Source organism: Rhinolophus ferrumequinum, chromosome 7 (assembly GCF_004115265.2).
Source record: "Rhinolophus ferrumequinum isolate MPI-CBG mRhiFer1 chromosome 7, mRhiFer1_v1.p, whole genome shotgun sequence".
NCBI classification, from domain to species: Eukaryota; Metazoa; Chordata; class Mammalia; order Chiroptera; family Rhinolophidae; genus Rhinolophus; species Rhinolophus ferrumequinum.
In genome coordinates this window covers 10,749,316-10,893,494 of record NC_046290.1, presented here as the reverse complement: position 1 = coordinate 10,893,494, position 144,179 = coordinate 10,749,316, and the positions used below count along the sequence as shown (strand labels likewise).

The 144,179-nt window shown below is 39.7% G+C and overlaps 1 protein-coding gene across 1 annotated transcript; it reads left to right on the top strand.

Annotated features, from left to right (window-relative positions):
- The first annotated feature begins 48,568 nt into the window (after nt 1–48,568).
- Nucleotides 48,569–143,859, top strand: MARCHF11 (membrane associated ring-CH-type finger 11). Its single transcript, XM_033110778.1, has 4 exons — nt 48,569–49,325; nt 50,539–50,694; nt 121,437–121,629; nt 143,199–143,859. The coding sequence occupies exons 1-4, from the start codon at nt 48,654–48,656 to the stop codon at nt 143,519–143,521; spliced, it is 1,344 nt and encodes a 447-aa protein (XP_032966669.1). The 5' UTR covers nt 48,569–48,653; the 3' UTR covers nt 143,522–143,859.
- The last annotated feature ends 320 nt before the right edge of the window (nt 143,860–144,179 follow it).

The window sequence follows — 144,179 nt, the reverse complement described above, 5'->3', positions numbered from 1 at the left end:
ATTTATCCCAATAAAAGTTGCTGAAATAAACTGTTTACAATTTCTGTTGACTGACTTTTCTTCTGGTGCTGCATCATATGTTGCTGCTTTTTCAAAAAGTCTAGTAATTTTCTATCATAGGCTGGATACTATACTGGCTTTCACAGTCTTCCTTAATAGAATATTAAGTTTTGTTCCAGCAGATATAATAGTTAATTTACTAAAGCTTGACTCATTTTTAAGCTCTTTAAGGGAAATTTTAGAGTAGATTTTATTGTGGAACTAGATTAGCATGACTTTCCATGGGTCTCTATTCAATGTCAGGGTTAGTTATTCACTGAGATGTCTCTACTCTGTCTGGCCAGTACTCAAATGTCTCCCAAACTCAGTGAGTCCTAGTAGTTGTTCAACTCAAATTTTTCCAGTAATTTTCTTTTATTCAGTAGTTGTTTTTTTGTACCGTCCTATGGATTTTGCCCCATGCATACACAGTTATGTATTGGACCAAAGACTAAGGAGAACTATATGCAGAATTCTGGAGTTTTGTTTTGTTCTTTTATGTTCTTTTTCTGCACAGCTCCCTTCTCTCCTTTCCTGCCTTACAATTTCCAGCCAGAGCTAAGGTATCTGCCTCCTCAGCCCAGTGAGTCCTTGGCATTTTGGGCTCCATCCCCCTGCACTATTCTTTGCAGAGTGCCTGCGGAAAGAAAGCTGGTGTGACCGTGGTGCTCATCTTATGTCTCTGATTCTCAGGGACCACAGATCTGTGTTGCCTGTTATCTTAAAATAATCAGTTTCTATATTTTGTCCAGTTTTATAGTTCTGTCTGGTGAGAAGTTTAATCTGGTACAAGTTACTTTGTGATGGCCACAAGTAGAAGACCTCTAACATGTTTTGAAACACAACTTGTGAAGTTTTAATTCAGCCGTCTTTGCAAGTTTTAAAAATTCATTTGTCTTATGAATATTACATGAGGACAGTCTTTTGGGTTTGTTTGTTTGTTTGTTTTGTATTTCAACAATATTGGCTAGACTTTCCCAAGTCCTGGGAAATAAAATTTTCTCAGTGTAAACCTTGGATACCATCCCAAGAGCTGCCATTTCAAACCTAAAATGGCAAAAAGAAAGAAGTAGACAAAAGCTTATTAGCAATTTTGTACTCTGGACATTCCAGTGCAATCCTAATGATGTTTTAGAAAAGGCAGAGAGAGATTTATTTTTTAAGTTTGAAATGGTTGCCAAATTTCAAAGAGCACTAGGCTAAATATCAGAAGATACCGAGTTTTGTCCTGGTTCTGTCACTTTCTAATCTTGTCATCTTTGATAAAGGTGACAGTTTCCTCATTTGTGAAATTATATCTGGTTTATCTACCTTATGAGACTAACATGTAGTTTAGATAATTACATAGATCAGAAAGGACACCATACGCTGTAAAACACTTTATAAATATAAGGTGTGTTACTCCTCACACTATGAGAAATATGAGGGAAATTTATGAGTAAATATGATAATTTCAAGTGCAAAACTTTCAAAGCAAAAAGAAAGTCAATAGCGAAATGGAAATAAGAACTTACTTAGAGGAATAACTTTTTTAGTTGTAACAAATTAATTGAAAATCACTTCTGAGTTCTTCAAAGCAAAGCAAATTTCTCTCAACTTAGACAAAATGTTTAAATGCAGTATGATTGTTTTTTAGTATTTTAATTCTGTCTTAGTTTTAATTATGGGGTGTATTCTGGAAATAGTTATTACACTGATAAAATTTAATTGAAGAAAGAATATCTTAATAGCTATGATTATTTCAGTAGTTCTGATATAATCATTGATGTGATACCTTCAAATTTTGACCCAAATTCAAAGAAATGCGTTTCCATTTCTGTTCCTAAACTATTTTACAAAATGAAAATCACACCTTTGAAACCTTCAAAAATTAAGATTTATCCCATGTTGCTAAAAGTAAAATATTGACTTTACTTTGAGCCAAACAATTACTTCAGAACATCATCAGGGACTTTCTCTCCCTCAATTAATGGGCTTATTTATGTCAAAATAAAGTTGCTACCCTCAGTAATCTTATAATCACAGAATCATAACACATGAGATCCAGAAGACACCATGGACCTGATCCAAGATTCCATTTTATAGAATTAAACACTCTCCTGGTGACTTACTCTGGAAGTCTATGTGCAACGCAGATAGAAAGGCACTGTGTACGAAATGGAAAAATAAATTAATGCCATGTCCATTTACAACTATACACTATATCACTTTGTTTTCAAGAGTTAGTTAATCCAATAATATTTTTGAATGTTTTTGTCATCACTAGCGGAAAGTGCTGTATCCAGTATTTTGAGAAGTTATAAGGAAAGTGAATGATAGAGGTTCTTCCTTCAAATATCTTATGCTGAGATGAGAAAGAAAGCCCAGTGCAAGGAGATTGCATTATCATTTCTGTATATATGAGTTTGAGCAGCTGAATTGAATTTATGCGTAGTTTCATGAAGGTATATCATGTATCAGGTTGCTGTAGTTGTGATGGGTACAAAAATGTGCAAGGGATGGTTCTTGCCCTCTTGTACCTTAAAGTTTGGTAGTGATGAAAGATAGCCAAACAAATACATGCATTACTATAACAGGCCTTGGGTTGATAAATATTATAACAAGACAGAAGGAAAGTGGAAATAAAGCTAGAGGGGGAAGGCGGTGGCAGTGGGGATGAAAAGGATAGAGGCTTGTAAGATCTTTAGGATGTAGACAATGAGAGTTGGTAATTAAATAGATGTGGTAGGCAAAAGTGAAGAAGGCATCTAAGATGATAGTGGTTTATTTGTTTGGGTAAATGGTTATAGCATCGTGACACCAAACAAGAGAGAGAATAGCAATGAGTTGGAAAATGAAGGGCAGCGGGGGTGAAAAAAAGGAGTTTCATTTTTTGACTATTGACTTTGAGATGTCTGTGGAAAAATCTGGCAGACATTCCAGGAAGACCTTTGGATATACTTAACATTACCAAGAAAAGAGATTTAGACTAGAGAAGATGATTTGGGCATTTATAATGTGTAAGGCATAATGCAAACAGTGGACATAAATAAGCTGATCTGGGGAAAAAGTGCGGAGAAATATTAATCCAAGAAAGAAATCCTGGAAAAGGCCAAAATTTGAGGGTCTAATTGAAGAGGAGGACATTACGAAGACTGAGAGGATAGTCAGAAAGAGAGAAGTCATGTGTGGCTTCCTTTCTCCATGGCTGATAGAACCCGATGTGCTATAGAATAGTGCCTCTCCATTATCTCGTGGAGAGTGGATATTGATTAGGATAAAACAATCATGGACATTGCCCTTTGCCAGTGAGCACCTGAGACGGTTCTGATTAGGAAGAAATAGGGGAAGTCAGAGGGCTGCTATTGTTTTTCTTGCTCCTAAAAAATAAACCCAGCATATAGATTTGCCTGTTTTCAGCCCCTCAAAGAAGCTGTCTGAGGATGAGATAATTAGAACTGTAGCATCCATCTTGGGACTCTGAAGAAGCAGGCATGAAAATGAAAGCCAATAATTCACTAAGTGCAGCAGAGGGGAAAGAAAGAGGCACCTGTGGGGTTTTTCTGCAAGCAAACCTGGACCTGTGTGCCTCTGCCTAATGTTCATGTGACAAATTATACCTGTTATAGACTGAATTGTGTCTCCCCCACGCCTTCCCCCAGATTCACATTGAAGTCCTAACTTTCAATATATTTGTACTTGGAGATAGGAACCTTAGGAGGTAATTAAGGATAAATGAGGTCATAAGGGGAAGTCTGTAATCCAATAGGACTGGTGGACATATAGGAAGAGGAAGAGAAAACGATTTCTCTCTCTGTCTGCATACATACGAGGCAAATGAGAGGATACAATGAGAAGATGGCCATTTGCAAGTCAGGAAGAGCACCTTCACCAGGAACTGAATTGGTTGCCACCTTGCTCTGGGATTATTAGCCTCCGGAACTGTAAAGAAAATTAATTTCTGTTATAAGCCACCCCTTCTTCTATAATATCTTGTTATGGCAGCCCATGCTGACTGATACAAGAACATATATATTGTTGAGAGAGAAAGAAAAGAAGAAAGAGGGAAAGAATGAAAAGAGGGACAGAGGGAAGGAAGAAGGGAAGAACAGAGGGAAAGAAGGCAGGTCAAATTAGGAGAGTGACACAGAAATCAGGGAAGATAGACTATTTCCAAAGTATGAAATGGTCTAAAATCTCTAAAGACTTACAAAGATCAAGTTCAATAAGACTAGAAATAATTTCAGATCATTGGTGACCTTAGCAATTCAAATGGTGTGGCCAATATCCACATGATAAGGAATAAACAAGAATTGAGCAAATGAAAACAATATTGACAAGATTTTCAAGAAGGTTGCTTGAAAAAGAAAGATAGGGTGGTATCTGTAGAGATGCAAGCAGAAGGAAAAGTTAATCTTTAGAATGGGATAATTAAAAAGGTTTTATTGGCAGAGCATCAAGAGTCAGGAAAGCGGGAGGGTCTGAAGATACAGGAAAGAGGGAATTATTTATGGGGAAAATCTCTGAGAAGGTGGGAAAGGGTAGGCTTAAGGAGAAAGATGACGATTTTGACTTGGAATAACAAGGACACATCATTCTGACTGTGAATAGATGAGGAGTGTGATAATACAAATAAGAAGAAAAATTGGGCAGCAGAAGCCAGATAGCTGAGTTATTCTTTGCCCTAAAGTAGGAGAGAATTTCTTTGCAGAGAATGAAGGGGGTGGAGGTTGGCTTGGAAGCATGAGTGGCCACATTCTACGTCCTTGGACGTGCTCAAGCAGCTGCATCTTAGCGGACTGAAGAGTGGAATTAACCCAAGAATGTGACCCTGTTAAGTCATGCATCCCTTTGCATCCAAGTGAATGATAGGCCATTGGAGTTGTGGCTATAATTAGGTTAAAGTACATGCCATGGGCCTTACCAAGATTTCTAGTGATCCCAGGAGATGTGTGACTGCGTCAGTAGAAAAAGTAAACGATGAATTAATATGTTGAAAATAAGGAGGTAAAAATGAATTGTATCTCTAGGATTTCATATCTTGTGACTTGATCCTATCAGCTCAGTACCTATGGAAGGATAAGCAATTTTTTTAGATTAGAAACATAGATAATAATTTGAACATAATTTGTATTTGCCTAGCCAGCTGGTGCCTGTAGGCCATTTGCCTTGGAGAAAGAAGGATCCTGTCAATCTTGGTAGCACACTTAGGAATGGTGGCCAATATGGTAGTCCTTAAAAGTTATCTTGGATAGCTTGATGAACATCTTTACAAATGAACGTAAGAACTAGGCATGATATTATTATTGTTTTCTACTGGTTTATTAAATAGCAACAACCACCCACCTGGGCTTCTTTTTGCATCTGTTGTACTTATGTGGTTATTTATTACCATATAAGTAATCACACCACAGCAACAAAAATCATTTTATTACTTTTTCTCGTTGTTGTGGGTGTTGACTGCACTTAGGTAGTGTTTGCTTGGGAGCTTTAATGATGTTTGGGACTAGGGTCATCTTGTAGCTCACCTACTCACATGTCAAGAGGTTGATGCTGGCTATTGGCTGGGACCTCCTGGAGCGTTAGCCAGAAAGTAGGCCCTGGCCTTTACATGGTCTTGCCACTTCCTCACAACATGGTGGCTGAGTTCCAGAACAAACGTCTCAGGAGGACCAGGTGGAATCTACACGGCCTTTTATGTTTTAGCCGTGGGAAGTTCCATACCATCAATTCTGCTGTCATTACAGGCCTGCCAAGATTCAGGGGAAGGAACAAAGCTCCACTCCTCTGTGGGATGAGTGTCAGCATCACATAGGAAGAAGAAATGTGGGATGGGACTCTTATTGTGGCCATCTTGGAAAATACAATCTGCATACCGCTTGAATGACAGAGTATCACTGCCTAGACTGACAGCCTTAAGGCAAACTCTTTGCATCTCTTCCACCCCTTCTGTCTCCTTTAGAGATTTTGTCTTTGTGGGCCTACTAACGATGTCTGCTTGAGCCATAAATGGCACCTCCATATGCCATCTGACAAGTGAAGGCTGGAATTATTTCTTGTCAGAGACTTCAAAAAAGTAGAATATGATTTTTAGAGCAGCTTTAGGTTCACAGCAAAATGAAGTGGAGGATGCAAAGATTCCCCATAAATCCCCTCTGCCCTCACACATGGATAGTCTCCCATCATGACCAACAATCCTGCACTAGAGAGGTACATTTGTTATAACTGATGAGCCCACATTGCTTTGACATGTCATTATCACACAAAGTTCATGGTTTACAGTAGGATTCACTCTTGATGTTGCAAATTCTATGGGTTTTGACAAATGTGTGAGATGTATTCACCATTATAATATCATACAGAATAGTCTCACTGCATTAAAAATCTTGTGCTCTGCTTATTTATCCTTCTCTCACCCCAACCCTTGGCAACCACTGACGCTTTATTTTTTAATTAAAGTTTATTGGGGGACAATTGTTAGTACAGTTACATGGATTTCAGGTGTACCATTCTGTAATACATCATCTATAGCTCATATTATGTGTTCACCACCCAGAGTCAGTTCTCCTTCTATCACCATATATTTGACCTCGTTTACCTTCTTCCAGAAGCCCCACTCCCACCTTACCCTCTGGTAACCACTAAACTATTGTCTATGTCTATGAGTTTTTGTTTCTTCATTTTTTTGTCTTGGTCTTTTGTTGTTTTCAGTTTTACATACCACATATCAGTGAAATCATATGGTTCTCTACTTTTACTGTCTGACTTATTTTGCTTAGCATAATAATCTCAAGATCCATCCATGTTGTCGCAAATGGTACTAGTTCATCTTTTCTTATGGCAGAATAGTATTCCATTGTGTATATATATCATAACTTCTTTATCCATTCATCTTTCGAAAGACACTTTGGTTGTTTCCATGTCTTGGCCACCACAAATAAAGCTGCAGTGAACATTGAAGCACAATTGTCTTTATGGATAAATGTTTTCAGATTTTTTTTGGTAGTTACCTAGGAGAGAGATTACTGGGTCATATGGTAACTCTATTCGTAATTTTTTGAGGAACCTCCACACTGCCTTCCATAGCGGCTGCACCAATCTGCATTCCTACTAACTGTGTATGAGGATTCGTTTTTCTCCACAGCCTCTCCAATACTTGTTACTATTTGTCTTGTTTATGATCGCCATTCTGACTGGGGTGAGGTGATATCTCATTGTGGTTTTTATTTGCATTTCTCTAAGTGATGTTGAGCATTTTTTCATATGTCTATTAGCCATTTGTATGTCCTCTTTGGAGAAATGTCTATTCATGTCCTCTGCCCATTTTCTAATTGGATTATTTGTTGTTTTTTTGTTAAGTTGTATGAGTTCCTTATATATTTTGGATATTAGCCCTTTATTGGAGGCATTGTTTGCAAAAATCTTCTCCCATTCAGTTGATTGCCTCTTTATTTTGTCCATTGTTTCTTTTGCTGTGCAGAAGCTTTTAAGTTTGATATAGTCCCATTGATTTATTTTAGCTTTTACTTCCCTTTCCTTTGGAGTCAAATTCATAAAATGCTCTTGGAACACAAGGTCCATAAGTTTAGTACCTATGTTTTCTTTTATGCAGTTTATTGTTTCAGGTCTTATGTTTAGGTCTTTGATCAATTTTGAATTAATTTTGGTACATGGTGACAGATAGCAATCTAGTTTAATTCTTTTGCACATGGCTTTCCAATTCTGCCAGCACCGTTTATTGAAGAGGCTGTCTTTACTCCATTGTATGTTTTTGGCTCTTTGTAAAAAATTATCTGTCCATATTTATGTGGGTGTATTTCTGGGTTCTCAATTCTATTCCATTGCTCTGTGTGTCTTTTTTTTTTTTTTTGGCCAATACCATACTGTTTTGATTATTGTTGCTCTGTAGTACAAGCTGAAGTCAGGGATGTGTTTTTTCTTAGGATTGCTTTGGCTATTCAGTGTCTTTTGTGGTTCCAGACAAATCTGATGAGTTTTTTGTTCTATTTCTTTAAAAAATGCCATTGGGATTTTTATGGGGATTGCATTAAATCTGTATATTGCTTTGGGTAATATGGCCGTTTTAACTATGTTGATTCTTCCAATCCATGAACACGGAATGTCTTTCCATTTCTTTGTGTCTTCTTCAATTCTTTTAAAAATGTCTCATGGTTTTCAATATATAGGTTTTTCACATCCTTGGTTAAGTTTATTCTTAGGTATTTTATTCTTTGTGTTGCAATTGCAAAATGAATTTTTTCTTTTTAAAATTTTCTGACATTTCATTGTTAGTGTATAGGAATGCAATGGACTTTTGTACTTTGATTTTGTAGCTGGGAACTTCACTGTATTTGTTTATTGTTTCTAATATCTTTTTGGTGGAGTCTTTAGGGTTTTCTATATATAGCATCATGTCATCTGCAAAGAGTGACAATTTAATTTCTTCATTTCCAATTTTGATGCCTTTTATTTCTTTCTCTTGTCTGATTGCTCTGGCAAGGACTTCCAACACTATGTTGAAAAGCAGAGGTGATAGGGGACAGCCCTGTCGTGTTCCTGAACGTAGAGCAAAAGGCTTCAGTTTTTCACCATTAATTATGACATTAGCTGAGGGTTTGTCATACATGGCCTTTATTATGTTAAGGTATTTTCCTTCTATACCTATTTTATTAAGTGTTTTGATCATAAATGGGTGTTGTATCTTGTCAAAGCTTTTTCTGCATCAATTATTATAATCATATGATTTTTGTCCTTTATTTTGTTTATGTGATGTATCACATTGATGGATTGGCGGATGTTGAACCACCATCCTTGTGCCTCTGGGATGAACCCCACTTGGTTGTGATGTATATAATCTTTTTAATGTATTGTTGTATTCGATTTGCTTGAATTTTGTTTATGATTTTTGCATCTGTATTCATCAGAGATCTTGGTCTGTGATTTTCTTTTTTTATGTTATCCTTGCCAGGTTTTGGTATCAGGGTAATATTGGCCTCATAAAATGAGTTAGGGAGTATTGCACTGACACTTTTTAACTGAAACACACTGGCTCTTTTTCCTGCCTCCAGTTTATATTGTACATTATCATCAGAATTATACTTCCTTAAAAAATTCTATAGAGAGACTGACACAGGAATCCCTGAGATGGCCTCATTACAGGCTGAGAGATTATCGAGGGGAAATGCATGAACTATTTGGTATCAACTTCTGGGTTCTGGGTAGTACTTTGGTAGTATGACACATGCTAGAAATCGACTATATGTTTATGCCCTGCACATAGTAGTGACAAAAGGGGTTACAAAAAGGTAAGTAAGGTGTTCCATCCTTTCACAGTTATATCTTCCACTTCATCCCATTACATTCTCTACGCATCCCTCACTGCAGCCTTCTTCCTAGAATGGAACCTGAGAACTCAAGTTGCTGGGACTTTATACAAGTCCCTTCCTGGGTCTGTAATGTTCTCCCACCTTGTTGAAGTCCTTGAAGCTTCAACTGAATTGCCACCATTCCAGAAAGCTTTCCCAGATACCCACATCCCTTCCACCCCCAGGGACTTGCAGTTTCCTTTGTACCATTTAGCACAACTCAGTTTGTACCAGATTATTAAAGCGTGTCTATATCTCCCCTACCAGATATCAGTGACTGGAAGGCAGAAATACAGTGGTGATACTATGTCATCAAAGCAATGGGCTAAATGCACATTATGTCTGGAGAAGGAGGCTATGGTGGAAGCTGCCCACCCTCTTCTAAACTTAGAGGAAACCAGATATTCCTCTTTTAGTGACATCTACTCTGTGATTTTCCCCTTCAGTTGAGATTAAATCAGATGGAAGGCTGAGTCCAGGAAGCCTGAATGGGATATTTTTATCCCAACAAGTACATTTTCTGCTAAGAAGGGAGAGAGTACTGATTTTGTACTTGAAAAAAAATGGATCCCATTCAAATATAAATTAATTTCCTCTCCTCAGTGGTGGTTGCCATCATTCCTAAACTGATATGTCATCATTATAGTCATTTTGAGATTGGTTGGCCCAGGAGAAAGTGACTAAATTGACTATTTCAAAATATGGGTTTTTTTTAAACATCATTTTAGACATGGACAAATAATAGAAAGTTTAAATCCAAGACTATTTTTCTCAATAAGACTAATAGAAACTAAAATAAGGAGAATTATGTCACAAAATGTGTTTTTACTGACATGTATCATCTTTGTTGCCATAAAGCTTATTTTTATTCCTATTTTAGTCTAATATCACATGAGTCAATAAGGGCTAAAAATGATAGCACTTAGAAGGACGACTATTCAAGGATAGTTGCAGTGAAATTAGTTCCAATAGCAACAGCAAGTACATTTTAATTGTCCTTTTTTTTCTCAAAAGTGAATAAATAGATTATATTTTAGAAAGGTTTGATATTTAATATAGAGTTTACTTATAGGTTTTGAGAGAATGTTTCTTTTATAAAACACATTTTGTTCTTAGGAGTTTACTATTTCAACATTGTTTATTCTGCTCCTTGAGTGAATCTTAGAATATGCTCTGTTATTAGTCTTGCAATCAATTGTAATGCTCATTTTGATATACAGAAAAAGAGCATATTGTATGCAAAAATTAATCCCTGAATAATCCTCTATTGAAAACCATCATGTTGATGTATAAATCAGGGTTTTCGTGGCTTAGCTCAATGAAGGGAAAGCTCCGTGTCTGGGTCACAGCCAAATAAATACACTTGAAGAGCCATGAAGTACAAACAGTGAATTTCCCTTTACTCAGATATAAACCTACTGCCTATTGTTACGCAATCTTCATTGAATCGATGTTCTTCTTCTCAACTTATTTTACTTCATCATATTTATTAGGGAATCTTAGCACATCAAGAGCACATTTAGAAATAATTTCATGATTAACCTTAGGGCAAAAAAGTTAATGCAATATATATTGCCAAGTTTATTAACTACCTTTTTGATGGGCTTACAGCTGTGTAGTGAAGACAATAGCCTTCAATTAAGTGAACAGTGAGTGATCTTGAGACCAGGATTTTCAGCAAGGAATAGTCAGCCAAATTATGGGCATTTAGAGGGAAACATGGCTGAACGTATTTCCAAGCATTTCTTACTTCTATGCCTTATAGGGTAGTATTTGTGAAAAGCCTAAGCAAATTGGTCTATTTGGAAAACCAAAACACATTTACAAAGTTTGGGAGAATTTCAACAAAAACTGATTTTTATTTTTACTTTTTGAAAATATTTCAAAATTTATTTTCAATTACAGTTGACATTCAATATGATTTATATTAGTTTCATGTGTATAGCATAATGGTTAGACATTTATATAATTTACAAAGTGATTCTCCCCTGATTTGTCTAGTACCCACCTGACACTATACATAGTTTTTACAATATTATTGACTATATTCCTTAGGCTGCACGTTACATCCTCTTGACTATTTTGTAACTACCAATTTGTACTTCTTAATTCCTTCACCTTTTTCACCCTGCCCCCCAACTCCCTTCCATCTGGCAAGCAACCATCAGGTTGTTCTCTGTATCTATGAGTCTGTTTTCTGTTTTGTTTGTAACAAAAACTGATTTTTAGAATAGCATTTAACATATCACATAATTATATATTCATATTCGAAAGCTGATATTTATTTAAGGTATAAACAGACGTACATAAGAAGTATAAATTATTAAACTTTCAACTGTCCTTACTCCTTTACAGAAAGATGTCATTAAATAGAAATGCAATTTAAAAGAGACAGCTAAAACTCACATAATTGATATTTTATGATGAAGTAGACAGACACTATTTTGGGGACAAGAGTTGACTAACATCTCAAAGAAAGAAAGAAATGCTTGTGGTTCTTACGTTTAATTAAGGTACATTATAATACAATTAGTCTAGGATAGGAGGAGCCATCCTGAAAGGTAATGTGTCAAAGTACCTCTCTCTTTTCCTGGAGAGTTTGCAGAGGATCAGGAGGGTAGTTGTTCAGATGGGATACTTGCCAAGGGCACATTTCTGGAGATCACGAACCCTTGCACTAAGGCAGCATAATACTCTCCTCGTCACTATGCTTAGAATAACCCAGGAGGGGGCCCATGTAAATCACTTGACACCGGACCTGGCACAAAGCAAGTGCTCAAGACATTTAGCTATTATCATTATTACCTCAATAAAAATAATGGCATATGAGCTTGAGGTTGTCAATCTCCACCATAAGGTATGGTTCCGTTAATGATGTTGATTTACTATAACATGAATATTCTCCCTTGACTTTGCTCAGGGGAAATGAAATTCTGTTTAGCCATTTGTTGAAATTAAAAACTTTCATTAAACCTGAGGTCATTTTATCCAGAAGAAATCCAAGGTGTCAAAACAAGAAATCCATTAGAGTCAGAATATTGACTTTATATCACACTTTCACTGATAAATTATCTCTATTGTTCTGGACAAAATGTTCTAAATGAATGTTCTAAAAATGCTACTCTCCCACGATAAAGACATTTGTGTCCATCAACCACTATTACTAAGAGCTGGGTTTCAACATGGTAGAACTGAGCTAGGTGTTAATTTATTCACAAACAGTTATTGAGACCTTTCTTTTTTTCTAGATGATGAAGAGACTACAGAGTATAAGTAACCCAGCTTCCTTTCTATTAGGCAGCTTACATTCCAGTGGGGAGTGGGAAGTTAAGGACACACAGTATACAAATAAATAATATACAATGTATAATAAACAATGGCAATACACAACTAAAAGAAGTCCAAAAATCAAGTGAAGAAAGTAAACTCAGAGTGACGGTAGGGTTATGTGAGCCTGGTGTGGAGTTGTGACAGCCTTGGTGATGATGGTCAGTGATGACATTTGAGTCAAGACCTAAATGATGAGAAGGAGGTCAGTGACCATGTTATGGTCTTTGGAAAGAACATTCCAGACAGAAGGGTCAGCATGATAAACAATCTCCAAAGATCACTTCATTACTGCCTTCCCTTTCCATATGGTCATGCCACTCCTTTCACACTGGGGTGAGAGCACTTTTATTTCCTTTTTTTTAGAAAGTGAGTAGAAAGTCAGAGCACTGTCTGACATGGTTTTCATGGGAGGGGAAGAGCAGGTTAACAGAGTACTTGTCAGAACATTGGCAGAAGAATAAAGTTCTTTTCTGATTACACTCTCCCAAGTTTAGCCCCTCAGCGACAAGTTCAAAAGCCTTAAGGGAGAAACAGGCTATGTTCGAGGATCTGAAAGAAGGCACCTGTGGCAGGAAAATGAGCAGAAAGCGAGGGGGGAGACTGGCGTGAAATGAGGTTGGAGAGAAGAAGTGGGCAAGAGGTTCCATCCTATCTTACTCTATAGCCAGGGATGACGTGTTTCAGAAAGTCAGATTTTAGGTGGGAAAGCCACAGGATCTTATTTTAATTTTTTTAAAACAAACCTCTGGCTACTCTTTGGGAACTGGGTGGGAGGGGAATAAGAGTGGAAGTGGGGAGACCCCTGAGGGAGACAGCCTGTTAGAGGAGTCCAGGTGAGAGACGGGAGATGTTGATGAGAACTCTGATGGACAAAGGGTTTCATCCTTCAAAGCTCTTTAATAACTGGGTGAGGGAAGTGACCGCTATATTGAGTTTTGTTATTTGACAAATTAAAGACCATCTAGACAGTTAGGGATTAGGCCAGTGTCACTTCTCAGTGCTTTGAACTGACTGCATTAGGCTGGTGCAAAAGTTATTGCAGTTTTTGCAATTATTTTTAACCTTTTTAAACCGCAATTACTTTTGCACCAACCTAATATAAGCAGTTCTCAGACTCCAATATGTATTTGAATCACCTGGGAAGTGGTTCACGTGCCATTTCCCAAGTCTCTCCTTAGTTCTTCTGACTCAGCAGGAATGGGTGGGGCCGAGGGACCTGCACTGCTGAAAGCACCTGCATTCTCATACCGGTGGTTCAGGGACCCTGAAAAACCATGACTCTTTGCTCTCAGTCCTCAGGTCCCTGAGATTTCAGCGTTCTCAGATGTTTAGTTACTCTAAATTTCAGCACGTATTAAACATTGCTTTCTATTTCTTCATCTCATGTTTGTGTGTGTGTGTGTGTGTGTGTGTGTGTGTGTGTTTTCTTTTAACCCTTGCGCTTTAAACACTTTCAGGACCAGCTTTTTTCCCTCCCTTCTTCTTTCTCTCTTTTTAGTTTCCCTCCTTAAGGAACAGAACTTCAGGTGCATATGTATTTTTTTAACTGTTTTGAAAGCAATACAGTGTTCCCAGTGTAAAAAGCATTTAAAAGACAGTGTATCAATTGCAAGCAGAACAATTCAGAGACAGGGGCTTACTGATAGAAATAAGGGACTGGTTTTCTCTAGGAAGCAACAGAGACACAGTCTCTAACCTTTCTTTCCCATAACCAAAGACATTTTGGGAGAATGGACTTCCAAGGCAATAAATGGTAAATGAAAATATACAAATGTCTTTATCGGGCATTTTCATCTAAAAAGTGAAAAACACCCCTCAGGTAGCAGACGTTTAATGCTGTGTTGGTGAACCTAATGTAGGCCGGCTTGCTTTTACCTACAACTAAATGGAATTTATTCCAGATATCCGGATAACATTGATGTAGCAGGAAATGTATGATTCAATCACATGGGGCATAATAACTCAAATTGATACAGGCCAAAGTTAGTAAATGTCCCAAACTGTCCTCGGCAAGATGAGGGAGACATTATCTCCTTGATACTGAGACGGCATGAAGTCATTCAACTCATCGATGGAGACAGAAGCAAAACCTAGGTGTTATAAGAAGTCTATTATTTTCTCCCAAGTAAACAGCTTCCCCACCCCCCATCAAAGGAAGTCCAAATGACACTCTAAAAACAAAATATTTCTCTAACAAAATTTGTATAGGAAAAATAAAGAATTAGTTCTATTTAATCAAAACACTCAGGCAAAAGAGAGACATGGACCTCAGAAGTGAAACATGGCTCTTTTTCCTTCTGATTGCCTTTGTAAGTTTAAAAAACCTGCTAGCCAATGTAGACACATTATCAAAGAAAATTTACCCCAAACGGAGGCCAGATCAACATAAAACAACTAACCAAAATATAGCATTCACTAGACCTGGAGAGCAGGTGGGATACCTGATGAAAACCATGTGAGCTATCCAATCCATTGTTCTACACCACTGTATCTCAGACAGGGAGACGTGTGAACTACATGTCCCAAGCTGACAAGAATTCAATATTTAATATGCCTTGTGTGATTGCTTATTTGATTGTTACACACGGCATACAAGTGGGAAGCAAATTGGCATCCTGTCATTTGTTTCAATAAGCTGAGAAAACATTCATCTCAAACAGAACTAAAATAAGTTACCTTTCAGCTACAGGCCAAAAGCTGGATGGTTAATTGATACATGTCTGGAATATATTAGCAAATTTTATGTAGGAAAAAATACTTCCCTAAATAATAAAGTATTCTTAATGTGACTGAATTCCATAATAGAACATGGCACTCTTTGATGTATCTAAAGAGAGAGTACTAACTCCTCCCTTTCTTGAAGAAGACATTTCCTTTAGGCAAAAATGAATGTCTGATAAAAAGTATTATAAATGTGAAAACATTGTTGTCTCTGGTGTTTTATGGAGACACAACAAGAAGGGAGACATTTGTTTTTTAAAAACCCAAAACTTCTTAAAAATTATTTATAAAAAAATAGTTTGGTGCCACTATTTTTTTATAAATAATAAAAATGAAAAAATAGCCTAAAGTACAGTAAATTATTTCAATGGCATGAAAATCCAAGATGACACAGAAAGATTTGAGATAATTGATCTATTATCTCAAAGTAATGGCTCTACCAGAATCTACTTGATAGATTTTATGGAATCCCAGAAAAATGTCCAATTTGGAAAAAGAAATTGACATGCCTGGACTACGTGTAGAAGTATTATGTCATTCACTTCTTTTCTCAGAAGAAAGTCCTTGGGACCTGAGTGGTTTTATGGAAGTGTTATCAGATTGATCAAGCCATTGGAGCACAAGTTTTCAATTGAAAAAGGAATGTGTTCAGTCTTGTTAATTAATACAGGAGGCTCTAGATGACACAGGGGCAAGCCCGGCTCTGACCTCACAGAAGAGTCTTGAGAACACACTTTGTTACCTTTGTATCTCTGGGAAGCCTGTAAATCAGCATGGAAACTTCCAGGTGGAAACTCTAACGTGGTCATTTACATAATCTTCTTGAGGGGGTCATCACACTTGGTCCATACTTGTTTCCTTTAGTTCACATGAGATTCCCATTAAATATTTACATTTCTAAAAAGAATATCTCCATTTACTCTTTAGCTAAAAGTCACAAAAAAGACTTGTGACAGGCAAAAGAAAGCAACTACGCAATGAGACTTTTTATTAGGCTGGTGCAAAAGTAATTGTGATTTTTGCTATTATTTTTAACCTTTTAAACCGCAATTACTTTTGCATCAACCTAATAAAATGGTGCAACCAAAATGCCCTCTTCTTGAGATTCCAGGGTTTGAAGCGATATGTGCTACAGAATGAGTGCATGGAAATTTTTTGTCATCCAAAAAAGTTCAAGGAGATATCTGGCCAGGGACGCCAATCTGTAAAAAGGAGAAACCACTCTTTAATTGTGTTTGTTTTTGTAGCTAAATAAGGTGATTGTCCTAGATATGTTCAAATTTACCATCTGGCTCTCATTCCATATTCTCTTGGTTTAAAAAATCACTAGATCCAGGACTGCCTATTAAGGCTCTTCTGATTAAGAAGAGATGGGAGGACAGATGGTAGAATTATGTAGTGGAGAAAGTGATAGGGGATAATGAACTACTTAAAATTAATACTATGCTAGCATAGAAGCTGATAAATTGTTGGGTGGGAGCTCTTAGTTGAATGTTACATCTAGAAAAATTCCTGTGCAAAAATCACCGCTAACAGAGGGTAAAAAAATTCTTGATAAAAATGTTAAGTACATTAACGTGAAAAACTTAATTACATGTGGATCATTATTTTTATTATTGTTTGCTGTAGTTAGCACTTACTGAGAATTTATATATCAGGAATGTGAGTAATTTCTTACATATTCTACGTCATTCACTCCTCAAACAACCCTGAGAATCAAATATTCCTACTACTTCATTTTTTCAGACCAAGAAACTGAGACTTTGAGAGTTCCACAACTTGCCCAAGGTCAAGCAACTGAGTAAGAAACTCAAAACCAGTCTGATGTTGAAGTTCTTACCCAAGCTACACCGCTTTCCGTAATCTTGAATAATTGCTAATGTGCGCAGTTCGTATTTATCTGCTTTGATCCTCCATTCACCTTCTTATTCCCAATGCCAGTCTTCTCCTTCCACTCTTCCCTTGATATATGCCTTTGACTTGTCTGTGATTGAGGGGGTTTCTAAGCAATAATACATCCAATACAATATCTCACTGTAGACGTCATCTCACCAATCCTTCACATTTTTCTACCCCACAGTACTTCCCCACTTGCTGTTCAAAACAGCATTGATCATTTTCTAGCCCATCTCAGTTCTGCTAGCATGCATGATTAACTTTGCCATTACCCTCAGGCTTTTTAGACATTAATATTTGACTGACTTCACTCATCCATTGACAATTCATGTTTTGAATTTATTTTTAGTTCTCAGATATAGTAGGTTGTAACTCACCAAGTTAAATTTTCAGTTACTCTGTAGTTTGCTCCTCAGTTCATTCCTCTGTCATTGTAGCAGCTTCCAATTTAGAATCAGATTTCATTACTGTGGCATTTTCGCATTCTTCCAGCTTGTCAATAAAGATGTTAAACCAGACCAGACCTTCAAAGAGACCCCTTGATTCCTATTTGTATGCTCTTTCAGGGAACCCAGCCAGGAATAGCTTAGAATGAATACAAACTGTGAAATCGGATTGCAAGAAGCTTCAAAACTTGTTATCAGGGGTCAAAATAATTCCCCATGTGATAATCAAATGGAAAGTGGCTGGGGATAGCAGGACTAGAGCATGAAGTCAGAACTAGAAGACATAAAAAAGACGAAACAATGTTAGTTCTAGTTGCTAGAAATGGCATGAAGAGCAAAGTGTAGTGCACCTAGAATATTGTCACTAGGTTTAAAAAACAAATTATATTTTCCCTAATATCATCTTACTTTCACATCCCAGGTTTGTTTTTCATCCTTTAAAATCATGAGACCGGGAAGTGAATGTTATTCCCAGTCAATGAGTAGCAGTGGTGAAGCACATGGAGACTGGACAAAGCCACGCTCTCTTGGGCATCAGACCAAGCTCCATGAATCTCCAAGGCCTAGCTTGACAGATGTCTGAAATTGAGCAATGCAACTAGTGACTTGTACATAACAAGCGCACAATAAATATTTGGTTAATAAAAGTCCTTTCTAATGAAATCGGAAACGGTCATGAAAATTTAAGAGATGTGTTTCTATAACTAGACTAGACCATGAGCTTCTTCTCTCACCAATCCTTTATGTCTGTGGGGCATTTGACTCCTATTTATTATGCCTAAAGTGAAGACTTCCTGTCTTAATTTGCTTGGGCCGCCATAACAAAATACTACAGACTGGATGGCTTAAACAGTAGATATTTTCTCACGATTATGGAGGCTGGCAGTCCAAAATCAAAGTGCTGTCAGGATTGGTTTCTGGTGAGAGCTCCCTTCCTGGTTTGCTACCTTCTCTCCGTGTCCTCACAAGGCCTTTCCTTTGTACCTGTGTGGAGAGACAGTTCTGGAGTCCCCTCCTCTTCTTATAAGGACACCAAGTCCTATCTGATTGGGCCCCATTTTTATGGCCTCATTTAACTTTAATTACCTCCGTAAAGGCCCTATTTCCAAACATAGTCACACTGAGGGTAGGGCCTTTGGGGGCGGTGGGGAGGCGGGAGACGACACACAATTCAGACGCTGCCGGTGGCCTCCAGAGTTGAGAGACAATCCGGACACAGGTGTGTTCCATTTCTCCTTTACCTGCCTCTCACTGTGCTCCAGTCACAACCCCCCTCTTCAGGGCTAAGCCTCAGAGTCTCTGTGTACTTACCACTCTTTATTACCACATTGCAATGTCATTCGTTAGAAGACAATGAGGCAGTTCATAGCCTCCTGAACCCGGGGAGCCACCGCTTCCTGAGCTTGTGCTGCATGACACTGGTTACTTAAAAGACAGCAGTCCCTTGAGGAGAACTTTGCAGACCCCTTGGCTTCAGTAGTGGCTTCTATAGTGTCCCATTAAAATTCTTGTCCATTCAGCAGAAATGGAGTTCTTGCAGGTGTAATCAAGCTAACATGAGGTAATACTGGATGAGGGAAGGCCCTAAACCCCGAGACTGGTGTCATTATAAAGAAAGGGAGACACATACACAGAGGGGAGAGAGCCTTGTGAAGACAGAGAAAGAAAGCGGAGGGAGGCAGCTACAAGCCAAGGAGTGCCAAGGATTGCTGGCAGCCACCAGCACAAAATTCAGGATCGATTGCTTTCCTTCCATAGGTTCCTATCCAACTCAAAAGCAACATCCATTGAGGGCACTTCTGAGATGTGTCATGAATCGGACCACTGCTTGCTGTTTCTATTCCTGTTGACCTCACCTGAGCCATTGGCAGTTTTCATTGAAGCTATTGTGATCGTTTCTTAATTTGTCTCTCTGCTTTCACTCTTGACACCTTATGATCCAATTTGAGCACAGTGACCCGTCTGATTTTTAAAAATTTAAATCTGATCTCATCATTTCCCTTCTTAAAACCCTACAAAGACTTCTCATAGCAAGCAGGAGAAAATCCAATCCCTTTTTCCTGTTCCATCGCCCACCTTCTATGATCTGGCCTCTGCCTACATTCCCAATTTCGCTTCACGCCCTCCTTGCTCATCCCCCACATTCCAGCCACATCTGCCTCCTTCTGTGCTTAGAACAGCTATTCCCTCTGCCTGTAATGTGATGTTCTTTCTCCCAGATTGTCACCAGTCTGCTTCTTACCGCCGTGTATACTTGATTAATTTAACTGTTACCTTCTTGGAGAAACAGCCTCTGGCCACACCACTGGAAATGGTCTCCATCTATCACACCACTTCTCTCCAGAGCATTGTCACCGTCTGATCTTTTTCTTATGTATTGGTTTGCTTGTTTTCCCCCTTTATTGTAATGTAAGACCCACGAGAGCATGTATGATTTCTGTCTTGTTCACTACAAAAAACAAAAACTACAAAAAACAAAAGGTATGAACATGGCTTGACACAGAGTAGCTGCTCAGTATATACTTATTGAATGAATGAATAAATGTAGAGCTGAAGAAATCATCATCCTGATTGTATTCGTAGAAATGTCCAAAAATCACCAAAGCCCAGGAAGCCTCCTTCCTGTCTTTTGCTGAGAAGTTCTCCTGTAGCTCTCAGCTTCCCCAATGGCCATCACATCACCCAATTTTGGAATATGCTTCTTCTTTCATCACCCTGAATTTTTCAGAATCCAACCCTAATATAGGCAAGTTATCAGCATTGTCAAGTTATATTTTCTTGCCTGCCTCCAGAGCTACAAGATAATTAAAAATATGTAAATACACAATTGATCGTATGTGATAGACTGTGCATTGGGCAAAAAACTTTCCTTGACTGCTCAATGATGCCTGAAATTCCTTTACCTAGGCAAAGTTTTTCATTCTAAGTCAGAGATAAAGTTTAAAGATAAGAGACCTGAAAGGCTTGGTGAGCACGCACGCATTTGGTCCCTGGAGAGGGGGATGGGAAACCACCTATAAGGGCAAGAGTGGAAGATCAGTTCCTGCCCATGGCTTCTTTCGCAATTTTTATTCTGGTGTAGGAGTGAAAATGTGGATCATGGGAGCTGTATAATTCTGAATTGTTGGCAAATAAACTTACAATACTCCGTTATGCATCATAACTTCTTGCAAGTCACTTCCTTCCCTTGTTTTGGTCCAATTTCACTCTTTCCTTGCCCATATATAGTCTTTTCTTCATTTTATTCAGGTCTTGATAGTCCCCTTCTCCATATAAATTTTCTTAGGCTGTTCCTTAGGGGTGAAAAATGTATTTCTCTTAGGCTTTCCTCAGCACAATCCTTCTCCTGCAAGTTTGTTTTCAAAATCATGTTTCACCAAATCTTTGAATCCAGTCCTCTAGTAAAATTCTCCCTGAGGGCCTGAGAAAGGGCTCAGGGAAGAAGAGAAATGAGACTGAAAGTCACGGATATCTCATCTGTGAAATCCACCTTCCTTCTAGCTCATGTTTCTGACTTGCCTATTTGGTCTGTTTTCTGTGCTGTCCTTCAAACACAGTCCCAGTGGACAAAGGCTATCCTTTATGTTCTCAAAAGCACCTATAAATAACTAGAACACGAGTTTTGTGGTAATTTTCTAATATCATCTGAGTTGCTTACCTTTCACATATTTTCGCAATGATAAATATCCACACTGTCCTAATTCAACATTTTTTTCAATGACGGACACAGAGTTGATGTGAATTCAAGTCTTCAGAGCACAGAGCAAAAAGCCCAAGATATAGATCTAAGTGTAGTAGTTCCGCATTCTTACTCTGCACTTGAAATTGAAATTCAGGCCATATTTTATCCGAGAATCTCTATTTTATATGTAATAAAGGAAAAAAAAGGCAAGGTGAGAGTTGCATTGGCACTCTAAAATAAAAATAGATGTTCGTAGAATAAAAAAAGATGAGGCACATAGATTCACTTTGTAAAAGATATTTGTACACAAATATAAAGTAATAATTATTATACTGATAGTTGACTTTTTTCATCTTCAGAGTAGACGATTGTTTTAATCTTTCAGAGAAAAATTATTTGAATTCCCTGATGAGTAGAAGAGCAGGGCAGGGAAGAGTAGTAAATGGTAACTTCATTTTCTCTGCTCTATGATTGTGGTTAAGCGTGGTTGCAATTTGCTAAAGAGAATGGGTGAAGAATCTACTCATTTATTTTCTGAATATGTTCTGAAGATTATTTTATTATCTTTATTTCCTCAAGCTATAAATAAGCCAGTCAAGATTACATATGTCCAGTCTATGTCCTGTTCTCAGAAAAGTATTTACTTACTCCTTAAACAATGTGTCAGTAATAACCCATGTTGTTAATTGAATTAACAGAAATTTTCTGATTTATATTGTCAAAAGTTACTGAATATTTGAATAGTTTAAAATCTTTGTTTTCTTTATCTTGGTTAAATCCCAGCATCTTGGAGAAGAAAGAAAAGCAGAAGTGTTATACCCACTTTAGGGATGAGCAAATTAAGGGCTAAGGAAATTTATAACTAGGATCACAATCAGTGCTTACATGTTTAAGAACCAGCTCTCCCAGGCAGAGTGGAGGGAACTCCCAAAACCTGCTTGGTAGCATTTCCCAATTCTGGTGGTGTAAATACTCCCACCACAGCTGACCTTGAGCTATCAAATGTTTAGGCACTGAACATGAAGTTGAGAAGAGATGCACAGAACTGGTTCTTGCAGCTCAGCACCCTACTGCTTCATGGCCATTGACTAAAGCACTTTAAGAATGCATTTCATTCTTTCACTCTCCTAGGCTATTTTAAATGAAATTACAGTACCCAAGAGCCAGTCTAAAAAAAAAAATTAAAAAAAAGGAATAACTCATAGGACAGATATGGTGTAGGTGGTACCTCATGGAACACAAACAAGGGTTGATTCCCTGGGCCTCGTCATGTGTGGGTATGATGGTAGCTCTGGGGGCCCCTGCAGTGGAGTTTGAGGGCTTTCCCTCTGAAGTGCTGCCACTTACTTGCTTTGGTAACAATGTCAAATTCTCTCATCTCAGTTCAAATTCCAAACTCCAAAGGGAGATCATCTGACGGGCCCAGCTGGAGTCCGTTGTCCAAAGCTAGGGCCATCCATGGTATGACAATTAAGTTCACAAACTTGTTGCAACCTTTTTTGATATCAGAGGGATTAGTCATTATGAATTTGTACCAATTGGACAGTTAACCAAGTTTACTATTTGGAAGTGCTGAAAAGCCTGCATGAAAAAGTTAGATGAAAGTGACCTGAACTTTTTGCCAACTCATGGTCCAACTCTTTTTTTGCCAACTCTTGCATCACAACAATGCACCAGGTCACACGGCACTGTCTGTGATAGAGTTTTTAGCCAGTAAACAAATAACTATATTGGAACACCCTCCCTACTCACCTGATCTGGCCCCCAATGACTTCTTTCTTTACCCAAAGATAAAGTAAGTATTGAAAGGAAGATATTTTGATGACATTCAGGACATCAGGGGTAATACGATGACAACTCTGATGGCCATTCCAGAAAAAGAGTTCCAGAATTGCTTTGAAGGGTGGACTAGGTGCTGGCATCAGTGCATAGCTTCCCAAGGGGAGTACTTTGAAGGTGACCAGTAGTGATATTCAGCAATGAGGTATGTAGCACTTTTTCTAGGATGAGTTCGCGAACTTAATTGTCTGACCTCATATGTCCTTATTGGATGAAAACCCCTATTCCAAGTAAAAATTTTGGCTTGAGGCTTTATGGATCTCACAGGTAGTTTGAATTAGGAATTTACATCCTTCCAGGGACCACTGATAACGCCAAATTTCAGGGGTGTTTTTTCCCTATAATTGGCTCAAAGCCAAGGCTTGAGAGAGTGGATGGTCCCTATAGTACCCCAAATTTGGAGGTGGATATTACTTTCTTGTTTCCCCCCATATTAGGCTGTAACCCTTTGGAATCTCATCTTCATCTAGACAATTGCCCATGAGACTCCCACCTGAGGCCAACTTTGGACATTTTGTTCTGTTCCCTGTATCAGAGCTGAGGCTATGAAAACTAAAACTCCAGTGTGTGTGTTTTGGCAGAAAATTCCAGTGTAAAAGCTGGATCTAGTGCTTGTCTCACCTTAGTTCCTGGCCAGAGAATTCATTTCTTGTGTTTTATAGTTTATCCAAGATTTCTAGTCATTTTCAGAAGCTGCAGTGGTTTAGCAATCCAACTTACAATATGGAAATCTTTTAAAGGAGTCAGTAGTTACAAATTTCCTAGTTTGATTAAGAAAAGAATGTTATAAAATATGCCTTTATGATGAAGGAAAAAAAAGAAATCCTGGGATCTGGGAGTAACACTAATACCTTGATATAATGAAAAGACAAGAGTGGAAGCCAGACAGACTTGTATTTGAATCCCTGATGTACCTACCACCAACTATCTGCATGGCTTTGGGCAAGTTACTAAATATCTTTAAAGCTAAGTGTCTTCTTCTGTAAATGGGGCAAAAATAACACTTACCCAGGTGGTTGAGAGGATTGAAGAGATAGTATATATTAGTCATCATCCCTTCCTCTCTACTTCAGTTGTCAGGCTCCCTAAATCCTTTTACTCATGTCTTTTTTTTTTTTCTTTTTAATTTTTGACCTTCTTTTGTCTTTGCAATGGGCTTCTCAGTGAGAGCTGGCCACACCTAGAAGCCAGATTAAATTTTAATCAAATTTGTAAGTAAAAGCTCAGTGAGGGAGCAAGTCAAACCATATTCTCAGAAATAACTTAGAATCTCTTAAAAGAAGCCCTCCTTGCTAGTGAACAGACTACTTTCCATGTTCCGAGTACTCAACATATTTCCTCAGATGTATACGATGGTGGCTACCATTAGTATTCTAAAACAGGAACCATAGGTAATGCCATCAGGACTCTCTTCTATGTTCTTTAAAATATGGAAGAAATAGACAAATCCAGTTTGCTCTTATGTGACCACAGTAAGGCGAGGTCAAAACTCCAGAACAGAAATTAGATGTGTGATGATCAGAAATGGGAAACCGTTGGCATAGGGCGAGGAGACAGACAAGCTCTTGGTTTCAATCGGGTTTGTAATGAGCTATTGAGAACAATTTTAAAAACTTCCAGTGTGGACACAGAATATGTATATTTAACTTCTATGACTTATCAGAGAGAGAGAGAGAGAGAGAGAGAGAGAGAGAGAGAGAGAGAGAGAGAGAGAATAGAGTAGAACAGAACATGGGATGATTCTACCTGCCATTCCACCAAAGAGTATATACTCTTAAGTGAGAATGAAATGGGAATGAATCTGACGTTGATCCCGGGGGCCTTTGCTTGCATGATCATCTGACATTACTAAAAATAATTCTTGTTTTATTCTTACAAAGTGGCCCTTAACTGCAAGCCAGTAACTCAACTTGGTGTGGAATTGATGAAACAGCAGTCTGTGGTGACGTGAGAAGAGATCTGGTTGCATTGAACTTGGGAGACGAAGAATCTTTACTTTCCATTGAGTGATGGTAAAGGGTAATTTTTTACACATGATTTTTGCCAAATAGTCTGACTTTAGAATCTAACCCCAGTACAGTGCAACTCTACTATGATTAAAATTTGTAGTCTTCACACAATAGTCAATATGTTAACATTTGGATTAGTAAAAACGAACATGTTTTTATATACATCAGGAACTATAAAAGATTAAACATAATTTGGATGAAATTAACCAACAGCTGAAGCCATCTACCCTCAAAATCATATGAAAACCCATTTTTCTTCCCAAATCCCCATCTAGGTGCAATAGTGTTTATCAAATATTGAGGAAATTAAGTTACAGCTACTATAAAATAAATGTCGATGCATCTAATTGTAGTAGCTCAGGATAATATTCTAAAAGGGATATAAAACTTTCAGAAAAAGAGATTCAGAATCAGAATGTTCTGAAAAAGAGAATCAGAAGTAAGCACTGTTCAGGGGATAGAGCAGGAAATTTTTATTTCCTATCCCCCAACAGTTAAATATGCTTAGGCTCGGTGAGCATGCAATGGCAGCAAAGAGAGCCGAATCATTCCACAGCTTATTTCATCCAGGTTGTGGGAGATTGGACACTCTGGCTCCAGAAAATTATCCTCTTAGGAAGTCCTGATTGACAATAGTGGGGACCTTAGCACAAAAATCCTACAAAAATCAATGCAAATTGTTGAGTATGGACTAAACGCCAAAGGTTCTACAGCAATTTGTTGTTTGAAAGAATATATTCCATATAATTATAAAAGTTGCAGCTAACCATCTGTTTCAGTCTCATGGCATCATATTGTTGGTCAGCATTGTAAAAATGAACATCTTGTTTTTGATGAGCACCATTTAGGTTAATCTGAACATATGAAACTCTAATGATATTTTAATTCAACATTCATTATGGGTCCAGGATGTGAACTGCATGGTAGAAGATAGTGGGAGAAAGACTTGGAAACAAGAGTTCCCATTTTCAGAGTGTTCCCAGGTCAGCAAAGCAGACAAAGAATGCATGCAGATTGTTCTCATAGAAGGTGCAGTGGGGTTATTTAAGACATTTATTGAACCCCTATTTTATGCCTGCCGCTATCCATAGATCTGCAAATACAGACATCAGGGACAAAGTCGTGGCTTTCATGGAGGTGATAAGATTGCAGGTAGAGACAGGACTGCAGAAAGTCACAACACACTGTTCTATAATAAGTGCTATCTATAATAGAGGGAAAATCCAGGGAATGCTGAGTCACAAGGAAGGAGGATCCTACTGTATCCTCCTGTGGGGGCATCAGGGAAGGCTACCCAAAAAGCGGACAACTGGGCTGAGTTTTTTAAGATTGAGCATAATTAGCCAACTAAGAAAGGGCTAATGTGATACAAGGATATAACAAAAAGTAAACAAAATAATAGAGCAAAATATCTCATTGAAACAAATTATAGACAGTATAGAGAATGATGTATAAGAAGGTCTGCAAACATATTTACTGTGCCAATGTACAGGGGACAGTGTAGCAAGATGTGAGATGCAAGGGTGAGCAGGGACCAGATCAGGAAGCCCTGTCTGCCAGATTGAGGAACTTGGACTTTATTCTGAAGGGGGATTTAATCATGTCACCACGATGAGCAAATGTTTATTATTAGAAAGATGAATTGGGCAGTAGAGTGGAGAATGGCTAGGAGAGAAAACAAGGTTGCAGACAGAGGTTAATTAGAGGGCTGCTGCAATAGTCCAGGGGAGAAATGAGGAAGGTGTGCCCATTAATTTTATGTATTGGCTTGACTTGACTAAGGGATGCCCAGATAGCTGGCAAAACATTATTTCTGGGTGTGGGTGTGAGAGTGTCTCTGGAAGAGATGAGCATTTGAATCAGGCGACTGACTAAAGATTGCCCTTGCCAATGTGGGTGGGCAGATCATCCAGAGCCTGAAGGCCCGACTGGAACAAAAGGCAGAGGAAGGACCGCTGCCTTCTCTTTTTGCTGGAACTGAGACATCTGTCTTCTCTTGCCCTCAGGCATGAATGTTCCTGGTTTTCAGGCCTTCAGACTCAGACTGAATTACACCACTGGCTTTCCTGCTACTTTGGATTGCAGATGGCAAATCACGGGACTTCTCACCTTTCATAACTGTGTGAGTCAATTCCTATAATAAATCTCATCTATCTATCTATCTATCTATCTATCTATCTATCTATATCTATCTATCTATATCTATCTATCTATCATCTATCTATAACTATCATCTGTGTATCTAATCTTATTTATTCTGTTTGTTTTTTTCTGGAGAACCCTGACTAATAGAGGAGGTATGGCTGGGCTGTTTACATCACAGATGCGGGTGTTTTTGTGGATTGAGAAGCTGGAAGCTGACACAATTCAATGCTCATGGGTTCTGTTTTCTCTATAAAGTAGGGGAAAGGCCAGATACTAAGTAAGGATGATAATATAAAATATTAAGAGTAGGAGAGGAGAAAAAAAGTGAAAGGCCAAAAACAAGATGAAAGTAATTCTGACTAATGGATAGGACAAGATTTTGTGAAGAAGGTTTCATTGGATTTGGTCCTAAATGTGGGCAAGATTTAGGAAAATGGAGAGAGAAGAGTAAGTTCCAGGAAGAGGACTGGAATGAACAGAAGCATAAAACAGTGTGAAGAGTAAAGGTCATTTCAAGTTCCTAACTCACAAAGCTGACAATGTTGGTTAGATAACAGGATACATGAAAGAAATGACACAGCTGTGATTCAGAAATGTCCTATTTGTCTATGTGTCTCTAGGATCCTGCATGATTCCTGGCACAACGACGGGTCCTTAATAAACACCAGGGGTGCCGGAAAATGCATCCACATTTTAAGAGATGTTATCTATGTATTAGTTTTTGAAGTTGAATTAGGTAGCAATGTGTAGTATGATGGTCACTCAAAAGATGGCATTCATCAAATGAATGCTAGTGTCACCATGTGACAGGCAGGACAGTCAAAGAAAATGGAAGCACGGTTGTCATTTGAGGAGCGCAAGTCCATTTTGAAGTGGTATTTGAAATTTGAGAACGTTGTGGAAGTACAATGACAACGGAGGCATGAGTTACGACAGAACCTCCAACATGCCTAACAATTGTACTCCTTCCTGATAAGTTTGAGGCACATGGTGCTGTGTGAAGAAATTGAAACGGCATGAGCAGCGATACAAGTGGACACTTTGGTCAATGTTGCTCAAGCAGTAGTTTGCCATCATCAGAAGTGTCTGGACGCTGATGGTAACCACTTTGAGCACCTCTTGTCATTGCAGAAATCAAACATGATTTGTATTCATCTTTTGTTATCAGTGTATACTGAGTATTACAATTTTAATACAGTTTTTTCTTTTCTTAAAATGTGTATACATTTTTTTTGGCACCCTCTGTATGTGTTAGATGAGTGACAACAACTTCATTTGCTCTACAGCAAACACCTGGAAATACTGGATGTACAATCTTGATGGCAACAGTTTGCCGCTGGGTGGCATCTGCCTTGGGAGACACTTGGCGGTCAAAAACCTCTGTGGAATACTACAAGGAGAGTCCCCATTTTAGGGGAACCCATTGTGTGGGGGGAGTATTAAACTCTCTGAGAAGCCCTGAATAATGCTGAAAATAATGATAATAATTTTGTTTAATGCAGCATTTGCCAATGGGTAAGAAAACTTTCCCTTTTAAAAAAAACCTATATATACTTTGAAACATATAGAAGCAAAATGTAACTAGGCCCTCATGGTAGCCAGTGCTGCAGACTTGCACGCAAATGCCTAAATCTGGGATCCTTGGTATATGATACATGGGGCTTTTTTTTTTTCCCTCTTTTTTGTTTTGCCAGAATGGCTATAACAATTTCCCTCGCTGTGACTTTGGCCTAGGCCTAGTGATTTGTTTGGCTAATAGGGCAACAGCAAATGTGACACACAGTGTGTGTCTTCCAATTCCTGTGCATCAGGTCTTGCCTTCGACTTGCTGGGCTTAGAGTTCTGAGACCCCCATTTGAATAAGTGCGAGCTAGACAGCTGGTGGAGAACTGAGGTGTCCCAGCCGACGACACTGTTTTTAGGCGTATGTGTAGTATATCTGTAGGATAAAAGCCCTCGAGTGGACCTGATGAGGCAAAAGGTAAACAGAATTAAAAATTTAAAAGATACCACCTTCCTAGAGATTGTATCAAAATGATACCACCAGTAACAATACAGGATGTGCCTTTTTCTCCAAAGTTTTGCCCACTCAGTGGGTCACAAAATCTTGCCGGCGTGATAGGTCAGAAATGGTATCTTATTGTAATTTTAGTTCACAATTCTCTTAATTCGAGGTACATTTCTTTTCATGAGAAGAAAATTATATTTCCTTTTCTGTAAATTATCTATTCATAACCTTTGCTCATATGTATAAAATTATTGGTTTCCTCCTTATTGATAACTTATAATGAATCAATAACATTTACAGTAAGCATTATATATATTTATGAAATTAAGGACATTAAGCATTTACATGAGTGTTGTCGATATTTTTTTGCAGTGTGCTATCTGTCAGTTGCCTTTGAATTTTGTGGTAGAATTTTTCAGTTGCTTAACCACTTTTATAAGCAATTTACCTAGACCAGAATCTACCTTTGAAGTTTCCTGTCTGGGATTTAGCATTATAAAGAATATATCATATTCTGGGAATTTAGATTTAATCTATATTTTAAAAATGTTTGCTAGGGGCCATGCATACCAACATGCTTTTTAGGCAAATCTGAAAATTCTAGCAGCAACCAGCTTGACAGTGAGTTGATCTTTGAAAAGATTCTTCACCTTAGATGACAGAGAACATTGCACTGATGGTATAGGAAGAGTCTACATTTAAAATTATTAATAGTATTTCCTATGAATAGTGTTTCCTATGGGGAAACATTTGCTTTCATGTGCAATGAAATTTAAGAGTAGACGAATTCTGTGAGATAAAAGATCAATGAGGAAATGAAAATTTCAGTCTGATATGAATACACCTGAGAGGCAGGTAGAAATAATAACTGGATGAGATAGGAAAGATTGAAAACAGTGTAAAGATAAAATAAAATTACAGAAGTCAAATGTCATTGGAAGACAAATGGATACTGCAGAAAATGGAATTATTAAAATGAAACAGACCCACAGATATCTTAGATACATAGGAAAGAGAGGAAAATATAAAAACAAAAAGAAAAGAAAGAAAGAAAAGATGAGCCAAAGGAAATGGAGGAAGAAGGGCAGAAAAGAAGAGCTGCTGACCTTGAAGAAGACACTAGAATAAATGTAATTAACAGGATAATGAAGATGTTGTAGCATTCAGAATTCTTCATTGCAAGCTAACGAAAACAATTGTAGTTAATTGAACCAGAAGAGAAATTTACTTAAAAATAGTGGTTAGCTCACAATATCTCCAAGAAGGTCCCAGAACTAGGCTTGGAGTCTAGGGAACCCATAATCACGCAGATGAGCAGGCAAACAGTGGGTATAGATGGCAGAAGTCCTAACACCTGGATGTGGAATGCTCTTACTTCACTACTATGCCTGGGACTCAGATGGAGGTGCCCAGCTGCTGCCACCGTGCATTTTCCCATCCACGACTTTTGTTTCAACGTCAGCAGAAGTACATCTCAGTGCATATGCATGCATCTTTGTTTTTAATTTATTTATTTTTATTAAATTTATTGGGGTGGCATTGGTTAGTAAAATCATATAGGTTTGATGCATACAGTTCTATAACACATCATCTGTACATTGCATTGTGTGTTCACCAACCAGAGTCAGAGCTCCTTCCATCACCACATATTTGACCCCCTTTTCCCTCTTCTACCAGCCCTGCCCCTTACCCTCTGGTAACCAGGAAACTATATCCTCCATATGCGTGAAAGATAAGCATCCATCTTGTATGTACCTGTATCCCAGCAGTTAGAAAGGCAGTGAGTGTGGCGTGTGGTTCCCATATTTTGGAGAGGCACGCAGACTTTCCCAATTCCAACGGGAGATTCTTAAACATACAGAAAACCTAGTGACAGCTTCTAGCAAATAGAGTACAATAAAAGTGATGGGATATCACTTCCAAGATTAGGTTACAAAAGACCGACCTTCCTCTTGCTGAGCTCCCTCTGGCTCTTCTCAGTTGCTCCTTTGATGAAGCAAGCTGCCATGTTGAGCTGCCCACCTGTCAAGGAACTGAAGACACCTGAGGCCAACGGCCAGGGAGGAACTGAGGCCAACAGTTCAACATCCTGTGGAAGAACAGCATCCTGCCAACAACCACACAAGTGTGCTTGGAGGCAGATCCTTTCCCAGTTGAACCTTGAGATAGTTCAGTCCTGGCTGAACCCTTGATTGCAGCCTCGGGCGGATGCTGAGGCAGAGTTCACCCAGGTGAACCACATCCAGATTCCTGACCCAAAGAAATGGCGAGATGACATTTATTGGTGTTTTAGCCCACTACATTTTAGAGAATTTCTTAAGCAGCAATAGAAAACTAATTTTAAAAAAAGCAAAAACCCAACATATCTCTTAATGTTTCTTAGGTCAAGAGTTAACCAAAACTACAACTACTGATTATTTTGGGAAAAAGAGTAGCAATGAAAAAAAGTCACCTATCAAACATACAGATGAGCTTTTACTTCTGACCTCAAGGGTGTAGTCTGCAGACCAATGCCTGGGTGAGAACAACCAGAAAAGCTAGATACATTGAAACAAAGATTCTGTTTGAAGGCTTCAAAAGCTGCTGAAGCAGCTTGGACTTGACTGGCCGAGCTCCTGGAGGGAAGTGTTCACTGGGTTAGATTTTTGCCAAGGCTGGGAATTGGGGGGCTAATATCCCAGATAGCGAGAAGAAGGTGGAAGCTGGGAAATAAAGTACTTCCCTTCCTAGCCCTCCTCTTCCCCCTAAAGACCATTCGAAGGTGCAGTGTACAGAGCTCCTCAGGGGTGGGCCCCAGGGAGCAGCAAGGCCACTTGTTGGCAGCCACCTCAGTAGGGCCATTCACATGTGTCTCCCACCTCCCCTGGTCACGCTCCTGGTGCCTCACTCCTACTTCTGGGAATGGTAATTCCTAATGAAGTAATAGCTCATAAGCCCTCTGCCTGAGGCTTTGCTCAGTATTGAAACTAGATTCAAAATAAATAAATAGGAACTAAACTAAAACATTCTAAGACACCAGCAATAATTTAATTAAGAAATATAATGGAAAAAACACCCCATAAGTTATATTAGGTTGTGTTTTCATCATCAGTTCAAAATATTGTTTAATGTCCATTGTGACTTCTCCTTTAGGACTATAGGTTAATATAATATATGTGAAGAGCTTAAAAGGTACACAGTAAACACTATATATATGTGCTGGCTTTGACTATTGAAAAGCATAGAGATACACGTGTTCATACGAAGTTCTGATAATTAAGTTCGCAAACTTGTTGCAATGATGTTGCTAACCTTTTTTGGTATCAGAGGGATTAGTCATTATGAATTTGTCCCAACTGGACAAACAGTTAACCTAATTTACTATTTGGAATTACTGAAAAGGCTGCGTGAAAATGTTAGACAAAAATGACCTGAACTTTTCACCAACAATTCCTGGCTCTTGCATCATGACAATGCACCAGCTCACACGGCACTGTCTGTGAGGGAGTTTTTAGCCAGTAAACAAATAACTGTATTGGAACACCCTCCCTACTGACCTGATCTGGCCCCCAATGACTTCTTTCTTTACCCAAAGATAAAGGAAATATTGAAAGGAAGACATTTTGATGACATTCAGGACATCAAGGGTAATATGATGACAGCTCTGATGGCCATTCCAGAAAAAGAGCTCCAAAATTGCTTTGAAGGGTGGACGAGGCGCTGTCATCAGTGCATAGCTTCCCAAGGGGAGTGCTTCGAAGGTGACCGTAGTGATATTCAGCAATGAGGTATGTAGCATCTTTTCTAGGATGAATTCTCGAACTTAATTGTCAGACCTCGCAATATCTATACACATTTAAACATACAGCATTGTAAGTAAAAGATAGCTTTTATAATATATATCACAGACAAAATAATAACAGCTGGCATTGATGGAGTGTCCTATACATGGTCTCTGTATGACAACACATTTTGCATATGAGGAAACTAAGGCACAGTGATTTGTCCAGGTCATACAGTTGGTAAGTGATGGAACCAAATTTTGAACATAGGCAATCTTACTGTATAAAGAGTTTTTGAATTCTGGTCCAGTTTTACACAATGAGAGGCATAGTAATCACTTGCCCTTCTCAAACCCTATTAATATAAAATAAGAAATATTTTAAGTAAATTTATGAGATATTAAAATGCCAGTGGGGGTGCCAAGCGCATAATAAAACAGAAAATTCTGGAACATATAAAGCAGTTGGTAATAGATTGATAGTAAATGCTAACAGAGCTGAGAAACTATAATCTTACTGCACTGTAACTTGAGCTCCAAAAAAATTAGCAGGGCCGGGAAAGCACACTGGCCATGGTGGCCGGCCAGATACTGAAAAGGCAATAGCTGAGGAAGAGCTGTTTTGTCCCCACCTCTACCCCCAGGGAGAAGCTGCCTCTGGGATTGACTCCCACATCACTGGCGTAAAGTGGAAGTTCCCGGAATGGGCCCTGGGCTAGAGATGCAAGGTTCCGTAGGGTCCAGGTTCCCAAGGGCAGCTGTAGGGATGGGGAGATCTCCCATCCACAAACTTGCAAAGCCAGTCTAACTCTACCCATCTTTAGATAACGACACAGTTTGGGAGGAAGCCAAGATGAAGAACCATTCAACAAGCACAGCTAGCAGCCACTGAGAAATTCAAAGTTCAAGGTGAAGCTATCTGAAACACTCAAAAAAAAAAAAAAATACAGACTCCTACTGCATTAGAGGAGAGTGAACAGGGGAATTTAATGAAACAGATGTGGACATAAAGAACACAGAACTGGTCATGCCGCCAGCAAATGTGTGGAGAGCAAAGGCGTTCAGAGCAGCAGTAGTAACATTGTAAATGCTATTATGGAATTAACAATGTAAGCATCGGAAAATGAGGACTCTTTATTTTGGTGTTTCAGAAGAGTGACTGCAGTTTGGTTTTAAATTTGAAGTTTCTATCATTAATACAGTTATGGCTTCTGTTTCGTACTGCTTGGCCCATCAATTCTACTTTAGAGATTTTTTTAAAAGGAAATAATCAGTAAAACGTAAAGAAAAATTTCTGTATTGAATATTATTGATGTTTATACAAACATTGATAATAGCCCCTGCCCTCCCCTTTGCCCATAAAAACAAAACAATATGCAAAACAAACAAAGAGCAAAGAAAAGGGGCAATGACCTAAATGTCCTAGGAGAGCATGAACTAGTGGTCCATCCATATAATGCATGCTCTCACCGTTAAAAAGTTTATTTCACAAGGATGTGAGGAAATGATCAAAATACTCTGTCAGGGGAGTAGAATCCCCTCAGTGGAGCCATAATGTTTGGGAAGACTAGACGGCTTAGTTAATTAAGTAAAGGCAATCTTACTAAATATGCACTCCTAAAGGCTAGCTTGTGGAGAAGACTTCTTATTATGTTAATGGCATTTTTGGTCCTCAAGGGCCGGTCCTCTTCCAGGCATTGCTCAGTCTCTTCTCTGGCTTGCACTCCCATCGCCCTGCCCTGACTGAAACCCATCTTAAGGTTTCTTCCTCTTTGTCTTCTCCAGTAGCTAGGAGCTATAAAATTGGTACCTTCCTGTATACCCCCCAGGCCTAGTAGGAGGGGTTGGGAACAGATCTCCACCCTTCTTGCCCCATCAGAGAGAAGTGAACAAAAACAAAAAGGAAGTATTTGCACAACTAAGTTTCCCCTCCTAGCTGAGACACCTCTTTAACAACACCTCTGTGCACTATTATTCCAAGTGAGACTCTGGCTCTTTTCCTCCTCTCACAACACCACCCCCCCCCCCCCCCCCCCCCCCCCCCCCCCCCCGCCCAGGAGGTTACTGCCATGGAGAGAAAGCCCCTTTGCTACAAATGCACATTTGTTATTCCTGGGTGGTAAAATGAGGAGTCACCATTTTCTTCTATTTTGTTTTCTGTATTTAACAAAATTTCAACAAATAGCGGGGGAGGAAGAAGAATTTCCCCTCTACCCTTCTAAGTTCTCGGATGAGACCTCCTCTGTAATAAAAGAGACTAACAGGAGAAAAGCAGGCAGAAACCTAATAACGTGTACCTCCTGTATATGTGGGAGAAAACCAAGAAAACTAAATCCTTGGAATGGCCCACGACGTCACCTTAAATGACATCTTCAGCTGAAGACAAAAGGAAGATGTTGGGGCTGGGGGGGGGAAGGCAAATAGGGACCGGTGACCAGGGAAAAGCACAGTAAACAAGGGTAAGGTTTTTATGCAGGTTTATATCCGTGCATTCTCCATTGATAAGAATTTCTAGAGATTTTAGAGTTTTCCTTCTCTTCCTTGTAACAGAGAGGGAGACACCCTTACAAATGGAGATTTCCTTTATAAATGGAAATATCCCTTTACAAAGAGTAACTTCTTAGTTTTCAGAGATTTTCCTGTATCTGCTGTTTCTGAAAAATAATCGGTTCAAGATAATCCTTATGCCAAAGAGGCATATTTTGAGGTGATATGTTGTGTTCTTCTTCATATAGAAATGATAAAATGTGAAAAAATACAATCAATGTCATATTAAAGATTTTCTTTCTGTCTAAGAGTTACTAACACGATCACTTTGACGACTGGGGATTCTTCTGCATGTTTTTGGTTTTAAACCCACTTTATTAGGATGACATTTTCTTATACCAGTTGGATTTTTTTCTTATCATCACTACCACCTCTCCTAGAAATACAGGTCTCACTCCCAATAAATAAGTCTTGTTGTTTAGTACATGGATTTCAGCAAAAATTATATAAGCATGTCCCTTGATTTAAAAACTTAAGTTACTGGGAGTTTGTCATTTTTCAAGTATAATTTTTTTTAGTTTCTATAGAGCTAATCTTAAAACCAAAACATCTTTTGAAATCAGGGGAACATCTGTTCATTGAGTATTGAAAATTAAGCCGAAAGAAAGTCACACTTACTATTTTGTTATGAGTTGCCCCTTGCACATGCATTACTTTTAATCTGCTTTAAATCAGCGTTTTATTGTGAGCATATGTCCTTGTATTATGCATAACTGGTCCAATTAGTTTTTGGGTCACTGTCCTTTACTCCTAATTGTTTCGACTTCTTTCAAGATTAAAAAAAAAAACCTCTAATATTTAACTTCTCATTTTTTACTTCTGAAACTTTTTAAAAATAACATCCTTCTTTGTGTAGTTTATCATTTTCTTTCCAGGGTTGCTTTTAAAATTTTGACCCTCTCTGCTACACTCAGATCTTGGAACGAGTTTTGCTGTTATTAGGGCAGGGGTCTCTATGTTGGCACTACTGAAGTTTGGGGTAGATAATTCTTTGTTGTGGGGGGCTGTTCTGGGTATCATAGGATATTCATAGCATCCTTGGCCTCTACCCAATTCCATGCCTGAAGCTCCACCTCCAAAATGTTGATGTAGGTGATGTTGGATCTGCCGACAGTTTCTGGGTGTGGGCCTGGATCTTGTCTCGTGAAGCCGAAGAATGGAAACACGGACCAGGGAGAGGCAAAAAGTTTTTAAAAAAGGATAGTTTATTAGAGGCAGGAGAAGAGGTTGCAGCTCCCGAGCGAGCGGGAAGGGATCCTGAATGGGGGGTGCCCCATGACTGAGGCAAAAGCTCTTACTTTTATACCTTCCCTTGCCTACTTGGGGAAGAGGAGCTGTTTGAAGAAGGGAACTTGTTTGAAGAAGGGAACTGGCACCTTCTAATGAAATTCGTCTACCAGGTTTGTTCTGCTTGCCCATCCTAAAGGAATTAGCAAAGTACCCCACTCTTATCTATCAGGTCTGCTCTGTTTGTCAGGCCAAAATGAATTTTATGATGAATCTCAAGGCCTTGTTACATTATGTCCTGGAGGGAAGGAGTGATTTCAAAACCTGAAGTTTTAGGATATGACTGTCTTTGTTTATTCCACCAGGGACCTCCCTGTCTACCTAAGGACATGCTAACTCTCCTGTATCATTGTGACAACCACAAATGTCTCCAGACATGGACAAGTGTCTCCCAGAGATGGGGGTGTGGGACGGGAGTGGGAAAAGTTGTGCCCTGTTGAGAACCACAGAGCTAGTGAAGTAGGAATATTTTTTGTGAGTCCCCAATTTATGTCAATGATGTTGGATTTGTTGACAGTTTCTGGGTGTGGGTCGGGATCCTGTCTTGTGAAGCTGAAGAATGGAAACACGGACCAGGGAGAGGCAAAAAGTTGTAAAGGAAAATAGTTTATTAGAGGCAGGAGAAGAGGTTGCAGCTCCCGAGCGGGAGGGTTACCCGAAACTGGGAAGCCCAGTGACTGAGGCAAAAGCTCTTACTTTTATACCTTCCCTTGCCTGCTTGTGTAAGGGGGCTGGAGTCTTCTAATAGAATTCATCTATCAGGTTTGTCCTGTTTGCTCATCCTGAAGGGATTAACGAAATAACCCACTCCTGTCTATCAGATCTGCTCCTTTGTCCGGCCAGAAGGGATTTGAGATAATTTATTAACCTCAAGGTGCATTCTCATATCTTTGTCCTGGAGTGAAGAAGACATTCCAGAACCCGGAGTTTCAGGATACGGCTGCTTTTTGTTTATTTCACCAGGGGACACCCCCCCCACACACACTTAACAACATGCTAAATAACCTGTCTCACTAGAGTAGGTTTTAGGCTTGTGTTACTGTTTTCAATCATGATTTATAAATGAATTATTCTTTAAAATATTAAAGTGAATGGGCTTTTTGCAGCAGGATATTTTTTTCAGACAGTACACAGATAAGAGACTAGGAAGTGTCACACTGACTCCACTCAATGTCCCTCCTCCACTCTTGTTATTTTTCTCTCAGTCAGTGGCATCAAAAACAATTTTGAGTGTTGCTATGACACATCATGCTATCAATCTCAACAGGTCAGACATGTAACGGGGCAACCCCTGCCACCCGCATCCTAACTGGCCCTGCTATTCAGGAGCAGAAATGTGAAAATGTAGATGAAACTCAAGTTTACCTCTGTGAAAAACAACACAACAGGCCTCAAATGGAATCATTATGCTAAGCCCCATGACACCAAACTGAGACAGTTCCTGCTCTCCTAGAAACAGATCTTAACCTTCAGTCAGAAATTGCCTGATCACACTAGTGAGGTCACCTGCCTGATAGGCCCCTGCCATCCCCTAAAGGAAAGTGACTTTGCAACAACCAACCCACTTGTGTGCCTTGCACAACTTCCCTGGTCCTGCTTCCTCTGCCTGTAAAAGTCTTTCATTTCCTACAGATCCTTGGAGCTCCTTCCTCTCTGCTAGATTAGATGCTGCCCACTCTGAATCAATTTTTACCCAAACTCTTTAAAAAAAAAATCTTAATATGGCTCAGTTTACCTTTCAACACTGCACTCCCACGTTCATTGCAACGTTATTCATACTAGCCAAGAGATGAAACCACCTACGTGTCCATCAGCAGATGAATGGGTAAAGAAAATGTGGTCTATACATACGCAATGAAATATTATTCAGCCTTAAAAAAGAAAGAAATCCTGCCATTTGCAACAACATGGATGAATCTTGAGCACGCTATATATATTAAGTGAAAAAAGTCAGGGAGAAAAACACAAATGCTGCATGATCTCACTTACATATGGAATCTAAAAATGTTGAACTCGGAAGCAGAGGGTAGAAGAGTGGTTAAAATACTGAGATTTGTTTGTTTGATGTTGAACTGGTGAAGCTACATTGATGATCTTAGCCACCTGTAGCCGCACAGGTTTCTTTTCTGGTCTTCTTTGGAAAACAAAGAGACAAACAAACAGAGGAGGCAAATCACTGAGTGATTAAGGGGAAAGGCTTGGGAGCTATACTGCCCGGGTGCAAAGGCAGCCTCTGTCCCGTGCTAGTTGCCTGAATGGGCACAATTCATCTTCTCTGGCCTCACTTTCCTCATCAGTATAACCTGCTTCATAGCACTGTGGGGAAGGTTAAATGAATTAACACTTTTGAAATGCTTGGAATAAAGCCTGACGCAGTAAATGATCAATCGATTTTAGTTATCATTGGTTAAGTGCAAAAGAATGGTTCGTGTAGTTGAAGGCTCATCTATTTTTAACATAAATCTTCTTTAAAAGTGTTACAGCCATTTCATTTTTCTCTTGTTCGTTATATAAAACTTTTTTTGAATACCCATTATATAGGGACACATGAGTATTAAGCACTGGGGACAAACTATAAATTTTGTATCTATATAAATAATCTGGCCTCCAGTAACTTTGTGATCTGCTGGTGGAGAAAGACCAGAGAGTAAGAGGAGGGTGCTGCTGGCACATGCTCACCAGGGCACGGCGCAATAGACCAGGGGCAGTGCCTTGGCTTGCGGGTGGAGGGAGACCCGAGGGCTGCCCAGAGGACGGCACGTGTGAATGCTTTTTAATTTGGTTATTTTTAAGTGGTAAATATATGTAAATAACCATACTGAAAGGGAATCTTCTGAACACGCGTCTCATCATTCTTTAACTGTTGGTGGAGACTCACGTCCTTCATTGTGAATGTCAGGGATGGCGCATGCGCTGGGCGAAAAGGCAAACATCCTCATTGGCTTACTAAACTGCACAGAGAGCTGTTTGCTTTTATTTTTCCATTTTTTGCTATCATTATTTGGGTTAGAAATGGTAACTTCCAGCCCAACTCTGCTTATCTACCACTTGTTCTCCAGTCTTAATTAGATAGCACATTTTGGGCCAGGTGTTCTATTAGGCCAGAATTTAAGACAATTGTTCAATAAAATTTAAAGATCTTTCCTCCTCCCTGTGGGAACAGTGTATGTACGAGCTCAGGCAGCTGGCAGGAGGGGAAGCCTATAGCGACCACCTCCTGCCCCACCGGAAACAAACAAACAAAAAACAAAGATCTAACGTATTTCCAACATGAAGTAATTAAAATTTATTCAACTATTATTTTTCTGTAATTTTAAAATTCAAGAGTTACCACCTTAGTGCCTCTTCTTTATAAGGCATGTTGTTTCAGGCAATGATCTGATCAGCTTCCTACACAAACAACATTGGTTTTATTTTGTTGTACTCCCTCCCTTCCCTTTCTCCCCCGTTGTTTTCTCCTTCTTTCCCTTCTTCTCTCCTTTCTTTCTTTATCCTTTTCTTGTCCTAATCCTTCTTTTCTTCTGTCCCTACTTCTCCCCTTCTTTTACCCAACAAGGAGTTTGGGGTTTTCTATCCATCTTTCCCATTCCATTTAATATGTAAATAACATCATATTATAGAATAGATAAAAAAATGATGATCCAGATTAATTAAACATTTATTTCCCCAGCAAGCAATGCTTAATGATGTACGTTCATTAAGACATAACTAATCTGAGAAAACAATGCACAATAACTGATAATAATAGTAATAATAATAATGATAAAAATAAAGAAAAGAAGGAGAAAGAAGGAGAAGGACGGGGAGGAGGAGGAAGGGGTGAAGAAAGAGGAGAGGAAGAGGGAGGAGGGAGAAGAAGGAGGGAGCTAGAGCTGTTTGCTCTTAAATGGACTCTTACTACTGAGATTTTTAAATTATTGGGGGGAGGGCTAGACTGTTAACTATTTCCTGAAGCTGCTTCTCTGCTTACATTTCCAAATTTATTACTTGTGATTTGCTATGGGAAGGGAAATTACTAGGTAAGCATGTGTATAAGGATTATGTTTAACATCAGATATACCAGATCTAGTGGTCTTACCTGCGGGGAAAGTGGAAACATTAGTAAACGGATGTTTACGCGAATGTGTTAGGTGAGCTGCAGTGGGCTGTTGGAGGCTGATTTGCATATTTCCTGGTTCTCAGGTAGTTTTGGGTTACATTTGATGGAACAGTGACTTCTTGGTAATTAAATAGTTTAAATTCTTCTCACAGTGATATTTTTCCAACAGAAGATGTGTTCCGCTTGTGGTATTTCAGTGTGTAGTAGGTTCACTTTTATCTTACTTACCACTGTCTTCATTTTTTATGAACCTGGATCATATCTTCTCTCATCCTTCCTTGTCTCTATATTCTTCATTCTTAAGTCTCATGTCCACAGCAGTTTCTTTTATGTTCATGCTGTTGTTAGTAGCTGTGATGGAGTACTTCGGGCACACTTCTGTCTAACCTTCAAAGCCCAGCTCAAATGACCCACTCCGAGAAATTTTTTTTAGAATGAATCATCTTTCTCATGCAGAATTGTTTATGTCTGTACTTCCCTTACACTTTTCGTCTCTATACTATAACTCTTAACCTGTGTAACGTATTTATGTCTACATGCTCATCTTAGTCAGACTACGGCTTTTCTAAAGTCAGGTCCATCGATCTCTCAAAATGCATTACCAAAAAATTGTCACTTGCTAATTGTTGATGGCACAAAAAGATGATGTTTTTATGGTTTGCACTCAATCCCTTTTTGATGATACTTATTGTGGGGTCCACCACCTACTCATCCACTCACTCCCCCACAAATACACCAACTTCTTGTGTTCATATTTATATCAAAGATTGTTTTCCTTTCACTGTATTAATTTATGTCCGCTTATTCAAAATGTCCTGCATTTGAAAAGCCTTGAACAGCTGCAACTTATAACTCTTGGTTTTGCATTTCAGTATCTTTTAGAGTGTAGTCATGTTGTTGGCTCAGCTGGGAGGGGCTAAGTTGGGGAGTTCAGCTGGACAGAAGGAAGGAGCTGACAAGTACTGTAAATCATATGGGCTAGAAGTCAAATTCCACGATGTGGGGAGCGTTGGCATTCATTTGCATCTGTCAAACAGCCATTCCTCTGGAAACTTTTCTCTTCCTTTGTGGAGTTGCTCCTTACTCACCCAAACCATGTACTTTTGTTGACAGTACCTTCGGTGACTGGTCAGCAGCTCACAGTCCAGACTTTTCCTCCAATTTCTAAGGTCTGGAAAAGGGGTGGAATATGAAATTTGTGATCTGGTATAAACATGGAGCTGCCCCCTCTTCTTGTTTGAACAAGGTCTCTTCTAAGGCAGAGGGGAGTGGCCCAGTGCTCCTGCTCTACACAGAAGCCCTTTGAAAGAAGTGGATACCCTCGGATTCTATGGGTAGAGCAACCAGGATTCAGGCCAGTAGCCTGCTGCAGCCAAGCTCCAGCACAGCATACTTGTCTGTTTCTTGCTTTATATATCCATTCTTCTCAGAATGGCGGTGAAACTGTCCAGGTGCCCAGGTGGGTGAGGTGACTATCCCGAGGGAGAGTGGGCAGGGAAAGGGAGAAGAGAAAGGAAACTTGGGCATTTCACTGTGCTTATTAATTTCTAACTGATCTTTAGGGGCTCTGATAAAGGTGTCCATAGAAGAATTTGTCTCTGACTCGTGAGTTCTCTCTCTAGTAATTTTCTACTCTCCGTTCAAACATCATGAAAGCATAGCTATCTTTGAGTTGTTATTTATATGGCACTTTATGAATAACTTTTTAAAAGTATGTATTAGTTCTTTTGAATGAAGATTTCAGTTAATGTTTACTTATTTAATCCACATTTACTGAGCTATGACTAATGTCAGCTATCATAGTATATGCTTCAGACAAAATGTTCATTAAACAGACCCAAACTCCAAGTAGCTTACAATCTAGCACAAGGGTTGAGGCGGGGGAGGGGGTACCCAGATAAGTGCATAGCGAACCACAATGCAAAGCATAATATGATAAAGGTCAGAAAAATGGCATGTGAGTTTGGTAGAAAAATAGATGATTTTCAGCTGAGGGGAATCAGGGCTGGCTTTATTGGAGATCCTTCTACAGCTGGGGTGGCCCTATCAGGTCATACCGATTCAACTGCGTTCTAGATGGCAGTCAGGTTAAAGATATCCAATGGACACAGCAATTCAACATACTTGTATGTCTTCACCCTGTCAGGTAAAAAGCCGTTCAGCATTTGCAAGATTCAAGGCAAGAAAACTAAGGGAGAACATAATGCTTGGTTCTTTTTTGTAATTTTTAAAAAATGCAATAAGATCCTTTCCAAATCAAACATACTCTTAAGATATTTTATTGTTTTGAAGGTCCTCAAAGCATTTTGGGGGAGACTGAAGGAAGCAGTTTTGGCAGAAATTAGGAAGCTAATTATCTCATAGTTTTGATGGTATTTATATGCAGTTTGGATATCCACGTGCTTTCGGAGAAGGTACCAATTCTTGGAGATATGTCAGGTCAAAGGAAGTTGGTAAGCATCAGGGAACCTAGTAAGGCTAGAGAGGGTTGGATTTGGAGGCCTCGAGTGCAAGAGCCAGCAGGGGAAGGGAACAATGGAGAGATACAAGAAGCAAAAAGAAAGAATGAAGGAAAGAATGGTACCAAATTTACGGGTAGAATTGACAAACGCAGAATGCAGTGGAGTATAAAATCAAAGGAGGAACGTGATGGATCAACAAGATTGGTCCGGTATGGAGACCATCCATCCATACTCCATCACTTTCCCTTCAGACCAGTGGCATGAATTTTCAAATAGCTGATGTATTTGTGAGATTAAAGTCAACCAAGACTTGGATTTCACTTTTATATGGTAGCAAATGACTAATTAGGCAGCAATTACAAATTACTAAGAGAACAGAATACTTTTAATTTGGTTCAGCAATGACAAAAAATATTTTGCCTCACATGGCGTGCATGAAAATGCTGTGACTGTATCCTTCGTTGTCTTACAGACTGCATTCCCACCTGGGAACTACGGTTTAACCAGCTGCACAGCGCCTTAAACACAGAGGCTGGCTAATAATTACCGGCTTGATTGTCTGAATTATTCATGTATTTGTTCAATAAGTACTGGTTGAGTAACTAGTCTGACTGGCACTTTTCTACTGTGTTTCCCCAAAAATAAGACCTAGCCAGACAATCAGCTCTAATGTGCCTTTTGGAGCAAAAATTAGTATAAGACCCGGATTTATTTTACTATAAGACCAGGTCTATCATATAATATTATAATATAACATAACATAATACCGGGTATAATTTAATAAAATACGGGGTATAATATAATGTAATACTGGGTCTTATATTAATTTTTCCTCCAAAAGACACATTAGAGCTGATTTTCTGGGGAAATACAGTAGGCACAGGGGACAGAGCAGTGAACAAACAGTCTTTGATGGAGCCAGTGCTCCAGTGGAAGATGTTAGATGAGAAAAGAAGCAGATAAAATATGCACAATTTGTAAATATATGATGTTGATAGTAAAGCGATATGACAAAGAGTAAAACTGGGCAAGGGTTAGAGTTACAGTCAAAGTGGAAGATTCTAGTTCAGACAGGAAGGTTAAGGAAAGTCTTTTGGTTGAGGTGTCCCTGGGCAGAGATGTGAAAGAAGGGAGGGAGTGAGCCATAATAACTGAAGTGTGAAGAGGGAGTGCACTTGGAGAATTCTCCTGGATGTCAGCCTGGTAGGAATGAACAACAGGGAGAGGAGATAGGCTGGAGAGGAGGATATGGAGATGTCTTCACAGATGTATCCAGGAGCTAGACAGAAGACTTATAGGGTGTGCTAAGATTTTTTGAAGTTGCATGAAGTGTGATGGGCAGCCATTGGTGGGTACAAAGCAGGAGGGTAATATGAGTGGACTTATATTTGAGTGGGATCATTTCGGCTGTGGTAGGGGATGGATTCAAGAGTAAGAAGCACGGTCGCAGGAAACTATTTTGATAGTCCTGGTACACCACGAGGGTGGTTTGAACTGGGATGGTGGGGGTGGAGGTGAAAAATAGTAATGAAATTTGGAGTGTTTTGAAAGTACACCTGAAAGAATTTTTTGATGCACAGAATATATAATATGAAAAATTAAAGTCAAGGATGACTCTAAGGATTTTAGTTTAAGCAACTGGATGAACAACTGGTTTACTGGGATAATGAAGGCTGGGAAATGTGAGCACGTTTGGGGGTCTTGTTTGCCTTTGGACTGGGTTGGTTTGAAATGAGTCTTAGGTATATAAGTAGAATAGTCCAAGAAGATACCGTGATACATAACTCTGGAGTTCAGTGGAGGTTGGAATAGGAGCTATAATTTGTGGACTTGTCTGCAGATGGCATTGTGTTGTGTGGTGTTGACACCGCTTTAGTCCTGGTGTACAACAAAGCTACGTACTGCATTGAGTACTCACGGGACAGATTGTCCTCCACTGTTCTCTTTAAAAATGCCCCTCCCACCCACACAACATAACCTGTTACTCTGTAACAGAGTTCTTCATTTCTTTTCTCTCAGTTATTTGATGACAACTAAGAATTCTGTGTATGGTACTCAGTGGCCACAAAGACAAATTAGTGCACTGTAAAGGTGTCAACTGAACAATTATGGAGCATCTGGAAGGGCTAAACTTAATAGAATTGGAAAGCAATTCTAAAGAGCTCCCTAGGCTAACTCTCCTTTTGTTTGGAGGACATATCAAGGTCACCATACCTAATCTAGCTTCAAGGTCATTCTGAAACCATTCTGACCTAGTGTACCCTAGATTGTTTTCTATCTACCAAACAACTGAGGTGACTGCAGGGGACACCTCCAGAATGTGGTCACTAGGAAAGTTAAAGAATATCTATTAACATCATTAAAGAACTTTTGGGGACATACTTGCCTGAGCCCCTCCCACTTCTCGCCTATCCTTGGACTCAACTCTAGAAAGTCCTGATGTTTAAGAGGTTTTGTACCTTCATAAAGAAAAGACCTCTTTTAGTGTAGGGTACATTTTACTGTGTGTGTGTGTGGGGGGGGTAGACATGAGAATGGAGACTTTTCAAACATTTGTTGTAATATTTTTCTCTCTCCTCATTTATACAGGTTGAAGTAGGTTGGATGTGCCTTTCAGCATTTGCTCAAATTGGCAGAATTGCCTCTCATTCATTTTTCAGTTGGTGGATGCACCTCAGCTGTTGTATGGCTGTCAGCGGCTGTGGGCCCTGATGTTTTTTCTCTGATGTCTGTATTTCTATCATTTCTTCCACTCGGGTGTCAGCAGCTGACTGTGGTTCATCCTTTCTGTGTTCCCTCATTGTTCTCTATTTCTATGGCAGAGGATGAAGTCAAAGTTACAAAGATGTTTTTCCTTGATCCATTGAAGACTCACTGAGTTAACTGAAGATCACGAACAAGTTCCCGGTTTTCAGGGAGAGATCAACTTTGGCGGTCACAGAAGCTGGGAAATAATGTTTTTATGGGTTACTCACCATATCCAGGAAAGTTAAATTTTTTTTATACTGGAGCTATTTTTCACAAACAATCAACTGAGAGGACACAGCTAGCATTGCGGCCATTTCCTCCTTTATCTATGTGACTTTGCTGTCTGAGTCATTCGGCATTGTTTATACAGAAGCCACAGCTTTCATGCTGTCCTTCAAATAATGTACTTTATCACACCTGGTAGAAACTTACTAGTCATAAATTGATTTAGGGGATTTAAAAAAAAACAATTTAGACACCTTTTAATTCACGAACTTAGGACCAAGGTTTATGATTATCTTAAAACTGTAGCACTATAGAGACTTGTGCAATGTCATTTTGACAGGTGAAGACTGTGAATGAAAGCCTTTCTACAACCACATTTCTTCAATGTGATAAGTTCCTAGGACATTCAGGGATTATTATTTTAAAAATGTGCTTGCTGCCTGCCACTCTGCTACCAAAAATAAGCTAGTTTGAGGGGCCTAAGTGTTAAGAGGACATTCCTGGGAACCATTTCATCAGGGACCATTTGTGACAGCATACTTGACTTTTTTTCTTTTACTACTTTCTTTCTCTGCTTTTCTGTCAAAAGAGCTGGAGCATTTATTTTTTTAACCAAATATACTTCTTGCTGCCAAAATGCATATTGGAAAAATTAATTTAAGCTGGTAGGTTATCTCAACTATTTCTGAATATCTATTAATGGGAGTCTGTGCCATCAAATATACCTTGTAGTGCAATACTGTTTTAGGAAGCATGAGAGAAGATTGGAAGAAAAAGTCATTCAGTGTTTGAGCTAGAAAATCTGGAGTCAGTGAGCTCCAAAGTTCTTTGTTAATAGTCTTGTGACCTTGAACACGTTACTTTACCTATCTGATTCTGGGTTTTTAGCTATGAAATGCAGCCAGACATGACAGTCCAGTGTGAGTCTGTTGTGTCCTAGACGGTGAAGTGCTACACCGGTGAAAATCACTATTGATTTGGATAGACACGTTGCAGTGTATCAACGCAATGCTTTGTGATTTTACACTGTGCTAATTTGGAATCCAGTGCGTGTGCACGGTCTTCTGTCTAGTTCCCTGACAGTGAGGTAGTTTATTTTCAGAAAAGGACTGCGGGGACTGTTGCCCTGGAAGATGAGTCCCAGACAGGTTTTGCGAAGTGGAGTTACAGAGAAACTGGCTCCGTGGTGTGTATAACTGAGATCCAAGGTTGTAGCCCCTTCTAAGGGAGAAGGAGAGGTGTCACTTGAGTCCTTTATACAGCAGGGATGAAAGTGACCACCCGCCACAGAACGTGGCACCAGGTTTCCCTAGGAGGAACCACTCCAGGAAATGATCCAAGGTGTTTACAAATAAATCGGGATACTCACTGTAGGAGAGAGGGGGGCGAGTAGGATAGAGGGAGGACATAGGTTCCAGAGACTTCTGTTTTAGCGCTCTGGTGGCTCAGTGAGGGTGCTCTCGAGGGCGAGGGGTAGGAGCAATCGCTGGGCGGCGGCGGTTACCTTCCCCAGGATCCGCGCGCCCTTTCCCGCGCCCCCGCTCTACCCGCTCCGGCGCGAACAGGGCACCAGCCTCACGCGCCCGCACTCCCACGAGGGTCTCGGGTTCACCCATCTCCGCCCCACCCCGCGCAGCGCCGCCTGACACCACTTGCCCACCCAGTAACGGTTCCTGGACCCGCAGCCTACGACCCCTCCCCCTGCCCGCTCACGGGAGCCGCAGTGCCGCGCGGTTTGCAGAGGGGTAATCCGCCCCGGAACCGACGTGAGACGCCCCGGGGCGGGGTCCGAGGAGGCGGTTGGGGGATCCCCCCGCCTCCGAATTCTGGCCGGTGTTCTTCGCACCTCGCGCGAGGTTCGCACCCGCACCCCCCACACCTCCCCTCCCCCAGAACACCCCCTCCGCCCTGCCGCTCCCTCCTCCCCCCCACCGCGCCGCTCTCACGCGCAGCCGAATTCCGCGCCGCCTCCGTCAGAGCCGAGCCGGCGACTCCGCGGAGCAGCAGCCTTTTCCGCCGCCGCCGCCGGGCCCTCCGCGTCCCCTCCCCGTCCCGCCCCCCAGCCCATGGAGCCCCAGTGCTTCCCCCACCCTTTCCCTCCCTCTCTCCCTCCCTCCCTCCCTCCTCCCACCCCCGCCGTTCTCCCTTCCGCGGCAGCCCCAGCCCTGCCGGACTGGCAGGAGGGCGGCGGTGGCACCACTATGAGCTTTGAGGGCGGCCACAGCGGCAGCCGGCGCCGCGGGGCGGAGAGCCGGGACGCCGAGCCGCCCCCGTCGCCTCCCCCTCCGCCGCTGCCGCCGCCGCCGGGAGAGCCGACCTCGGTCCCCGCGACCCCGAGCTACCTGCCGCCGCCGCCCGCGTCCCCCGAGCGCCCCGCGGGGCCAGACGAGCTGCCGGTGGTCCCGCGGCGCAGGGGCGCGGACGAGCTGCCGCCGCCGCCCCTGCCGCCCCTGCCGCCCGCCGGCCAGGAGTTATCGGCTGCTGGTGACTCCCGAGAAGGTCCCAGGCGCCTTCCGGAGGCGGCGGTCGCCGAGGCAGCGGCTGGGAAGGGCGGCCCCGGGGTGCCTGAGGCCGGCGCGGGCGGGGAGGGCGAGCGGCGGGGCGCCGGCGACCAGCCCGAGACGCGCTCGGTGTGCAGCAGCCGCAGTAGCAGCAGCAGCGGCGGCGACCAGCGCTCGGGGCACCAGCACCAGCACCACCAGCCCATCTGCAAGATCTGCTTCCAGGGCGCTGAGCAGGTACGGCCCGCAGGACGCTGGGCAGCTGGCGGTGGGCGCGGGTCCGAGACCTTCGGTTCGCGCGCGGCGGCCGACCTTTCAGCACCACGGACAGCGCGCGCCGCCTGCTTGCACCACTGTGTGGCTAGTCTGGTCCCGCCAAGTGAAAGGCGTCTGTCTGGTCTATGTTCGCCTTTCCCTTTCTGTGAAGGCAGATGAAAATGTCCCGCTGGCGAATACAGGCTTTAATTTGATCTGCACTTTTCCCCCTCTGTGGTGTTGCAGCTACACATTCCTCAGGTGCTTTAATTCTAATGCCACATATAGAAATAGTATCTCTTTTATTTACTAAATGGATTTTGGTTTATACATAGAAACAGACCTATATCCTTTTTCTACACATGTAACCTGAGGCAGATCATGTTAGAATACAAACTGGGGTGAGTCATGTCAAAACCAAAAGGGCAACATCTTCCCGTATTGCAAATTTGATCACTTGATCTCAGTGATGTGAAATGCGTGTTACAGTTTTATAAGAGAAATAGGAATGTACTTTGGCCTTGTGAAAGAAAGGTTGTTTAGGCAACTGTGTGCTTTATATTTTGTAGAAACACAATTCTAAAATGTGAATTCCATTAGAGCTGCATACAAACTTATATGCGAGTAGTCACGGAGACAGCAGGATATGTCTCTCTATAAAATGTGTGGTCTGAGAAAACATTAGGTTTAATATTTTTAAAAGTAAGGAAATTGCGTAAGAATATGCAGGCTTTCAAGAATGTAGTGCCCTCAGTCAATATTTATGATCCTACATTTAGAAAAAAATAAAAGCGTAATGCTATTGCAGGCTACTTTCTGGGATGCCATGCGTTTCTTCTTTAGCAATGATTAAGAATAACTGCAGAGGAAATGCATCTGACCATCCACTTAAAAGTTATTAAAGAGATTTAATAGTACAGCTTTCCCCCAAGGGTATTGGGAGCTATATCTTGAAGACATTTTGTATGTTGGTAGAACACATATGTCATAACTCTAAGCAATGTCTTTGAAATAGTTTTAAAACTTTAGTTTCATTCCCATCAGAGGTATACAAATTTAATTTCATTTTCTAGACTAGATTTTGATACTTGTATCCTTCTGGAAAATGGCTTTGAAAGAAAAGAAAGCAAGTGTGTTAGATTTTTAAAATAGAAACACAAACATAAATATTCATACTGAGCTGTTTTCTTTTCAGGGGGAGCTGTTGAACCCCTGCCGATGTGATGGGTCAGTTCGGTATACACATCAACTCTGCCTGCTAAAGTGGATCAGTGAGAGGGGTTCCTGGACCTGCGAACTCTGCTGTTACAGATACCATGTCATAGCCATTAAGATGAAACAACCTTGCCAGGTAAACATTTGTGATTTTTTTTTCCCCTGAAATAATTTTACTAAACATAAGTGCACTTGAGTTTAGATATTACTAGGGATATTTACATATGGTACTTGAAAATATTTCATGCAAATTACGGTAAAACCAAGATTTAGAATTTGTAAAGATGTGCTTTGAAAAATCTGTGACATTTTTATCTGAGAAACTCAAAAGACATTTATTCAAATGGTTTCCTGTATTAATTTGTTTGCTGGTGAAATTACACCCATCTTGTTTCTAAAAGGGCAAGTTGGTAAAATGTCTTATACTCCAGTTAAATCAACTTTATTAATTAGAAATGTTACACGATTTATTTTAGTAATATTTTATTAATTTAAGCTTTGAAACATTGGATGGGCTCTATTTATGGAAAAACAGATGCAAGTAAAGCAAAACTTTACTAGGATGGAAACTTTGTTTGAACCTATTATTCAAAGAACAATTATGATAATCTAGTTCTCATCTGAACACTGTTTTCATTTAATCAGGCTTTCTTTTTCATAGGAGGATTTTTCAGTTAAATTTTGATTTCTTTCATTCTTTGCTATGGTCAGCTATGTAGTGGATGCAGAAGTATTCCTAACAATTACTCTCAATAATACTACTGAAATTATATGTATTCTTAAACTTATTGTGTATAATCAGAATACCCATAAACCTGCAAATGCCCTTGGAAAAATAAGCTGTTGGTTTTTTTGTCATGGTGGAACTAATTCAGTTCTTTGAAAAGATTAGTGTAATGTGAAATACTAAATACTAAGGAAGACATATTAAACTAAGGCAGAATAATGTGTAATTGACAAGATCTGGTAGTGACATGGGGCTGAAGTTAAGCAGACATAAAAGAGTAGGGATCAAAGCAGACAAAGGAGGTAATGGAAGGAAAAGGAAGAGGGAATTGAAAAGTTGGGAGGCAAGAAAGTCATAAAATCTAGTGTTCCCTGTTTCTATTTAAATTACCAAAGTTTGTTTGCATTGAGCAGTATAAAATAGGTGAAATTATGTTTGCAGAAGGAACCTGGAAACTGAATTGCTACTATATCAATAATTTAAATTTTGTAGTTTTTAATTTGTACATCCTTCACATAATTTGCAATTAATTTGCATCTTTGATAGCCACCACTTAAGGCATGATTAACAGGCATGAAATGAAACTATGAATTTTCTCAAGCTGACCTAAGGCTTATAAATAATTTGGAAAGAATAATAACACTGTGAATGAGTGATGTTATCACGCTGAAGACAGGCATAAACCTGACATACTTTCCCAGAACCTCTAATTGATTGAGCTACTTGGTTATCAATTTATGGATCCATCATATTGTCTTGAAAAACAGATGGAACCATGTCCAAAGACCAGGATATGAGTAGTGCAGTTGAATCTGCAATAACTTTATGAATAGAAATACATGGCGATGACAAATGGAGAGCTTTGAGGCTCCAGTGAAAAATCCCATGAGAAGTGCTATGGTCACATGTTCAAGAGCTGAAAGAGAATGCTAAGTATTTCAAAAGCTTTAACTCATGAACACTATATATTAATTCATTTGGGATGATTACTTTTGAAGCAAAATAGATGCAGATCCTTGATGTAATTTTAAAATAGAGAAGAGATAAAGGGCTTGGAAAAATATAATTTACTATTTCTAATCCTATCACAAAATGAATGATTACCACTATGTTTTGCTTTGTTAAAAAAAAAGTAATAATTATTTTAACAATAGCTATTTCCCAAAGTGTATATATATATATATATATATATGTATATACTTTATAAAAGTATAAATATATATATTATGGCCAAAAAGTCAAAACAACCAACAACCATAAATTAACCCAGTATTAATAATACATTTAAGATTACTCCTTATGACGTATGCAAATACCACCATGATCTGTAACCTGATCTATTTATTGCAATGAACTAGAAAATAATATTTAGAAACAAAGTTGGGCCGGCCTGGTGGCTCAGGTGGTTGGAGCGCCGTGCTCCTAACACCCAGGTTGCCTGTTCTATTGGGCCAGTGAGCTGCGCCCTCTACAGCTAAGATTGTGAACAACGGCTCTCCCTGGAGCAGGGCTGCCCTGAGCTGCGGTGAGCTGCGGTGGGCTACTGTGAGCGGCCGGCGACCATTGTGAGCGGCCGGCAGCTGGCGACAGCTGCCCTGAGCTGCCGTGAGCAGCTGACTGAGGACTGGTGACCGACTGCCTCAGTCGGGGGGAGCATAAGGCTCATAACACCAGCATGGGCCCAGGGAGCTGCGTCCTACACAACTAGACAGAAACAGCTTGAACCAGAGGGCCGGGGGGAGGGGAGGAGGCAGAAGAAGGGGAGGGGTAAAAAAGAAAAAGAAAGTTGATAGGAGTGTGATGATAGCCCAGATCATGCCAGAGAAAATCACTTACCAGGACTACGTTATATGTACATAAAGCTCAGCTTTCGTTGTGTGTGTTTTCTTTATTTTTTATTGTTTATTTCCCCCCCACATATATATTTTTATTGAATTAAATTTATTGGGGTGACATTAGTTAATCCATTATATAAGTTTCAAGCTCAGTACTTTCAATGAACAGAAATCAGTTATAAAGTTTCCGAAGTGTGGATTCTTATACCTAGGAGTAGTTTATTGTGGGATAAAGTTTGACTAATTGCCTGACGTTTCTGTTATAGATAACCCATAAACTGAGCTAGTTCTGATATTTGGTTTTCTCCCTTGCTGGTTTGAGGCCAGCTGGATTTAGCATTTATCACATGCATGCGTTATGGCATAGCAGAGATCCATTTCCTCATGGAGCAGGATCAACTCGGAAGCATATTATGGCCTCTCCTTCACTTGCCATATCCCTCTGTCTCAAGTATAGAGCCTTCCCATAGCGTTTAGCAGGTGGTTTCTTGGATGTAAAACAGAATAGAGAATAAATAATAACATTAAGAGAGAATATTTACTGAAGATTTACTCTGTGTCGGACACTGTTCTGATACTGATATTTAATCTTCATAACAAGCCTATGAGGTAGGGGATATTATCTCTGTTTTACACAAAGGGAAACTGAGGCACAGGAAAGTTAAGTAACTTCTGCTGGGTACATATCTAGTAAAAGGCAAAGCCAGGACTCAACTTAGTCTGGCTCTGAGATCCATGGTCTTAGCCACAGTGCCCCATATTGGCAAGTGTTCTTATCAGCTCCATCATAGCTGCCCTGACATTTCTAGGTCAAGGAGGAACTGATTTCAGCCTGGTCTGTAAGATGGTCTAAAAAGGCTTTGACTATCTTTCGCTGCAAAACAAACCATCTCAAATATGTAGTGGTTTAAACAATTATCATTTATTATCTCTTAAGGGCCTGGGTTGACTGAGGTTGACCGGGCGATTCCTCCCACGTGTGACATCATATAGTCTGAAGCTGTAATCATCCAGAGGTTTGACTGGATTAAATCATCCAACGTGGCTTACTCGTTTTACTTGTTCTTTGCTGGCTGTTGGCTGGAAGCTCAGTTGGGGCTCTCAGCTGGTGCCTCAGTTCTCTTTCTAGTGACTTGGACATCTCACAATATGATGGTTTCATTCCAAGAAAGCGGAAGTTACATACGGATCTCTTTAAGGCCCAACCTTGGAAATGACATTTTCAGGTCTGTTGCATTTGGTCCTCACCAAGTCCAAATTGGTCGGCAGACCTTTCCCATAATTTTTCTCCCAGGGCTCAGCAATCAAGAAGGTTAAAAAAATGTATGGGAGGTCGGCTCCATCAGAGGTGCTTGATGCATATCCTCAAGTACTTTTAGAAGTGATTATCACTGTGATGTGCCTCCTGGTGCTCAGCGGGACACGGGGACAGAGACGGGAAAGGGCCAGTTAGCCAGGAAGCAAGTGTGTGTGTCTGAGGGAAATACGTGCAATGAGTCTCAAAACCTTAGTTTTACTTGTTTTCCTCATTGTGATTAGAAATGTTTGAAAGTTTGGGTCTAAACCTCCCCGTTTCGTTGTGATGCTCAACACCATGAGCCAGTAGAAAACTGATGTATCCTCCCTAACGTAGTTAAACCCTGATTGCTGTATCGTTAGCACTAGGAGTTAATTAAGACATTCGAAGTCATTTACATGCATTTTCCTCCTACCTACTTCTGGAATCTATTTTATTGATGAACGTATTCAAGATGATGCCTTAATGATATTTTAAGGGTAAAAGCCAATTCTGTTTTGAATCTCGTAGTATAGTATAAAACTTGTGAAAAGTAAGAACATGTACAATCAAACTTATTTTGAAGTGTTGGTGACATTATAAACTAATTAAGCTGTATTCAGGTTTGTGAATACTTTCAATATTTTGTGGAGAAATATGGATGCTTGAAGAGATAACATTTACTAGGTAAAGTATTGTACTGGAAACTTCAAACTTGCTGTAAGAGACGGACTACTCTGCCTAAACATGGAAAAATATAATGTAAGTGGAGGGCAAGAGCTGTATTACCCTGGACAAGTTACTTAACTCTTTGTGCCTCAGGTAACTAATCTTTAAAAGATAATAATAGCACCTATTTTATACATTGTTTTGAGGATTAAATATGTACATATATGTAAAGAGCTTAGAATAGTACCTGGCACATAGTAGGTGCCATTTAAATGTTGGCTCTGATTATTATTACATATTCAAACGAATGGGGACCTTTAGTTGCTTAACGCAACAGTGCTCACCAGTCCCTATTGTTTTCTTTAGTCTCTTGTGACCCAAGTAAAGTTAATGATGACTCTTTTCATACCATTCTTTATCCCTGGATTTTTACTCCCTTTTTCTGGGAGATCCCCATCTCAGTTTCTGACCAAATTTGGTACCATAAATAATGAATGAGTCAGCATTTTAAAAGTCAGGTGTAATGAAAGTAGTGATCTCAGAACGTTACTCTCCAGATGCTCCTCCCCGTGGGTTGGAGATCACAATTGGAGTTATGAGATGCTTTTGTAGGTGGCCACATACGAGGCAGTGCTCTTCAGCTTCCTCAGGTTGCCATTGTTTGCTTGGCCTTTGTTTGGCAGGAGGTGGGGAAGCCCCAGAGATCCATGGGGGCAAACACAAAGGGGCAGAGGCAGGTGGCCAAACATTGCTCATGAGCAGTGGCGTCCATCACCTTTCTCTCCTCCTTCATTACTCAGAGCACCAGACGAAAGGACTGGAAAGGGACTTGTCTGGGATGGGATTGAGACTTGCATGTAGGCCATATACGCTTTACAGATATTAGGCCCTTGGCCAGTTTTACAGCCTGTAACATTTTTATTAGGCTTCTTACTGCTTTTTCCTTTCAACACTTAGAATGTGCTGTCAGCAGCAGGTGCTCTCATAGCAGTAAGAATGACTGGAGAGTCTCTTAGGAAGGAGAATGGTTTGAGAGTATTTTTATTTTTATCCATATTCTTAAACCCTTGGGTTTCATCATGACAGTTTTGAATTAGAGGGGAAGTTGGCACGAGGTAGGTTCATCTTGGCAAATGTTCTAAGGTGTATTTGTAAAGTCTTTATAGAACTTTAATTAACTTCTTGAGCACTCTGTAGACATTATTTTCCTAAATGGGGCTCTGCCATGAAAGGGGTATTTTCACCTTCAGAAGTGATTAAGTCATTCTCATGATGGAACTGATGCACTAGGAGAAGCTGACAACTTATCATTGAAAATTGACTATGATTTGGAAATGTATTAAGAGAACATCAGAGCATGGATGTTATCAGCATTGCATGCTGTCATCTGAAATACTTGAAGGCATTTGCATTTCATGGATTAAAATGTCTACGTACATACAACCTGGTGACATGGTAAGCCACTCGTTTACTTTTTCTGTTGCTAACATTCTCTGTAGGTTTAATAGCAAATGACCAGCTGAAGGGAAGCTTTTCATTACCATGCCTGAATAGCTGAGAAACAATGTTAGAATGTAGTATTTAAATACATCTACTAGCATATTTTATAGGTAATTAAAAATGTCAAAATAAAGAACACATACAAGGCAGTTTGCTCGCCTTTGAAATTATTTTTGTTTCATTTGCTTACTAATTCTCAAAACCCATGAATCTTCATTTTACTCACTAGAACAGATGAATGACTCTCTACTGAATAAAATATGTAAATTATACTCTACTACTCATAGCCATCTGATCTTATTTACTGTATGGGCCACGTGATTTTACAATTTATCTCAAAGTCACATGGTTCTGAGAAGGTTGTAAAAAGAGATGGAGGCCATTTAGGGAATTGTGTGCTGGTGTTTGCTTTTACCCTTTCTGGAAAGAGGACTGGGGGCAAAGTTCCATGGATGATACCCTCCAGTACTTTCTTCTCCACTTGTATCTGCTCTTCTACATTCTTCCAGCTCTTTTTAAGCGTACTTCCTTCTTGACACCTTTCTCTTTGCTCTTTTAAGTCTTCCCCACTCAGCTGCCTGTAGAAGAAAGAACCCCTGCCTGGGTGGATCTGGGCAGACCTATTGACCAAACAAATCAAGGGGGCAGACTGATTGACAGCCATTGAGTAGCGGAACCTTGTTATGGCTCCAAAATATCTTAACTTGATAACATTTTTCTTGTTATTTAAACTGGAGGTCAGCAAATCTTTTCTGCGGTTAGATAGTAAGTACTGTAGGCTTTGAGGGTCCCATCCTGACTACTGTTCCGGCAGGAAAGCAGTCAGAGACACTGCACAGATAAATGCGTATGGCTGTATTCCAGTAACACCTTACTGGTAGACCTGAAATTTGAATTTCACATAACCGTCACGTGTCAGGAAGTAGTAGTCTTCTGTTGATTCCCTCCTCCCCTAACCATTTAAAATTTAAAAACCCATCGCTGACACAAAAACAGGTGGTGAGCTGGATTTGGTGGTAGTTTACCAACCCCTGATTTAAAGAAATGGCATAGTAACATGGACTTAGGTGTTTTCTGACCTGAGAAGATTAAATGGGTGAAGTGTTTTAAAATTTTTATATGTTTCTTTATAATTTTGAGTGGAATCATCATAAACTTTTATCGTTTAGGAAATGGTATTGTAGCTCCATAACAAAATACTACTAGCTTCTTAATATTAAATATTAAAACCATTGTTTCTTCTAAACAGTTTCTTAGTTATATCAGACTGCAATCCTAAATTTCCAGGAGTAGTTTTAGTTAAGTCCAAAGCAGGATGCAGGGACATCTCAATAAGCCCTCGGTGTCTCTGGGACAGGCCACCGTCTCTCATCTTAGTGAGTTTTGGAATGCGCTTAGATCCATCCTGTAAACAGGTCCTCCCAGGCTCTCTGCTGCCCTTAAGGTGTGCTTTCCCCTTTCCAGTGTATCGCAGTGATATTGATTTAGTTTTCTTGGGGTTTCCGGGTTTGCCTTCTAGGAGGACAGGCATAGGAGTAGTGAGGGGGACAAATTTTAGAATAAATTATGTAACACAGATCAGTACAGCTTGAGACTCACTTTCGTGGTCACTTTGTAGGCATCCAACGAACATGTGTGGTATGAATGAATGAATGAATGAATGAATGAACGAACGAGTAGTTTAGTAAGGTAGACAGAATCATAGGGGTCATGGTCATATTTCTGCAGTGCGAAAACGACTTAAGGAAATCAAGCTGCATTCATTGCTCATACATTAGCCGTCTCTTGGCTGTCAATTTTCAACTTGCTCTTAAATTGATCTTCTAATAATCCTATTCTGATTCTGCCTGGGCCAATATATCCAATTCTTAGGCCATAGGAAAAAGCCTTAAGAGTGGGATCTATTTTTAAAAATCTAGAATAAAAAGTTTTCCAGTGAGAGATATCTACTCTTTTCAAAAACTAAAATGTCATGAAAAATGACTCTGCATGTGAAATTACCCATGTGTGACTCACTTGCTTTTTTGAGGTTGTCACTGGTTGAAGGATTTCATCTAGTGTTTGTTCGGAGAATTCAAATAATTTGTTGGACATTTTACTGTATGATCATAGGCATAGATGAGCTGCTAAGAATGTCTACTGGGTATAATGTTTTTTCTTTTTTTTGGTGTGAAATCTGCCACCTGGCTGAAAACAAGGTGACGTGGGTTTTTTTTTTGATGAGGGCTGTGTACCGTTGTAACATAACTTCAATAATGATTTTCCACTTGTGAATGCAATACTCAAGCACGGGGAGATGGAGCGAGAGAACAGACCATTTCCTCCTTGCTCCTTTCCTGCTTTGCCTGGTGTGTGGCTTTGCTGTGATGTGACTGATATTTGCTAAAGAGATTGCAACAAAGGAAACTCTGCTTCCTTCTATTTTCGGACCTTCTAAGAGTAGAATGGGATGACTCTGAGAGCAAAGCTGGAGTGCTTCCGACCCTTCTGAGCGGCAGGGAGTGGACTGATGAGGAGATAATCGTCTACAATTACAAGTAAATGGATGGCAGACAGTGAGGACTCAGCCAAGAAAAACTGCGTGTGGCTGGTGCTTTCTGTATCCTTGGATATTTGACAGTGTCTTCCCTGCGAGCACAACTCATCATTCAGCAGCTGTTCTGCGTGATTTAGCCAAATGAAGCCCCACATAAGTAGAGATGGACAAGAAGCAGTCGCATGGGAAGATGTGAAAAAACCTGGAAGCATTACTTTCTGGACAGAGTCAGAGAGAACTTACTGAGGAGACGTTTCTTATTCCATCCTTCCTTTAGGTGTGGTGCACTCTGCAAACTACCGTCTCACAACCTGATCTCGCCAGTTGTCATCTCTTTGAAACAGTTCATTTTGAGTGCTGACACCTGGGCAGTGTATCCCTATTGGAGTAATAGATTTCAATTCCTTAATATGCCTTTTAGTTTTGTTTCTCATTTTGGTATGCTAATTATGTGCAAGTGGTCAAGGCTTAATTTGGGCATGGGGGGGGCCCTCCTCATATGCATCTAACTCTTATTTCAGGAACCTCCTGGGCGCTCCTTTGTTATATATATGGATTTGCAGTTGTGCCATGACTCTGAGTTACAGAATAGTTCAAATAAACCAGGAACTATTTCAGGAAATTTACATGCCTTGGTTTGTTCAGCCTGTTAAAAAAAAAGTTGTTAAGAAGGATAACATCTCTCACAAATATCAGGGGATTTTACTTATATTCTTGTGGAAAAATACTAAAGAAGCCACAGGAAATGCTTTTGCTTTTTTCTCTACTCTTCACTCCCTCCCCTGTATTAACTTCTTTTCTATGTTACATTTGTAGAATTTTAATATAAATATGTATGTAAGTGGCCAATGCATAACTTAAAGGAAAAAAAATAAAGAAAATAAAAAGCTTATGGTAGAGTAGAAAAGAGCATAGGATTTGCCAGGCATATATTGAGCATTTAGTAAATATTTGTTTTATCCTCCTTTGTTCTCATTCTTCCTTTTCTTGATAACATCTCACCCTTACTGTTTTAGTGGGGGCAAGTAGATGGGAGGTTTCCAGGGGAACCCCCAGTCCTTTGGAGAAAGACACACTACATAGGAGTGACAGCCCTTGCCCACATTCTGTTCTCTAGGATCCAGCATGACCAAGCTCAAACCTGGAAGTTGGAAGAAAAACTTGAATGCAAAACCACCTTTCAGTCCCCTCCCAAACTGTCTTCCTTTATCTTTCATGGTAGACTCTCTGTCATAGTGCCATGGCTTCTATTAAAGTCATTTTCAGATCTAGATAAGACTTTTCAGCAGTTTGAGAAATAGTAAGACGTGGAAAAATGCTAAGCCAACAAGATTAGAACTAACTGTACCCAAATTTATTGTATAGCTTTGGGTGACGCATGGTTCTTAGACTCTGTGGGAAAGATACTGACATTGTTCAAACAGGGTGCTTGGTAGAACACGTAAGGATACGGGATGAGTCTCCTTACTTCCTGTCTGCCCCTTCACTCTGGTCTGCACCCTACTAAGACTGAAGGTAATATCTGTTACAGAAAAGAAAATATGACATCGAAGTATGTTACTTTCGTTTTGGACATGATTAAGCTCTCCTATAGTAAACTTTAGGGAAAAAAATACCAACCATTCCTTGAATTGCCTGTGGGGAAAATTTCAATGCCAAGTAATGAGGACTGCATGGAGATGATTAATAGAACAGGGCATAACGATAAATTAATGTGCTTATTTTTGGTCTAGAAGATGATTTTACTCATGTCAAGAGGTAGCCTCAAAATGTCTCATCTTTGTTTTTTCTACTATGAATTATATAATCAGTACTTTCTTACTGGTTTTTTTTTTTTAATTCATTCAACAAATTAACCACTATCCTGTAGCAGACACTGTTCCAGAGTTTGTTAGAATAGATAACACCTCTGCTTCTAAATTGTAATTCTTAATGGTGAGGGACAGACCATATGTAAGCAAATAAATTAAAAAAAAAACAACCCAAGTAATTATAGATTATGTTAATAACTCTAGTGGAAAAACACCGGGTGATTAAAAAAGGGTATGCTAGAATGAACCATGTGCTACTGGATTAGAGTTGGAAACTTAAGTATAAACTCATGTTTTGCTTACTATAGATACAAATGGTTACATATAGAAATGTTTATGGATATGTGCTTTGCATGTGTTAGTATACACAAAACCATTTCCTGGCCCTGTCTGTTGAGACGTCTTTATAGTGTCACCCCTGTAATACTAAGCTCACCTAGCACCAGATCTTGATTTCCAATATTATTCCCTGATAAGAGGAACCAGTCCAAGACAAGATGCTATTCTTATACAAGACGAGACTGCAGTATCTTGTAGCTGGAAAGTAAAGAAGTGCTCAGAAAACACAAAGATGGAGGCATAGCATGGATGTTAGCAATATGCAGACCAGGGTTCAAATTTCAGCTCAGCCACATACTAAGTAAGCTAGGTGGCCAACAGTGATGCCACATGTATTAATTCCTTAATGTAGTTTGGAAGGTTAAATCAAGTAACATTTTCAAAGTTCTTGGCATGGGATGGTTTTGTGTTTTTTTTTGTGGGTGTGTTTTTTAAATCATCCCAGTTTTTGTTTTTTAAACTTTTATTTATTTGAGTGTGTGTTGCTAGGACCCATCAGCTCCAAGTCAAGTAGTTGTTTCAATCTAGTTGTGGAGGGCACAGCTCACAGTGGTCCATGTGGGAATCGAACCGGCCACGTTGTTGTTAAGAGCACCGCACTCTAACCAACTGAGCTAACCAGCCACCCCGATGGTGTTTAATTAATACCTGACTCCTAACCTTGTTAGAACAAGAGTTGTACCATATACAGTTCTGCCAGATTTTGCAATTGTTGTTTATTGATTTATTTATTCATCCTTTTAATAATACAGAAAGTATTTATTAATTACTCACTAGATGCCAGACACTGTTCTAGAGACTGGGGATGAACAAAAGAGTGAATAAAAGAAATAAAATCTCAATAAATAAATATACTGGGAAAAAAAGAAAGAAAATTCTTGCCCTCGGGGAGCATACATTCGAGAGAGAAAGGCTGACAATATACAAGTGACAGTTTCGAGTATAGTAATCCCCCATTCTCTGCGTTTTCACTTTTCACTGTTTCAGTTACCCATGGTCAACCGTGGAGCTGAAAATATTAAATGGAAAATTCCAGAAATAAAAATTTCATGAGTTTTAAATTCTGAGTAGGGTGATGAAATCTCCTCCAGCCATCCATCTCCATCCGCCCAGGACATGAATCATCCCTTCGTCCAGGGTCCCACGCTGCATATGCAACCACTCAGTCACTTAGTGACCATCTTGGTTATTAGGTAGGCTATGAGAGAGAGCGAGCGGGTATATATTACAGTATATTGTTATAATTGTTATATTTTACTGTTAGTTGTTAATCTCTTACTGTGCCTAATTTATAAACTAAACTTTATCATATGTATGTACAGGAAAACACATAGTATGTGTGTATATATACATACTATGTGTTTTCCTGTACATACATATGATAAAGTTTAGTTTATAAATATATATATATATATATATATATATATATATATATATATATATATATATGTGGTGTGGTACTATACACGGTTTAGGCACCCCCTGTGGAGTCATGGAATGTATCCCCTGCAGATAAGGAGGGACTACTGTAAAAGAATTAGGAAATTAATTTGTGGTAAGTGCTAAGGAAAAAATATTGGGCAAAGGAGGAGGACAGGAAATGTTGAGAGGGGTGGTTAAATTTTTAGGTAGGGCGGTTAGGAAAGGCGGCCAATCCATCATCTTTGACTTGGACAGAAATCTTCCGTAGATGGCTTCTAGAAATAAGGCATGCTAGTGAATGTTTACCATAATTAATTTTCCTACTGAGGTTTTGTTCATTTCATTCTGAGGTTTCGTTTTCCATGAGTGAACTGGAGAGGTCAGTATCTACAGCCTATAGTTTTATAATTTGCATCAATATATTAAAAACCTTTAGAGTAGCCCAATTTCCTTGATTTATATGTATATGTATATCCTGGATATTATGGGGGATATTCAAGACATTGGTTTTAAGAGCAAGGAAAATACAATCAGACAGATATTAAGAAAAAAAGAATAGTGAACAATGTGTTTTAGATTCTAAGGATCACAGATGGTCAATTTGCTGTTTCTGAGTTATTTAAAGTATTTATGATACCACAGTCACCGTTCAATCTACAGAATTATCAAAGGGTTAGGATCTTAAATAAAAGCCATATGTGAGAAATTTGGCCAATTTGGATTATAATCATATATTGAATTTTAAACACAGTGATACTAAAACAAGTAAAAAACTAATATTGGGCTTGTTTTTTTCATGGATAAGTACATTTTTTTTCTTCTGTTGAGAAACACATTTTCTGAGATGGATTGTTTTGAAGCGAAGCTCTATCATCTTATTGAATGTCATCTTGGCTTTTTGGAGAATGAATGTTTGAGGCTGTAATTTTCAAGGTAATATAATTGGGAGATATTGAAGTGGCTGGTACATGACGTGGCCACTATGAAAGTCTTATAATGACATAAAGAAGGGAAATGACTTTGTGTTGTTCATGGAGCTACAGAAATTGATATTTGGGCTTCCAAAATCCATTTGAAGTAAATGCCTTCCATGAATCAGTGCAACTGGATGCTGGGCAGCCCATCTTTTTTGAATTGCCATCATTGACAGAGAATATGAATATAAAATAGTTTTGAAGGGTGAAGACTCTTTCCTCCTCTTCAGAAAACTTTCAATAATACGGAGACATTTTGCTTGAGCTTATGGTACTTAGCCAATGAAAATGGGATAATCAGTTCTCAAAATTTGATGGGAAATTTCATCTGTAACTCAAAACCCTTAGCTGTCAAAGGCCATAAGCATACGTGGGTTATTAAGAATCTTTTATTTAGGAGAAAAGTGATGGTCTTTCATGGGGAGTGAGATGTTATATTGATGAACACATGCCAGAAGGAAGGTAGATTATTCTTAGAGTAAGTGTCCTCCCTGGAGCCCTCGTGATGGGTTTCCTGTGTTTGCCTGATTGCCTCAGTAGCAGACTCAGTTAGATTAACTGTTAGAAGTTTAAAACCTTTCCAAAGTAGTAGCAGCAGCTCTTGAGCAAGCATCCCAGGGTTGGCATCTCTTTCCCCATTAGATGTCAAAAGAGCTTCGCTATGCAACTCTGCCCTCTAGTGTTTCCTGTTAACTAGAGTCCTGTTCTAGAAATTTGACCGGTGGTACACAGAATTCCACTAGGTTAGAGATAGGGCTACATATTTTTTGCATCTTGTTTGAAAATAAATTTGGCCCAGATTCCATTTACTTAAAAGGCTTTGACATCTGTTATTGTTCACCTGATTTGTTTCAAACAGGGTGCTTGTTTTTCTATCTGATTAATTTTTGATTAAATCACACATTTTCTGTTCCTTTATTGCACTTTGCAATTTGGGGGAGTTTAATTTTAGTCTGTTCAGAGATTTTGGAAGAGTTATTTCTTAAATAGTTTAAGAAAATAAAGCATGTTAATGCAAGTAGAATGTTAAATGCATTTAAAGTTATTTTAGGGAGTGCATTCAAATTTTGATTGCCCATTGACTATCTGGTCCAACAAGTTTTAAATAGAAGATAATTATAACATCGATTTCTGCCAAAATATTTCTGCCAAAATATTTCTAATATATTGATGATCAAGTATTTTAAATGTTTTTGTCAAACAAAAAAAAATCCCTTATTTGAAGTCATGTATCTAAAACTATACTATTGAGCAAATATTAGGACAGTTTTATTTTTTGAAAGAGAAAGTGATTGCATTTTGGCTTCTTTTGTTTGGCTTTAGTTTTTTCAAAGAGGGCCCTTTGTTTTGCTTAGGACACCATTTTTAAAGAGAATTAGATGAGAAGCAGTTTTCACGATGTCATACTTGTGAACTGTATTTGAAAATGAGGTTTTTAATTACTACTGATTGTTTTACTAATGGCAAGCCATCCTGCTTGAGGGAGAAAATTGAAGTTCTTAGTTAACCACTAGAGGAACCTAAATTAAGTAGTTCCTATATTAAGTATTGAGGCACCAGACATCTCATGGGTTTGTCGTTGGTGGGAGGAATTATGGAGAACAGTCTGTCCAGCTGGTTGTGAATCCACAGGAAAAGCCTTGGAAAAAACTGGGAATAGCAAAGAAATAGAGGAAGCAGCAAGGAGAAGTAAATACAATCTTTCTAAATGGACAATGCGATTTTATTTCAGAGGGTCAAGGCATTTCAAGAACACTAATAGTGGGTATTAAATTATTTGTCTGCAAGCACATGCATACCCTTTCCAGATCAATGAGGCCACCATTATCTTGGTTTGATGCACAGAAAATACGACCCATCAGTGAAAATAAACATTGTGTAGGTAACTCAGAGAGCTTGGTTTCTCACACTGTCCCTGCTGTCTTGGCTGAGTAACGCATTTATTAAGAAGTACAGGATAGCATGGCAAAGGGTTCAAGGAATGGCGCTCTCTCAGAGAAAACCATGGCAACTCTATGGTTTTTAGGGCTCACAGGTGGGACTGCGGCCTGTAGGAACACGAAGGTTCTCTTAAGTGATGACGTGGCTGTAACGTGCATTAAACATATTTGACATAGGGGTAAAGTGATGGAGTTTAAGTGAGTAGATAAATATATAAAACATATACACTACCTTTTACGTACAAATGTACACATAGTACTTTGGCCTTATCAAAAATTGAAATGTATTTCTAGGCCAACATAGATTTCAGGGAATAATATTTAAAAGCTGAACATAAATAGCATGGTTAATTTATAAATTGAATACCTTGGTAGTGTATGTTTTAGTTTGGGCAGCTAGAAATATTCTTCACCAGATATTGATGCAGTAGGAAAAGTGACCTACGTTACTTAGTAAGTTACTTCTTCTCACAGCAGCAAACCATAGGGTACTAAATGATATAAACACATAGTAAAGTAAAATTATTTTATATGGAAATACCATGTTTTCAGCAGTTCAAGCTTTAGCAAAATGCAGAGCATATTTTTATGGCAATACTGCACCAAAGGATTGATATAAAATTGGGACAGCACAAAGTTTCATTGAGAGTAAGGAGAGAAATACTGACATTCATAGTGTATCTGCATTGCATGTTCTGTATTAAAATATATTCATTTAAGCATTTCCTGCAGCTTCTCAGTGTCATAAGATTAGTATTCCCAGAAAGAGCTAAGAGAATGTTGGCCATTGTTGAGGGAAGTTTCAGTTTATACTCTGAAGACAACACTCTTACTTCAAATAAGGTGCTAACTATATGAGTATATGGTGACAAATGTATGATATGAAAAGTCATACAGAGTTCCTTAACAACTGTGAGTCTGAATGTGGCCAGCATTTTAGAAGTAAGAGAGTTCATTTCTCATATGGAATAAGAGTCTGAAAATGCAATTTTTTCTAGTTGTCTGATCAAAACCAAGCAATGCCTGCAAAGTGACTTTACAGTGATTAAACTATACAATTATTATCTTTTGATTAACTACTAAATCCATTCAGAACTCAGCAGAAAAAACATATTGCTTTATATACTTACAGATATTTGTGGGTTAAAACTAACTTGATTGCATAGCAAATAGCGGAAAGTGATGTATTAATAGATAAGTGTTTATTTTAAGCAAATTCCAACATGTCATTTCTAGGGCTGAAAATATTAAGTATGGTCGAGAATGATCTGAAGTAGAAGATTAAGAGTATGTTTGGGCATCTCCCCACGTACACACTTTCTCAGGCTGACCATGGCTGAACCTTTGATGAGCTTGGTAAATCAGCACATTTGTCATAAAGTTGGTGTCACACTGCAGTGACTACTTGTAGAGATTCTTACTGATGATAATAATAGCTGCCACTTATCGAGCTCGTCTGTGCCAGGCACCTCGCAAAATGCTTGAGAGGCACTGCCTCACTTAATTCTCAAAAATGCTGTAAGGATGAGCAGTCAAGAAAAATGTATCTTATTTTGAGGTGCTTCAATTTCAGTGGTACCAACATTTAGCAGGATTGATCAAACTCTCTGGAATCCAGAAAAGTTTAAATCAGGTTGGGAAAATGGAAAAACAACTTCCAATCAGTTAGGGAGCCTGAATGCTAGTTTATGAGTCACCACACATCATTATGGGTTTTTGGGTAAATCTAATAATTTACTAAACTTTTTAACTACACAAGTAATTCAGGAAAAACACACTGTTAAAATTTCAATGATTCCGATAATATAGAAACCCGTAGTGTAAAAATGGAAAATCCTTCCTTTTATTTACCTCCCGGGCCCCACCTCAATCCATTACCCCACCCAGGTAATCACTGTTAAATGACTGGTCTGTAGCCTTCTCAGACTTTCTGAAGTCATGCTATTACATGCATATATGTATGTGTCTGTGTATTTATAATATTTTTTCCTTCATTACCTACCTCGTTCTAAAGTTTCTTTCGCTTGACAGTATGTCAGTACATAAGTCTCTCTATTATTCTTTTAACCCCAGTGCATTATACTCCTCAGAATGAATCCAACTATTTATTAACAGTTTTCCTGTTGAGAGACATTTAGGTAGTTTACAGTTTTTCACTGTTAAACAAATGCTGCAGTGAACTAAATACATATGTTGGGTTGAGTCGGATGTGGAAATGTTGGGTTATAGAGTATGTGCCATTAAGCTTTTGATAACTTCCCAATTGCCCACTGTCAGCACTGTACAATGTAGAGCAGTGGCCATTTCCCCTGTTCTCACCAATACCGGAAATCAGTTACTAATAGCAAAGTAAATTATTAATGGTTGATAAATACGACACCTCATTATTTTAATTTGTATTTCCTTAATTACTAGTGATGTTGAACATTGCTTTCCATGTTTACTGACTACTGGCATTTGCACACATGTACACGTGTGTGAATTATATGGTTGTATCCTTTGCCTGTTTTTAATTTAAGAAATTTATACTCACATCGTTATAAACTTTTTTCCTTACTTTTTGGCCAACTTAAGCTGTCATTTTCTGTTACATAACTTACAATCTAATTGGGACATTGACACTAACAAATTATTATGCAATTATTTTTTAAACATATGAGGATTATCTTTGTGTTAGTGATTTCTAGCATAATAGCCTTGTGATTCATACTAAGTATGTTTTCTAACATACTTAGTATGAATTCATTCTTTCAATAATACCTGTCACTTGAATTTTGGCCAAATGTATACTTAATTTCTGTAAGTGTGTGATGTGTACTTGAAAAGAATGTGTTTTCTCCAGTTGCTGAATGCAGTTTCTCAGGTTTCACTGGATTGTTCAGTATGGCAAGCTCCACCCCTTCCAGAATTTTGGAGTGAAGCTAACAGATTTGCTGGACATGTAGCCACATAACGCGCTTTGCTTCCTTTTCCCAACCATCGCAGGTAGGATTTGGTTTAGATGCCAGTGGTGGACGTCCAAAATAGCTAAAGCTCAGAAAAGATACGAATTTCTTTCTTTCTTTCATAAGTGTCAGGTGAGGTGCTCCTGGGCTGTGCAGGTTCTCCATGTGTCGGAGTCCAGGCTCTTCCTCTCTTACTATCCTGATATATGTGACCTCCAGCCCAAGTTCATCTTATGTCCCAAATGTCTGCTTTCATTGCAGACATTACATCCACATTCCAGGAGGAAGGAAAAGTAAGGAATAGCACAGCCCTCTCTAGATGTCTAGAAATTTCTGGAGGCTGCTTCCCAGAAGTTGTGTATATAATACTTCAGACTACATTCCATGGGCTTCAACTTAGTCACAGGGTAACATCTAGCTACAAGGCAAGCTAGGGAGTATGTGGTATTTACACATACTCCCTAGCCAGTGACCAGCTGAGTTTGGGAGTTTTTTTTTAATAAGAAAGGGATGAGTAGGTATCGAACAACAATTTGCAGTCTCTGCCATAACCAATTCTATCCATATATACGAGGTGTGATCAAACAATATGGTGAATGTTTAAATAAAAAAAATTTGTTACAGTAAAAGACACATTGCCATTATTCCCCTCAGAAATCCGCTCCCCCCTCCCCCCCTTGCCCCCGCTTCAAACACACTTATCCCATCGTTCTTGCCACTTTATGAAGCAGTTCTGGAAGTCCTGTTTCATGAGTGTCCTTAGTTGCGCTGTTGTGGCTGCCTCGATGTCCTGTATCATTTTGACTTAGGGGAAGAGCCAGAAGTCACATGGTGCTAGACCCAGTGAATAAGGTGGGTGGGGACACACTGTAATGTTTTTATTTGACAGGAATTGCCATGTACCAGAAGCGATGTGTGACACGGAGCACTGTCATGATGGACGATGATTTATGGCACACTTTGAAACACACCTTCTTTCAACCATAGCTCACGCCTGACTGACTGCACCAAACAAGTTGAAATATCACACACTGTTACTAATGTTTGACGTACTGCTTCCCGTATTGAAGATCCCTACCTTGCTATTGGATGGCACTCAGTAGCAGCATTCACCGTATTTATTGATCACAACGGAAAGGCTCTGTGACACACATCACTTCTGGTACGGCAATTTCTGTCAAATGAAAACATTACGGAGTGTCCTCATCCACCGTCTTCACCGGATCTGGCACCGTACGATTCTGGCTCTTCCCCAAAGTCAAAATTATCATGAAAGGTCAATGTTTTGAATCAATTCGGGACATGGAGGGAGCCATGACAGTGCATTTAAAGACACTCATGAAAGAGGACTTCCAGAACTGCTTCAGAAATGGCAAGAATGATGGAATAAGTGTGTTTGAAGTGAGGGGTAGTACTTTGAGGGGGATTAATGGCAATGTGTCTTTTACTATAATATATATATATATTTTATTTAAACAGTTGCTGTATTTTCTGATCACACCTCATATCCATCAATTAATTCTCAATTTATTGAATACAGGTGTTTTAAAGTGTAAAGAATACTGCACTTAACTTGGTGTGCAAACTTTGCTAAACTACTTAGAATTACACCTTTTCTACATCCTAAAACACTGTGAGCGTGCTGTACCCCTTCTTAAGATTCTCTTAAGACTCCCAGTTGTCTACAGCGTTGCATTCATTCTCCCAAGCACAGAACTCAAGGAAGGTCTGAAGTGAGCCAGCCTCATTGGAGGTTACCAAACGTGTGCCCACTACCTGTGCATTTTATATCCTGTTATCCTGCCGAAGAGTTAGTCATGTTTTCCCAGTACAAACCATGAGTCCACTCTTAGTTCCTGTGTCAGTAACACTCCTTTCTCATCTAGGAATTCCCTTTCTTTATAAGCAAGAGAAATCTCTTGCTTTCCAAGTCGAATCCAAAAGCCACGTGTCCACTAAGACATCTGATCCCTCCAACTTGTGCATAATCTTCTCCCTCGGGGAACTGCCATGCATTTTATCTTTTCTGTGCTTCTGCAATTGTGCACACATTTTTGTCTCTCCATTACACCGTGAGGGACTCAAGGGCGGGATTATTGCCTGCGTTATTTTTCCATCTGTAGTGCTTGGCCATGTGTATAACATTGGACAATACATCAGTAAAGGAAGTTTAATAGAGTGAATGATTGTAAAATGTGTGCATATAGTGCCATCATTTATTTTATACAACTCTAAATGATCATACTACCTTAACGTAGTTTATTCTCTATGTGATCCAAATGACATTGTTGGTGCGTGATCATAGCAATAAGCAGAGAGATGCGTGTAGCTCACAGATAGCATTAACTAGCTGCAGCTGGTGAGAGAAAACATGATACCACTTACTGGCATATCTTAATATTTTAACAGATTTATTCTTAGCCAACAAGAAGAAGCAGAATTTAGAGACAATGCCAGTTTCTACAATTGGATTCATCAGGGGGCACTTTATTTCATAAACTTTGGGAAGGAGTGATGAAATATCTTGGACTCCATTTGTGTCTCTGATTGAGGGTAAGAAATGAATATCTGATTTTGCTGTGAAAGCTTTGTGTAGGTAATGTTATTCCTTGGTCTTATTCCTGTCTTGTCTCGCTCAGGATTTCTTTGCACAATACTGGAACTGGATCCTGCCAAAATTTGGCTTAGTTTCTCTAAGATGAATTAATAAACAGGGCTTAATAGAACTGTGATACAGATCTTGATAACACTGTTACTACTCTTATGCCATACATATACTCAGAACACATGTTTTAACTGTATTTTTGCATGTTGGTCCAGAAACTTGGAGCAAATCTCATGTTTGGACAGAAACTGAAGTTCTTTGTTAGACAGCTGGGTAGCCAGGTAGAAACTGGTGTATATCATACCCATTGTAAGTATACCAGTCACTGTGTATTCATCTTGATAGACGGACAAAAATGATTTGGTAGACATCATTTAATCATAATAGAACTGTGAGTGAAATATAGATAAAAATGTAAAGCTCAACTAAAAACTTTCATGATTAATGACTGAGATACTAGAAATACAACTCTGAATGCCAGGATCAGCATGAGTGCCTGCTATCACTATATAACTTGGAAATTGTTCTGGAAGTGCTAGCTAATGCATTTAGGAAAGCGAACAAAAAACTAGGCATACGTGCCATTTCCCTATGCTGGCATCCACAGAGAATGTTACTCTTTGCTTTCACCCCAAAATGACAACAAGAAAAAAGGCAAAACCAAAAAAGTCACTTTTATTTTATTCACATTTCTTTGGTTAGTGATGAGATTGGGTATTTTTTATATGTTTATTGGCAATGTTAAGAGTGCAATATGAAATGTTTACTTGTGGCAGTAACTAGTGGCATGGAAGGAAGAATTCTGATTGACATCACCTTTCAGTAGTTCCCATCACACATACATAACCTTAGGGCAAAGATGCAAGACTACAAGCTGCCAGGTTTTTGTCCTTCTAGAAGACAAAATAATAAATCAGTCTCAAAAAGTTGGATGTGGCAGGGGAGTGATTATGGAAAAAGTACTTGGGGTCTATAAACTGATACTGTGTTTTGGAGAGTGGATCTAGCTGTGTATCTGAATGTAGAATCTTCGACTCCTTGACTTGGCAATCACACCTCAAGAGGTTTACTCTAAGGATATAATTATACAAGTCTGAAATGATGTATGTACGTGGATATTGATTTCAGCCTTGTTTGTGATCGAGGAATATTGGAAAAGACCTAAATGCTCTTCCATAAGGGCTGGTGAATGGTTATGTAAATTATGTCACCTCAGTCCAGGGGAGTATTATGAAGCCAGTGACATGTATTGATTTGGAAAGATTTTCGCAACCTATAGTTGAGGAACAAAAACAGGTTACAGAACACATGTATGTTCTAATTCCACTTAGTAGTTAAATAGACAGATCCATATCTATATATCTAAACATATCTATAAATATAGAGAGATAGCTAGAGAAAAGCATTTGCTAAAATATTGACATTGATAATTCAAATCTAACTGGGCAAAGAGATACATGCAAACACGAAGCCATTGGGAGTAATGGAAGATATTTGCAATGAACTCTTAGGGTCACAGGGTTTCAGAGAGGGGGAAGGTCAGTCAGTGGAGCAAGAGAGAACAGAGAGGGTCTCATGCAGTGGGAAGCACTTAAGTTGATTTGTTTACCTGAGTTTGAATGGTGGAGAGGCAGGAACCGCTTCCCAGGTAGGGATAAAGCAGTCATCCACAATATTTGTATGAAGCAATGAGGCAGGCACCGAAAATCACACATAAATTATAGCCTTCAGACGCAAGGAGCTTATGGCCCACTGGAGAATAAAAACACGTAAATTGCAAACCACTGTGGAAAATATATCTATAAAGAAGGTCCTGGGGCACTGTGAGAGTACTGAAAATGGGTACCTACCTAAGCCTTGGGTGTGTGAACAGGGGTAGAGGACAGCGGGCTGCATGCGGGAGGTTTCTAGAAGAGGTGAGTGGGAATTGAAATTCAGAGGATGAGTTAGCTACATGGAGAGTAAATGACACTAGAAACAAACATTAATGTTTACCTCAGACTTGACCATTACACTGATACAAAAGGCCATCTCCAAATCACTGACAGGTAACGTGTTAAACCTGTTAGGAAATAGCAATAGATTTTTACTTACAGAGACAATGTGGGCTCCTCAGGCTTGCCCACGGAGGCCGTTTAGCCAGGATGCCCTATAGCACCACATACTGCGTTTCTTGAGTGAACTAATTTCTGGATCTGGGGAGGGGGCAAACCCATTTGTCCTCATCTTCACTCTCTCCAGCTTCGCGACTGGCTTCCAGGGCCTGGGAAATCAGAGCTCTCCCAGTATGTACTGGTTCTGAGCAGTGCAGCCTTCTTCTGTCAGTAAACTGCAGCCAGAATTGTTTCTTACCACTTCCTATTGACCCTGAAGCAGACACGTGACCCTCCTAAAGTCTAAGAATGATATAATTTATTTCTAATAGTGTACCTTTTCATCGAGGAGTGCCTAAATGAAGTACATAAATCTTAGGTGTATGGCTTGATGAATTTTTACAGGTATCTATCTGTATAACCTCTGTTCAGACCATCCCCATCAGGCTCCCCACAGATCAACCAATCAAAACTTGTCCTATCGTGGCTGTGTCCTACTTTAAAAGCAGTCAGCTCAAATGTGACATCTACCATGATAGCAAATGAAAGGGAGTTCTTTAAAAAGTTCCTTTCTTTGAGAAAATGGATCTGAGAACTATTGAGATACTTTCCAGTATTTCCACTCTGGTAAACGTGAAAGCAGTTAGCTCAGCATCTTCTCTGTGTCTGTTTCTGTCTGTCAATCTCTTTTTCTGTCTTTGTAACATTTTTTTTGGCGCAGGATAACAGCTAAGCTAGAATTTCCGGTTTTCCCCTTGATAACTACCATCCTACAAAGTACTAGACAAGAAGGCAAGAGTTGTACTGCCAAAGAAATGTGGCAGCTACATACAGCCTGCATTTCTGCTTCTGCGCTAGCTGGACTGCTTTCTAATTATGTTACAGGAGAAAGCTAACAAGAGATTATTGATTATTCTCTAGTTTAGCTATTGTGCCACACACGTAAAAACTTGCAAACGACCTACTCCAGTTTCCTGCTTCTTTTAACCTGTTAAACCAGAACTTTGAATTAGTTCCAGGTCTTTAGTGGTTAGGCCCACAGATACCTTAGATATTATATATATACTCCAGTCCTCGAGGTCACAGAGCTGGTGGACTGAGCCTGACGTCCTGGTCCCTGAGTCCAGGGGTCTTTTACTATTCTCCAAGTGTAGGTGAACTGGAGAGAGTTTTGCAGTTTTGAGTGGAGGTCTTCCTCTCTCAGCATGAATATTTTTAAAACTATTTCAGCCTTCTGAAGAGGAAAAATAAAGAATGCTTTTAGAAAATTAAAGCTTTGCTTAACTGTACTTGTTTTGCCTCTTTGTGATTTTGACTCTGAGTAGCAGACATCAACTTCCACAAATTAGGATATTTGGTATAATATACAGAAGTCTCCTGAGAGAGGTTATAGGGACCCTGCCTGCCCCTTTAATAAAATAAAAACAAGTTGGGTCTTGACATTGAGGCAAGGAGATTATCAAGATCACCTGCTCATGGCTGAAGCTGTTGACCTTATGTTCCAATTCTTTTGATTATTTACAAAATCAAGCAATGTTCTGCTGTTCTTGAAAATTACGAGTTTTGTATTCAAATGTCTACTCACTGAATGCAATGGGATGATACACCCTGTTTATGAAATTTGGGAGAATATTAATTGAATTAGACATAAGGGATTTGAAATGCTTCCACACAAAACCCTGCAGTGCATAAAAAGGGGAAAATTTTGTCAAATTAATACACTTAGACAAACATGGACAAAACTTATCCAGAAATGAAAGGAAATTTACTCCTAGGGCACCCATCTGAGGGTCATGTATTTATTACATGGATATTGTTATATGGAGATAGTGATTCTGTAAAAAAAGTACCACCAGTGATATTCATGAGGAAGAAAAACATCTTTATGCATTTCATTGGATAAAAGCATTTACTGGAATGAGGAAAAAAAGACATGGTTTATATCTTTTCCAAAATACAGTTATTAGGAAAAACAAACTGACCTGTTCATCCATATGTCATTTTATATGGAGCGAAATATGTTTGGTCCCGTATTCCAAAACCACTTTTTTCTCCCATAGAGAACTGTATTAGTCAGCTCGGACTGCTATAACAAAATAACATAGACTGGGTGGCTTAACCAGTAGAAATTTATTTCTCACAGTTCTGAAGGCTGGGAAGTGCAAGATTAAGGCGCCGGTTGTTTCGATTCCTGGTGTGGCTCTCTCTGGCTTGTAGAGTGCTGCTTTCTTTCTGTGTCCTCCCCTTTTGGACTCTCTCCTTATCAGACCACAGTTCTGTCAGATCAGGGCCCCACCATTATGACTTCATTTAACCTGAATTTCCTTCTATGTATACTATTTCCAGATACAGTCACATTGGGGATTAGGGTTTGAACATATGGATTTTGTAGGGGACGCAATTCAGTCCATAGCAAGAACTTACTTCTGGATTTAAGTGGATAACTACAACAGGAGAGCATTTTGGGTATTGATTTTATTTCTAGTTTGTGAAGGACACTGAGATTTAGTTCACAAATTCTGTCCAACTGTCTTGGTGAAGCGTGGGCCCTTCCACATTTGCCTTGACATGATGGAAAAGTCTAGAAAAGCTTGTGTTGCCCCCAATTGTATGGGCCTTTCCCCATTAAATTTACTTCTTTGTCTTTAAACATTTTTCCAGGGGACCTGTAGATGATTTAAGAGCTGTTGGTAACATTAACAGGAATGAATGGATCAGTTCATCCTAAAGAAGAGTGAGTGGAGGTCATAGGAGGGGTCAGGAAGGGAAGCGAGTTTTAAGGTTCAATGAGGGGAGCTGGCAGAGAGGGAGGCCTGTCCTTAGTGTCTGGTGGCAGACAGCTATCACCAGGGCACACGGGGACAAGAAAGAGGCCCTATCTGGAATTTGAGGGTCTAGAAACAACGAAACATAACTGCCTCTTACTTATTCTAGCCCTACAAAATGCTTGCAATAAAAATAATTAATTTGTTTACTTTTTCCAGTTAGTGATCTTTGACATTTTGATAAACTTATTCTAGAATAGTTTCATATGAGAAGATTTTGCCTAGTGGTTGTCTCACAAGCTCCAGGTACTGTCTTTGTTTCTCATTTCTGTCAGCTGTCACTCTTCATTTTGCCTTCTTTTCTGTTGTGTGCACATGGCATTAAAATCAAGATTAAGATCGAAAAAAATTCAGTCGGCTACCCCCATGTTTCCACTTAATTTAAATGTTTGCCTAATAGCCTAAAAATGCAAGATAACGAACTGAAAATCATTGTTTAATCACAGTGTTTGGCGCTGCTAAGTGATGTGCTTACTCTGGCACCATGAATTCCTCACTCTGCTATTAAATTATAATTTCATTGGATGTGAAGCGACGTGACTCGTATCTGAGCGTTCTGCTGTGGGCTTGATAAACAGATTGCAATTTGTTGCTTGGATTAAGAATCAGAATACACACTTTAAAAGCCAGCCCCCCCATCCCAAATCAAACGGGCTGATGGAAAAACAAGAGGTAAGATTAGGGGATAAAGTGGAGAGGAGGTTACTGAGCACACGTTGAATATTTAGTGCTGGAGAATGAAGGACATAGAGAATAAGAGTGTGGAGAGCAGTGCCTTTAGAAAGTATTCTGCTATGGAGAGGGCAGTGAGGACCTGCTGATTATTGTACATCGAGGAGAATAACACACTGGGAGCGTATGTATGACATGTTCTGGGCATCGTGGAGCAATTTGATAAATCCCATTCTAAAGGGCATTAAGTGCCCGTAATAAATATTTAGAGAGTATTTAAGAACATGTCCTCTACTTTTTTATTTATTAAACTCATTTTACAGTGTTTATTCTGACTTTCTCTGAGAAAGAATAAACATATTCTTCTTGTTTCTCCATGCACAAAGTGCTTTCACGTGCATTAGTCAATAATCTCTTAAGAAAACTCAGGTTAGTTTTATCATTCGTCCCATTTTACAGATGGGTACACTGAGACTTAGGGAGGCTAAGCAGATCACTCTGGATCGCTTGGTCAGAGATAAAGAACCAGGAGTTTCTGTTTGTTTCCATTCAAGTCAGTTGGTTTCAGTTAACGTGGAGTGAGCACTGCTGATCGGGGAGAGTCCTGCACGCAGATCTCCGGACTGCAGCTCTTACGCTTGAATCCACTGCAATCCATTTAAGTAAAACTACTTCTGAAGTCCTGCCAGTATTTTGAAGAGATTTCATGTCTAAGCTAGGTTTCTTTTTGGGGGGCTCACCCAAACTTAGGTCTGAGGATCATGACTGCACCTCCCACTCCATACACATACTCCCCTAGATCTAGACAAAATTCTCTCCAATATTTGCCTCCCTCGCTTTGACCTTGCTCTGTTTTGCAATTAGTCTCTCTGGTTTAGGCAAAAAGACTGAAGCAGAGTTGAGGGGAAATGCCTGTGTTCCGTGGAACACTAACTATGTAGGGCTTGCCTTTTGCTTAGGACAGTTAGTTCTCTTCCACGGGCACTTCCTTGTTGAACAGCCTATGAGATTAGCTGCTTGAGAGATCACCAGAACTCTGTAGACATAGGGCTAGGAAAGTGCATCTTGGCTGGGGACTTTTACCACTCAGTGGCATGGTGAGCCGGCTCCTGGGAGAAGGGAGGAGCCACAGGCCAGACAGGGTGGACCAGGGCAGTCAAATGGCCTTGGCCCAGGGGGCCAGACACAGAGTGGGAAATAGGAGCAGAGACATATCTCCCCATCAGCTGTCCTCTCCCACCCCAATTGACCTTCCTGGCTCCAGCACATTCATGGTGGCCTCTTACCCTCCACCTCCCTGTGCTATTTTAGGAGTCAGAATAGAGACAGAACACAGTAACTAAGTGATCAGCTGGAAGAGCTTCCCATAGAATGAAGAGCCAAGGACAGGCAAGGAAATGAAGGAACAGAGAAAGGAGAAGGCAGGAGGTACGGGCACAGGGCATTTTGCCCCTTGTAATGTCTGATACGATTTGCTTTTATACATTTAAAAGGTAAAATGCACAAAGTGCAAACAGGGCTGCCCCCTTGAGTGGAGCTAACAGAAGAGAGGAAGGCAATGGAAATGTAATAACTGGCCCTGAGTGGCCAGAATGCACACACATTGGGCTGCATGGCAACACGGGTATCCACAACTTGTAGGCAGTTTGAATGAATGCTCAGGGCAAAACCACGCTGCCTTGTAGTCCTCTGGAATATATACACTCTGTTACCTGATTGCCTTCTGAGCCATCTACTTGGCTTAAGACACTGTTGGACTTGGAAGAGGGGTTTGAAATCTGTGCCTATGGTCCTGGAGTGGAATTACGTTCAATGTTATTTTAACAAGGAGAGTGAGCTTGAGTGGAGAAGACAGTGACATAGGCACCAGAAAGTCATGTTATGATTGTAAGTTCTTGGATGCTTTTGCCTCTTAAAATCTCACCTTAGACATGGCTTTTCTTTGGAAAACAGAGTCCAGTTGAATAGTTTTCACCCAATTTTAACTACTTCTTGATAACTGTTTTGGTTTTAGAAACCATGATGCCAACTGCTCCAGCGAGGTTTTAGTTGTTTTGGCCTGAGTTGATACTGTGTGACTAAGATAGAATCTGCTGTTTTTCCGTTTAGAAATGATCACAAGCCTGCCTTCTAGATTTTTGGCATTGAGTTATGTGGAAACATGGGGTGGCTCTGTTTTGACTTTTAAAATCTTTGTATTAAAGTGATTTGCCAGGAAAGCGGGAAAGAAATCCCTAAAAATCAAGCAACGTCCTGATTGACGGCTGAAGGCCTTGAGGGGGTCCTTGTGCCATGAGGTAATGAACGTGGAATACTTGGATAATGGGAAGTAATTTTCGCGGTATAGATATTTTTGGAGGCAACGCCACTCTCTTTGCTCAAGGTCAGAATATATTGTTCTCTCGTTTCTTGGCTCTTGAGTTTCAGTTCACATTTTCAAGTTGAACGGAAAGTAGATTTTATTGGTTTTAAAAAATGTCAGTTTTCTTCAATTTAATATTTCAAAGCATCAAAGTGAACGGCTGTGTAGACGAGGGTGTCCTAAGCTGGTTAGCTTCTTGTGGATGTTTCACATTTTTGTTTGATGACTTTCCAAGGACTCCCTTCTTTTATTTTGCCGATAGAAAATGCCTGAGGTAGTCACAGGTCATCAGTTTCCAGATGGCCTGCACGTCCTTGCGACGCTGTGGGCTCCTTAGGAAAGGACCATACTTTTGTTTTTAGTTGACTCAGTGCCTGAGATTTGGGGAATCTTTAACACCAAGAAAGAAGATTTGCACTGCTAAGTTCTTCCTGCTTTTAGATTTAGGACCAGAAAGTGAGCTAGATAAGGATGATTTATCTCTACTGGCATATCTCTAACACCTAAGACAGTATCTGATACCCAGCATGTAGTCAGTAAATATTAGCACCCTGGAAAGGATGTGTCTGCCATCCGATGTATTATAAATCAACTGTTAGATAAAGGAGATTACTCCACACAATCTCTAAGGTGTCCTGTCGAGAAGGTCGAAAGAACTCGGGGAGGGAGAATTTAGATGTTTCTTCGTTTGTTGGTTTGGTAAAGAGATGATTCCTCCATCTTTTAAAACAAATCAAGAGTCTTTTAGTGCTGGCTGCCCACCACCCCACCCATCCTGCCTTCTGCACTGCCATTGCTTTCATCATTACTTTAGGAAAAGAGAAAAGGACAATTCTGAATAGGTACCCAACCACTTAAAACCACGCCAGGCCAATCACAAGCACGATGTAAATGTTAGTCATTATTGTGCTATTAGTGATGTTTCTATATTTTTATTAAGAGGATTGAGAAGTTAAAAATGGATACATTTAAAATTTTACTAAATTTTGTCCAATTCCTTCTGAGCATTAACGGAGAACATAAGATTTCTCTCTTCTTGTACCTACCATAGGAAGAATTATATTGATATATTTTTCTAACGTTAAACAGTCCTTGCACACCTGTTATGAGCCCCATTGTTTTGCACAGTTAGGCTTGCATGTATTTACTTTGAGATTTTTACATTGAGAATATAAGTGGAATTTGTCTGTGGTTTCTTTTTGTGTGGATGCACTGTCTTTGGCAGATGTTAGTGTGGAGGTTATGCTGGTTTCCTCGGAAGATCCAAGAGCTTCCTTCCTCTTCATGTGCATTGTAAATAACATTGAAGTCATGTGTTTCTTTTAACGATCTGTAGGATTCACAAGTCTGGTGCATTTTGGTAGGGGTTATTTGTTGAAAATATGCTGCAGTTTCATTGGTGATGTATAAAATAATTTATTTTGGTTTTTACATTTATTATGATATTTTTGAGCCAAGTCTTTTTTTATGATTCACATATTTCGTGAATAATTTGTGGTTATTCCTGTATTTTCACTTCTATTTCTTTCTTCTTTATTTTGGTTAGTTAAGGCTTTATCTCATTTATTGCCCTTAGATTTCTCGACTTCAAAAAACCCTTTCTTAAAAAAAAACAACAACAAAAAAAAACCCTTTCTTTCTTATTTATTAATATAAGTAGTTGAGGCTGTGAATTTTCCTCTGAGTACATCACAGCTGTATCCCAGAGATTCCCACAGAGAACATTTCATTTTTCTGCTATTTTTGCATGTTCTGTATTCTTGGTTTTGATTTCATTTTTGACACAAAGTTTATTTTGGAGAATTAAACATTTTCAGAGGGTAGGGTCCCCGGATTTTCTGGTTTTGTTATAGGTTTTTATCTTTATTGCATTATGACCAGAAATTATTTTTTATTTCATTTCTACTTTTGTAATTGATTGAGGCTTTATTTATTTTTTTTACTGGGGAATATTGGGGGACAGTGTATTTTTACAGGGCCCATCAGCTCCAAGTCGTTGTCCTTCAATCTAGTTGTGGAGGGCACAGCTCAGCTCCAAGTCCAGTCACTGTTTTCAATCTTTAGTTTCAGGGGGTGCAGCCCACCGTCCCATGCGGGAATTGAACTGGCAACCCTGTTCAGAGCTCGCGCTCTAACCAACTGAGCCATCCGGCTGCCCCGAGGCTTTATTTTTGACCTGACCAATGGTCAAAACATTCCATGGAGATTTTTGAAGAAGTCAAATTCTTTATTTTAAGATATGGAATTCCATTTACATGTCAATCAGAACAGCTTCATGATTTTATTCTTATTTCTCGTTCAAGTGATCGTTCTTTGGCAGAAAGAGATGCGTTCTAATGATTCCATATTTCTTATACTTTTGTATTTAACATAGGTTTTTCTATATAAATGATGATGCCACATTTGTAATTGTTAGATGTCCATTGGGGATTGCACTTGCTACAATTTTAAAGTAGCTTTTTCTTATTGGAGACTAATTGCTTTGAATTCAGTTTGTCTGAAATTAAATAACAGTTCTTGGGCTTTCTTTTGGTACTCACCTGGCATGCCTTTGTGTCCAATCTTTTATTTTCAACTTTTCTGAGTCACTTTAAATGTTTCTTACTTATAGCGTACCATTTGTTTTTTTTCTTTGGGAACCAGTCTGGGGTCTTTTTGGTTTGATTTCTTAATATAACACAGATACATTTATTTATATAATAGATGTATTTAGTTTTAAGTCTGTAATCATATTTTATGTTTTTGTTTTATTTCTTAAGTTTTTATTATATGGTCTTGGTTTAATTCTACGTTTTTTTCTTTTTGTAAAGTTCTTGTCTTTTGTATTGTAACGTCTTTAGTGATAACCTTTATAACTGTAGCTTCATAGTTATATTTGTTTCATTACATTTCTTTAGACAGTATCTGTTTATGACCCCTGAAACCTATGAAGAAATAAGTATAATTCCACTTATTTCTACTTTCTATTACTTCCTTCTACCACATAATTTTAGTTGATTTCACTGTATATTTTTAGCTATTCTGTATTTACTTTTATATTTTAATATACTTAAGCTGCTTTTCCTTTTCCTCTACCAGATCTAAGTTTGATGTGTTTACCCTCACTATAAAAGGTAAGGTGATCAGTGCGCTTTACCACCTCTCTGCTTCTCTTCCTTTGTACTCCCAAGTATAGTTACCCCGTTTCTACCTTGTCATGGGATATGTACTATTTCTATTCTATTCTATAGCCATAGTTTTCACAGTGGCTTTAATTTGTATTCCTTGTTTAAATGCATTGAATGATCACTACTAGTCATCTTCCTAAGGATTTTTATTAGTCTCTTGACTTTCTTCGGAGCCTTCTGCCATGTTTTAATATTAAATGTTGCTGGAGAGAAGCCCAAGGTTAGCCGATGTCTTTCCCTACAAGATAAATTTATTTCTTTATCCTAGCTGGAGGCCCAAAGGAGTTTTCTTTATCGTTGAAGTCCATTAACTTCATGTTTATTGTTATATATCAAATTTATTTCTGGTAGCCAATGTGTACTTTCAAACCGTTTCTTTTATTTCCCAAACATTTTCTTGTATTACATCTGCCCCACCCCCCCAAGCCTATTTGCTCTGTTCTCTTGTTCTGGGCAACCATTTATGCAAATACACTATCTCTTCATCTAACTACTGCCACTTTCTCCCTGAATTATGTAGCAGCATATTACATTTATCATCCTCCTTAGTTTATAGATGAGGAACCGAGGTACAGTAAGAGACAGGGCTGGCTAGGACTCAGAATGGGGCGTCTTCCCTCTCTTTTCTCAGGTGAGCCCCTCTTTTCCTATTGAAGAGCCTTCCAAGTTTGCCCGCCCTCCCTCCCTCTTTCCCTCTCTCTTTTTCTCTCTCTCCCTCATTCCCTCTATGTCTCCCTCAGCCCTTACCTCTCCTTCTTTGTTTTATTTCTCCCTCCCTTCCTTCGTTCTTACTGTCTTTAATATCTTTCCCATGTCTTTGCATGGCCAGTAAGGGGGCAGGAGGTGGTGAGAAGGAGGGAGATGCTACAGTTATCATATGACTTACTCATAATTTGGGGGCATTTTTTCAGTTGACCACCTGGCCATTGCCAGCTATGTAATAACTACTTTGCATTCCAGGATTTACATCTTTTCAACAGCGTTCTTTCTCTGGGCTACATGATCTCATTTCTAAAGAGATACCATTACTTATAATATTTTTGTTTGAACCTCTGTTCTTAAATTATGGATCCCAAAACTGTAGCTGATATTCATAAACTACTATACATGGTCAGTAGAGTGGGGAGGAATTGATCTCATGTTTCATTTCTCAGTTTAGGTTTCAATAATGTGCTTGATTTTACACACAGCTTTCTAATTCACATTCAGTTTCTGGTCCACTAACTCCTAGATCTATTTCAGACACACTTGCACTCACTCTCTACATCATACTGTGTAATTAGCTTGTCCTCCACAAATGACTCAGCAAAGTTCCCTTTTGAATCTCATCCTGTTTATTATCTCTGATAACCTCAGCATTTAACAATGTCATTTTGAATTCATAAAGTCTCCTGGTTTGGTTAACGATCCAAAGCTATTAAGTTTATATACTGTGCCAATGTGTAGTCACGGATGAAAAGATTATAAAATGTATAGAGCTAGGAAATTCACCCAGAGCTATAACCAATAGTTAAAAAAGTGAATTTATTGGCTGTAGTTATAAAATGTATGCTTACAATTTGAAAACTGTGTGTGTGTGTGTACCTGTGTATCTGATACTTGTACCTGTGGGATACAAAGATCATTTAGCATGATTTTGTTTCCTTCTAGTCTTCAATATACACTCACATACAATTTTGTTAAATTATAATCATGTTTTATATACCTAAAATTTAGTATCAAGTTTTTCTTTTTGTATGATTGTTATCTCATTTTGGTAAATATTCTTTACATATGGTTTTTGTAATGGTTACCTAATTTTTAATTAAAAGGCTATATCAGGTGAAAAATTTTTCGGCTTATATTTGTTTTTATGAAATACTACATGTATGGAAATATAACATAAGCATGAGAGATTTTCAGACTCAGGATATGAGAATTGACTGCTATTTTACATTCTCACCAGTAGTGTGTTTAAGTGATTGCCTTCCCATGCCAGCCTCAGCATTTGTTAAATTTCATCGTCAATTTAATATGGAAAAAATGGCATTTCTTTCCTTATATCTATTTATCAATGAAGTTGAGTAGGTTGTGATGTTTATTAGCCATTTGTATTTTTTTCTGTGAATAGTCTAAAGAGATTCTTTGCCCATTTGGCTGTTGGAGTGTTCGAATTTTATTTCCTTTAAGCGTATTTTAAATATTTCAAAATTTTTCATATTTTCGCAAATATGGATTTGTGTGTGCTCATGCATGTTACAATTTTTGTATTCCTATTTAGGTAAATTAGTGAGCTAATGCTGTGTAACAAAACCCTCAAACACAATGGCTTACAATACTTCGTTCTTATTGTTTGTCTGTCTTTGGGTATTCTCTGTGGTCTGTGGTCTAGGCTGGATTCTCTCATGCCTCTGTGGATCTTAGCTGAGATTCCTTACATTTTGGGCATTGGTAGCCTGGCTGAAATCTGATGGTCTGGATTGGGACAACTGGGCTCTCTCTCCTTGAGCCTAGGTTGGCTTGTTCAAATGGCAGAGTTCCAAGAAAGGCTTGGAACTGGTTCAAAGCTATTTCTGACATATTTATTGGCAAAAAGAAGTCACAGAACCAGATCAGATTCAAGGGATGGAAAAGTAGACACTACCTCTTGATGGGAAGAACTGTAAAATACATTGCAAAAGGCACGAGTACTGGGAGGAGTGGATAATTGTGGCCATTTTTTCAATTTTCCACAACAGGTAACTAGCTTTTTTTTTTTTTTTTTAATGGATTCTTTTCAGATATTTCTTCATCCTTTTGTTTCAAGAATTTTTCTAGGCATCTAAGAGACATATAAAAAATTAACTTACTCATTTTTTTAGGTTTTATTCAGCATATCTTTGATTATTGCATCTATTCCTGTTATTTGTGTTAATGTCAATTTCTTACTCCAGTGTGAATTTTGATTTTCCTGTTATGTTTTATTTTTTTGCAATTATTTATCTTTATCTCTATTGCACCCAGTTGTCTTTCTTTCTGTTCCTACTGACTTTTCATCTGTGGTTATTCTTGCCTGTTATTTTCTACTTCTAGTACTTATCAGGTATACCTTCTTTTATATTTCTGAGGCTTCTAAGAAGTCTTTTAAAATGTTCTTTGGGTTCTGTTAATAAAACATCAGCTGTCTTGCTCTTGGTCCCCAGGCTAATACTCCACACTATCTTGTTCTCTGACACTCTGAATATAAATCATCCATATCCAAATACAACCCTTATTTGCCTGTTACTCAAACTTTTTCCATATCTTAGTTCTTTGCTTGTAAAAAAGCCTCTTCATATACAAGGAGATTTCCATATACAAACGTTCCATCACTGACCATTATTGGTTCTGGCAATGTAGACACTGTAGGAGGATCACGAGGGCCGCTATAAGGAGGAAGAAGCCAAACATGGATGTGAAGTGGGAGCCCTTAGACCAGCATGGAATGGAGCCCGGAAATAGGTACTCAGTTGGATGGGCAGGGCACACATGACTGGCCTGGAGATTGGTAAGACTAGACCAAAAGGAATACATTCAGATGGCTCTTCTTCATACTTGGTCCCTTCTCCTTCTCAGCTATATAATTAACTCCTTTCATTATCTCTGATCTTACACCGTTTAAACACCTTGAGAATAACTCATTTTATACTTGGTTCCGAACATGGACACCAACCTGCTCCATGGAGAAGAGGAAGAGCTGCCCCTGCTGAATTCTCCTGCATTTCCTGGGCAGCCTCCCCACCCACAGTCCGGTATGCTCTGAGCTCTTGCCTGGGGCTTTGGGTCAGGGAGGAAAGGAATCCTCTAGCTGCTACAGTAGAAGGCTGCAAGCAGTGGCCTCCGCTCAACTTTTATTTTCTGTTTTTTTTTTTTCTAGTGAGGTGAAATTTACCTTACCTCAGAGCATCTGTGACTTAATTATTGTGTCTCTCTTAAGTGGTGTCACCTCATCGCTATTTAATATCTCACATGAACAGTTGGCAGAAGTTAGAACTGAATAGGTATTTAGAAAAAAAAAGGACATATATGCCAGTTCCTAAACATAAAGTAAAATGATCTTTCTATTTGAGCTGTCCTTTGTGAAATGGCAGTGTTCCCAGAATATTTGAGCTGGAAAGGATCTGAGAGATTGTGAAGTTCAACAGGAGGAAATTGAGCCTCCGAGGGGTTGGACTGACTCATTCATGTTTCCAGAGTGGGCAATTGGAAGATAGGATTCATATCCAGATCCCCTCAATTTGCTGACTTCTTATTCTTTATTTCCCCCCAGTTCTTTATAGTGCTTTGCTGACAACATTACATTTTGTTTTCAATTGTAGTTTTTCTCCCCGTTGTACTACCAGAGTCCTTTTTTTTCACCCTTGTCCTAGTATAGTTACACATTTGTATATTTGTTGTATTTCAAAATTGTAAATATTTCCAGACACTAAATAACAAACTGAAATTTATTATCTTCTGCTTCCATTTCTCCATAGCAGGTAATTCTCATGGGGTTATGTTACTGCGTACTGAACCAAACTGCATTACTGCAGGCTGTTTCTTTCATGATGATTGTTTGCTTTGGTCCTTACAAATTAATTAGGAGTTACCATCATTAAGATTAGAATTTTGATTTTTTTTAAAAAAGAATTACTTTCAACTCTTGTAGCAATTGCCTTAACATTATGTATAGATTCATGTTCATTTACGCTTCTCTTCTGTCTACTTCTGGTTATCGTCTGTTAAATGGAATAATCGAGGTACTAAAATGTGTGCTTCAAGGCGCGTGTAAATATTCAACATTTTTTTTTGTTTCATCTGTTTAAAAGGAGGGATCCATTAGATTGTATTTGCCCGGTAAATTAACAAGAGCCTTCAGGCATATGGATTAAAATAAATTTTGTCAGATAGAAAAAGATTTAGGAAGTGAGTTTCATTGAGAATGGACAGTGTAGTGCCTACAATAGAAATGTATCTGGAGGTAGACTGTCAGCTTATGGTTCAATCTCTGGCAGTGACACTAGGTTGGTTTGTGGTTACGAAGGTTGTCTTCTGCTCCAATAATTATTAAGTTAGAAGTATATCTTAAGCATTTCTGACTTCCTTTAATAATGCTTTCTTGGTTGTTTTCATCTATGGAATTGTTGCTGTCTTTTGCCCTTTTATGTCTCCTCCTTTCATGTATATCATCAGCATTGTTATTTTTTATTTTCCAAAGAGTGATTTGTCTTCTATTCAGTAGCACCCTGCACTGATTTTTATCTATAACAGCCCACTGCTCTACAGAAGTCTACCAAACAACAAAACCATATTTATAATGCCCAAATATCACCAGCACATTTTGTGTCATGATATCCTAATCTGTGAATATATTTAGCATAGCAGAAGTATTCAAGTTCAAGAGCTGTGCACACCCATTCTTATTGAAGTGCTCATGATCTTTGTTGGTTAGAAACATGGTTCAATGGTTAATAAATTGTTGATAAAAATGTGAACATACCTATTGTATGTGTGTGTGTGTGTGTGTCTGTGTGTGTCACCTAGAGTTTATGGTACTTCCACCTACACAGCAATTAATATGAATTGTTAGCTGAGAGGTGGACCTGATTACTCAAATTAAATCTGGATATAATTATTGAATTTGTTAGAATGAGATTTTACCTGTACTTATGTAGTACAGTTAGACAAAATGTTAGGGGCAATAAATATCTCTCATTGTTTTTTCTGTAACTGATGAAATATTTTGTCTCTGTTAATTTCTTAGGAAATATATCTTGAAATTCCATGAAAGGAAGACATGGACATTTTAATTTTATCGTTTTGAGTTTCATAGCAGACAGTTAGCTATATACTCCTTTTATCATTTTGATTTTTGTTTTGTTTTGTTTCGTATTGTTTTCTTGGTCCTTGTCTCACTGGTAGGCATTCCTTACTCTGGTAACGACGTATGCCCAGTCCTGTGTAAAGATAAAAGTAAGGTGGGAGAGGTGTCATAAAATGACCTCAAACAAAAGAATTATGAAAGTCATTGGAATGAATGTCAACTGGAAATGACTGTTTCTCTATCGAAACACCTGAAAACACACTCCAGAAGGGTAAAGTGCCTTACTCAATTCTACAATTCACTTTTAAAAGTCTTTTCTGGAATTGCTGAAATAGTGTAGAAACAAATTATTGCGCAGCCAGCAGGTTGTTTGAAAAATAATTTAGTTAAGGCATAATGGGAATGTAAAATAACTCTAAAATAAGTATTTTAAATATCTTTATTTGAACATCTTTACATTAACTAAAATTAAATTTGGCATAGCTACCGCAGTATAAAACACCTAACTTAAAAAAATAAGGAATTTAAAAATTTATTCTAATACATTGTTTTATAGGAAAAAAGTGAAGGGCACAAACTATATGTTAGAAAAAGCTTTCCAGAGCAATGCAAAAAAAATAACAATAACCAAAGAAACTGATAATAGTGTGTATTCCACAACTGTAGCTATCTATAAACGTCTTTGGATGGTCCGATGTTTACTGTTACATCTGTAAGACATCTGACTCTTCAGAAATGAGAAAAAGTGTTGTGTCAAGGTAAGTTGCCGAGTAGCAGTGTCAATTACATGCCAATTGCATTAAGTGTGGTGAACAGTTTATAAGTTCTGGGTTGCCCCCTAAAGGACTGAGTGATGGTGTTAAAATTAGAGATATTCAGCAGGAATCTCATTTTCTAATCAACACTTGTCAATCAAGGGTTAATGGGACTTCTTTGTGTCAAAATATAAATGTGAAAAGGGGAGGTCTTGCATACAAAACTAAAGCAACAATTTTGAAAATGAGAAGGACTAGGCACAAAAGGGTAGAACAAGTGAATATCTAGGGTTTAAATATTGAACTAGAATCGATGTTTTATGAATTACTTGTGTGAATGGATGGCCAAGCTTGCTCACATAATTTTAACCTAAATTTTTGAATATCAGATCTGTTTTCCTACGGACTTTGAAATATGCATTTGAAATGGTGTACACACACACACACACACACACACGCTCTTCGGTATATGACTCTTAAAATTCATCCTAAGGAGGTTATTTCTTTGGTTAGGGCACATTTTCCCACACTACTTTCTCTAAGAAAGATTATAGCTCCAGACCGTGCCAACTCAGAATTATTACATAGGTGGTGACATCCAGAGCATTCAATTCTGTTTCTTTGGCTCTTGTCCCTGCTTCCTACAGTGGGACCCTGAATGGCTTCAAACCCTTTCCTGTCCATTTCTGGGTATCCTCCGTGGTTATGTCAGTGGGTATGAGCATGCCTTGTCAGTTAATAGCTGTTCAGCAATTTGCAAAGCTGTACAAAAAGACCGGGCCACTGCCTCTTTTGCCCACATTTGAGCTCCCTGCAGACAGGGGCTGTCCGTCCCTGTGGGTCCCTTCACCCCTCAGAGATGTGCTTACTGCCAAGTCACTCACTAGAGCCCTGCAAATAGCCAACCTGCATGGTGCCTTGAGTCACAGTCGGGGGACACCTCACTGTCTCTGTGTGGTCCTGCTTTACGTGATAGTGGTGCCTGGTGTGTGTCTTGGTGTCTTACTTACGGACGTTTCAGTAAAGATAGTTTTAGTCTCATTAATTACATGCAACCTGCATCAGCTCTGCTAGGAAACAGATGGATCACTCAACAGGTTTTGTAGGTGGTATGAGCAGGATGAAGAGAAGTAACAAGAGGTGCTGGACCCCTCTGGTGTGAAGGGGCAGATGGAGAGTTCCTGGACACCGTCTGTTCTGAACTAGGGTGTCGAGGAACGTAGCTGCTGCCACATTCATGGTCAGGAAGGCAGAGCGCAGGGAGAGCAGATTGCCCCCACTTTACTCCCTCCGTCTGACCTCCTGCAGGCCCCTCTCATTGGCCCCATTCAGCATCCAACTGGAAGTCAGAAGACAAGGAAGCTAATGGGATGGTTTCATTAGAACAAACAAACAAAACAACAAAACAGGGCAGGAAAAGACAGAAATGAGACTGGGAGGACCAGATGAAGAGTATTTGGCACATACATAGTCTTTCACGTCCTCTCCTCGTTCCCATGCCACACTAGACGTGTGTCCTAGGAGCTGGGTCACGTAGAAATCTGCAAACCGAATGCCTTGCCACACTCAGAATAGTTACTGTCCTGTGTGGAACAATGACAAATTGTAATGGTGGCACAGTGTCCTTGTCCAAAAGGCTAACGGACTTGTGCTATGCTGACCCAGGCACTTCACCCTACTGCCCAGACACACTTGAATGAGTCAAAGGAGGTTAGTTAGGCTGTGCTGTGGGGGCAGACCTCCAAGTCTCAGTGCCTTAACCTGGCTGACAGTACTGCTTGCTCACGGTCCAGTCCCATGTGGCTCAAGTGCTTTCCTCCATTTCGGAGATGCACCGTCTGCAATACAGGGTCTGCAGGATCCAGAGGAGGAGACGCAGGAGACAGCATCCCATAAAATGATTTATGGCCTGGCCTGGTGTGGCTGACATCTGGTCACTCATATCCATCAATGGACATAACAGAGTGAGCTGTACTCCTTAGCACATGTTTGTTGACTGCTCAGCCCCCATGTTTGCACATATCTATTCATTCCTGTTGTCCTAGGAATTCCCTCCATTCCCTGAGAAACTTCAATGTTTGACCAGTTACTCTAGATATGCTACTTTAGTTATCTAATTATTTAATCATATGTGACTTTAATTATCTCCACCATTCACTTTTTGGAAGACCCACTAGAGATGCTTTTTATTTTATAATTTTATGTTTTGACTGAGTTGAGATGATGTAAATAGGTAGGTTTACATTGTTATTAAAGACTTATGGTCCTTCAAAAAGATTCCTCCAATTTTTAATGCTTCAGTCAAGTTATTCATTTGACTTCTTAGAAAATGTCGATGCCTGTTAAAAGTAGGCGTTAGCCAAAGTAGGACTCTTAAAAATGCCATATCTTAAGGTTACAACAATAAATTGTGTTATGGTGAACAGTTAAAATGGTGAATTGATTTAATGTCAATACTTAGTATAATAGAATCTTAACTCTGCAATTAGAATCATAACTCTGCATGTCCCATTACATGAGACATTTTGAAATATTTGAAACAAAACATTTAGGACCAAAGAGTGGTCCAGGAGAAGAATATATCATTTAGCTTTTTTTTGGCCTAAAAAAAATACAAGACCATCATAGAATGCTAACTTTTTAATTCTATTTATAAAGCACTTAGTTCTTATTTGTAAAATGTCTATACAGGGCATTAAGGAAAAATAGCTACCATAATAATAATAACAGTGTCAAATAGGGGCTTTGCAATGAAGAACTTGATTCCATCTGCAAAGTATTATTTGAAATAATGTACAAAATAACTCATGTGTTAAAAATTAGTCTGCCAACATTTACTAAGTAAATGACTTAGTTGTTAATTAGTGGCATTTACGTGGTACATTCCTGGCATGTGGCTTCATGGAGTTGGTGAGCACTGTGCAAAAGAGGAGATGATTTATCTTAACTCTTGGTTTAACATTTAATTTTTGTTCTAGTTGACACACAATATTATGCTAGTTTCATTTGTACAGCATAGTGATCGGACATTTATATATACCTTAACAATGTGATCACACTATGTGTTAATCATCTGTCATCATAAAAAGTTGCTATGGTATTATTGACTATTTTCCCTGTGCTGTACATTGTATCCCCGTGATTGATTTATTTTATAACTCGAAGTTTGTACCTCTTGTTCCCCTTCCACTTTTCCTCCATCCTCCCACCTCCCAGTTTATCTTCATCTTTGATTTTCTTTCTTTAGCTGTCTGGTGATCCCTGTGTGGCCCCCGCTTGAAACCATCCAAGGTTTACATTACAGTGATGGGTCCTTTATTCCTTAATTAATGATTGCTCCTCGGCTGCATCAGGTTGCAGTGCTTAATGTTCACAGTAACTGTTAGCTGCAGTGATGTTATTTAAGAAAGGACAGGAATTCATCTGATTCCTTTACATTGAACACTTATCCTGATTACTTTCTAAAATGTGTAAGAAGAATTTATTTTCGCAAGTCAGAATGAGGAGATTCTCATCACACTGACTTAGTATATGCACATTATGGGGTACCACATCTTTACTGTGTCTTACTTATAAAGTAAAAATGTTGGTTACCTGATGTTTATCAACTGACCCTGAAAACAATTTAAATTTCTCCTGACTTACTTGTGTAGCTTTTCTCTCCCTTATAGAGCAAATGTCGTTAGATTTCCTCCTATTCAGGCTACATAGTCTGGGTTTCTCGACACGTGTCACTTTGATATTGTAATGAAGCAGTGTACATACAGGCAGTGAAGTTCGCCAGCTGAGGAGGTGTCCATGGATGAATCAGTCAAGGTCTCAGATGCTTTTACAAGTTCCAAATCCATTCCTGGATGCCAGGCTTGGGACTAGATTCTTCATGGCAGCCCAAGCATTTCTGGGAAGTTATTCTATGCTTTAAAAGCCATGTGGCAGGAGTCCATTTTGGGGACTCTTTACAGAACTGAGGGCTCTAGGGTAATGATAGGATTTATTGAATTGAACCATGTGCCATTCCAGTTCTAGGATCGTTATATGTCGTATCCTCCATCCACACAACAGAAGCTATACCAGTTTTTAATGCACAGGTTGGCTTCTGTGCCCAGTGCTCTGTTCTAACGTCAGGTGATCATGAACATGCTATCAGGGGTGTTCCAAAGAAGCAGCGGTTGACAGGGTCACTCTCATTCATGTAGCCTTTCAACTCAATGTGACATTTCACAGTGATCAGGGCCTGTGGCATTGATAGTGCAGATTACAGTACTTGGTTAAAACTCCATTTTGCCATCACACAACTAACAAGAGGCTGAAAAATATTCCTACAAGAAAACCTCAGATTGAAGGCAATTATAATAATCAAACCTAATCAAACAATTAGAACATGGCCAACCTGGCATTTCTTGTACTAATGCAGCTGTTTCTAGAAAAAAGACAATGAAAAATAGAATCAGATCTATCAAAAAGCCAAAACTTAGAAATGATGAAGAGATTATTAGAAATGTAGATTTTTATCTCCTATTGTTAATTATGAAACTTGCCCCTAAGTGTATTGTTGTGTCTGTGATGTGAACTAATGATTGTATAAATCCCTGGCTCGGAAATTTATGCCCTGAAACTTCCCCCGGCCACTATTGGATATTGTAAAATTTCAAGAAAAGTACAGCGCCATCTGTCCGTCGGAAAGGGTGAATTGCTAGTTCGAGGTAGCCTAGGGCTTCAGGTTTCAACATTAGGTCTCACACCTTCCTTTTGATATCATACTTTTGTGACGCCAGATTTTAGTGACTGCTCTGATAAAATGAAAGTGACCCCCTAAAATCGAGGAGGAACAGGGAATGGAGGTGGTAGTGTCTTATACGAGCCCAAAATTTGACAAGCTGTGCAGTGCCTGACGAGGTTACAAGTCCTGTTACAAGTAATTATGGTCATTTAATAATGACATTTATCTATATTATTTTTTTCAAATGGTTACTAAGTTGTTGGGAAATACGTACTTACTAAGGTGTCTGGGTCCAGCGACTTAATAAACAGAACTGGAAGCTCTTTCTTTTGGCCTAGGAGCGATGTGAGAAAATTTACTGTGACACTAAGGGCTCTGTGAACTGAGAAAATTTGGGAGTCTAAGGTGTAAACCCATAAATACCTTTTCAAAACAATATGCAAAACAGGGAGACAAATCTCTTGCATTATTTCTGTGAAGATAGTTGCAAATCATGTTTGGATAGGGCAGACCATTTTATTGATGTACCTTGAATGTTTTTGAAGTTTTCTGGGAGTTCTTAAATCATGTCTACAAACTTGCATTAGGCTTACATCAGTTCTTATCTTGAGATATCAGTTTTCCTGAATTGGTTACTGAATTTGCAAAACCCATGGCTACCTTGGGTTTTAATTTATTAGACTGAGATGAAACAGGCCGAGGACCCACCCCAAACTCCAAGCTCCCTGTGGCTGTCACTCTACAGAACTGAGGGCTGTGAAGTCCGTGGGACAGCCTCTTTTACCTTTCCCTATGGGAAGCAGGAATCTGTATTGAGAGAGCGTAAGAGAAACAGGCTGTGCCTCCAATTTTGACTTTAGTTCCAGAATAATTTTGTATTCCCTGCATGTCTGTTTTGCTTAAATAGCAGAAATTTAATGTCTCACAGTTCTGGAGGCTGGAAGTCCAAGATCAAGGCGTGGGTATGGCTGGTTCCTTCTGGTCCCGTCTGCTCCAGGCCTCTGTCCTTGGCTTTTGGATGGCCATCTTCTGCATCTTCACATGATCTCCCTTCTGTATCTCCAAATTCCCTCTCTTATAAGAACACCTGTCCTGCTGGATTAGGGCCCACCGTAATGACCTTATATTACCTCAGTTACTTGGTATTATGGACTGGATGTTTATGCCCCCCCCCAAATCCTTAGCCCTAATTTGTATGTTCAAATGTAATCACCACTGTGATGGTATTTGGAGGTGGGGCCTTTGGGAGGTGATTAGGTCATAAGGGTGGCACCCGAATGATGGAATTAGTACCCCTATAAGAAGAGGGAGGCCAGAGATAGCTACCCCTTTTTCTGCCACTTGAGGGTATAATGAGAAAACTGCCTACAACCTCAAGGAGGAAGGTGCTCACCAGAATCTGGCCATTCTAGCACCCTGATCTCAAGACTTCCAGCCTCCAGAACTGTGAGACATAATTTCTGCTGTTTGTAAGCCAGTCTATGGTTCTTTCTTTTAGCAGCCTGAATGGACTAAGGTACCTGGTAATACCTGTAAACACCCGATCTCTGATACAGTCACATTCTAAGGCACTGGTGGTTAGGAATTCAACACATGAATTTTGGGGTGGGGATGGGGAGACACAGTGTAGCCCACAACATGTGGGAAATAAATGGAACAAATAAGAAGTGATGCCTTTGGAAGAGGGAAAGACTTGCGTTGGAGCAGATGGTCTCTGGGTTGTCTCTGCAGAGTGGGAACCCTGAGCTACCTCGACAGGGAAAAACAAGGTAAGTTCATGAGGAAATGTGACTGCAGTTACTGTTCACGGCATCAGCATGGAAGAATGACTCATCATAGATGTAAATGCCAAACCAAGATGACACAAACTAGCCTTTCTGGCTTCACGTAATGTGACGTGTTAGGTGTCCTTTTCTTCAAGGAACATGGACATGAGCGTGGGATCAGTTTTTTCAAACATCTCTGTAGCGCTTTCCTTTGTGATGCGCCCTCTCTTCTGAAATGGGCAAACAAACCTCCATCGCTCCAGACTCCTTGCCTTTCTACAAAGATGGTTTGATCTGCAATAAGGAAGAAATAACCGTGGTGGCCGAGGCAGAGGGAAGCCAGGGCCACTGTGTCATGAGTGGTGTCATGAGAAAATGAATGCCAGAGAGGGAGGAAGAGAAAACCATGGAGCTCCCCTGAGGATCCAGACAAACTGGACTTGATGGAGCAGATTGTCCCGGCTGCCATTTTGAGACAAAAAAGCAAGGCGATCATTGGGCACAGAGAAAAGAAAGCCAATTTGTGAGCTTTTAGTATTTGTGTAATTCTCCTTGTTTTCACAATATTGTCTTTAAATATTACTTATTTTTGGTAGGCTTTTGAAAGATAGTAAATACAAATGCACTGGTATTTCCGATTGCTGACTGAGAGAGGGTTCTGGAACTTGGTCAGATGGTAGGTGGCACGATGAGACTGGCTATCATTGTGAAAGTGGAGACACTGAGTGCAGTTCTCTCCTAGGAAGCTTTCCTTGTATCCAGCACTGTGCCCTGTGCATGCTTCCATGTGTGGGGGAGCAAAACGCAAATCCATTTCCAGGCTTCTCAGGGAAACCACAATGCCTCATGGCCGGTACCCGGAAGTTTCCTTATGTCAAAGTTCAGGGCAAAGCAGGAGGATTGATGTGAGGCAGTGAATCATGGATGTGAAAGGGTGTAGGTGTCAGAGGCAATTTATCTGTGTTTAAACCCAGCCTGACTGCTTTTTAGCCATTTGCCTTTGTACAAAGTACCTAAATTCTGTCTCCTAGTTTCTATCTGTAGGATAAGGATAATAAGGTACCAATGAATTGAAACCCATAGTGTGCCTAGAACAATACCTGACATAGTCAAGTGCTCAGAATAGTTCATGTTGTGATTATTGACAGCTGTGATGCTGTGGCTGTAACAATATTGGTGGCGTAAATGATGGGAGTGGTCAGGATAAGTCTGCCTGCTTATGGTAAGGTGATTTTACTGGGCATGGAAGCTTTGGTCCTGCTTTTAGAATCTGAATGGAGACTGTTCCTGTGCTGATGTTTGATCTGCAATAGTCAGTTGTAGCAGAGTCAGTTGTAGTTGGGAACAGTGACACTGCTGGTGTGGTACTTACATGCAACGTGGACCCTTCATATTTAGAAGAACTTGAATTTATTCAGGTGTACATTCAAGTGTCACCTCCTCAGTAATGCCTTGTCTCACCACCGAATCTGAAGTGGACACCCGCTCACTTAACTACTTCATCCCCCTATTTTAAATCTTTTTATAGTCATTATTTGTACCTTATATTTCCTTGTTTGTTTCACTCATTCATCTACTTATTTAATCAATATGTAATGCATCCTTACCATGTACCAGGCACTGTGTTAGTGCTGGAGACATAGGGATGACAAAATAAGAGAAAGTCTTCATTCTCATGGGACTTATATTTTAATGGGCAAGGCAGATTGAAAATAAATAAATAAATAGGTAAATATACAGTAAATATAGCATGTCAGATGGTTACAAACTCTTTGCAGAGAAACAGATGATTGTTGGGCTAGAGTGGGCACGTGGGTTTGCAATTCTATACAGTGTGTGCAGGAAAGGCCTTACTAATGGGTCACAGTTGGGCAGAGACCTTAAGGGAGTGATATATGTGGTTATCTGGGTGAGGCATGTGCTTATTTATTGGGAGTAGCAAGTACAAAAGCCCCGAGGTTACATGAATACTTGCTGTATTCATGTAACAGTAACAAAGTGGGCAAGGCCAGAACAAGATGGATAAGGGGCAATGTATCAGTTAGCTTTTGCTGCATAACAAGCCACCTCAAAGCTTAGTGGTTGAAGACAACCAACATTTATTAAGCTCAGAAACCTCTTTGTCAGCAATTTGGCTGAGCTCAGCTGGGCAGTTGTTCTGTTGGTCTTGACTGAGCTCACCCCTGTGTCTCTGGCAGCTGCCAGGAAGTTGAGTGCTGATTAATCTTATAAACTTCAGGCAAGATGGCTTGTCTCTGGTCCACATTGATCTCTCATCTTCCAACAGGTTATCCCATGTTTGTGCACATGGCAAGGCATTTCTGCCACATTCCATTGGTCAAAGCGAGTCTCATGGCCAATCCAGGATTCAGTGGGTGGGGAACCATCTCCACCTCTTGATAGAAAGAACTGAAAAGCATATTGTGGCCATTTTTGCAACCTACCCTAAAGAGAGTGTCAGGACATGAGGCCAGAGAGTAGCACAGCTTTGTAAGTTGTAAATGCAATTAGATTTCATTTATAATGTAGGTCGCTTGGAAAGCCATCTGAGGGTTTGGAGCAGAGCTTACACATGATCTGACTTAATTCAAAAGTATCTCACTGGCTGCTCTATGGAGAAGAGACCATAGAGTGGTAGAGTAGAAGCCTAACAACCGGTTTGGAGGTTATTGTAATCATCTTAAGTGAGACTTGATGGTGACTTGGACTGGAGTGGTGGCACTGAAGGTAGTGAGAAGTAGTCACATTCTAGATATGAGTACACATGGAATGCCTTTCTGTGCTTATATTCTCTCTCTCTCTCTGTGTCTCTCTCTCTCTTTGTCACCTTGACAGAAAGCTCCTTGTGGGCAAGGATTCTTTTATTTTCCACAGTGTTCTCAACACTGACCAGATCTGTTGAATGAATGAATGAATGAATGAGTGAATGAATCTGTTGGACTTTAGATTTCCAAGATGAATTCACTTGCAGAAACAAATAGAGCCCCATTCTTATAAACTCCTTAGGGGACCCCACTAGCTCCAAGCTGCTCATGGCAGGCTGTGCTGCTATAGGCCTCTGCTTATAAGATCTATGAATGAAACTTGTTGTCCTTGGACTGTCCGCTGGATGGGGGTGTCCTTGAGTTAAGCACTTAGCAGCGTATGTATGGACATAAAGCCTAGGGCACTGCATTTGTGAAGGGTTACTTAGAAATGCATTTTCAGCTAGCTCATTTTACTTCATTGCATTCTGCATGTTTATTTGAATCTATGGGTTGAGTTTCTATTACTATAAATAGAAATTAAAAAAACACAGAGCCTTGGGTTTTTTGCCTTAGAGGAATAATTGGGGGAATAAACTCAAAACTGGAGGGTTCCTAAATGGTATTGTCAGCAAGTGAAAAACCTTAGTTGTTTTGTTGGCTGATGGGACTTCAAAACCTCAAACATATAATGTCATGAATAAGCATCCTTTAACATTTTAAATTTGCAAGGCTTCCAATCTTCATAGCTCTGGGAATTTGGAAAAATTAAAATCAATTTCTTTTTCAAGTCCTATGTGGGATGTCAGGGTGGTGCTTCCTGCATAATTTCTGTCTGTCTGGTACAGCGCTCAACAGTTCAAGGTTTTTGTTCCTTGGTGGTTTCTTCTTTTTCCTGACTCTTCAGTGTCTCTTCTCTATTGGCTTATTCCCAAAAGTAGTTGTATAGAATTCTATATTCTTGGCTTCCTCATCTAAGAAACAGAGGAGAAAAAGCAAAAACCTAACAAACCTTCCCTTGACCCACCCAGCCACTGCTTTTTTTTCATTCTCAGCCATAGTCCTTAAAAGTACAGTTGACCCTTGAACAACACGGGTTTGAACTACACTGGTGCTCTTCTACGCAGGTTTTTATCAATAAATATTGTAAAAGTGTGTTCCCTTCCTTATGATTTGCTTAATAACATTTTCTTTTCTCTAGCTTGCTTTATTGTAAGAATATAATACATAATACATGTAACGTACAAAATATGTGTTAATCAACCATTTACCGTATGTTATCGGTAAGACTGCTGGTCAACAGTGGGCTACTCGTAGTTAAGCTTTGGGGAAGTCCAAAGTTATACGAGGATTTTCACCAGCTCCTTGTTGTTCAAGGGGCAGCTGTGTCGCCTCCACTTAACTGTTTCCAGCTCTTCAATCCCTGTCATTTTCAACCCACTCTAAGCTAGCTTCTGCGTCTTACTTTGCTGAAACTGTTCTTGCTACAGCCAGCCATGGCCTGGAAGAAGGGTCTTCAGACATCTCAGACAGGACACAGCGTGTTCATCCCCCTTTCTTCTCTTGCTTTCGATTCCTCTCTTCAGGGTTTCCTTCCCTGAACTCGGACTGCTCTGTTTTATTTCGGTTCTTATCCTGCTTCTTCCTTCTCGATCGCAAATGGTAATTCCTTCATGGTGATACATGCAACTACCTACCTGGCATCTTCAGTTGAATGTTTAATGGGAATTTCAAACTAACAATCTATAACAACTCTTGGCCTTTCCCCTCAAACATCCTCTTCCTCTAGTGTCCCCATCTCAATGTGTCACACCTCCATTCACTGGCCTTCTTGAGCCACCCTCTGGCCGAAGTCATGGCCCCCTCTTATTTGGACAGTCAAATGACCTTCTAAACAGATTTTCTGCTTCTCCCCTGCACAGATCCATTCTCTATACAGCAGTGAAGGGACCATCACCTTCAGCTTTAAAACTCTTTAGTGGTTGGTTCCCCAGTGAGCTTGGGGAGAAAACCTCAGTTCTTCAAAGGACTCACAGGCTCTGCGCCACCCAGGCCATTCCTGCGCCTTGGAGCTCATTTCATGTTGCTCATTCTTTCGCCTACCACATGCCATCTACAGTCCCACATGTCTCTCAGCATCGTCACAGGTACTTCAGTGCTCTTCCCTTTGCCAGGCACACCTGTTCCCTGCTCTTCTCCTGATGCTTACCCATCCCTCAGGCTCAGGATAAAAGTGCCTTTCGCTCCAAGACGCTTCCCTGAACCCCCAGCCTACGTGAGTTCTTCCTGTTTTCCTCCTTCAGAGCGGCCAGGGCTCTCTCATAGCACTTGTCACGGTTGATAGTTGTATGCTGACTCCCTCTGTGCTGTTTTTTTGGTCTAGCTAGCGTCCATGTTTCCTGCTAGTCTGTAAGCTCCTTGTGAGCAGGGACTTACCTGTTTCTTCAGCCAGGTGCAGAATGAGCACGAAGTTACAGGACAGACGAGTGAAGTTTATTTTCCTAGTTTATTTTGGAAGGCAGTGGAGTCTAACGAAAGCAGTCACCAGGTTCTGTGAGCCTTTGGCTTTCCTGAGGGACCAAGCCCAAATGCGGGTATGCCTGTCCTCTGCTGCTTTTTGAGGAGCACTTTCTACATGGACTTTTTTTTCCAGACGCATAAATGAAAATTAGCCCAGGGATGCAAGAAAGAAACTAGTGCAGAAGCAGGTCCAAATGAATCAATTTAAGAAAAATTTGCACCATTTTATCAGTGGTTTTCAAAGGTTGGTGAATAAATATGCCGAGTAGGTACATACTCGGGAATAAATAATTCACAGCATCCCAAATGAGCCATATTATATAGCACAGCTAAATTAGTCATATTTTATTTATCACCGTATTGAAGAAAATCAATTTGAGAAAATTTCCAGAGCAATCCTGGTGCTGAGTGACGCTCCCTCCTTTGTGTGTTAAGTTGGCTGTTTCTTTTCTGATAGAACAGCTACAAAACTCATCATTTCTCTTCCCTTTTTCCTCCTCTGGTAAGTTCCTCACTGCTGTTATTACTGCAGTGTTTACACATTTGCCCTTCTCAGTGTATTTCTGGCTTGGAATTTAAATAATCGCTCTGAGGTTCTAAGAGTGACACTGTGTTAGAGTTTAGTTCTCTCCCGTTATTTGCATCCTCAAATGTGCTGGCTGGGCACGGTCAAGTCTTCTCCTTGAGCTTTTATCCCTGTGCCTGGAAACAGTCTTAGCACCTCCCGCTGTCTGACCTCGCATGAGGTGGAGGAACTGTCTGACAAAGCAGTTTTTCTGGGAATTGTACCCAAATCCAATTTCTTAAAACATTTATCCATAGGTTCAGGTATTTTGTGCAACTGTTCATTATTTCATGAGGTCATACCTTTGAATTCTTTCCAAATATTCCAAACTGTGAATGTCATCATACATGGGTGGATAGCGACTTTTATTAATTATTCCAGTGGCCCAAGCATAGCAGCTTTTACTGATTGTTCCAAGTAGTAGCTTTTACTCATGATTCTAGTAGCCTAAGATTCACTTTTCTCAAGTCGCTACAGTCTCCTTCTACTTGTCCAAGTAGACAAAGGGCAATAAATACCTCTAGAAGGTCATATGGTAGCAGAAGCTATATTCTAAATCACATGTAATAACAGTTTTCTGCAGTTCGGAGGTGGGGGTTACACTGAATGAAGCCATTTGAGCTCAGAGTTGTTCGGTGAAGTCTTAAGCATGGAAAAGCAAGCAGTCTCAACCCGCTGTTAGCTGGGGCTTGCGTGTGAAGGCAACGTAGTGGGTGCAGTGTGTGCCCTGGTGGGAGAGAATCCCAGGCACAGGTTCTGAAATGTGGTCAGTTTCATGTCAGAGAGATACATTCAACTTCATGGTTACACACAGACAGACAGATAATAAGCTTCATGTGACTGAAATGCTTCATTTGTGGACACTAATTTCAAGAGGACTATCTATGGACTTGATAAATGTGATTGTCGCCTGCTGTGCCTTCTGACGCATAATTCATAACCACATGCATGTGCCAAAGGCTGGCATCATGCCACCAAACATGCCATCTCTCTCCAAGCGATTTTCAGCCTCAAAACGCGGATCAACCTATGCTGAGGAGCGGATTTTGTCCCTACGGAGGCATGTGCAAAACTGTCTCAACAAAATGGCTTATATGGAAATTTTCCCTCAAAAAGGCAAGAATTTTGTGGGAAAATTTCCCACAAAGCTCCAAGTTTCAATTTCACTGGTACAAAATTTTGCATAAATCTTTTTAGTCCTTCCCTCTTACCCAACATGTTAAAAATACCGGGTGACCACTAACATACATTCTTTCTGAACGTACTTCTGTAAGAAACACTATTCTCCTTTCGTGCCATTACTTCTATCCTCTCTTCTACTTTCAGGGCTCTTGATTCAGAGTTACTGCTGACTTCCTTCTTTTCTCAGACACTGATGAGGCGGTGGCATCAGGCTGCACGTGACAGTCTCCTCAGCTGAGGAGAAAGCACAAAAATGGAGTTCAGAAAGCACATGGAGGAACTAAGTACATGGCAAATGCAAGTGTTAGGATGGAAGTCGATGAATGAAGGAACTCGAGGGCACGCATTACAAAATAATGGTTTAAATTAGACTCACAGATTTTATCTTAATAAGTAGATTAACTAAATATTTCATTTTAAGTTATGCTTTTTGCAAAATGCCCTTTGCAAAGATGCACCTCAGCCTCCATTAAAAATGTTACTGCAGAGTCACAATCTTATCCATGAGCCTCACTGATGGCAGGAACTTAGTCCCTGCCAAAGGATGAAATGATTGCAGCAGTGTGAGCCGTGGGGTGTAGCTAAATGCTGTGGATAAATAGCGTCAACTGAAAAGGCTTAGATGAATGTTTTCTGATGCCACCACACAGGTTTTGTAATTCTTAAAACAACATCCAACATAATCAAAGTAAATTTAATCAAGGGAAAATGAGAGAAACCACATTGTATTTCATTATCATGTTAATCATTAAGGCAGCCATTTCTTGTTGATTATGAAGGAAAGACTTCTAAGAAGGTCAACCCTTGTACACATGGAACAAGGGCCTCCAAATCCACTCTTTGGGAAATGTGGCAATCCTGGACAAAAAGGGGAGATTACCACTCTACCAAGAGTAACGATGCTTTCTGGTTGATAAACGAGCTGCAAGTAAGGAAAAAAGGGCACGTGGGCAATTGGCTTACAAACATAATCATTGCAGAAATGAAGCGCAAGAAATTTTTTTCAGATTTTAGATTCTTTCTGTGTGTTTTTTTTCCCTTTAGTTATCTCAGTTTTCATCTTAAAACCAAGTCACTGTTCCTTGTACTTCTGTTATAAACCAGCTTTGAACAAGTAAGATAATAGCCTTCCTTTGAAAATCACAATACTCCCTTGATATAAAATATTGAAATTAGGAGGGTGGATGGTATCGTTAACAATTTTTCAAGACAACGTGGTGTTGAGATTCTGATGTCATTCCTCAATCATGCCCTCTTTATCCTCGTTCAAAGCATGTATTGCTTTACTTAACTGGAGAAGATAGCCTCTTGTCTAAAAAGACTCTAAAGCTCTATCTTTTCAAAACTCAAGCACTGGTAACATACTGAACTTCTTCAGGATGCTTAGGAATATTCTTTTACATTTTAGTCATACTTTTCATTTGATCACTAGTCAACATTAATTATGGTTGTTGTATTAAAATGGTTAACTATATGTTAGATATAGGTTACCTCCTTTGGCATGGAAATCTCCATTCTCCACCACCACCAAAAAAAAAAAAATCATAAGATACCTTGAATATTGCCATTCCAACATGTAAAGAGCTTTCTATAGATCATTTTAGACTACTAATAATTTTAAGGAAAAATAATATGTCTACTAGAGCTATTGTCTAGATATTATATATCATGTATTGTCTAGATATTAGCATACTAGTGGTTTGGGCAATGGGGCAATTTTCTGTCATGGAGACCACAAAAAGTCATGCTTTCTATTTGTATCATTCTTTAACTTGTCAACTTTTGATATTAAAGAAATTGTTTTCTTGTCAGGCCTCAAAGAATACAGTAACTATTACTTCATAAGCTGGAGATTAGAAATATAAATTCACACCATTTCTGAGTCTGCTATTACTAATTGTAAAGTAAAGATCTGAAACTTTTGTTATGTTGGCCATTAACTAGCTGTGTGACCTTGGGTAAGTCACCTTACCTCTGTCCTCAGCTTCTATAAAATGGGAGTTTGACCCAAAATGTTTCTAAGTGTTTTTTTTTTTTTAACCTCTAATATTTTCAAGGTCAAATAAATGTCCACTTTATGTGATATGATATTAATCATTTGTACTATGATTGTGTACTTCATATATGAAATGCTGCCCTTCACTCACTACTTGTAGTCCATATATGAGTACAGTAGTGGAAACATGCAAAAGTAGATGGGTGGACAGCCTTCTTTGTTACATCCGGTCTCCTTTGAGTCCAGTGACATGATTTAATGATTCATTGGTAACAAATAATCTTACAAATACAGAAACTGAATTATGTGATCCTGGTCTCAGGCAGTATCCTAACCAAGAATTCTTTGCATTGTCATTTTTGTCTTTTAAAGGGAACCTTCAGAATTGCACATATTTTAAAATTTTCTAAGTTGACAAAGAACATATAAATATAATTTGCCCAGTTTTCCTAGAGAACTGGGAAGAAAAGGTGTTCCTCAAAGGGGACTTCAGTGATATATTAGTCTAATGGTCCTGGAAAAACAAACAAACAGTGGCATTTGCTGTCCTTGCGCACGTGAGAACACGTCCCCGGGCCTACGTTCTCTCAGGGCTCCAATGGTGACTTTCTGGGCACTCTGTGCTCTTAACAGCTAGATATGCTCTTTAAGTGCTTATGTTCTAGGGATGCTACTAAACATTTCATGAAAATTTTCTGCTGTGATGCTGACAGTAGCCCTCTGAGGAGAGTAGTACTATCCTGTTTTGCAAATGAGAACACTGAGACTCTGAAAGGTTAAGCCAATTTCTAAGGTTATATAGGGAATGGCGAAAGTGGGCCTCTCACTGAGGTCCAACCACACTGAGGTTTGTGATGTAAATTCACCATCACCAGGCGGAGGGCACAGGCACGTAGTCAGAAACACAGACACATGCACACGGACACCAGCGTGCACGCACTCGCTATGCACATGCCATCTCCATGAAGGAGAAGCACAGCCCACAACACACCCTAACGTGCCTCAGCTACACGGTAGGACAGGAGCCTCGTTTTGTGCTGGCCACTGTCCCGCTGCCCTGGCCTTGTAATGTCAGTGAGAGCAGCTTCCAAAGATCCTGTGGGCCACCTCCCCTGGCCTGGCCTCCCAACTGCGTGCTCTCTGAGCCTCTGGCTTTGCAGTCCCCTCTTCACCGTCCCTCCTCTGTCCCAAGCCGGCTGAGGCTTCCAGAAGTGACCCTCTGTGCTCCTTTTCCCCACATGGAGCTTGTCCTGTCCTAGGAACAGTTCTGCCACTAGCAGGTCCCCTTCCTCTTTGCAGGACTTTCCAAGTTCTGAACCACCACGGCAACCCCGTGCCTGCCCTCCTCCTTTGTCTCTTAGACCTAGAATGTCAGATACCGGCTTTATTTATTTTAGTGAGGGAGCACATTTAATATTGTTGTAGTTATTTAATAATTTATTATTTATTTGGGCGTACAAGTTTCCTTATTTTACCATTTGCAAAGTATGCTTAGCTCCAGTCGGGCACTCCTCCCCCCGGCCCCCCCAGTTTTGTTTGTTCGTTTACTTTGTTCTTTACATTCCACAAATAAGTGAGATCATATGGTATTTGTCTTTCTCTGTATGACTTATTTTACTTAGCATAGTACCCTCTAGGTCCGTCGATGGTGTCACAAATGCTAAGATTCCATTCTTTTTTATGACTGAATAATATTCTGTTTGGTTACAAAACTTTTGTCAGATTTGTTGAAGAATCAGTTATCCTTTAATAGGAACATAACCTCCGAAGCAGCGATAATACAGGATCTGATTTCCAGAAAAGATCAATAGTACTTCCCCTCAGGTCCTCCTCTTTTCCCCAAGCCACTTAGTTTATTTTTTCACTCTTAGGCATTTCTTGGGGGAGGGAAAACTCTAGAAAAATGCCTTTATATCTTCTATCAGATAAATCTTGTTCATAAGTAAAGTTACTTAAAAGCTAGTTCAGCTGTCATGTGGCTAAATTCATAATCATCCCTTCTGTAATGTTTATTATTTTGGAATGGTTTTCAGGATAGACTGAAATTTCATAAGAACTACAGGTGCAGCTTTGTAAACACCTGGCCTGCAGCCAGGGCCCTGGCTGTGGTCTGGCATCACAGGCCCTCCCCCAGTCACCTCTGATGTTTTGGGTCCTGGGGCAGGAGGTTTCTGCCACTGTCATAAGTAACGGGCCAGCTCCCTTGGATTGGCAAACAATTCAGAGTGAATAGTACACTCTTACATCTTGTGAATAGTTCATTCACAAGAGTGAATATCCCATAGTATTGAGACGACAACCCAAGTTGAGAAAGGGAGGAGTTTCAGGGTATTTTCAGAGTAGCAGGAACACTGGACCGGTTTCAGTGGTCATGCTCATATCCCACCAGGCAGCTCGGTGGCCTTGCCACAGCAGTTCACTTCTCTGCATGGACTACTCTTTTCCTTAAATGAAGGCCCTTTGAGGAGCTTTCTGTCTTCTTCTAAGTGTGTTTTTTTTTGAGGACGGGTTCTAAATTGTGTATATTCAGATGTGGGATAGGCTGATTCAGTCTTCGGTGGACACATTTTTCATTCGTGCCCACTGTTTCTCTCAGTACCAGATTTCTTCTGCTTTTCTCTCCTATCCAAAGAGCCATCCCTTCTCCGAAACAACACAATCATTTAATCTGTAGGGCAGTTCCCCCCACTGAGGCCTAAAGGTGGCCTGATCCAGGAGCTGCTCGGCACCAGAATGTTAGCATCATTCTAACCTTTCTAGATAGCTTTCTTCCAATTCCCAACCCCAAACAGAAAAGGCCAACTGTTTCTCTTATTTTGCTTGATTATAGTGTGTGCAGACATAATGCAGGATGGCCACACAGTTATTATGAACGTTATAGTGACCTTAGCCTTGGATGAGGGTAGCTCAGCCTGTTCATACGTCCATCCATCCATCCATCCATCCATCTATCCATCTGTCTGTCCATCTGTCCATCCCTATTCATCCATCCGTCTGTCCATCTGTCTGTCTATCATCTGTCAATCATCCATCCTCCCTTCCTCCCTCCTTCCCCTCCCTTCTTCCCTCCCTCCCTTCCATTCACTCATCTATCTCTATCTTATAAAGAACTGTTATAAAGAACTCTTTATAAAGAAATATTTCCATAATGAATATGCTTTTTCCTTATCAATGCTTCATGCATTCATTTAAAAAATTAGCATGCTGTGCTAATATATACATGCAGTTTATTACACGCAGAATCACAAAGAGTTTGAACTTGTTTTTAACTAGGCGTCTTGAACATATCAGCACATTTGTCACCACCTGACATTGTCCTCTCTGCACCAACCATTTCTCGTGCATTTTCTGGCCACAGTCACCACGTAATGAATGCAGTTTGCTGGCATATCTCATGGCAGTATCCCCTCTTGCTCTTCTGCCTGGCCTGGCAAATGGTGGGTTCTTAGTTCAAATGTGAGCAAATGACCTAAAGTTTAAGCAAAGGGAAGATCTTGTTAGTAAGAAAAAGCTTGTTCTTTATTATTCTTGTAAAACCCTTATCAATGGGAAAACTGCTGGACAGTAAGGAATTCCAGGAACTAATGGGAAGGCATTTGTTTAGTTATTTTATTAAAATATTGCTCAAAGTAAAGATAAAATATAAGAAGATATCATAGCTTTTCCTTCTCCCGTCCCTTCCCTTTAAGAGATTTGTACGAGGTTAGACAATTAAGTTTGCGAACTCATCCTAGAAAAAGTGCTACATACCTCATTGCTGAATGTCACTACAGTCACCTTCAAAATATTCCCTTTAGGAAGCTATGCACCAATGCCAGTGCTTAATCCACCCTTCAAAGCAATTTGGGAACTCTTTCTGAAATGGCCATCAGAGGTGTCGTCATATTACCCATGAGGTCCTGAATGTCATCAAAATGTCTTCCTTTCAATATTTCCTTTATCTTCGAGTAAAGAAAGAAGTCATTGGGGGCCAGATCAGGTGAGTAGGGAGGGTGTTCAATACAGTTATTTGTTTCCTGGCTAAAAACTCCCTCACAGACAGTGCCTGTGAGCGGGTGTATTGTCGTGATGTAAGAGCCATGAATTGTTGGCGAAAAGTTCAGGTCGTCTAACTTTTTCACGCAGCCTATTCAGCACTTCCAAATAGTAAACTTGGTTAACTGTTTGTCCAGTTGGTACAAATTCATAATCCCTCTGATATCAGAAAATGTTACCAACATCGTTGCAACAAGTTCGTAAACTTGTCAGACCTTCATAGTTTCTTATGTCAGTGGAAAAGGATTTCTTTGCACTCAAGCAAAGTGTTATGCTAACCATGGCAGCATGTCAGGAGTTGGGATGTGGCTAGAATGTAACCACATTCTAGGGAGCTGGGTGTCAAGACACACTGGTGATCACTCTTCCATCAGACTTCAACTAGAAGCAGAGAAGTTCTCAACTAGGGCTCTTGAAATAATAATGATAAATTATGAATGAGCACCAGCTATGTATGTGCCCAGGCACTGGTGTGTGTGTGTGTGTGTGTTCTCATTTAATTCTCACCACAACCTTATGAAATAGTTACTGTTACACCATTTTAAAGACGAGGACAATAAGGTCCTTCTTGCCCAAAGTCATATAGCAAAGAGATGGGAATGTCAGACCCTGGCCAAGGTGGAAATGTCTGGCACTTCCACACTCTGTATCTGGTGTGCAACTTTCTAGGAAGAAAAAAGCTGAGCAGACTTAATTTAGGTGAATGGTCTTTTTAGAATTTCCTTCTCTCTTGGGTTGTGCTAAGAGTTATATTTAATTTTAAAAATTAGGAACATTTCAAGTATTTTAGGATAGAAGATAATACACATGAACTAAGTAGATAATTGCCAGAATAATTTCACTCATTTTGCAATTTTATAGATTTTTTGAGGGTTTAGAAAGTAGTTTCTTCGAGGTGTAATTTACATAAAATTTACCCATTTTGTTTGCATACAATTCAATGATTTTTAGTAACTTTATAAGACTTGTGCAACCATCACCACAATCAAGTTTTAGAACATTTCTGTCACCCGCTCCCCCCCCAAAAAAAAATCCCTCATGTTTTCAAGGACATTTTGTTAGAGAATTCCTAGGGGTTTATAGGAGAAGGAGATGGAGAGGGGCAAGAGGAAATGGAAGGAAAAGGGAAGATGACGTAATAAAAAGAAGTGAGTGTTTGGGGGTTTGTAGAGCAAAAAGAGGTCTTAGGGGTGATGTAATTGAAATCTTCATTTCAAAAATGAGAAGAGAAGGGGGGAGAAGTTGGGCAGCCTGCCTGAATTGGTGATACACCGAGTCTGGTTTTCTGAATCACAGCCTATTGCTTGTGTAGTTACCACAATGCAAAGAATGATCAGTGAGTGAAGGACTTCCTCAGAACTATCCTAAGTATTCATGATTTCAAACAACTCTTTGTTTGTTTGTTTGTTTGGGTTTTGCTCATGATTTGTGGTTGGAAAGGGTTCAGCTGCGTGATTTGTCTGTGATCACTGTGACGTGTCCTGAGGGGTTGGGGCTGGAGCATCCACTTCCGGGCTAACGTCCGCACTCACGTGGCTTGTGCCTCGGTGCTCTTGGTCTCCTCTGGTCCACATGGCGGTTCATCTCCCAGGGCCTGTCCACGTGGTTTGAGGTTCTCCTGGCATGGTGGTCTCCAGGTAGTCATACTTAGATGACGTGGCTTTCAACACGGAGGAAGAAGAAGCTGTCAGGATAGTTAACATAAGTGCTTGGATTTGATATATAAAGTTACATCTGCCATAAACTCTTGGTCAGAGCATCCCGTACACAAGGTGGAGGGATCCATGCTGCTTCTTGGTGGGGACAGGCATGATCACAGGGCAGAAGAGCACCTGGGATATGATATGTTGTTGTGCTGACCTTTGGAAAACACAGGAAGCAAGAACTGGACTGGGCAGGTCGACCTCTGAGACATCCTGTCACATTCAGACCTGGTTCTGTCTTGGGAAGATCTAGTAGCCATTGCCTTTTAGGATAAAGTTGAAGCTCCATAGCTAATCCTGGAAGCCCCTCATGAGCCGGCTCCCACCACTTGCCAACGTGCATTCTACTCTCCAGTGACAATAAAAATCTCACTGTCTCTCAAATGTACCAGCTCCTGTGTACTGCTTCTTCCTGTCTGCCCTTCCCATCTCTTCCCAAGTCTTCAGCACACTCTCTCTACCAAGCACTGTTCTTAGCTATCCTTTCAGTCTCAGTTCACATGCCACATGGAAGCCTTTTGTGTGTCTTTTTCTGTTTGTGGCGTGATCCTGTGAGAAGAGGATGTTTTTTCTCAGTCTAATGACTTCTTTAGGCTCTGGCACATTCTAGGCATCCAATAAGTATCGGTTGAATGAATACATTTATACGTGTCACAGATTAAAGGTGGCGGAATTCTGTGTGCACCTTTACGTTGGTGGTGTCACAGGGAGACTTCTCTAAGCAAGAATCGTGGCAGAGCCCAGTTCCACAGAGAAGACACTGACTGCTTAGATGTCACTGCTCAGTTTGACGGGCTGTGTCTTCCCTGTTACTGACTCAGCCACTTGATAGTGTTACAGCCACTGGTTCAGTCCCCAGGACCCAATTATGGAAAGAGAGCAAGGCATGGAAGCATCAGGACACAGTTGTTCTGAGACCACTATGTCAAATGTCATTTTATAGAGAAGAACACTGAGGTCCTTATGAGAAAAATAACTCACTTGGTAGTAGAGCCAATTCACAGCTCTCTGTCCCAGCACATCATGTTGCTTCCCGTAGCCAAAGAAAGCCGCTCTGTAAAGACCCTGCCAAAATCCCACGGAAGTGCTGGTCTGCCTCATGCTGTGGTTCCTGGTTACCCACGGTGCTGTTCTGACCACTAGGAGAATACACAGTGTTTGGTCTATGGGAATAGAGGTATGTAAATGGGAAGGTAATTGCTTTCCATGAAAATTCTGCTCCAAAAGCAAGGTTGAAAACCGTAGCAGCCCGTTGAGAGTTTTAATAAACTCCTAGAGCAAAGATAGTTTTCAACTCCTTCTGGAGAGAACAAGTAAATACAATTATGACCACCTCCTAATTACTTAGATAGAGATCCCCTGGGGTGCCTGTGTTTAAACATAATTAATACTGAATATTGAGAAGAGTAATGAGGCAAAAATGCATTATATGCAGACACACAGTTTTAATTCATATGGGGCAAAACCTAGTTACTAACTATATTAGACAGTCAACACTTGGGGCAAATTTCCCTGATTTGTAATAATGGATATCACCTGCTTTTGTTACAAAAAAAGAATTAGCACAGAGAGGGAGGCAACTGAACACTGAAGAGCTAAAATGTGTTTTTATTTTAACTTTTGGGCTGTTAAATCTGGACTGACAAGCCGTTGACAAGTATGATTATATTGAGAGATGAACTATGGGTGGTTCTGGAATTAGAAGAAAGCAGTGGAGGAATAAATATGCTGTTTTCTCAAGTGAGATCCAGAATCTTTGGTACTCCTATGTGGACTCCATACCCTGCAGTTGCTAAATTAACCTTACTTGTTAGTGAGTTCGAAAGTTGTTTTTCCTGTTAGTGATCATTTGAGAGATTTTTTCCTCAGTCAGGTGAAACCTGCCAATTAAGGATACTCCTCATCCCTTACAAGAAAACCTCGTACCTTCTGCTCTTTGACCTACCACTTCCTGCAAATCTGGAGATGGCCAGATAGGATAGTCTTCAGGACTGTCTTCAAAGACTTGGCATTTGGATAAATGACAACTTTTGTTCGGAGGGTTTTTCTGGACAGACGTTTTATTGGAAGGCTCATCTCACTTGTGTTATTAGTGTCCTGCTGCTGGCCATTCACAGATGCTTCTCCTGTTTTGCATCCCTCCTATTGTACGTCTCTGGGCTCTCCTAGTCTGGCTTCTCACTTAGTAACTAAACCTTCACTTTGGATTCATTTCCTCCCCTCTTAGAATGGAATTTTCAAACTTTCCAGGCTCCCCTGATCTCTCTGGCCTAGCTCTCGATTCTCTTGTGCTCCTTCTGCAAGGGGCCTCAGGCCAGTTTCACCTTTGTTTCGGTTCATTCAGGACTTTATTCTCCTGGCTCTGAAGTCAAAGGACACCCTTGCCTGTTTGCGTATCCACCACAGTTGAGCCCAATTGTTGTGGGGAAAGCTGGGAAGACTCTCTGTACTAGAACGAGTCTTGTTAGAGGTCATTTCCTCCCAGGGGCTTCCTTTCTGGGAGAAGACAGTTTCCCTCCTGCTTTAGTCCTAGGACCCCAACACACAGCCCTGGACACTCAACCCAGGAACCTCTAAGGTGACCCTCTCCTCGAGGTGCTCAGCTTCTGAGTTGCAAACCATACTGAGCATATCTCCACAGTCCTGGGACCTGGCTTGCCCAAACCTCTTGAGGTGTCCAGGTTTCTAGGAAAACAAAATTTATTGATGTTGTGAGTTCTGTACAATAGCATGAACCACTCAAAACATTTCCTAGTACATGGGGGGCTACCTACCCATCCACCTCTCTGCATTTCTGTTGGTCGCATGATGTAGTTCCAGGTATTTTAATTAAACAAAGCAATAATCTGTTGCCAAGACACTGTCCCTGGAAGGATATGCATTACCAACAGCCAAGGGAGCAGTAGTGACGATTGTTCCCCACAAGAAAGTGGTTCAGAGGGTTTTCTCCTGCCTAATTCTTGTGGAAATTGCAACCAGTGGTAGGAGATACATTTTTGTTTCCTTTAATCACTGTGAGTTAAAATTAGATTGATCACTGATTGATGATCATTCTGCATGGTTTCTTTTTCAAAAAGGTAAAAATGACAAGAAACCTTTGTTTTTTTTTGATACTATTTTTCTTGTATTTTAAGTTTAGATGTTAAATTTGGGAAGAATGGTTATCTGAACAATAGTCTTCTAATACATGTGTGCTATTTATTGAGATCTTTAGTTTAATTTCATCTTTTAGCAATGATTTGTAGATTAACTTTCAAAAATTTTAGTCCTGTGTAATTTCTGATTTGTGGTGCTTTTTAAGAAGTATTGTTTTTGTAATTTTCCAACTTTTTGCTGCTGGTATTTCAATACAACTAATTTTTTTTTTATTGACCTGGTATTTTGAGGCGTTGCTAAGTTAACCCCGTAATTTTATTAGGTTTTCTTGTCAATTCCTTTAGATTTTCTACATAGATTAATTATGTCTTCTACAAATAGAGACAATTTTATATTTCTTCCTATACACTCCTTTTTTTTTTTTTTTTTCCTGGAGTTTCCACGTTGTGGCCGTCATCCTTTATTTACCCCCGGAACGGCTCCTTTACACTCTTTGTACCTGTCTTTTTTTTCTTTTTTCTTTTTTTCTTGCCTATTCCACTGAGTAGGGCATCCAGTTCAATATTGAATAGAAGTAGTAAGGGTAGTATCTTTGCCTAGTTCCTGATCATGGGTGGGGTGGAGGAGCATTTTTTTTTTTCCAACATAAGTATTATTTTAGCTTTAAGTGTTTTGTAGATGCTATTTTCAGGTTAAGAAGTTTACGTTCTGTTACTAGTTTTCATCATGAATAAGTGTTTGTCATAATTTACCACATCTATAGAGAGAATCTTTATCTTTTTCACTTTGTTGATAAAGTCAATTACATTGATGGATATTTGAATGTTATATCAACCTTGCGGTCCTAAGGTAAACTCCATTCACCCCTTTATAAATTGCTGGATTTTACTTGCTCATATTTTATAGAGGATTTAAAAAAAATCTGTACTCATAGAGTATTGGTCTGGAATTTTTCTTTTCTCGTAATGTTTTTGTCAGGTTTTGGTATCGGTTTTATGCTGGCCTCATAAAATGAGTTGGGAAATGTTCTGTCCTCCTGTGTTTTCTGAAAGAGCATGTGTACGCACGTGTAAGATTAATATTATATTTTCTAAATGTTTGATGACATTCTCCAGTGAAATCATGTAGTCCTGGAGGTGTTTGTTCAATGTGTTTGTAGAAGTCTTTTGAATAAGCATTCCATTTATTTTATATAGGGTTATTCATACATTTTATTTCTTCTTGAGTCAGTTTTGATAAGTTACGTTTTTCAAAGAATTTGTTTCATCGATGGTATTGAATTAATTGGCATAAAGTTGTTTATGATATCCCCTTAGTACACTTTTTATCTGTAGGATCAGTCATTATACCTACTCTTTCCTTTCTTGGTTAGTCTTGCTCAAGCTTTCTCAATTTTATTAATATTTTAAAGAAGCAGTTTTATTTTCCTAATTATTTTCTCTAAGTTGTTTAGATTTCATCTTTCTCAGGAGTAAATTTCTTATGTCTGACATTTATCTCAGCTCTGATTAGTTTATGAAGATGCTTTTCTATCAGAGAAGACCCATACCAAACCACGAAATCACTTTTAACATGCACCCTATAAATACAACTCTACAAAGAATAGGCGTATAATAACTGAATGTTGTATCCACATGTCAAATTGATTACACACTGAGATGTGTTCTGCCAGCATTTCCAATCCCAACTTTAGTGGTTCAATTTAAAAACCATCTGAAGGTGATTGAAAATATGTTTTAGCTAAATTCATTCTATTGAAGAGGACACTTCTTAAGAGCAAGTATTCTCTCCTGTGACACTGGTGAGTAATCCCACTTGTCACCTACGTACTATAAATCATTATACTACAAATCTATTAGCTTATGATTCATATCTGGCCTGCCTTGTAAAAACAAAGATAAAACATTACTTTAGACTGAATGATTTAATGCACACTGAATGAATAGACTTTATCTGAGTTCAGCTTTATTCTCTCTGAGCACTTGTTATTTTCAGGAAGAAAATTGAGTTCTAAATTGAGAAGGTGCATTAACTCTTTCAGATAATGGAATGACAGATACATCTTCCTAAATAGCTTCCTGGAGGCCTAATGAAATGTATGCCTTTCTTCAGTTCTTATCTTTCTGATTGGAAGTACTTTATACCGTGTTTCCCTGAAAATAAGACCTAACCGGACCATCAGCTCTAATGTGTCTTTTAGAGCAAAAATTAATATAAGACCCGGTATTATATTATATTATACCGGATTATATTATATTATATTATATTATACCTGGTCTTATATTAAAATAAGACTGGGTCTTATATTAATTTTTGCTTCAAAAGACGCATTAGAACTGATGGTCCAGCTAGGTCTTATTTTTGGGGAAACACGGTACAAGGGGGAGACTCTTTTCTTGGTCTTACCTTGGCTTGGTCTCCCATCATTTCTTTAAAGTAAATTCCTAGCTTTTCCTTCCACCCTTTTTTCTCTGAAGGCAGTAACAAACCTGTGTTGATTAATAAGATTTCATTAATAAGGACAATTGTTGCCATGGTTTCACAGCTATGTGTGGTAGTTATTGGGGTACTTATTTAATTTCCCATGAAGAGTGCCACAATAGCATGGACCCTCACACAAAATGATACTCAGTTCTGGGCCATGTACATTGGACCTTTTTGCAAGTGGTGGACCTTACTTGGTGCATCTATGAACAGTCGTGTATAAAGAGAATATTAAATAATTTCCAATGTGAGTTTATTTAATTTTTTGTAAAGTTCATTCAAATTAAAAAGATATACTTCCTTGAGATTGTCTTCTTAATGTTAATACTTACTTAACAAAGTGCAATTTTCAGAATTAAGAAATATTGGAGGATGCCATGTAGGAAGCTGTAGGTCAGATTTAGTCAGTGCTCTACTGAGCTGCTTTTTGCATATGTTGACTTTTCCCCATCCTTACAACACTACCTTTTAGATAGGTGTAAGTATGTCCTTTTTGTTTTTGCTTTCAGATGTAGGATGTGTCAGTGTAAGAAGGCAGAAAGAAAGAATGAGAACAGATAGAGAGAAAGGCATTCTAGATAGAACTTAGTTAGGGTTTGAAAACGAATCTGAGTTTAAATTCTCACCTCTGTACTTACTGGTGGTTTGGCCAGGGATGGAGCTTTATCCCATAGGCAAAGACAGAATGGCTGTGAAGAGAATGTTCATCTGGCAGCCAGGTAGATGATGGAAACTAAAGTAAGGACACCATATATTTATAGCATTTATTGGGTATTGTCCGTGAGGGGGAGAATTTCCCTCCTCTACCCCTCTTGAGTTCTTATGGGTGAACTAATAATAAAATTGAAAAAGGCCAGAGTAATAATAAGAAAAAATAATTTAATATATGCACACAGGAGACCATAAATGATACTCTCAGAATGATGAGCTAGCAGCTTTCTGTACTTTTTAGGCAAAGAAACAATAAATTTGATGAATTGACAGGACAAAGATACTTGAGTTTGGGTGCCCGCCAGTGTGAAATCTAAACTGAGTTTGGGCTTGGGTAGCACAAGGGTAGCAAGGTTTGTTTATGTGAGCTTTTTGGCCCTGGATTCCTTAACTCTAGTGATAAGGTTCTCTCTCTTAGGAAACTCAACCCCCCACCCGAACAAGTAGGGCACCTTTCACAGGGGAGATTTATATCCCGCATGCAAAGCGAGAGGGAGCCAACATGCCCTTTTAGCACTGGCTGCCTGTCAGGTAACTGTAATTCAGAGTAATCAGTATGCCATTTTGGTATATTTTGGGGTACCCTGCTCTGTGTCCCAGCAGTGTGTTCAGCTGTTTAGTGAACATAAGGGGAGATGAGACGCAGCTTCTGCTGTTATGAAAACTGTAGTCCATGAAAAAGAGGGAGATAAATATCTATCTGTGATCCAAGTGAGTGAAATCTGCACTAAACAGAAGTATAAACAGTGGATTGTGGGGTCCAGAGCGAGGGATTCTGCTTAGATGAACAGTGGCACGAGGGGGACAGGTTTGGATGGCATTAGAATCAGGTGTAGACGGATGAGTGATTTCATGAGGTGAAAAAAGGGGAGAAGGGCATTGTATGCTGAGGAAGGAAAATGCTCACGGCAGAGAAGGGGCCAAAGTGAAAAGTACATGGCATTTGGGAGAATACAAAGGAGTCAGATGAAGCAAAATTGAGGAGTGTACCTCTCTCCCTCTCCTTCCTCTCTCTCTCTCTTCTTTCTCCCTTCTTCCCTTCCTCCCTCTTTTCCTTCCACCCTCTCTCCCTCCCTCTATCACTCAATTCCTTCTTTCCATTCAACTTCTAACGTCCTTCCCTCTCCTTCCCTCTCTGCCTCGTAATAGTCCTCCACCCTTTCTTCCTGCAACATCTTCTTCCTCCATCCTTCCTGCCACAGTCACATGCCAGGCCCTGGGAATATGTGCTGAACCAAACATTTTGCCCCCCTCCGTGGAGCTTAGAGTCCAGCCTAGCAGGGGCAGCTCTCCTTTCATTAGGAACGTAGGCTTGGGAGTTACACAGAGAATCAGGGAATGATTCACAACTAGAATGATTCACAACGAGCTGGGAAGCTATTTCAGTAGACCCAGAGAAGACAAACTCAAAGCTTTTATCAGTAAAATCTCATGGCCCTGGGAAGACGGGCTGTATGCAATTGATTGTTATCAGAGCTCAGTGGAATTACTGCACAGTGTAGTATAAAGGTTCAGAGCATGAACCTAGCAGCCAGACTACCTGGGTTTGTGTCTCAGTTCCAGTCCTTACTAGGTGTTTAACCTTGGACAAATTGTTTACTTCTCGGACTCAGTTACTTATTTACAAAATGGAGATTATAATAGTCATACCTCCCTAATAGAGTTGTCATGGGGAGTAAAGCAGTTCATAGGTGTAACTGCTTAGAAAAGTGCTTGGCACATGTTAGCCCTATATAAATATAGGCTATGATTATTTAATTATTTCCAGTTTGCTAAATAAGAATGAACTTCTACAAGAGGAGCTAATCGGTCCCTCTTTTGCTAGAAGCAATTGGTCCTGTAGTTTGTGTAGAAGTGACGAGCTTGTCAGGATTATAACATATCCCAATGTTACCAGGAAAAAATAAAATAGTAGCAATTATTCAGAGCCAATCTGGTCATTGTTCTATTACTTCCCTTTCCAATCTTGGGAAGAAATTTAAGTGAAGAAAAGTAAACACACACATACACACACACACATATATCAAGTTTTAGAGGAGAAAAGTATGTTCAGTGGTTTACTAATTTTGCTTAAGATTCAGAAATGTCTTACAAACTGAAATCCAGGCCTTGGGTACCATTGGGGTGGAGAGAGAGGCCCCAAGAGACTCATCTTCTATTTTCATTGTCTAAGCGAATGGTCCATTAGCACAGCTCATTGAAGCTGAGCCTGTACATAATGTGTACCTCCCAGGGCAAAGAGGCTAGGTGGACGTTTCCTAGTGGTGGAAAGCAGCGTTATTTTTCCTAGAGGAAGAAAGTGAACATTCCAACTTTTTGTACATAATGGTAAAAATAAGAAAGAGCAGTAGATAGTGGGCAAAGAAATTCCCAAGATAATATCAGTGTTCAAAGGAAAATGCCTATGTTCATAATTAGTTTAATAATTTTGGTTTTCAATAAAGGTTTGTTCTTATTAGCTATTCAGTTAAATGGTGTTAATTTTAAGGTCCATCAGTTTAAGAAGAACATCTATGCACTTTCAGGCAGGTTTGTGTTATTAGCAAAGTGATATAAAATGAAAAATTTCAGTAAGCTCATTACAGATTTGAACTGTTTATCTTTTAAAAATAAGCTTCAAAAATCTTAAATTCTTATATCCACAACAAAAAGTAATATCTATAAGGATCAATAATTAAGCTTCCTAGTGTATAGTAATCGAGTTGTTCTTTTTTCCCTAGGTTCTGCCATAATTTTGAAAACATTAATTTCAAATTGCCAGGTATTTACATCTTTAACCATTTTAAATTTGGTATCCCCAAGCAAGAGTGAAGCATCAGTGTTTCTTATTTCTAGTGAGTCTGTCCTTTAATCACTCAGCTTTTCTGCGAAGGAACAGCTAAGCCTCATGTGTCGAAAGCCTGCCATCTGAGCACGGCCTCCCACTCCTTGCGGTCAGGTTGACTCTGAGACGAGAGCCACCACAATTTCCGTTTCCCAGGAGTAGCACCACCACATAAAACCAGCCCCACCAGTTCACCCAAATCTGTAGTAGGGCCTACGGCCACCATGCTGTTACTGAATTGACGTGCAGGCAGTCTTGGATCAATTAATTAGTAAGCCTAATTGAAGTGAAATATAATTAACCGTACAATATTAAGCTGTCCAAATTTAACTCCACTGAAATTATGTAATGAATCTGGAACATAAAGGATTACTAGCAAAAAGAAAACAGATATCAGTAAAGATCACTCTTGGTGAATCCTCCTCACTCACCTTTAACTACCCGTGACTCTTGTGACTTAGGCAGTATGTATTTTGAAACATGTGGCCCACGATGTGAAAATCAAACACGCACAGACACACATGCATGCACAAGTTGGACGCCTTTGCCTCATGGGTTTAATAAATCTGTCTGATGTGATTAATAAAAGGTAACCCAGTGCATATAGACACGGTAGCACCCATCTAGGATAGATGCTAGTTGGAAGGTAGTTTTCTATATGGCTTACCATGTGGTTGTATTTGTAGAAAATCTTAGTGAACATCAAAACTCAACCAGACATTGACACTTCATCCTTGTTTGATGAACCAAATTTAAAATGCTTTAAAATTCAAATGCCTGGCAGTTTGAAATTAATGTGTTTACAATTATGTCATGATTTAGTGAAAAGACAAATCCAAATACATGCTTGAAATACAACATTGATTGATTTGTAATGGTAAAAAATCATATTGACTAGTTTAATTATTCATCCAGAATTGTAAAAGCAGGCACCATTTTTCCATAAATGAATCTGCATATTGAAACAATTAGAAATATCTTTCTTGTAGAATCCCACCAAACTGTCATTTGGTTCTGTTTTTTAAAATAAAAAGAAATGATTTTAGACAACAAAATATTTCAAATGCATTTTGATATTTAATCTTTAATAAGTGTAGAATTTAAAAGCGTATCCATGAATATGCATGGCCAAAGGCATACTTAAGTAATAGATATAAATTATTTATGATGAGAGGACACAGAGACAGTAAGGGGAGAGGGAAGTTATGGGCAGTGATAGACTTGCCATTTGGGGATGTACATATTCAGACTGAAGGTAAGTAAAGAGTTTAAGAAAATACCAGATTCACCTAATGGACGCTGATTATTTAAGCTCATTTGTTTGTAAAGGTTATTTAAACTGTTTAGGAATTCTTTTTGACAAGCCATATGTTGCAACAGCCAGAGTTCTTTCACACAGAAAGATTTCGCAGGTTGTTTTGAGTTTCATTGTTTACTGGCAAACCATAATAGCAATTTTAGTTTTGTTTTTGTCTCAATTATGTGAAAGTGAGAACATGACTAATTAATTCTCTCAAGTTGATAACACCCTTGAAAAATTTTGAACATTTATACTGTAAATCCTCTCAAATTACTTTCCCCACTGAATAGTGTGTGCCGCATACAGTTTGTGAGTTTCAAAGATTCTCCATTTGGGTACAAATTCTAAATCTTGACAAAAATGGCTTCATGGATTACTCTATAGATAATTAAATATCAGTGGTAGCTGAGTATATGAAATATACCAATAACTGATAATGTACCATTTTATAGTTCCCGTATAATTATTCTAGTGTTTTACCTTAAGCAACTTTTTCACTGATGTTCCTATATCATTTACTTACTTATTTTTCACATTTTCTCACAAAAAACAAGAAATTCCCTGTTTTGCAGTAGCCACATATGTTTAAAGCAAAATAAATTTCCAAATAGAGGAGTCCTCATAATGTTTCTTCAGGATGTTTATAATTTCATGCATGTGTGAAAGATGAGAATGTGATTCCCAGGTACTAAATATCCCTCAGCCATTCACGTTCAGTACTGTTATCTGGAATAAAACGAGATTAAATTTGCAGAATGGCAAATTACTGAAAATAATGACACTAAGGCAACTCATTAATCTTTATCTGCTTGTCTATTTGTTATAGCCTGGATAAAATGGAAAAATTCATTTGGGGGGCCAATCAGATGGAAAAGGGTCTTACTATTATGAAGAGAAACATGGGGCTGAAAATGTTTTTTTTTTTCTTTTAAAATTATCCACAGCACCTTTTTCTTACATGCCTCTGTTTTTCTTTTAGTGGCAAAGCATTTCTATAACACTGGTTGAGAAAGTTCAGATGATTGCTGTAATCCTAGGATCCCTGTTCTTAATAGCCAGTGTGACCTGGCTCCTCTGGTCGGCCTTCAGCCCCTATGCAGTGTGGCAGAGGAAGGACGTCCTTTTTCAAATCTGCTATGGAATGTATGGTTTTATGGATCTAGTGTGCATAGGTAAGACCATGCTATTGAACGTTAACAAACTGTCAGTAATCCGTTTCTTGCAGCTATCGTATTGTCACCAGTTGGATGTAATAGAGAATGTTGGGGTTCGCACAATCCTCATTCGTGCGAACGAATTAACTATCTGGGGCATCACAATCTGGCCACTTTTCTCCCAAAGCAGAGCATCTGTATTCCCAAGTACTCTGAAAAAATTAACAGGATAATGCCCATGTAAAGTGACATATTTTGCAATGCAAAGGAAGGAGGAGTGGAAGAAATTACTTGGAGTGGGCAATATAAGGACAGACCTTTATTTCTAAGGAATCAGAGCAAATCAGCCTCCCTTCACAAAGCTGGGATAGTATTGACTGATGGGGTTGGTGATAATTGTGTTTGGGGAGAGGACGCACACCTGGAGGTCTTAACGTCATGGATGGCGTGGTGACTCAGATTCTGCACGGGCGCAAAGGGCTCCTTGGAAGGGTGGAGGCTTGGGGACAGTTTTCCTTGCTGCCCTGTGTCTTTTTGTTTCACATTAGATTCAGGGGCTTAGAAGAGAAAAAGGATCAAACATTTTAGCTTAAACAGATCCTACGATGAAAGGTTACTTACATGTTTCGCCCGATCTGTTGTATCCCTAATGCCATGAGGAAATGGAAACCGGTCGTGCAGTGCTGTATGGTGACCAGTTGGCAATGGGAGGTAGGGATGGAGAGGGACAACACCGTACCGAGGAGCCATTCCCTGTTGTGATGGGGTTTAGAGCTTAGTGGGATGTACAAAGAGCTGAGGGGGGCAGCCATGGTTTAAAGCAGTGGTTCTCCAAGTGGGGTCTGAGGACCACCAGCAGCAGCAGCCTGCGGCCCCTTTATAGAAATGTGCATTCTCAGGCCCCACCCCAGACCTGCCACGTCGGAACCTTTGGCCCCAGCCACCTGTGTTTCACAAGCCCCCCCAAGGCTCTGATGCACGTAAAGTTGACCACTGCTGACTTCAGGGGATGGTACTGCACTGGGGTCAAATGACTTAGCCTGTAATCCTGGCCTCCGCTTGAACACATCAGTTCCATCTGTCCATATTCCTGTTTTCTCACCTGTAAAAATGGGAATAACCAGTCCCAGCTCACAGACCTAAAGAAAGGAAATAGTGATTATAAAATAATGTTATTAATTACACGTTGTAGATTAAGTGAAGTTTAGTAAGTCACAAACATTAAAATAGTGTGACTCACTTAATGCCTCTGCTCACTAGAGCCTTAATGAGGCGAGCAGTTGCAATATTCACAGGCATTTTTTTTCTAAGAGAACTCTATAAATTTTAAAGTTTGATCAGCTTGAATTTCCCCTCCTTATCTTCTTTTCTCTTTGTCACTAGTACAAGACTAATAAACGAGAAAATGATCAAATTTCAGGCCAGAAAGGCAAAAAGAAAGAAGGGAAATGTCATGAATAATATGTAAACTGAGCAGATGTTGCCTGGATAATTGGACTAATCATGTATATGAACAATTTGCATTAAATGTGATAATGCATATGTAAGCAATTGGAAATTCTAAATCTCTGTACAAATATAATCTCTAGGGTAATGCTCTAAATAAAGAAGAATCACAAATTGTTCTATAAATCCCTCAGCAAATTCAGAGATAGTGTTTGTTTTGTTTTTCAACATTTTCAAATGTTATAAGATGTGGTATTCCGTTGATATTAAAAGGGGAGGTGAAAAACAAAAGAACCATTGGATTCCCAATCCAACCTGAAGGGAAAAACAATTCCAGTTGGCTTTCTTGACATTATTATAGCACTAAAAGGGCCATATATTTCCTGGCTAGGAAATCATTTTCCTGAATTTCACAGCTTGCATTTGAGTTATTGTATCTCAAATTTTGATTGTTAACACGATACTTTTAATCAAGGTTATTAGAATTCTGCTTTTGAAAGCACTATATATATGAACTAATGATCTTTCAACAATATATGACATATTTGGGATTCCCTTCTGAAATCTGGGTGTTTACCCATTTTACAAAGTCAAGTTTCTTAGGAACAAAAACCAATTGACATTTTCCTGAAGACACTTTGGAGAATGAATCTTTATCTAAATTTTAAATATTGACAATACTCTCCATTGTCTTTTGGCTCAAACCTAAATGTCATTACTCAATGATTTATTTGTATATTTTGAAAGATATTAAAGAATTCAGATTGAACAATATTGTTGATTTCACTTAGCAATCTCATTAATTAGTCTGTTTGGGCCAAGAGAAAAATCTCATTTTTTTCCCCCAAGAAATTAGGCAACTACCATAGTCAAAAAAGCAAATACAGGTAGGCTTCCAATCGCCAAATGGATCATAGGCTGTAATAGAGCCGATGCTTTCCTGCCCCCAAGGAGCTTCCACCTGCATGGGGAGGACGGACATGTAAGTAGGTAACTGGAATACAGTGGGATTTCACAGTTATGGAACCATGCACAGGAGATGGTAGTTAGACAAAGTAGGGAGAGATTAATGCTGGGGTGTTGTGTGCAGAGAGGGGACAGTTTCAGGCAGATTTCATGGGCCAGTGAGAGCCAAGTAGGCTGATAAATGAATAGATGCTTTGCAAATGGGAGATGGCTTCCTTGTCACCGGTGGAGGATGAAATATTGGCTTGCCATTCGGAGGGCTTTAAATAGTTGGAAACATTCCTGCATTCCTGTTCGGCTGAGCTTTTCAAAAGTGTTTATACCTAAATGAGAAGGAGCAGGTTGGCCGCTTCATAAATGCTCTTTTTAAAGAATAATTCTTAAAATCTATAGAAGATTATTCTAGAATCAAAAAATGTTATAATCCAGCCAGGTGTATGTAATACTTAGGAGGAGATTATTATTGGATTGTTAAATAGCTGTAAAGTAAGCTGTAAAATAAATGTAAAGATCTGTAGAAAATTTATTTACTTGGGGAAATTTATTTACTTGTAACGAGACACAGTGTATTGGTTTGTTGCTTTCATTCGTTATTAATTATTGCATTTTCTGATTTCCCAAGATCCTTCTTGGGAAACCTTCCCAAGTTTCTTCTTGCTATTAAAGTTTTGAATTCTCCCAAGGGTCGAGGTACTATTGTAGTTGAAATACCTAAATCAAGCCTGCCCAGTAGAGCTTTCTGCAGTGATGAAAATGTTGCATATCTGTGTTTTCCAGTATCGTAGACACTGGCTACCTTCGGCTATTGAGCACTTGAAAAGTAGTTAGTGAGAATGAGAAACTGAATTTTAAGTTTAATTTTATTTAAATTAATTTAAATTTAACTTAAACATGTGGCTAGTTGGCGACCATATTGGACAGATTTTGAGATGACGGATTTATAAATGCACGAGAGTTTGATTAACGAGTTTCACCTTGTCTGTATAAATAGGTTGTGTTTCCTTAATGACAAAGAAACTGTTCCACAAGAGGTGAATAAAGTGAGCATGAGTTTAATAGGATTAAGGGAAGGAAGGATATTAAAGGTGAGGGTGGTGCTCAAAAGGTATACAGAGCCATAAGAGGGAGACGTGCCTTAAGCAATGAAAGTACAAAAAGATAAAACTTTATATTTGAGGAGCTCTTTTGTGTATTTAAATAGACGGCATTCAAACTATAGTTGTGCACCAGGAAAAATAATATAATGGAGTTAAGTCACTGAGATGCTGTAGCCCAGGGCCAGTCATTGAGGGAGAATAACCAAAGGAGGCTCCCGTTGGCTCCCTCCTAAGATTTGCACCCTGAGCACAGGAAGATTAGCAAACTCAGGCATGAAGAGCAAATGCTGGCAGAAGGCACTGGGCGCGGGGTCTGGGTCCTACCTCCGAACTTTGCACATTGAGAAAATGGAAGGCCCTCGCTGCCATTGATCATGTAATTCAAAGGAAGTTTGGGCCATGAGAGGAATGTGCTTATTAGTGACTAAAAGATGAGGGATAAGAGATGGCTGTGAGGACAGGGAGTCATTTGATTAACTTGCATCTAAAAAGTGAGAGTAGTTACCAAGTCATTTTGGTATCTGGTAGAATAGAGGTGAGCTCAGTTTCTTGTAGAAGCAACGAGCTAGAACTAAAACCCTATTATGTGAGTGGGATTCCGGAAATAGAGATAGCAGTGCTTATACTTAATCTCATTAACACTATAAAGTAGTGCCAAATCCATGTCTGGAAAATGTTTTCATCTTCCCTGAGATACTAAGGGAAGGAGCTGTTTATGGTTACAAAGTTGAAAAACCTTTTGTTCTTTTAGAAATTTTTCTTAATTGTCCACATAAATATATACATATTCAAATACAAAACACCTTTTGTACGTATAATTGTGAAATATATAAAGTTTTAAAAACACCATTTTACGCACACTGGGCTTTCTGTTGCTTTACTCCATGTACAGAAATGTCCCCTCTCAACGTTTTGATGCATATCCTCTAGATCCGGGTACTGACACATTTACGCATTTTATTTTTCATATAAGCAGGACCTATTATTGAACAAACAGTCTTCTTCATTCAACAGTCTGATCTAGAGCTCTTTCTTTCCTCATTAGATGTATACTTAAACTTTCTTCTACTGGCGGATGTTTAGGTTTTCTCAATTTTTGCCATTAGGGACAATGTTGCAAAGAACATCCTGTTATGTATTTTTGTAGGCAGGATTCCGAGAAGTGGCAAGTCTGGTTTGAGTAATAAGTGCATGTTACATTTGGCACCCTAAAAAACCTTTAAACCAGTTTATAACCTCCCCCTAATATATGGGATTTCCAGTTTCCCCACACCTTGACAAATGTGGATGTCACTTTTTGACATTGCAATTGGTAGTTTGAACTATATTGTGTAGTTTGAACTATACTTAACACCACTAGAGTGGTTTTCTTAAAATCCATTCTATAACTATTTAGGTCTGTGGGGTAGTTTTATCTAAGAAAATAAGAGTGGCCACACTGGGCCGTGTGTATACACAGCTCATCCCACCGGATGTCTTCAGGGATGCCGGAGACGTGATGTGCAGGGACATACTGATGATCTTTGCTGTAAGCACCCAGGTATTCTTTCTGAAAAATTCAATCCAGCAGGGTGACCGGGGTCGGAGACCACTGCCCCTCAACCCTGCATTCTCCAGCACATTAAGGCGCTCCGGAGCCAGCGTCTTCTGTTACTGTTAACACCGAGGGGATTTCACTCCTCATTCTCTCTCTTTTTGTGTGTAGAAAGTGCTTCCTGAAATTGCTTTAAGAAAAATTGCTTCTCTCTGTCACTTGGCTCTGCGGCTAAAGTACTGATTCTGTTATTGCGTGTTCTCTGTATTGTTTTATTTCTCAAAGCAAAGCACAAGCTTGCAGACTGGAGGGTCGACACACACATACACACACACACCCAGCAGGAGCCAAAACTATTTCTCAGGGCTCTTTTGAAATAATGAAATAAAGTATCATATGATTGTTTATCCTGTCTTGCTTTTGAGAGCTGCAGAGATTAGGGAATTTTGAAGAATAACCTGAGATATAGTGGAATGAAGATCAGACCAAAATGTCTTCTCCTCACTGTACAATTATAGTCAATACTGAAAAAAATGCTCCTTCTGCAGAAATGTCGTACTCTCCAACATACTTTTATTTTCTTACATTTTCAATCTAAATAATATTTTAAAAACTCATGTAAATTTTATTGCTGTTAGTATAGCCCTTTAGAAAAATCTGTTTTTCATAGTTGGTAATATGTCTAGCTAAAGCAACTTTGGTCATACACAAGAAAACTATTTAGAGTTCCCAGTTGGTAACTTTTATTCACATTTCATTATAGAACTTCAGAACAATAAATAAATACAACATATTCTTATGGTCTTAGGCTGATGATATTAGACATATGTTTACATTTCTAAAAGCTAAGGTAATATTTCTGTCTTACTTTTTATATTGCTTCACTGTGCTGTTTTTTTCTTCAGGCAAAGTAGCTAAAAGGAACACATGGCTTAACATTTTATTGTCATGAAATTTAAAATGTACATTTTCTAATTCTTTGATATTATATGAGGAAAAGTGAAGAAGTTTGACAACTGTTTTGGGGATAATCAAAGTCTCGATTACCACATATGAGCTTTTGCCATCATGGATGACCTGTCATCTATGTAATACCAAGGTTGTTTCCTTCTAAAATGGTGCTTTCAGGTCATCTTCCTTCCTGTGGCTTGCTTTCAAGTATAAAGAAATTAGCACAAACAAAGCATAATTAAGGAAGTAAATCAACTAAGGAAAAAATTCCTAATGCATTCCAAGCAAATATAAATGACTTTTAGACTCTCTGCTGTTTAAAAATTTCCATGCTCTCTGGCTCTTCGCAGCATGATTCAGAACTTGACTATTTCTTAAACTATTTTAGGTGAAAAACATATTTACTGAAAGAGTTAGGAATTAGTATTGGAATGGAAATATGCTGTAATTTAGAGCGGAAAAAAATGAGTTTGCTGGAGGGCACAGGAAAGCCTCCAGTTCTTACGTAGCTGTCCAGGGTCATTGACCACATAGATGAATATGCTTGGAAGAGCAGCGGTGGCCAGGTTTGCAAAATGTGCAGCCCCCTTGGGTCATTGTAGAGAGGTAGCATTTTTTAAGCTGTAAAATATTTATAGATAAAAATAAAATTATCAAATAGTTCCAAGTGAAAATGTAAAATTACCAAGAGAACACACATGTTCACTGGTTCACCTCTTTCCAGCCTGCACAGGTGTTTGCGGATATCTGATAGAGTGAGCTCTTTCCTAGCCCTCCCTAAGGAGAGCCAGGACCAGTGTGACCTGACATGGCCATTTCCACATCGAGGATACTTTCTCTGTGGGGCGTGAAGATGATAGCTGTCAGCCACCGGCACCCCCACACCTGCCCTGTCCCATTTGAAATTGTCAACAAGTTTAATCCTAAAACGTCAAATCTCTATAGATTATTTTTTCCATCACAAAACATTAGGAGCCCAGATCCAACCTTCCACCACACTCCACCCCCTCCCACCCCAGTCAGCACCAGCACCACCACCACCACCACCACTAAGTCTGGGCTCTGAGCTACTGGGATCTCTCAGGAAAGCAGAACTCTGAATGGCAGTAGGTCAGCATTCAGCCACAGAGTTGGGGTGCAGAAGGCTGCCTAAGTGCCCAGGTTGGCACTGTGTTACAGTGGAAGGCGGATTCTAGGAGATGTTGTTGCCGTTGTCTTATTCTGAGTTTCACAGGAAGCACTAGTGTGGATAAGCCTGTAGGAATCATAGACTTGTGAAAAAAGAAGCTGAACTTCAACACTGTTTGGCAAAATAACGAGAAAAGTTGATTCGCCCAGTATTTATTTCCTTGTTGAATCTTCATATCACAATTTTTCCTCCGACAGAAGAAGACTGTCGGCCACCTCCCATTTCCTGATCTATAATGTGACTGGGGACGTACATCCCTCACGTGCCACAATTTGGCTACTTAGGAGACTGACCTTGGCCCACCTGCTAGTATAGGGATGGCAGAAACCTTCTACTCTGGCCCAGAGCCCCTCTGGGTTTCCCGTCAAAGTTCCTGCCAGTCTTAGGGCTGTGTTATGAGATTGGCCGTGCTGGCAGCTTCTGTCATCCCTGAAGCCATGACTGTCACCAGATTTGCATGATCTGCTAGCTTGTTTGGAGTCATTTGTTAGAGTAGAATTCCTTTACAAGCACAGATCATTATTTCCTGATTTCAGAATATCTTAGCATGCTTCATACCCTAGGAAATGCCACAACTTCACTTAGAAAGAGTCTGATGCAGTATTGTCAGCCTGAAATGCAAGCGGGACTCTATCCTCCAATACCAGCCCCAGCCTCGAGTCCTTTACGGTACTAATTTCTGAGCACATTCTCCTTAGGCACCTTGGAGGGAGAGGCGGAGTAGACCTTTGCAATTCAAAATTCGTAGAGGAAAACCAAATTTTTATCCTTTGTATGTTTTGAGAAGGCCGTTATTATCTCTTTACTCTGGAGATACAAATTATAAGTTTTTCTATGCCTTAATTCTACTGATGTTTACCAATTTCTCTAAAGATTATTATCATCGTTAGTTATTAGTGATATTGCTGCCTTTAAAACCCCAGGAAATTAAATAGAAGGGAACTTGTTTTTGCTACTTGCCTTTCATGCTGTGCCTGAAATGGTCTCTCAAAAAAGCTAATTAACTCTTTAGGCCTCCTTGGGGGAGAAATCCCAACCCAACACCTTCCTTTCATTTGACCTTGTAAAGTTCAAGTTCTTTCAGAGAAATACTGGCATAATTAGCAAAGCAGCAGACCAAATATATTGTTATTGTTGACTTCCATTTCCTTCATAGGGAACAGTGTGACTCTCTCAGCCATGTCTCTCAGTTGGAGGCAGTTTAGCCAAAGAGGTGTCAGTCATCTATTGGGCCAACAGTCATTGAGTATTTACTGTGTCCAAAGCCTGGGGTGCCGAGTGGAGATATGAAAGGCACAGGGATATTCTTGTACAGCCCATGATGCTGTATTTACATTTTGAAATGGTTGGAAAACATCAAAAGAGGAGTATTATTTTGCAACATATGAAAATTACAACAAATATAAATTTTAGCGCCCGTAAGTCAAATTTTGTTGGAATACAGAAATATCCATTCATGTGTTGTCAATAAGTAGTTGCAACCTTTGAGAGACCGTAACGTCACACAGCCTAAAATATTGACTGTCTGCAGGAAAGGTTTGCCTGGCTGCTGCTGAGAGACGGGGAAATATGCATTTCAATTACAACATGGAAAGTTCCAAGAGGGAAATATATGGGAGGGAAATAAGAGGGAAATATATGGGAGGGCAGATGGAGGAAGATTAATCATACTTAGGGTCAGTAATGTCTATGGGTCATAATGGAGGGTCAGTGAAGTCTATGGGATGGAGAAATCTTGAGCTCACTTTTAAGAAATATATGGGAGAGAAATATATGGGAGGGAAATAAGAGGGAAATATATGGGAGGGCAGATGGAGGAAGATTAATCATGGAGGGTCAGTAATGTCTAAGGGTCATAATGGAGGGTCAGTGAAGTCTATGGGAGGAAGAAATCTTGAGCTGACTTTTAAAACAGAGCAGGAGGGGGGTCTGACTTGTCAACACATGAAAACATGTAATATTTTTAGGAGTCATATGTAACTTGGTGTGTGACAAGAGCAAAAAAGATACTTGTTGGAAACAGGGCCTTATCATCTAGAGGGCTGCTATGGTGGAACCTGGCAGTGGGACCAAACCGAAAGCTTGGGGAGCCCCTACAGCAGTCTGCACCTGATTGGTTAGCTTGATATTGAAGTAAGGGTCTAGATAGCCAGGGGATGTTGAAGGGGAGGACGTAGGAGGGCCACGCAGGAGAAGATAAGAAAGACGTTCCAATAATCCAGGCATGTGATTAGGCCTCCATTCAGACTGGAGGGGCAGCTGTTAGAATATTAGAATACTAAAAGTGGTTAATCAGACGCTGGTGATCGATTCAATGGAGGTAGGGAGGAGGTGGGGCGACTAACAGAGAGGGGCCAACAGAGGCTGATTGACAGGCAAGTGAGAAGATGATAAGTTCCTTTTGAACATTTTCTTTTTGCAGAGTTTCTGGGGGATCTAAGCAGATATGGCCAGTAAGCAAGTGGATTTGGGAGTCTGGAGTTCAGGATAGAAATGGGAGCGGGAGATTTGTATCTGGTAGTTGAAACCAGTGTCTGCAAGAAAAGTGATTCTGGTGAGATGTGCGGCAGTTTGAGGAACACAGAGGAACTTGAAGAGAAGGCAGAAAGGAGCATGAGCAGGGAAAGAAAGAGGAGAGGGGTCAGGTGAGGAAGAACAAGTGGTGAACAGTGCCGTATGCCCTGTCAAGAGGAGGTGAGAAAAAGCCGAAGTGTGCTCCCTGGGTTTGGCAATATGGGGGTTGGAGGGATAGACACGATTGCAGTAGCCTAAGAATGGCTGGGATAGGCAGAAACGGGCTCAGAATGTAAGTTCACAAATCTTGGCGGAAAAAGGACATAGTTAAACGAGGGCAGAATCTAGAAGGGCGGTGTGTGGAATTGAAAAAGGTTCCTGTTTGTTTTAATGGTAGAGGTAGGCGTGGGCAAGTGCTGAGAAGAAAGACTCAGGAGAAGTCAGAAGATTGAAGACCAGGTGGGAAAGGTCAGCTTGATGCCCCTGAGAATGCAGAAATAGAACCGGGCACACGGGGGAAGGGTTTGCTTTGCACAGGGGGACCTGGTGTCCCTGAGATGGGCAGGTGGGAGGAGAGGGTGGCATCTGTGAGATGGCTGCATATGCCACTCTGGGGGAATAAACTGAAGGGCCCCCTTGCAAAAGACCTCCTGTTTCTCAGACAGGTAGGTAGTATGGTCATCTGCTGAGACAAAGAAGGCGCAGTGTGGGGAAAGGAGTCTGAGGACAGCGTTCAAAGTGACGCTCAGCTGCTGAGAGCTCTGGGAGAGGAAGCTGACCCCAGAGACATTGGGTATGATCAAGTGCCCTCCTGAGGCGGGAGCAAGGACGGCCCCAGTCCCCACGGCCGTGTGACTGCAATGTTACCCAACAGGGCTGAGGAGGAAGTGCAGAGCGGTGAAATGGTGGCACTGGGCTCAGATGGGGTTTTGTGTGCAGAGTTGCTGGAAGGCACCAGCAAGCCCAACCTTGCCTTTCACCTCCAGCGGTGGGAGGAGGATTACAGGATGGGCTGTGCTTTCTTGGGGAAGGACCCACGGCCAGAAAGAGGCTGGTGGACTGGGGAAAGATTGTGCTGTCCAAGGGCTCCCAGTCTTCAGGAGGTGGAACGGGATGCGCTGAGGTTAAGAAAGTGGGTGAGTGAGAAGCAGAGCATGTGTGACTGTCAGCAATAGAGTTTCAGAGCCTGCCGCTGGAACCGTGTCTGGGAGGGAAAGGCCCAGGCTGGAGTGAAAGCCGGACATGGAGGGCAAGGCTTATGCACGTCAGGTCCTCGCTGAGTCGTCCATGTGGGTCTGGGGGCCTGAGGAGATCCGGGGTGCACATAATCTGTGGTGGTGGAGAGCGGCTGAGAAGTCAGGAGGGGACATTTCTGGTGGCTTCACTCTGTAGACAAGTGTGCACGTGTGTGTGTTCGTGCAATTTTACTCTTTCTGTGACTTGACTCTTTTCCAGAAGAGTGGTGGTGGGAATTCTAAACATCTGAGACTTGGGGACAATTGCAATATTAGAGAAATCTGAGTGTATCCATAGATCACCAGAAATGAGGTTATTAAAGAGGCCACCTCGACTTGGGACTGGAAAGGTTTCCTTGGAAGAGAGGGCAAAGTAGATTGTGTGATAATGGAAACCGTGACAAGAAGAGGCAGCTTCCTTAACCTACCAACCCAGAGAACTGGCACCTGCCTCCTTGGTTACCTGTCTCCTGGCCTCGTTCTATTTTGCAGCAAAGAACTTTTTTTTTATCGAAGAGCATATGTGAATATGATTATTCTCTTAAATGATGCTTTTCTGTGCAATACAGAGGATGAGGGGTCTGGGTGTGCTGACAGGGAGCAGGTAACAGGCTCGTGGGTCATGAGGAACCACAGAAATGAGACCCATGTATGTTTTAAACTGCTTCCAAATACATGGAAATACAGTTTTAAAGACCATATCTCCACTAATAGCTAAGATCATGTCTTCTGTGATCCAGGCAACACCTAAGCCCTTCACTTCCGTTTTCATATATAACAGTCCTATCCTGTGTACATACGTTTATCATTCTCATCTCAGAGATGAGAAAACTACAGCGCCACTAAGCGGTTTCCCCGAGGTCATACAGATCGGAAGAGGTACCCAAGATTGGAATCTGGACCCTGGCCCTCCAGAGCCTGTGTATTTATGTGAGTCAGTTAATTCTATTATTTGGTAAAAATCCCTCCTTCTATGCTGAGCTTGAATGGCTAATTTACAAAAATGCTATTGTCTATTCAAAAAAGCAAAACTGCTTCTTTAGTTGCTGTCTCAAACACCTGACATCATGAATAAATACTTTTCTTAAAGTATGAAGGAGCTGATTTTAGATTAGAAATGGAGAATTTTTTTTCCCCTAAAAACTCAAGGTAATGTAGCTCTTTTGTGAAGTCTTTACTCATTTATTCTAAATTAATACAACCAGAAACATACAGAAACAATAGTAAAGAGAGTGGAAAATATTTTATACACCATACCAAAGCCATCTCTCTCTCTCCATTGGTCTGAGTGAAACAATTTCTTAAGAATTATTTATATAAAGAATCACATCTCAACCTTGAATTTTGTTGCGAGATCACAGAATAGAATATTAAGAACACCGGAGGCCTGAGCATTTTAATATTCAGGTTAAAAATTCCATTAACATTTTTAATTAAATGAATCTGATTGATGTGTGAATGAAATCGAAGAGTTAGAAATTTTATTCTTAGGTGGTAGCTTCTGTTTAGAATTTTTGCCCACTGCCTGTATGATTTAAGAGAAATGAAAAACAAGGCCAAGAAAAATGAAATAGCCTATCACAGGTCCCAATGATAAACAGGATTTAATTAGATATTTCAGTTTAGATTTTTAAAAATATTATTCTTACCCTGAAAAATAAAACAATAAGCACCTTTGTGGTTTACCCTGCAGATTAATAGAATCATGTTCTGTGAGTTTGCAGAAGACAATTTATCCATTGGAGGAAAAGGGGGAAATTAGTGGTGTTTATTTCCACTTCCCAGGAGGAAAAATCCACTAATAGTCAGTCTTCTAAGAACTGGCTTTAGTCCATATAGTAGAGCTTGGAAAACGAATGGAAATGTGTCCAAAGTAGATTCCTGATCCTAAAAGCTTTAATTAACACAGAAGATGGAGGTTGATAGGTTTTAACCAAATACTGTTGCCGCGAGATTTGCAGAGTAATTTGCTTTTAGAAATTGTTAGGGTCACTGGAATCCTCCCATCTCCTGTCCACATGCTGCCGTGCACCCTGGAGGATAAAGGCCGGACGAGGCCTTAGAGCCCAGCCTCTGATGTCAGGAAAGGAGACTTTGATTCTATCTGTTTCTTGGTCGGTGTAATATTTCTTGGCCAGAGACACCGCGAGGACTGGCTTTGCCCAGGGGTGGCTCCTGTGGTCTGAGTTCTTGCAGTGAGGACGCTCGACCAGGCATGAAGGGTCTAGCTCTGATTCGGGAGCCAGAGAACACTTTGCCAGCTGAGAACCCATTGCCAAGCCGTGTCACTTCTCTGGGCCTCAGGGTCCTCATGCCCCTGAATGAAGGGGTTGGATTAAATCAGACCCAATAGTTTCTAATTTTGAAATGTAGTGACTGTGCTTGCCCACTTCTGATTTGTGGGGTACATGACATTAAATGTTGCTACAAGGTGTTTTGCCTGCCCAGGAATTGAAGGGCAGAAGTGAAGTTGCATTCAACTGAAATTAAACTGATTCTAATCCACGCTTCCAGTTTTACGAGCATTCCAAGACATCTTTGTTATCTATAAAAGTGTTGGGCTCATTCCATTATTTCTTTTATTGAAATAATCATAGCCATAGTGTTGGTTTTTTCTTCTCAAGTACTTTTGGGTAGAAACTTGGATGATGTAACAGTTCTCTCCAGTGAATTCTTTTAATCCTCTTATAAAAATTTAATGTATCACATATTTTATAATTGTATAAAAAAGTTTTCAACTTTTGAAGAATATTCTGTGAATATGCTAATGATAGATTTGTGCTGCGGGTTTAGAAATTGGAAGATCAGGAGACTCTCCTACGGAATAAAGAAATCATTAAATGATTGATTGAGGATGGATTGGCTTCTTAGAAAAGCAAATGGTCAGATGAATGGGCAGCACCTTTTTTATCCTCCCTGTTTTGCTTGGAATCCATATCTGCCTCTTAGGCTGTAGGCCTGGGTACAGTCATTTTGTAACTCTCTGGGTTCATGAGTGTTTGATTCAGGCAAACATTTGATGACCAGGCCAACAAGCCAGTGGGGGAGGCTGCTACAATTTATAGGGGCTGAAAACAAATCCTTGTAAATAATTTTGGCTCTTCTGCTCCTGTAAGACACACACACACACACACACACACACACACACACACACACACACACACAATTCCCACCCCCATCCAGGTCCAAAGTCCACTGTCATGAAATATGGGTCCTGATCCATGAAACCCTTTTCATCTCTAGTCTTGGAATTCATGTCTCAGTTTGTCTTTGGTTTCTTAAGATATTACTCTAACATTTCAAAGAGCAATACTTGACACCTTTTTCTGTTTTGATAACACTGTCACAACTAGATGAAGTCCATCCTAGTCATCCTTTAGATTCCAGTGATGGCGGTTGTCTTCTTTCTGGCTCCCTCTCCTTTAGCAAAGATTTACTGAAGTCCTACTGTGTGGCAGGCATTGAAGTAGGAATATGGTACCTATCGTCAGGGAGCACACTGCTGACCAGGGTCACGAGCATATAAACAAACTGCTCCAATACAAGTGCAGCAGTGCAGGTATTTCTTGGGTGGAATGGTGGTAGAAGGTAGGAGAGAGTGATTAAATTTGAGTGGTTCAGAGAAAAAATGAGAGGATCTGGATTTTGCAGCATGTTTAATAGTTCTTCATGCAAATGTAGGAGAGTGCTGCTTCCGGGGAATTCTCTGATTTACGCTTTTATGTCAGATTTGCTAAGCAGTCAGAATTAGCAGAGTTTAGTGCAAGAGGATAGAGAGGAGTCTACGTGATTCCCAGGTTTCAGCTTAATTGACTCAGGGGACGGGCCTTAACTGAAATAAGGATGGCAGGTGAGGAAGCAAATTCAGCCTATGTGTCAGAACCTGCTGCTTCAGTCACCGCAAGTTAGGGAAAGGTTGTAATCCTTGTTAGAATTTGGCTTTGCCATCTTGTTCTATTCCCGGGCAGTGATGTCATCAGCATTGAAGATGCAGCCCAGTATGCCTTTGCTTCCAGGCTGATGACTGCCGATTTCATTCAGCAGAGAGGACGACACGGAGAGTGGTGGTTATAGGACACACACCGTGCATTTTCTTTTCTGAGCTCTCAGAGAAACAATCATTTAGGGTCTTCGCTATTTAGTAATCATGTCTTCATGTGCAGTGTGATCTACTTTGGAGGTGGGGTAGGTTAGATTGTTCGTATTTGGAAATTAGCCAGCCTCTGGTGTCAAAGGATTTCATGGCTTCAGAAGTTTCTGAATAACTTGTTGTCCTTATGTTTCTTGCACAGGTTTTGTTACCATCGATTTGAGTGTTGAGCCCCTAAACTTTAAGCTGACATGACCAGTCTGCCATTCTTAACTTGGTTCTGTGACCATATATATAAAATTTATACTCAATAGTAGAAAATCAATCCATCTTTTATAGATATAAGTGCATTTTGTGCGGGATCTTTCTTTACATTATTTGTTCTGATATGGGAAACATTGGAAATACATATTCACAAAAGTCCCCATGTATAATCAGGATATCATGGTTCCCAGAGACCTGGCTTTTAAGATAGCAGTTTTCTACAGCTTTGTTTTGTGAGCTTAGAGCCTTCTGTGATAACATATGTACTGCTTTCAGTCTTCATCTCGCTAAGTTTTATATTTTTCCATTGCTGTTTTTTTTTTCTTTAAGCTCCATACATTGTTCAGCCCCCAAAGCATTCAGCACACACAGCAATAATGACTATGGTAATTTCTTCAAGATTCATCTTAATAAGATTCAACAATGGAGGAGTGACTTTTCAAGTGATCGCTGCTACACTCACATCCAAGTTTCCATGACTGTTAGGCATTTAAATTTGGGGTAAATTGGGAAGATGTGCCAGGAGGACTAATGCATTTTATTACATTCTAGCAAGGATTATCGCAACAATGGGTATCTTGGGCCAAAGTCTCATTTGATTGACCCTCTTTGATCTAACCATGCTCTAGCGTTCACCAAGTAGCGGTGAAAATTAAGAAGTTACAAAGGGGCCACTTTAGGAGATTGACTCTAAACTGTTCTTGAACGGGATCAAATGGGACCCAAAGCCCCCATTCTTCAGGTGCACGCTGACTTCTCAGAATGACACAAGGTTATATAGAGAGAGTTTGGTTATGTGCGGATTTCAGAGAGAGGGAGAGAGGGAAGAAGCTAGGCTAGGGAGGATGGTGAAATTGAACCTGAACATCTTGGACATTTTCACAATCAGGAGCCTTTTTTGGCCACATATCCACGGTGAGTCGTGAGTTCTTTAGGTTTCTTTCCCATGAGTCATTTTGATTGAATAGCACACAGGGCTTTAGCCTGTGTTTCTTTGTGGTTTCACCAGGATCTTGCACTTGTTTGAAGGCTCAGTGTGTGTGCATCTTACCAGATGAAGCTCTCAGTACTTATAGCGTTGCCTTCAAATTAGGCTCTCCAACCCTTTTCCCTCCTGTGGGTGGGGAGGTGAGAAGAGCTGTTTCATTGGCAATCCTAGAGACGTAACAGGCGCAGTGACACCCAAGGATAGTACCAATGGCAACTGACTGTATAACTTTGCCCAAACCACAGCCTCCAGGACTTAATTTGCTCGTATTTTAAATGAGGGTGATGTAATTTATCTACAAGGTCTGCCTTCGTCTGTTCGAGCTACTGTAATAAAATACCACAGACTGGGGACTTAAACGACAAACATTTATTTCTTACAGTTCTAATAACTGGAAAGTCCAAGATCAAGGCACTGGCATATTCAGTGTCTGGTGAGGGCTCTCATCTTGGTTTTCTGATGACCGTCTGCCCCCTGTGTCCTTCCATGGCCTTTCCTTGGTGTATGCACAACAGAGGATGACAGAGAAAACTCATATCTCTTCCACTTTTTATAAGGGCATTAATTACATCATGAGGTCCCCACCTGATGACTTAGTATAACTCTCCCAGAGGTCCCACCTCCAAACACTGTCTCATTAGGGATTAGGACTTTAACATAGGAATTTTGGAGAGATAGATACATTCCGTTCATAGCAAGGTCTCTTAGTTGGTCATCATTCTATGACTAGGAGGGACTGCCTTCCATTAGAAATTTAGCACGAGTAGGAATGTGATACTTAAGGTTTGCTAATAGATAAATTGGAGCTCCAATCTCATATCTGATTCTTAGAGCTTCATGATGTTGAACAAGTTGTTAAATCTCTCTAGGTCTCAATTTCCTCAACTGTGAAATTGTTCGGTAATGGTATCTACTAGAGTTGCCATCCAGATTAAATGAAAATGGTGCATGTAAAGCATGCAGCACAGTGCTGGGCTATCAAAATAGATCCTTGATAAAAACTGGGCTTTTAAATTATTAAAAACAACCAAATTTATTAGGACAAAAGCTGAGACTAGTAACACTAAAAATGAAATGGTTTTACTAGTGGCTTTCGTCATTAATACCAAAATTTGTTTGTATTTGACTATAAATTTTGGAAATCTCTGTTAATTATAACATACCTCATGTCTATATTGAAATGAACATAGACGTGTGTGTGTGTGCACATGCGTGTGAACACATATACCTGACAGTCTTCACCATCATTTCTTTGGGTAATGACCTCATTTTCTACTACTACATAAGAATTTCAACTAACATCTAAATTTGGGGTATATTTTACCTACGTAAACACTGTGCTTTTACTTCAATGAAGCCAGAAACTATTTAACCCTGCTTTGTTTTTAAAGATTATTCCCTGACAAAAACGTTCCTTTGTATATCAATAAGGGGGTGCTCCAATTAAATGTTACTGGCAAGGAAATGATAAAAACCACACACACACACACACACACACACACACACACACACACACACACACACACACACACACACACACACCCTCAACTCTTAAAAGCCCAAATTCCCATGAATCTCACCTTGCTGACATGCCTGCCATTAATAATGTAAGCAAGTACCTTAAAATATTTAATACTTTAGACTTTATAGAAATTATAGATTGTCCCTTCAGGTTTAGTGACATAGACAAAAAAGTAAATCTAAGCCTGTTCTCATGACCTGAAATGTCAAGGTAACAAATTTTTTTTTAAGGCTTAACTGGTATTACTCAGAGAGTGACAGCTACTAGGAGAAGTGAGCTTCTCAGTAATGAAACAAGAGACCAAACAAACATCAGTAAGAAAGGCTGGCTGTACGATTTTTAATAGCTGGGTTTGCAACACATGAACTAGAATCGAATGAATTCTTACCCCTGGATTTCAAGGATCAGAATAGTCATATCTTCTTATAACCACTAATACAAAAGGCATTTGCTGTAACTCCAGAACATTTAAAGAAGGAAGGGGAAAATGTACATTACAGAGGACAGCTTCGGGGAGGGGATGGGGTTCCTCCTATTTCAGTAAAATTTAAGCTTCCAGGGAAAAGGAGTCGTTCTGAATGCTCATGGGGAATACAGCACAATCTCAGCATCGTTTATAACTTGAAATGCAATTAAGAAACAGCACATGGAGCTGGAAATTCGAGAGCACTATGTCTTCATGAAAACCTCAAGTAGTTCTCTCTCTTTAAATTAGGTTCAAAATGTGCTATAAAGATCTGTGGGATTTATTTCTGCACACTGGGTGGATTTCTGTATTTAGAAAAGGACTACCAGGAATATATGCCCAGAAAGTGACTTTAAGCTCTAGCAAATGATCTGATTTCTAGCCTTCCAAAGGAAATCAATAATAATAATAAAAAAGAATAGGATTCTGTAAAATTAGTGGTTTTCCCCGGTAAAGCTGTCCCCCGCATTGCTGCACTTATCTAGAATGAACCTGTCACAAGCTGTAATAGTTATGTGATTAGTGTGAATGAATGTTCCTCACCACGTAGATTCACTATTGATTTTTTAATTAATAATAATATCTTGTATTTATATAATTGCCATCTTTGAGGAACTCTGAGTGCTTTATAGTTGGTGAATTACAATTTATCTTCATACTATGCTGCTGAATGTACGGATTAGGTATTCCAATTGCATTTTAAGGAAGAAAAATAGAACCAGAAAGTTAAATCATTGGCTACGGGGATTTCAGAAAGCTAATAATGTAATCATCCATTAAAATCTCATAGGATGGCCACGGGCTTGAAAATTAATCTGGGGAACGTAATTTGGTGGTTACCAGAAGGTAAAGGGGTTGGGGGGTGGGGGATGAGGGTGAGGGGGATCAAATATATGGTGATGGAAGGGGAGCTGACTCTGGGGGGTGAACACACAATGTGATTTATGGATGATGTGATACAGAATTGCACACCTGAAATCTATGTAATTTTACTAACAATTGTCACCCCAATAAATTAAAAATAAATTAAAAAAAAAAATCTCACAGGAGACTTCTAATTGTGGCTATTTCCCCAAATCATCTGATCAGTTGGGTCAACTCTGATTATTCCTTAGGAAAAAGAAGTTGATCATAACAATTATTTGACATTGCTGTGATTACAGATGTTTACATTTCTCCTTATTAATTGGGCTTAAGACATTTTTATTTATTAGACCATAGCATTTTTAGGGGCCGGTGACAATATCTTGAATGCTGTTAAGTCACACGGGTCTGAAGCTGATCTCCTGGTAAGGGAGTGATATAATACTTAAATTCTGCTGTTAGGGAGGTGTGATTTTCCAAGGGCTGGATAGCTCCATTGCCTAGCTGATATTGCTTTAGCTGACAAAAAGATGAAATAATCTCAACAAAAGCATGTTCAAAACTCATTGTTCTTACCATGCTTTTAATCGCCTATTCCTTCAGCCTTACAAGTATGGGACTCTAATTTTCCCCCGTTTTTGTATTATAATTCCTGTCAATTTTTCCTCTGACTAGTTTATTACTTTGTCCCTCTGTACTGCTGCCACTCTACCCCTCACATATTATGGGGTAACCTCCTTATTTGTCTCTCCTGCTTCAGTTGTCTATTCCTCAATCTGTTTTAGATCAATTTTTCTAATAAACTCTGTAATTTTTGAAATTATGAATTATTTAGGAATAATTAAAAATGTATACAGAATAATATGTTGACCACCCTTATCCTCACCATCCAGCTGAAAAAAATGCGACATTAGAGATACAGTTGGAAGCCTTCTTTGAAGTCTCTCCCCAATCTCTTTTCATTTTTTCCCTCCCCACTACTGTGAATTTAATAATTATTCTCAGGCATGTCTTTTTATACTTTTACCATATATATCTATAGCCATAAAAATGTATATTATATTTTCACTCCAATCATTTATTTCTGAAGATTCCATTTCTTTTTCATTGTGGCTTTGAGATTTCACTGCTGTTATTTCCTGTGACTGTTTCATCGCTATAGTCCTTTGAATCCACACACTACACATTATCTGTTCTCCTAAGGATGGATATTAGGATTGTGGTGATTTTTTTTATCTTCAAAACCAAACAAATAAGTAAATAAACATTTTGAACATGCTTCCTTGTTCACATTTATGAGAAGTTCTTGAGGGCGTATGCCCAAGATTCTGAATGCCAGGGAAGTAGGATCTGCTCATCTTCCAATTTATTGTTAAAAAGTGGTGGTGTCATCTGATGCATTCTACTTACGTGCCATATTCCTTCTAAAAGAAGACTTCACTGGCTTCTCCACTGACTTTCAATGGAATTTCAACCTCCTGAAAAAGGGAGCGCCTCCTCACATTTCTGTCTGAAGAAACCAACCCCCAGGGACTCCTTTTTGTGAGGGGGTCACAAATTCAGAAGCTCTTGGACTCCATGCTGAAATGTAAATGTGTGCAGAATACAGGGTGTGGTGGGATCTGGGTGGAGGCCATGTGTCAGGGCATCATATCTGACTTACTGACTGCCAGTTTATGGTCCCTAAGCTTCTTGTATGACCCAGTTGATTTCCTTGAGACTGTCTCAGAAATGTGTGATCATCCAGTTCCCTGCGCAGCAGCAAAGACCAAGGAGCCAGAACCAGCCTGCTGAGTTTGAATTCCCGATCCACCGCCACTAGTCTGCTCTTGATCAAGTTCCAGAGCATCCCTGTGGCTTGGTGTTTTTGCGTGTAAAATGGGGGACATGCTCGCATTTATGTCATGAGGCTGTGGTGGGAACCAAATGAGATAATATACATAAAGCCTTTTTAAGTAGGTGCTTGATAACTTTTTGTTGAATTGTTGAGGAGAATAAGAATAACAGAAAAAGTTGTATCATACTTCCTGGCATTGTTTTAGGACCCAGGGAGATGGTCTCTTTCCCCAATTAAGTTGCCAGCTGGGACCAAGCCCCTAACACATTGTCTGGTTCACGGTGGGCACTCAAGAAATATATGTCGAATGAATCAATGAACCTAATGATTTGCCTAAGGCAATGACAGCAAAGGTATGTTCTGAGCCACAATGGAGCAAGTAGATTACATCTGAGATACCTTTGCTCTCTGCATGGCAGTGGATTCTTATTCCTTGAATATTGACTATTCCTGTGTCATACGGGTAGTGCCTTGCCATTAGTCAAAATACCATACTTTTTACAAAAAGAATGGGTAACAGAGATTTGACTAGTTCATTACTTCCTTAATTGTATATAAAAATAACATTCCCAACTTTTGATTATGACCAGTTTTTTATTTATTTATTTTCTCCTGGAACTTTAGGTCTCATTGTTCATGAGGGAGCTTCAGTTTACAGAGTATTTAAGCGCTGGCGAGCTGTTAACTTACACTGGGATGTATTAAATTACGACAAAGCCACAGACATCGAAGAAAGTAGCCGGGGACAGTCTTCCACAAGCAGGACTTTGTGGCTGCCGCTGACGGCGCTGCGGAACAGGAATTTGGTCCACCCGACGCAATTGACCTCCCCAAGGTTTCAGTGTGGCTATGTGTTACTGCATCTGTTCAATAGGATGCGGCCCCATGAAGACCTGTCAGAAGAGAACAGCTCGGGGGAGGTTGTGATGAGAGTGACTTCCGTGTGAGAGAAGTAGCTGACGGTGCAGCGCGGACCCTCCTGCCGATTCTGGAATGTAATTGCAATGAATGGCAACACCCTAACACGTCGAAACACACACGTCTCTGAACTTTTTAAAATTTATGCTTTTTATATGAACACTTGAATTGCAAATACATTTTTCTGAAAAAAATAAAAGAGTCCTCTTGTTCTTTGCTTTCTGATGTATCACGTATTTTATAAGTTGGTACTTGAAATCATTATACATATAATTTAATTCTACTTGGTGAAAAAAATGATGAAAGTTACCCTTAAGGCCAAAACTATTTTTTCTTGCTTGTTTCAAATATATTTTTATCAAACTTTGTGCTCCATGTGTAATTTTTCAGACGTGTCACGAATGGGGACGAGTTTATTTAGAATGTCATGGGCAGGTTCCAAAGTGCCTGGCACGGGTGCAGCCTTGGGGTGCTTCCCAGTGCTCTGCCCTGAACTGCTCATGCCTCATGCTGCTTGGCAAACTTGACCGTGACTTTTGCTGAGATGAAATAACCTGTCATCAGGAATGCAAATTCTAGGAATTTGGCTTGTTTTCTCACTTCAGAAACAGTACCAAGGGCTTATAAAAAGATAAGGATGAGTGGAATAAAATAGTTTTACTCCAGTACATGTTGCATAGGCAGGGC

Excerpts from the sequence above, each read along its gene's own strand:
- MARCHF11 (XM_033110778.1), top strand. The coding sequence starts at position 48,654 with ATGGAGCCCCAGTGCTTCCCCCACCCTTTCCCTCCCTCTCTCCCTCCC. Across the intron at positions 49,326-50,538 it reads GCTTCCAGGGCGCTGAGCAG|GGGGAGCTGTTGAACCCCTG; the intron begins GTACGGCCCGCA and ends TTTTCTTTTCAG. Across the intron at positions 121,630-143,198 it reads TATGGATCTAGTGTGCATAG|GTCTCATTGTTCATGAGGGA; the intron begins GTAAGACCATGC and ends CTGGAACTTTAG.